General features: G+C 33.3%; 2 protein-coding genes and 1 long non-coding RNA gene across 5 annotated transcripts; 1 reads left to right on the top strand and 2 right to left on the bottom strand.

The window, feature by feature from the left end:
- Positions 1-27699: 27699 nt before the first annotated feature.
- LOC143232097 (glycine receptor subunit alpha-2-like) lies at positions 27700-50836 on the bottom strand. Of its 3 annotated transcripts, none has more exons than XM_076467171.1 (8): positions 50698-50836; positions 38679-38821; positions 37533-37600; positions 36501-36730; positions 34312-34394; positions 32000-32137; positions 29277-29644; positions 27700-27965 (listed from the first exon to the last, which is right to left on the bottom strand). In XM_076467171.1, the coding sequence occupies exons 1-8, from the start codon at positions 50706-50708 to the stop codon at positions 27789-27791; spliced, it is 1218 nt and encodes a 405-aa protein (XP_076323286.1). In that variant the 5' UTR covers positions 50709-50836; the 3' UTR covers positions 27700-27788. The 3 variants fall into 3 exon arrangements, with proteins under 3 accessions (XP_076323286.1, XP_076323285.1, XP_076323284.1); XM_076467170.1 differs by having other exon boundaries at positions 38679-38894; positions 50698-50800; XM_076467169.1 differs by lacking the exon at positions 50698-50836 and adding an exon at positions 50480-50618.
- On the top strand, positions 50555-54967 carry LOC143232098 (uncharacterized). The gene is made up of 2 exons (XR_013017376.1): positions 50555-50851; positions 51603-54967. It is a non-coding gene; the product is annotated as an uncharacterized LOC143232098 (long non-coding RNA).
- A 13907-nt stretch (positions 54968-68874) lies between these two features.
- LOC143232096 (glycine receptor subunit alpha-2-like) lies at positions 68875-110988 on the bottom strand. The gene is made up of 8 exons (XM_076467168.1): positions 110740-110988; positions 84108-84253; positions 82029-82096; positions 79442-79671; positions 78772-78854; positions 75148-75282; positions 71483-71844; positions 68875-69668 (listed from the first exon to the last, which is right to left on the bottom strand). The coding sequence occupies exons 1-8, from the start codon at positions 110823-110825 to the stop codon at positions 69483-69485; spliced, it is 1296 nt and encodes a 431-aa protein (XP_076323283.1). The 5' UTR covers positions 110826-110988; the 3' UTR covers positions 68875-69482.
- Positions 110989-144179: the final 33191 nt, after the last annotated feature.

Raw genomic sequence — 144179 nt, 5'->3', positions numbered from 1 at the left:
CTAAAGATACTGATTTGACGGGATATGATTTAGAGTGCAGACTGCTTTCTATACTTATAGGATATATCTCTTTTAGATAGACAACAGAATTCCATTTTCGCAAGTGGGAAATGCTCGAAGGATATTGATTTATTTGCGTGACTAGAACTGCCTCCAACAAAGGATATGACTGAAAGTGCTCCAAGTGGAAAGTGCTTTGGTATTTTCTATTTCGACCCTCTTCCCATATTGAAAGACAATTGTCAGCGAGAGTGTACAGATCCTGCCATGTCCTTCTTGAATCTTTCGTGTTTGTGTCTAATAAGAGGAGTTTATAAATACATGGATCATCAACCTCTTTTCCAAACCTAGACACGACATTATTTAAAAGAGAGGAGTCTTCCGCCATTTTTGTGCGTTTTTTCATAACTTTTTTTCTAATTTCTGTCGGCTCATCTTTTGGATAACTGTTTTTTTTCTCAACTATAAACTTTCCTGTTTTGAAAGCAGCAAAGAAGTCATCCTCTTTTTCACAAAGATACATTAATCGTCTAGCAGTTGGTGAAGATCCTCGTAAAAAAGAAAATTCCACAGCATTTTCCAGATTTATTTCGTCCCATCTTCCATCTAAATAACTTCCATGAATAACATGGGAAATCTCGCCTTTCTTATGAACCTTATGGTTTAAGCTACTGTTGAGAAGATTGAAGAAAGAATCTAATTTTTGATGAGGTGATCCTTTTATCTGGCGAAATCTTGGTTTGAAATAAAGAACAGAATGTGGACACTCAGAAGTCTGAATAACTATTATTTCTTTAGTTTTTCCAACTGAACAATAAATGTTATCACGAGGAATGAACCGGAGCAGCAGGCACTGTGTGGAGGACATTAAAGATGTGCTCAATAAAGAGATACACGACTTGCACGATATTATTCCTGTCGCTAACACCACGTAGTTGGATGTTACACCTGTTCAAGAGAAACAAAACGTCAATGCGCATAATTACTTGATTTGTTTTGTATTCTTCAACAAATATTCATTACAACGTGTATTTGTTATAATAACAACAACAGAGAGATACTGCATAATCTACATAGTATATTTTTGATATAGTTAATAAAATACACTCTATCTACCAATTACGTTTTGGAATAACAATGCATAATGATTCATATTTTCTATTGATTTCTGATAATTACGAGCAAGTAAATACCTCATTAGTTTTCAAAGTAAACATGATATATATAACTTAATAATGTCCTCATTTACATTTGTGTGATTTTTCTAATATCTGATAATCAAATTAACTTCCAATAAAATAGCTTTTGGTCTTATCTCTTATTTTCTCATTCACAAAATATAAAATACTACTTTTCTATTACACACATATGTATATTTATTCCACGTATGTCGAGCTGCTAGAACACAGCTGAAACATTATATAAAATACCTACATTTAACAGTAGTTTTTCATCATATAATAATTTCTTTTGTGAAACCATAAGTTTGTCTATCACTTGATGGCGAGTTATGGAAAGAACATGAAAACAATTTTAGGTTTGTCTGTTAGAGAGCAACTGATGCATTATATGCACAAAGGTCAGAGAACAACTGATATATTATACGTACAGTGGTCAGAGAACTACTGAAGCATCATCTGAATAGTAACAATAGAACAAATTTATTATTGTATGTTTAACGTTACCTGTTTAGCTTATAATATATCAATTTATTGAGATTTTTTTAGTATACAATAATGTTTCATGCCTACACTGAACGGATTTATCATATGATAAATATGATATATTTATTTCATATCCGTGTTTATTCAGTTAGATATATATTTAGAAATGCATGTAACTTATACTGTTAAATATATATCGCGAAATTCCCGCCTATTCATTAAATTTGTAAAAGATTCCCGAGTGTACGAATAAATAATATATGTTTTACGAAAGCACTAGCGTATCGTCAAGTATTGTTGCCAACTGAAATTTAGAGAACCTCACCAAAGTTTATAAACCAACGTTGGTTTGCTACAGTTGGTATATACTATAAGCCTCGATAGCTATAAATGTGATAAATGATCGTTACTTGGGAAACTACAGATATTTGACCAGGATTGTTTATACATTTAGAACATTACAAACTGTTTGACTTCAACGGATTACCAACGGATGTTAGTATTTTTACAGTGACGTTATATAACTTCGCCTGTGAAAAACTCACGTGTGATCAGCGATAGATATCTAGCTACCCATTAAGAGAACTGTACCAATATCAACTCTAAATTGACTCGCTCATCTTGAACCGTCGATAAAATATTAAGTTCCCAACCAGATAGAAATATCATTATTGTTTATAAGTTTGTAAAACTTGTGTATGTAAATTATTGTATATGTTGTACAAACAGATATTATAAATTGTATTATTATATGTGTATTAAAATATGTTCGTATTTAAGAAAGAACGAAAACAATGTATATCAATTTTGTAGGCAAATATCGTAAACTTGATACATCTCTACACTGAATTAACTTCTACATTTGAATTACAATTTAACTTGGCTTCAGATTATTTGAAATCATAATACGTAACAACAGGACTTATTTTTATAGAATAAAAATACAATTTACTTGCCCAACGTGATATCCCAAAGCACAGTTCCCTGGCGAGTAACCTACAAATAGAATTTCACAATTAGTGGAATGTATATATAATGTCCTTTTTTATGAACAATGAAATCAATATAAGAATACCTCTTAAATGAACTGACAAAACACTTTTAAGGAATCCAAGTTTGAGCAACTTTCTCTTTAATTAGAAATCATCATTACACTGTTGTAGCGTCGAGTGCGTTAAATTCAAACACAAAATGAAAGTCATTGGTTAGTAAATATTATAAAGACCTTCAAATAGAAAAATATGTCTCCATAGCTCTATTATATTGGTATGAAATACTAATTTCAGTATTTTTTCAATACTTTTAGGAGCGGTGTAACTAAGGACACAGTCACTTATCACTCGCCCATAATTTCCATAAAATTTACCACGTATTTCGTTGTACATAAATATACAGTCCTAGAAAAGTTTCATTATCAATGTCCTATACCTAATCAATTAACGAAAAAATCTAGAATCCCATAATACTTTGTAGACATTATTGTATAGTCATTTGCTCACCACTAATAACCATAATATAAGATCTGATGTATATTTTGCTTCGCTCTCCCAAAATGTACTGAGGAGACGTGAATTCGGCGAAACTAGTCTACTGCAGAGGGAGTAGCGAATTAAAAAATAGATTAGGTCTGTATGTCATTCACGGATTCTCTTCGCCTCACTGAAATTATACGTTTTATGCAGATAAAAGAAAAATTTACAAATAAATCACACAGTGCTATCAATTCACATTGCACGAATTAAACACGATACACGATATTTCTCGTCATGTAGGAGTGCAAATCTATACTCTTCCGGCATAATCTATAATTTTGTATAGTGTTTGAACACTGAATATCTATCTATAACAGTACCTTTTACTTTATATAGAATATTGGCACTTAACTCATAACCGTTACAGTTCGTTTTAGAAGTAATTTTGAAGTGATATTTTAGCATTTTCTGACATTAATTATAGAATATATTGTATCCTGATTGTTAGTAATATATATAACTAAAATTCAATTACTTTGTTTCGATTCAAGAACAGTTTTTTCAAAATAACGAAAGATAAAACTTGCGTGCAGTTTGTTAAAAATAAAAAAGTAGACACTATTCTATTTTCAAAACGGTTATCACTTTTTAAAGTTATACCTATAAACTAAATTAGCTTATTTGTGTATACAGACCTAACGTGGTTTGATTCTGCGCAGTAAATAAAATATACATAGCCCAACGTGATAATGAATTACGATATTTCTGTGTTTATTTTAAATCAAGAAATAGGCTTTGTATAACGGACTAGAACATCCTATTGCTTTCTGATGCTTAAATAAAATTCACTACAGTTAATAAAAAATGTAAATCTACGGAGTTTAAATCAAAAGGTGTTAACTAAATTAAAAACTGTGATTCTGTTTCCAAACCGCTTGGTCCGGCATGGCCAGACGGTAAAGTCACTCGACTGGTAATCCGAGGATCAACAGTTTGAATCCCCGTTGCACCAAACATGCTCACTCTTTCAGCCGTGGGAGCGTTATATAGTGACGGTCAATCCACTATTCGTTAGCAAAAGAGTAGCCCAATAGTTAGCGGTGGGTGGTGATGACTAGCTGCCTCCCTCTAGTCTTACACTGCTATATTAGGGACGGCTAGCACAGATAGCTCTCGAGTAGCTTTGCGTGAAATTCAAATCAAATCAATCAAAACCTCTTAACAACTGAATAAGCGTTTTAGTAACCAAGGAAACCAATTAATTGTAATACAACTTCGTAACAACAGAACCCGAAAATTTCTTTTGATTCAGTAGTTCTAAACACGACTTTAAAATACCAAAACTAATTACAATATATTTAAATTATAAATCGATAGATACGTTTTAAAAACTGTTTAGCTTTCTCACGTTGTTTAATAGATGACATTATACACTGTAAACGTTTTTATGAATGCCTCATTACAGGTTAACTTAAATGATTCGCAAGCACAAATCCACGAACATAAATTAAATGTAACAGGTAGAATAAATTTTCTTGACTCGGCTGTCAAAATGAGCTACGTAAAAGCCAGCAAAGAATTGATATATATGAACTTTATATATTATTATTATCATATCTTATTATTATGATTATTAGATATTATTATTATTATTATTATTATTATTATATCTTATGATTATGATTATTAGATATTATTATTATTATTATATCTTATGATTATGATTATTAGATATTATTATTATTATTATATCTTATGATTATGATTATTAGATCTTATTATTATTATTATATCTTATGATTATGATTATTAGATATTATTATTATTATTATATCTTATGATTATGATTATTAGATATTATTATTATTATTATTATATCTTATGATTATGATTATTAGATATTATTATTATTATTATTATATCTTATGATTATGATTATTATTATTATTATTAGATCTTATTATTATTATTAGATCTTATTATTATTATTAGATCTTATTATTATGATTAGATCGTATTATTATGATTATTAGATATTATTATTATTATTATCAGATCTTATCTCTTTTTTTCTCACATATTCATTCGAAAAACGTTTGCCTACTAATAAGAGGACAGACAGATCAGGGGTTAGTACAATTGTAACGCTGTTGAAGCGGAAATAAAAGTTCACCATAGCATTAAGTAATTTGTCAATAGCTTGAAGAGACTAAAGATCTGAAACATATTTGAACACTGTGATAAAATCCATATAACATTCGAAAGTGGTGAGACCAGTATATTAATTTCCTTGAAACCTGATAAAAGCAGTTTTTCATCACTGATATAATATTTTGACTTTCTCACACACCCTTCGTCAAACCCCGCAGAACATTTTACTTACATAGAAGGGTATTGAACATTAGAACAAAATATGACAAACATAAGACAAGTGTTATCGTCCGTGAAAATATATCATTTACCTGAATAAAAGTATCATCCATAAAAACTTTTTCCTGAGACACAGTTCCTAGTAAATCTTCATTTTTTTGTAAAATATTTTTGAGAAAAGACGACATATTTTATAGGTTTACGTGACGTGCTCATATGTCACGACACCGACGATTTTGTGGTCGTTAAGCGTTTTAAAGTTATTGTTTGCATGCCTGGCTTCCTAACAATATCGATATACATCATATTTGAAGGACTGTTTGTTTTCGTTGAGAAAAAAGTTACATAATAAACTATTTGTGCTCCGCCCAGCACGGGTATCGAAACATAGGTTTTGGTGTTATAAGTATTCAGATTTAGCGCTGAGTTGAAAGAAAGAAAACGAGTAACAGCCTAAACTTGTCTTTCTCACCTGACGAAAAGATCAAATAAATGAACTTAAAAGCTTGAAAGAAGTGTTAATCCAAAATTTAATTTTGAAAGATATATCAGTATCTGACACATGTTATTGTTTACGTAAGATGTTCAATAAAACTGAAAGTGTTTCAATAAAAGAAACGTTTCTGACAAACTGGATAACATCATGCACCATCTTTTTTGTTTATTTGTTGTTTTTTGTTTTGAATTTCGTGCAAAGCTACACGAGGGCTATCTACGCTAGCTGTCCCTACTTTAGCAGTGTAAGATTAGAAGGAAGGCAGCTAGTCTTCACCACCCACCGCCAACTTTTGGGCTACTCTTTACCAACGAATAGTGAGATTGACTGTTACATTATAAAGCCCCAACGGCTGAAAGGGCGAGCATATGTGATGTGACAGGGATTCGAACCCGCGACCCTCGGATTACTAGTCGAGTGCCTTAACGACCTGGCATATGCCTGTTGTTTTTTTTTAGCTAGCTTTCAGCCATTTACAGGAGTGGTGATGAGAATTAATGAAGAATGAGTGTTTAAAATAGGTAAAATACACATCTGTGACAAAAATATATTTATTTGCAACGTTTCGAGCAAAAACTCTTCGTCAGGCAGTTTAAACCATGTTGCATTGAAAAAAAGGCTTAGACAGAATCGTTAAAGAGTTAAATCACCCAGATTCCAAATTACATATGTATCGCGTGAAGCGCGTTAACACAAAATATTGTTATAAAAAGCAATGTAGATTCGATTCTATAATGAACAACGATCGAACAAAGACATTTAGGAAGCAGAAAACAACAATACTAAACGTGTTTCGAAGAGTGTTCACTATATTGTTGAAACAATGCTCTACATGAAAATTGTAAATTGTCAAAAACAGAATTGAGCCTAATAAGGAACAAGCAGTCTAATCATAAGGCTTTGTTAAAACAAATAAGTTGTACCTGATTAAAAGTACGATACGAAGTACTGCCACTAGAGTAAATAAAAGTAAATTAAATATAAGATTGCTATATAAAATTGTAAGGCGTGCGACTCGTAATCCGAGGGTCGCGGGTTCGCGCCCGCGTCGCGCTAAACATGCTCGCCCTCCCAGCCGTGGGGGTGTATAATGTGATGGTCAATCCCACTATTCGTTGGTAAAAGAGTAGCCCAAGAGTTGGCGGTGGGTGGTGATGACTAGCTGCCTTCCCTCTAGTCTTACACTGCTAAATTAGGGACGGCTAGCACAGATAGCCCTCGAGTAGCTTTGTGCGAAATTCCAAAAACAAACAAACAGCTATATAAAAATTTAATAGGAGAAACGTTTAAGATTTCAATTAAACAAACCTTGTTGCTCTAAACAGCAGTATTAAAAAAAAATAAATTTTGGTATGACGGATTGAATTAATTGTATTCAAAATAAACAGTATGTAAAGCGTCTTTCTAAATATCACAATTTTTATTGAACAATGGTCTTATGTAGGTAATCGTACTATCATACAAAAATAATTTATAAGTTACATTTCTGTATTTCACTTTATTCCTCTAACATTGTAAGAATACAGTTTCATAATCGTAACAGTTAAAAATATATAGTTTAAAAATCATATATATTAAAAACGATATTAAGTGATATTTCACGACGATTCGACAACTTGACAAAGAACGATTATTTAATAAATATATTTTCTTGAGATTAGTATTCAAATGTTTTTGTTGTTTTTTTTTCATTTTAATCCTACAGCTTGATATTGCCAAGTGGTTAAAGCACTCAACACGTAATCTGAAGGTCGCGGGTTCAAATCCCCGTTACACCAAACATGCTTGCCCTTTCAGCCGTGGGGGCGTTATAATGTAACGGTCAATCCCACTATTCGTTGGTAAAAGTGTTTGTGGTGATGGTGATGACCAGCTGTCTTCCCTCTAGTCTTACACTGCTAAATTAGGGACGGCTAGCGCAGATAGCCCTCGTGTACATTTGCGCGAAAATCAAAACAAACCAAACCTATTTGACCTTGCTCAGAAAGATACAAATAAACATAGTATAAAATAAGTTTTAAAAAGTTACATGTTTGTTTAATTATATATATATTTTTCATGATTTGGACACTTTAGTCATGCATTTATATAATACTTACATCAAACTTAAGAATGAATTAAACAAAATTTCAAACAAAGTATCTTAAGAAGAGTTGTTAATCTGCGTTCTAAGGCCAGTTATTATTCAAAAGCCAAATATAGAGCTTATCGTAAACACTTGTACTTGAATTAGATTTGATGGTCTGAAGAAAACTACGTTGTCTAAAGGAGGGAAATTGCTTCAACTGACGGCTAGTAAATCATTTTTAGCCTATTTTCGTAAACCTTGATGCGATCACTGTTTGATCTTCTAACAATCATGATTGAAGATCTTACGCATGCACAGTTACTTTAATAAGAGGCACAATTATTCAATAGGATTGATTTGAATTTAGCGCAAAGCTATACGAGAGCTATCCGCACTAGCCGTCCATACCTTTGCAGTTTAAGACTAGAGGGAAGGCAGCTAGTAACCACCACCCACCGCCAACTCTTGAGCTACTCTTTTACCAACGAATAGTAAGACTGACCGTCACATTATAACGTCCCCACGGCTGAAAGGGCGAGTATGTTTGGTGTGATAGGGATTCGAACCCGCGACCCTCAGATTGCAAGTCGGGTGCCTTATCCACCTGGTCATGCCGGGCCTATTTAATAGGAATCAGAAAATAATGGAATATTTTACGGAACATTATGGGCAACAGGTGCAGTACTGAAATGTTAGACGTACATACAGATATTTTTTTTCTTGTTAAGTTAAAGATGATTTGATATTAAAATGTCTGTAACGTTTGTTTCCGAGCAGCGTAATCTCAAATGCACACATAAAAGAAACTGGCTAATTCCAAAAAGAATATGAAGTTAAAATATGGTTTGGACCACAATACAACTATAATGTTTACATTCATTGACAGGAGATTAGTTGACTACACGCGAGTAAACTTTGCCTTATTTGTATTGTTTTAAGTGGCAGAACAAATCAAGATTAATAAAGTTTCTATCGTCAGTAAAACAGTGATCACACTAGTACAGGGTGTTCGGAAAGTCACTGTGCAGTTTTGTAATAATATTTTATTCAGTCTATTTCAAGCCAGCAACTTATAGCGGTGTTTAGAAACACAGGATCCAGGCCTGTATTGATGCCAACCGGGTTCATTTTCAACATTGTTTATAATTGTCATTCATATTTACCTCCTGTATTCTATATTGAAACATGTCTGTTAATAAATATATAAGTGCACATTGACTTTCTGAACACCCTGTAGTACACTGTAATAAAAGTTGTTTTGTAAATTAGCATGAGCACTGTGTTATCACAACGCAAGTTGTGTTTCCCAATCCCATACTTGTATGAATTATAACACAACTGTTCGTTGTAGAAATATAAACATATAAATAACGTACGGTTTTTAATTCTAAGTTGTTTTTCTTTAATTATATTATTGTATTGAAGTTACGTTTTATGTTGAGTTTCGTCACGAATCGTGTGGGAGACGTTATATAGTCTTCGATTGGTCGCAACCAGTCAAAGGACGCATTAGACCTATACAGCACAGATTATATTTTCGATTTTATCTCTGTTGGAAACAAAACAAATCTGTAACGTAATCTTTTCTGTGGTCATTCAAGTCCGAGAGGAATACAAGTTGTATTGTTTTTAAAACAATTTTTTTTCAATAAAAGACATTTATCTTAACTCTTCGAAAACACAGACACACATACATATATGTGTATATGGGAGTAGTTGTTTAGCATAACTCGTATCACAAGATAGGCGCAATATCAATTTCTGGAAACTTTTAATTGTTAAACAAATCCATATAATAAAAACAAGGCAGTGTGCTCGTACAGAGCGCCCCGCCGACCTGTAGGGAGCTCAAATATACATCTTTGAGTGTGTGGGGGTGTTTTTCTTATAGTAAAGCCACGACGGGCTATTCGCTGTGTCCACCGAGGGGAATCGAACCCTTTGTTTTAGCGTCATAAATCCGAAGACTTACTTCTATCTTTAAAGGCAAGGATATATTAATTTCTTTAATAACTGGGTGTAGAATTTATATATAACACTTTAACGATCGGTACAGCCCTGAATACAAACACAAATTAATTACACAACCTACATTTTTAAGATTATCTCTTTTACTGATAACTTGAGAAAGAAACAAAAAAGTTGACATAAGATAAAGAGTTTCACTGTCCTTTCTTCTTAGTTAACTCTCTTCCTAATCGTCACTGATCTAATGAAGAATTTCCTTCGAGTTCAAGCTTTCTGTACTTTACACTTCAGTTCACAAAATATAAAACATCAGGTAACACGAATAGGGAATATTTTAACCGAAGCAACTGTATATATCATGTTTACGACTTCCTTTCCTATGTATGCTCGAACAAAATATTTTGTTTTGTTTTTCAAAACAAAATGCTTCTTTTATTTGTACCTTTAACTCCGAAAAATAAAAACAACAACTTTGGAACATATTCCAGCCTTGGGCCTACGTCAAGTAGTTTCAGATAAATTGTAAAGATAAAGAGAAATAATCTGAATTCGTTAAAAAAGAGAGAGAGAAAGATCAGGTTTGTGGCGATAAATATTACATAAAAACATCGTCAAGGGAACATTTTCATACGACGGTAAAGTTTCAGGAAACCAGTTTTCTCTAACATTCTGTACTTGGATTTCGTGAAAAGCTGTTACTTGAAACATTATATAGCTAACAAAAAAAAAACCGTCCAGGTGGATATATCTAGTTCAAACGTGACATGCCTTATATATATAACATGATAGCAATACTACAACTATATACGACTATAAGCAGTGTTGCGGAACAACAGTGATAAAAATGACCAATAGCTTTTCAATCGACATATCACACTAGCAAGACACAACATTTTTACTTAACATTTAATTATGCTAGAATAAACAAGTGAAAATAATATTGCAAACAATAGTAGCCTAGTAAATGGCATTGTTTTCCAGATTATGTTTTGTACTGTATAGAAATTTCATCAATGACTATTTTAGAACTATAGAACACATAACATATCTGTGCTTAACAGGTAACGTTAAAAGATATCAAATGAATAAGGCACGATCATTACAAAATTGGAAAGGTTTCTTGACATAACAAGTAGAAATTGGTTAACGATTGAGTGTCAAGTGAATTTGGGACGAACACTTAGAGAAAATAAACTAACTGGATACAACTGTCTCTGTGTACAGTTTTATAAACTTATTAGACGTCTTTTATGCGCGTTTTATTCATGCAATTTACATATTTTGTTTTTTTGTGAAAAAAAAGAGACCTGTTTATTTCTAATAGAATGTTATATATAAAACTTCAACATCGTATTTTTACTGGAAAAAACGAAACATTATAGTATTTATGTTCATTTAATATTTACTATAGTATCATATGTAACAAGCTGAAGTATTCGCCCTTTGTCTAGGTTATGAACTTTAAAAACAAATATGTGGGTGGATGCTATGATAAATCACACAAAAATTCTAAATTTCGCGTAATTTATTTATGAGGAAATATGAGTACTTATTATTACCTCACCAGAAGTCTCGTATAAGCTTTAAGAACTCAGTATGTATATGATTAAAACTGTTCCATGGTTCAGGGTGACTTTGTAGGAGGAGGTAGTGGCCAGAGTAACAGCTACAGAGGTGCCTTCTGTAACACGCTTTCTGCTTACAACTATTAATGTCCTTCACAACGTTTCACGTGATTAATTAATTGACGATCATTGGCCGTAGAAGTGACTTACAAAACGAATTTGGAAGTTCATCGGTTAAAGTAGGAAGTGGATATAGCTCAAGAAACGGCCCCCATATCAATTTAAGATGGATGTTAAAGTAAACTCTTCACCTAAGTTTTATGTATTATTGGAGTAGTGGTGGCCATTTTTATCCGAGGCATAGCGTCTAACACAACGACTCTGAGTTTTTAAGCACATACTTATTTTCGTCTCTTGAGCGATTTGAAATCCAATTATAGTTTCGGACTCGGGAAGCCAAACCCTTTCATTTGATGTATTTGACCACACCCAAGGTCACATATATTAATTTGTATATTTAGTTTACATATTTGGTCAAAGACTGTAAAAACAATATCTTTTGGGTTCGTTATATAGTTGTATAGTAATTTTAATAGAATCACTTTTTTGCTGCCATGTTTTGGATTTCTAACACTAAGAATATAGATAGTGTTTTATCAACCATGCACCCGGCTACCATCGATGTCTTAGATGCTGTGACAATAATCATTTCTTAATTAATCATGTTAGACAACAATAAATAATTTCGTACGTTCACATTAATATACCTTTTACACTTAATATTAGCCTATTGCTTTGAAAATGTTGCAATTTCCAAAATTATGTGTTTTTAGCGGAGACATAAAGTCTCGTACAACGGTTTTCAGTTTTTGTTGTATTTTAAAGTACAAACTTTTAACTCTTGACTGATTTGAGATCTAGTTACAGTTTTCAACTCAGGAAGTCAAACTCTTTTGATTGATATATTTGACCACGCCCAAGGGTCTCATAAATTAATCTTCTCTATTCCTGCTTAAAATAATTTCAATTTGAGGGTACGATGGTAGAGATTCTGATGAGTAATAAATACGAATCAGATATACGCGCGCCCCACGCTTGGTATTGATGGCACACAAAAATATATTTAATAAAACGATAAAAAGGTATCATAGATTAATTTACTCTAATCCTGCCTGAAATAATTTCAAGTGTCGCAGCTATCGATGATTTCCTCTTATATTAATTGTATTCTTCAATAGAGAGTGCTAACGCGCTCAATGAGATATATAAGACGCTTGTGTGCTTCTCCCATGGCCCGGCATGGCCAGGTGGTTAAACCACTCGACTCGTAATCTGAGGGTCCCGCGCCCGGTTCGAATCCCCGTCACATTAAACATGCTCGCCCTTTCAGCCGTAAGGTGTCATAAAGTCAAACCCACTATTCGTTGGTAGCCCAAGAGTGGGCGGTGGGTGGTGTTGACTAGCTGCCTTCCTTCTAGTCTTACACTGCTAAATTAGGGACGGCTAGCGCAGATAGCCCTCGTGTAGCTGTGCGCAAAATCCAAAAACAAACAAACAAAACAAGTTTCTTCCACATTGTGTTATATAACATTTAATAAAGTTATTTTTTGATGTAAGAACGTGACGCCACCTATCAAAGCAGCTAACGTTAACTTATATCTAAGATAATAAATGTTCGATAACAGCAATATTGAAGTAGAGAGGGCTATGGACCTCAGGTAATATGCCCCTAGTTCGAAAGTAGGATCCCACAAAGTTTGGATGAAATTTGCCCAGCAACCTAGGAATGTGACAAGTGTGTGTGTTTTGTTACAGCAAAGCCACATCGGGCTATTTGCCAGGTCTACCGAGGAGAATATGACGAGCCTCCAGTTTAATACGTATCGTATTACAATTTTGAATATCTTAAAACTGAGTTAAATGATAATTTAGATTGAGTAATTAAATAAATGTCGATATATATACAATTTATGTCACTTGCCAACAAGATTGAGACAATTTTCATAATGCAAATATATTTTAGTATGCAAACAATAACATAATTTACAATAACAGTTTTGCAAATTATGAGCTATGTGAAAAAGGTTAACAAATTTACAAATAATATTGAGTTTTTTTTTTTTTTTTAATCTAGTCTGGAACTTCCTTGATATCTTATCGAGGTCTCACGATGAGCGAACTAATTTTGGAATGATGTAGATACAATACACTTAACAATGAGATAGCTAATTATGTGTTATTATCCAAAGCTGAAGTTATATAATATTTTCATAAAACTACTAATGTTCGATATGAATCTGATAAAGTTAAATAGTTTGTACTATTCGAAACATATGAACGTTCCTGTTCAAATATCTGAAGTTTCCGATTAATAAGCGTTATAATATACCAACATACATACATACTATTTCTTGGAGCATCGTGTTGGTTATATTTATATACGTGAGGAAAGTTTCTAGAACTTTCAGCATATGCAACAAGACAGATAATACACACATATATTGTGGATTTTTTACACTCGCGAATGTTCTGTAATTTTGCAATAACATTTAACAGTATCAGTTAAACAAACATCGATATTAAAATAGATATATGATAGTAAATCCGTCACAATATAGATAGATATTGTAAGTTTGGTTACGTATTAAAATTTATCTCGGATAATTATCCAATTTATTATGCTATGTATTACAATTTTAAACTGTCTAAAACTAAATTTAATTTTAATTCAAAAGTTAATTAAATGTCGATGTGTAATACATTTATGAGATTTGTCAATAAAATTTGATATACACAGTTTTTCATAATACAAATATAATTTAAGATAAAAGAATAATACGATGTATAATGTTACAAATAATAATTTATGTACAAAAGTTTTGTAAACTTACAAACAATATTACACGTGTTTGTGTGTTATTCTTACAACAAAACCACATCAGTCTCTTTGCTAAGTCCACCCAGGGGAATTGAGACCCTGATTTTAGTGTTGTAAATTCGTAGACTCACCACTGAATCAGCGGGGGACAAACAATAATGAGTCTTCTACATGGTCTGGAACTGAAAGTTTTATCGACGGTTTACGATGAATGAATTAATTCTGAGTAGATATAGGTAGAATTCATTTAACGGGGAACTAGCTAGTTCTTTACTGATCACAGGTGCCTTGTTTACAACTGAAGTCATACAAAGTCTTCGTAGAAATACTAACGCCTGAAGTTAATCCGCTAAAGTCAAACGATTGGTAATGTCCCAAATCTATAAATTTTCCTGATCAAATATCTGTAGTTTTCCAATTAATAAGAGCTAATCACAGTTATAACTTCCAAGGTTTATAGTGTACTAAATGTAGCAAACCAACAATATAAAACTGTGTCTCTGCGCTTCGGTTAAACGTTAAAGCGAGGGTCTAGAAATTTCAGTTGGTTCAACAATACACTTTCGTAAACCACATATTGTTGATTCTTACATTCGAGAATCTCTTACACAATTAGGAATTAGGTGGAAATTTTGCAATGCACATTTAACAGTGTAGATTATATGTATTTCTAAATAAATATGTAACTGAAGCAAACATCGATATTTATATGAATACATAATAGTAAATCCGTCACAGTTTATGACACTGGATGAAATGCATACTTTTTGATCCCTTTCTTAAACTTCGCGTTCAACGTAGAATATAATTGTATCTAGCCTGGTGCTACATATGTATTACAGACTAATCTCTGTCTGTACTGCTCTTTTCCTTACACTTTTTTATGCTCTTAGTTTTTGAAGTATTTATTTTTTTCAAAATGCGTGTACTTTGGGTAGAAAATAATTTTACACAAATAAGTTTGAATTCCCTTATGATTGCACAGTAACGATATGAAAGGAAAATCGTTTACAATTTCTGCATGAATTGAAAATTTATCTTGTTGAAAATAAAACTAACACTTAACTTCAGAGAAAAAAGATTTATGAAAGAGTTGTTGGGCCGCTCGTGACTTATTCCAGACCGAGCCTTAGAACGGTTTATATCTATCATTTCAAAGCACGAATTATTTACGACTGATGAACTTAACGAATCTTTAGAAAGGTAAAGAATTTAATAAATTTAAAACAAAAATCAAAACAGATTTTTTTTAGTACTGACATTTGTTCGATACTCTTCTCATGTAAACAGTTGTAAATATATATATATATATGCACCCACACACACATATAGAAACAAAATAAAGATAAGAAGTTTTATAAGAATTTCATATTCCATCATACTGGCTTGTACATATTGATATATATCATATCAGTATATATTGTTTGTTTGTTTTCAATTTTGCACAAAGCTACTCGAGGTCTATCTGTGCTAGCCGTCCCTAATTTAGCAGTGTAAGACTAGAGGGAAAGCAGCTAGTCATTACCACACACCGCTAACTCTGGGGCTACTTTTTACCAACGAATAGTGGGATTGGCCGTCACGTTATAACGCCCCCACGGCTGAAAGGGCGAGTATGTTTGGCGCGACGTGGACACGAACCCGCGTCCCTTAGATTACGAGTCGCACGCCTTAACACGCTTGGCCATACCGGGCCATCAGTATATAAATACTAGTATCATATCGGTATAGAGACACTGATATCCTATAGTATCGGTATATTGATACTGGTATATTTTATCATTATACTGATATTATAATCTGCTACATTGGTATGGCTAGAATTATTTTAAACTTACATTTAAAGTATTTTCGTACTCAAAAAGATGTTTTCACAACATATTTAAAAAAATTGTTCACGTATAAAAACACATTTGTCGTTATGATGAATACAGTGAAAACGTTGAAATATAGGAAAAAATTAATGATGGATACAGAGAACGGTTAGGGTGTAGGACACCATATCGTGGTGATGGATACAGGGATCTGGAGTAGAACAAAGCTTTCTTTCCTCATTTCATTAACCAGTGAACTCGTTTCTATTCTTTGACTGTAAACGCAACAAAATGCAGTTTTTAGTAGTTATCATTACTGTCTGCCGTATGTCTAAAAGCGACATGACGCATTGTTTGTACTTAACATTAGTCATAACCTATGGTTCGTAGTTAATACTTCAAGTAACCTAGCGGCACAGCGGCATGTCTGCAGATTTATACTGCTAGAAACCGGATTTCGATACCGGTGGTGGGCAGAGCACAGATATCCCATCGTGGAGTTTTGTGCTTAATTCCAAATAATCAGTCACTAATACTTCAATATTTTAAAATTAAATAGTTATTCAAAATTTTTTGTGAATGCTCGTTTGTTCATTTATAATAATAAGAATACTGTTCGGCCCGCCATATCTACGTGGTTAAGGCATTCGAGTCGTAATTCGAGTGCCACGGGTTCGTATCCCCGTCACACCAAACATTCTCGCCCTTTCACTCTAGTCTCACACTACAAAATTAGGGACGGGTAGCGCAGGTAGCGCGAAATTTAAAAAACAAACAAACAATAATACTGTTCCGGATTAAAGACTTCTAATATTTATGGGATTTCAAACGCAGTGCCGAGCATGTTATATTAATATTTAAACAAATTATCTTTCATTCGATCTCGTTTCATGGAATTTCTTAATTTTTATTATATTTTTAAAGAATAACTAAAAACAAAGTTGTTGTTGTTTGTTTTCTGGAAGGTCTACATTTTTACAGTAAGGTTATTATTGTGTGATTCTATTTCTTCTAAGTATACTATTCTAGCAATCTAATTTTCAATATAAATTCAGATTAAAATAAACATAAAATCCTTTTCTTCCAACAAACTTATTAGTTGGATTTTCAAGTAAGTTTATATTTTTTGTAAAAAAAATTCTGGATGACTCCTTCTTGAAGTTCCTAAATCTGCAGTATAGACAAATTTTATTTTTCTAAAAACATATAAGACAACAAGATGAAAAGAGAATAACTATAAAAATCATCTTGAATGTGAGATAAAAATAAGATAAAGATAAGAATGGAATAAAAGGCTTACTATTCTGAGCAGAACATAATCTACTTCCTATGGACAATACAAACTAAATTAGATGTCCTTGGAGAATAAGTTGGTACAATGTATTATTTTAAATATCAAAGCACATAAACACACGAAACTCACTGATGTAAAAAATACAACATAACTTTCAAGTAACAATATAACATTATAATGATATCTAGAAATACCTACAAGTTTTGTCATTTGAATGATTTAAAATGATATTTGATAGAGCTGAAGAATTACAGTTATGTACAAAAACAAAGTGTAGTTTTTATTTGTCGAACTCCGGAAGTGTGTGTGTTTTCTTATAGCGAAGCCACATCGGGCTATCTGCTCAGCCCATCGAGGGGAATCGAAGTCCTGATTTTAGCGTTGTAAATCCGTAGACATACCGCTGTACTAGTGGTGGCGAACTCCGGAAGGAAAACAGAAATGACAAAAAACAATTAGTTAGAATGCAAAGAAAAAACTAAGCCAAATTTCACTTGATCCGTTACTTTATTTAAAAACATGAAAACAAACCCAATTTAAGGTCCTTGAATTCAATAAGCTTATCAAAATGTGAAACAAATTATCTTGTGATTGGGCGTGAACAACGAACCATTGGATTCACAGTGTGACAAGCAACCATTGGATCACGTTTTAACTAGGATTTATGAAGCATCTGATAATCTATTCGAATAAAAAGAAATCCTATGTAAAACTAAGTTAGTAATACGAAAACTAAGGTGGCTGATACTAAAATTAAGGTGGATAATGCCAGGGGCATAGCTAAGGAGGGCGTTAAACCCCCATGGACCGAAACTTTTTAGACAAGTTCAGTTGCAACCTGTGAAGTTTCATAAAGATCCGTAATTGCATGGCAGATAATTTCACACACAACAAATGGTCAAACGCAAATTTCTGATTGAACACTCTTTCAATACAGCAAGTTTTGTCAGAACTAAAGAAATAGAATCAAATATCTATGAAAGGCTGAAACGCCTGTTCGTTCTTGCCAGGACATCGACAACACAGTTTGGTTCAACTTTAATATCACGGTGAATGTATAATGAGGCTACACCATTCAATCGATCTTCAGTGGTGGTATTTCTCAAATACCTTTTGAGTCTTCTGAGAGTTGAAAACGAGCGCTCCACTGAGCTCGTTGACACTGGCAGCGTAGCAAATATTTTCAACAGTCTAGAAATGACTGGGAACATTTCTGCATTGCACATTGCATATGCATCTATGACATTTTTTGGTCTGTTGTTCGCAAGTGATTTGTACCAAACCCTAAGTTCACCTACTGCAGCTAGTGAAGTGCTGTCAATGTCACCCTTGTATATATTGACCAACTCTTTAATTTAGTCACATTGTTGTTCTGTAGGTTCTGACCTCTCTGTGGTAGATCCTGATGGTAGTAGACACATGAAGTTTGTAAGGAGAGTTTTTTGACTGGACAGACGGTCACGTATTTATGAAAGTGATCAACAAATGGTACAAATACAACAATACGAAAGTACTCCTCAGGACTAGTGGTTTGTGGGTTAGCACGGTACATCTGTCTTTTAGCCTGCCTTGGCATTATGATGTCAATTTGAAGCTCACTACACAGAGTTTGAGCCTCACAGAAAATGTTGTTAAATTCATTCCAGGATTATTTCTGAGTGAATGGATTAAATCTTCCACTATTTCTGCGTGATGCATCGCAGCACCTAAATCAATGTTCTGTTGCTGCAGTAAGTTGCACAGAGGTAAACTAAAGGAAAACAATTTAGCAATGGTAAGTAGAGTGATCATGAATTCTGGCTGTGTTATAGAACACAACAATTGATTGGATTGCGTGGCAGAATCTCTGTCTTGCCAACCTGATATGGTCTCAAGGGCATCTGCAACTGCATGGATTAATTCTAGAAATACAATGACTGAGTCATGCCTCTCAACCCACCGGGTGGGGCAGAGACCTTTCAAACTTTTTTTTCGATTCAGGTGCTTTATTCTCCACCGAAAGAGCTAAAACGTGCTTTCGTTTAGGTGTATTGAGAAAGTTTTCAATGCTAGAAATTACTCCCATAATTTAGCACAGGAACTTCTTTACAATTTTCAGAAATTGCCAAGTTTAGGGAATGGGCACTGCAGTGTACATAGGGTGCAAGTGTGAATTTATCAGTTCTGTGTTTCTGGACACCATTGAATTTCCCACTCATAGAGGCAGCACCGTTATACCCTTGTCCTCGCAGGTAAGCCATGTCAATACCATATTTTGTTAGATTGGTTATGATAACATCAGCCAAGTTTCTGTCTGTCACGTCATAAACAGGTATACATTGCAAAAAATCTTCTCTCATTGCAACAGAGTTGTCACTGGCATCCAAATATCTAAAACACAGCGAAAACTGTTCAATGCCTGAAATATCTGTTGTTTCATCAGCTAATATTGAGAAACACTTTGCAGCATTAACCCTGTTGACCAAAGAATAAAGAACATGAGTATTACAAGCATTAATGATTTCATTTTGAATTTGAGGACTCAGATACGTAGCATTCATCTTTGTACTCTTAAGACTTGCTGAAAGCTTGACATCACACTTTGCCCTATAGCGCAAAATTGCCCGAAAATTCCCATCATTATTGATGGGCTCCTCATCAGTTTCACCAACAAACATTGTTGGTGAGCTAAACTCTGTCTCCTACACAGCAATACAGTATCAATAATAGGCATTAAATATTGCCGGCTATGTTCACTTTCTTGCTTGTAAGTTGCATCAAGCTGCAAGTGCACAGATGAACTTGTGTTTACGACCTGTAGAAAATTGTTAGCTTTTTCTTTGCTGTCTTGGTGGTACTGTTTCAATTCATGTGCCTTGAAGTCTTCAACAGCCTTCTTCTATGGAAATTTCACTAGTTGTCCCAATTTCTGGCTTCCAACACCAGAACCATCAGGAGCAAAAAGACAGCAGTACTTGCAGAAAGCACCCTTTGCATGTTGACTGTAGAGTAGACATCTCCACTGTGAAAGCCAACGATGCTGAAAACGCAGCTTTCTTGGACCACACTGGGGGAAAACATAATCACTCCCTGGCTTCCAGGCACTCTCAAGGAGGCATTTTTTTGGTTTCAGGGTTTATCTAAAAGAGACATAAAGACATAGTTCTAATTAAGTTATTTTGCGCATAGGAGAGTTTGTTATGAGAGTACAATAACCTCCAAGAGAAAGGCTTAGAGCTGTACTTCACAGAGCGGGCCTAACATCCTGTGGCTGTAGGCCTACAATCACTAGCAGCAATGAATATTCAGTCTAAAACTCATCAGTGTTTGCATGATTTTTATTACAAAATTAATATAATGAGGAGTCGATTTAGCTGTTTACCAATGCTGACATCATCAGAAATGTAATTTCCAATGTCCCAGACTGGACCTCAGGTGGAAGTGGCAGTACTGGTAGAAGGCCACGGTGATGACTCTGACAATTCTAATTCAACCTGATTGGCTCCAGCAGATTAATCAGGTTCAGCCTCATGAGTGGGTTTAAAGAACCCATGCAGTGTCTTTTGCTTTTTCAGGCTTGACATAGTGAATGATTGTTTATCGCAACTTCTGTTTGTCAACGTCACATTCTTTCTGTCAACGTCACATTCACAGTACCATTGGCGCCATCTACAGTGAATGATTCACTATAGATGGCGTCAGTGGTACTAGGTTAGTGTCATGGTGCTGTCAGCCTGCCATGGTGCCAACCACTGTTTATTTGTGAAGTTAATTCTTGAAATCCAGGGAATCTGAACATAAAATGTCCATGATATTTGAATACAGATTATAGACACTATACATATGTAAGCCTACTTTGCTGGGCCTGATAACTTTAAGTTATATATTATATATATAGGCCTGTACATTTATTTATGATTAAAAAAATTAAGAGAAACACCTCAGTGTACAAGTTTGAAATTTGCCCAAAAGGTGGTCTCAGAATGCATAATTGAGGTTTTTCTTTTATGTGTTTTTATTAAAAAACCGGACCCCTGGACCCCCCTAGTATGCATTTGCGCTTGCATCAAGCACTCAAACTACTCCCCCCCCCAAATGGTCATTTCTGGCTACGCCCCTGGATAATGCTGAAACGTAGGTGGTTAATGCTAAAGTCGAAGTAAGTTACAGTTTACACACGGCAGTTGGTACACGTAAAAGTTGTTCAATATCATAATTATTGCTGCCTTCCCTCTAGTCTTATACCGCTAAATTAGGGACAGCTCGCACAGATAACCCTAGTGCAGCTCTGCGCAAAACTCAAAAACAAACATAATTATATACCAGCAAAAGAACACAACTAATAAACTCTTTTTTTTTTTTTTACAGAGACAATCATGTGACTTTCGACCTCTTAGTATCTTCTCTTAGATCAGTAAATTAGTTTTGGTTATACAATAAAACAAAATTAAAAACTACAAATACAAACGCGTAGTTCACAGCGTCCTTCCTACAGCCTTTCTGTCAACAGGAATCACATACATCGTTTCTCCACTAACTTTTATAAAGTATTTGGATATTATATGCGAAGGGATTTAATATCTGTAAGACTTGAAAGCTCGCAAAATTCTTCTTCTAATACTAGTGAAAAACTTGCTTTCTCGCCCCTCCCTAAAAAGTCGGAAACGGTGGATCTACTTTTCTTTCTTCAGCATAGAGAGATCTTTCAAAAGGAAACTAGTAAACACAACATTGACTGAGTCCACGATCCGTAATAAGAAGTTTACTAAACTTTTCATCATCGGCTCAAAATCTGTACAAAAAGAAAAATAAATAAACGAGAAAAAAAAAAACTTTACGTGCTACCGTTAATTGTATTAATAAACCGTGAATGTACACTGAGAAAATTCTAACTAGAATAATTAATTCAAATATGAAATACGAAATTTTAGATTATTATTAGTTTTGTTTCTTAAAAAAACAACAGAATATTACGATTTTATACAAAAACATTCCACTGAGATAAGTAATAAATGTGTTTAATTGTCCGTAGGATAGGTTTGAGTCAGAATAGCATATTATGAACCACAATGTTTTGTGTAATATCACTGAATGTAATTCATCATATCATCTGATTCACAACTTAAAAGGTTTTTAATTTGGTCATTCCTAAGATATTAATAAGTGTTATTCAGAATAAAATCAATGGGTCAATAAATATAATAATATTGCACGGAGTTGCTACGAAGACGTACGTAAAATATGTAATAGAAATGAGGTTTGACACCATAAGAAGTAAGAAGAAATTCTCAACAGCCACGGTACATGAAATTATTTTATGTAGGATTAGATACAGTAAATTAATCTGTGAGACCTTTCTCTCCTTTATATTAAATACATTTTGTGCGCCAGCACTACCAATCGTGGAGTGCGCATATACCCAATTTTATTTCATTACTCACCGGGATCTCTACCAGCCTACCCTAAAACTGAAAGTCTCTCAGGCAGGATTAGAATAAATTAATCTATGAGACCTTGGGCGTGGTTAAATCCATCATTCAAATGATTTTGACTTTCTGAGTTGAAAACTGTAACTAGATCTCAAATCAGTCAACAGTGCCCCCCGCTAGTACAGTGATATGTCTACGGATTTACATCACTAAAATCAGGGGCTCGATTTCCCTGAGTGGGCTCAGCAGATAGCCCTATGTGGCTTTGCTATAAGAAAACGCATACACAGTCAAGAGTAAAAAGTTTGTTCTTGAAAAGACAACGAAAACTGAAAACCGTTGTATAAGACTTTATGCCTCCGCTAAAAACACTTAATTTTGGAAATTGCAAAATTTTCAAAGCAACAGGCTAGCATTAAATATGAAAGGTACATGTATATTAATATGAATTACGAAATTATTTATTATTCTCTAACATGACTAATTAATAAATTATTATTGTCATAGCGACGGTAGCTGAATACATAGTTGATGAAACACTATGCTCTTTGTATTGGAAATCCAAAATAGACGACAAACAATTGTTTCTATTAAAATTACTATTTGCAGTATCACACATATAACTACCTAACGAACCAAAAAGACATTGTTTTAACAGTGTTTCAACAAATATATAAAACAATCAGATAACAATCCACATTGCAGCTTGTTTTAGAGCTAAAAGAAAAATTTCCATCAAAATGATTTACTGTTAAATCTTAAATTTCCTTAGAAAACGTATTGGGTAACCCTAATAATTCCCAACTTAATTTAAGTTTTCAATGATATTTTCTTCTTGAAATCATGTTATTATCAACATTTATCTCGTACAGTACTATGAAATCCACTAATCAGCAAATCGGTATCCAACAACAAAAACACACATACTGCAAGACTTAAATATTTTCAACTACTAACATGAAAAGATGACCAAACCAATATTTAAGGCTCCAAAAGCCCATTTAATTAAATAGCTTCATTTTAAATTATTTAATTTGATAAACGAATGCATGTCTTGTTTTGTTTTTGAATTTCGCGCAAGACTACATGAGGACTATCTGCGCTAGCCGTCCTTAATTTAGCAGTGTAAGACTAGAGGGAAGACACCTAGTCATCACCACTCACCGCCAACTCTTGGGCTACTCTTTTACCAACGAATAGTGGAATTGACCGAAACATTATAACACCCCACGGCTGAATAGGCGAGCATGTTTGGTGCGACGGGGATGCGAACCCGCGACCCTCGGATTACGAATCGAGAGCCTTATCCACCTGGCTATACCGGGCCCTCCTAGACATTTACGTGAAATCACTGGTAACAATTTCATCTTGATAAATAATAACAGTTGTGTACACTTGAAGATGGAGAAATTCCTTCATAGGAAGGTTACTATCTATATAAAGCAGTCCACTCAATATACATAAATGAACACAATTAATCATGCCTGAAAATCTCTTTAGTGTATGTTATTTTAGCCTTTTTTCTTACCCAAGCTGGAAGATTCCCTTACAGAGGAATATGACTAGCTATCACATACCATTATCCATAGGATCAGTTAAAGCGTACAGAGACGATGCAAGGCAAACCAGTGGTCAGTGCTTTTAATTGGTGTACTTGCTACTGATTAGACTTGTTTTGTTATTTATTTTTCTGATCAAGTAAAAACTATGTGCATAGTTAAAACGTTTCGTTTGACGGCAGTATTTTCTTTCATATGGAGTTGCCTAAAAACAGTTTGTTTTAGTGTTCCCGAACATGTAAAAAGAGCATTCAATTATCAGTTGATTTCATGTTATTTATTACATGCTATGTTCATTTGTAAACTTGAGTTCTAGAAAACTTAGAGAAGTATAGACGTCACAAAATGACATGATTAACCAGCAGTTTGTTTCTTATAACTGAAGTGTCAAAGAATGTTAGTAAAGGATGCGAGGTAAGAGTAAAAAATTAACACTTTATAATATGGAAATTTCACAACATTTATACTGATTTTAACATTTGAAGACAACAAGGTGAAACAACAACACTGTATCTTGATGATATTTTCCTTCAGACGTTTAAGTTTACAAATCAGTTGTGTAATATTTATAATCATAGACTAGTTATATTTCAGCAGATACTTCTCTTTATTAACATGTATGTTACCAATTCTAAGTTCTGGTTCATAAATTAGTTTTATTTGTCAGTCTTTTACTTTCAATGTTCATTTTTTGCCCTTATTTTCTGAATTTTTTATGTCAGGTTTTTTTTTATTCTCTACGTACTTTACGTGGGAAAATTAGTATAATTTTAAAAAAATAAAAGTAACAATGTATTTAACCGTGTATTATTAATTATAAAAATATTTAATATTTTATTTACTTTTCCACTTCAGTGTGTACTATTTCACATTTGAGTTTCTTTTCGCTATAAATATACGTAATGTTTCTAAGCTGCGTGTTATACTGCTTTCGAATATTTAATATTTTACCTCCTAGTGGCACTGCGGTAAGTCTGCGAGCTTATATTGCTATAACCCAGATTTCGATACCAGGAATAGGCAGAGCACAGATATCCCTTTGTGTAGCTTTGTACGTAATAACGAACAACAAATTTAGTATTTTAACATTAAAAGTGTATCAGAGTTGGGTAAAAATAGATAATTATTTTAGTCATTTATAATAAAAATATTAAACTTATAACTATGATAAAATATAGTAATACTAATATTAATGTCATTAACATGTTATACTCTCAGTAATACGAATATCTATATAAATATAATACTACTGTCTGTTGTATGTCCATGTAACTACTTCGTCATGTGTGGACTGGTCGTCATCAAAACTGACATGAAGGTTCATTAGGTCCATGCGAGAGTACATACAAACTTTCATTTTTTAGGTTTTTTGGGTTTTTTTAACGATTTCGACACTAATTCGCCCCCGTTGATGGACCTTCACCAAATTTGGTAAGATGTTTTTGGTCTGGGAGCTACATACAAATTTGCGATTTCACTTTTTGTGTTTAGCAGTTTTTATAGGCATTTGTGTGTGTTTTTACGATGACATATAAAGAGACGCAACTTCTCATGCCCTAAGATAACCTTTCATTAATCATGGATTTACATAAATTTCGTCTAAAGGACAGATACTACAGCTAGTAGTATCTATTATATTTGTATCATCAGTATTAAACAACAATTCCATTTTATTAGTACCCAACAGTGCATCTTCAACGATGACGATTAAAAGATCTGGAAGTCAGTAAAGAGGTAACTTTATTCGGCGTTATAACTTGTAACATATAATTAGTTATTTAGATTAAACAAGACAAAGTAAACTTGTTAAAGTGAGAACAGAAGAGATTCGTTATATACAGTATTTCAGTATTTAAAACTTGATGAGTTGTAAATAAATTAAGTGAATAGGCATATAAGTTTGTAGTACATACTATGTGGACAAAACAGCTTTTTTTTTGGTACTCTGGAATTACGGGAAACTAAATATTCGGATGAAACAACACTGAGTAGCAGACACTCACTTCTCATTTTCTACGATTTATCAAAAGAAATATGACGTTGGAGTTAGAAAAGATCAGTAGAGTCACTTCATATTGACCTTTTTTTTGTAAGCATCAAAGCAAACATTACAAAGCTTTATTCAAATATATTTGTTCACGTCGCAAGCTAAAAGTTATTAAAATTTAACATAAAACATTCTTCAAAACTTGCTTGAAGCAGATTGATTTCAGTCTTAATGTAGGCGCGAATGTTTATTTACTGGAAGTAAAACTGATGTAAAAATGTCCAGTAAGTAGTGAAGTGTGTAACATTGCACTTGTCACAAAAGTCCCGCTTTCAACATCTTACACTCTACATTATTTACATTGGGTTTTCGTAACTTTCCGTGAATATATTCAGGGTCTATGTTTTAGAAGTACCGAATGATTTAAATATACACAAAAAAAACAGAAAATGTTTTAAGGTTATATATCTTACATTGGGATACAATCACTCGACAATGTATTTTTATTGATTTGCTTATATATTTGCTAATAAAAATGTAATTGAAGTAATACATTAAAACGAGGTTTCATGGATTCTGGTAAACTCACATGAAATTATTTACACAAAGGTGCTTGTTTTTTCATTTATTAGATAGCTGACTTTTAATTCGTCCGTCTATCCTATTTTATTAAAGGTTTTAGTACATTTATAGATTGAATTAGGCTAAAACATAAAACTCAGTTACATCAGTAGTGATTTGAAATTGTATTAAATATTTTGATATTTAACAATACTGTTTTAGTCGAGTCTGACATCATACATTTTTTCATATCTCTTGGTTGTGCGGAAGATACAACCAGCAAGCTGAAGTAATTTAACATTATGAACCAAAGAGAACAACTTTATTTGGCGTTTATCCTTGATAATGCAGTTAATTTAATATATTTAGTATCGAGATATATTTTAACTGATTGAAGGCTGAAATAGGGTATACTATGAATGAAAAAGAAATGTAAAGGAAAACACATTTTAGTGACTACTACAAATTACATACTCTCAGTTTTTAATCATTATTTTAAATATTTAAGCTCTTTAGAATATGTCTATTTATGTGTTCAGCGTTTTATAATTATGAAAGATGAAAGCAAACAGACAGACGGAAAACACAACTGATAATGCACCGAGGACATTAATTTCTTTAATGCCACATTGTAATTAAAGGACAAAAGGTTTCAACTCCTCTTGAAAGAGATTAAATATATTATCATTTTATTTCAAGAAGGACATAATAGAACCAATAAATTATATTAAAAACAAAAAACACAAAAGGGAATAATACGCGACAAACGCGATCTACATGTCGTGCTTTCTTCACATTTCTGGCCATTTCTTTGGTAGGTCTCATTTGGACATTTAGATTGTCTTGAATGGTTTTTGGTCCCTGAAACAAGTAAGATGAAAAAGGTAAATAAAACTATTAGAAGAATTACAGTCTACACAAAAAATTTCTAATCAGTTGGGCCTAGCATGGCCTAGCACGTTAAGGCGTGCGCTTCGTAATCTGAGGGTCGCGGGTTCGCGCCCGAGTCGCGCCAAACATGCTCGCCCTTCCAGCCGTGGGGGCGTTATAATGTGACGGTAAAAGAATAGCCCAAGAGTTGGCGGTGGGTGGTGATGACTAGCTGCCTTCCCTCTAGTCTTACACTGCTAAATTAGGGACGGCTAGCACAGATAGCCCTCGAGTAGCTTTGTGCGAAATTCCAAAACAAACAAATTCTAATCAGTTAAATAAACTCTAAAATACGTTATAAAGGTTGTATTTTTTAATTAAGCACTAGACCCGACATGGCCAGGTGGTTAAGGCACTCGACTCGTAATCTGAGGATCGCGAGTTTGAATCCCTGTCACACAAAACATGCTCACCCCTTTCAGCTGTGGGAGCGTTATAACATTCAAATCCTTTAAAACAACGTACTTCCTAATGTACGAACATTCAAATACTTTAAAACAACGTACTTCCTAATGTATGAACGTTCGAATCCTTTTTAACTCTTTATTATTCCATTATTGCTCATTTTTTGTCTCTTTGTCTAAGTATTCTAAGTATTTTGCCATTATTCGTTGGCAAAAGAGTAGCCCAAGAGTTGGCGGTTGGGTGGTGATGACTAGCTGCCTTCCCTTTAGTCTTACACTGCTAAATTAGGGACGGCTAGCACAGATAGCCCTCGAGTAGCTTTGCGCGAAATTCAAAACAAACCAACCCAAACTCAATTAAGCACAAAACTATAAGATGGCCTTTCTGTGCACTGTCCATCACAGATATTTAAACCTGGTTTCTAGCGGATATACCGCTGGAGAACTGTTATAAAGGCAAGAACACAGAGGTATATTAAGTACAGAATAAACAAATTTGTGCAAAATCGGTATTAATTAGAAGTATTTATTACAAATATGTGTTAATAACGTGTCTGTGCATTGGAAATATATTATGCTGAAAATTAAATCCATGTAAAAACAGATATAAATATGTTATAAGCATTTATTGTATACAAGTAGTAGTATCTTAAAAGTGATAGGTATTTTTGACTTTGACTCAGCAATAAGTTAGTGAACTTTTAACGCTAAAATCAGGTTTCGATACCTTTGGTGAGCATAGCTCGGATTATCCATTCCATTGTTTTGTGCATAACAACAAACAAATAACAGTTCTGAATGAATTCATGTATTTTAGTGGATTTCAAAAGTTACTTACTGTGCTTCGAAAGACCTTGATAGTCTTCAAAATATCATCAGATCGAAACTTACTACGGGAAAGGAAGTTCACGAGAGTAAATTCCAATAGGGCTCCAAAAACCATAACCGAGCATGCGCCGATCCATACGTCAATAGCTTTGACATACGAAACTGGGGGTAGATTAGTTCGGACTCCTGCTGCCACAGTGGTCAGTGTAAGTAGAGTGGTCACTCCTAGGGTCACTCTAGCAGGGACAGCGTCTACGTTCAGCCAGAAGGACACCCAGGAGATCATTACAATCATGAACGTAGGAAGATACGTCTCAATCAAATGGTACCCGTTCTGTCTTTTCAACGTGAAGGTGATTTTTAAAACACTGAAGTTTCCTTCAAAGAAATATCAAATTTTTTCATTCGTTTTGCTTTTGTAAAATTAAATGATTTTTTTATTCCGTACTTTTGGCTAAAGCCACTTGGATTATATAAGAATTGATGCTAATATTGTTCTTTCATAATTCCACAATCAATTTGGAATAAAACTTTGAAAGAAATGTTCGATTACCGTTCTTCTCATTACGAAATTTGTTAATATTTTCCAGTTTTAATTACTGAACTAATAAACTATTTTTAATAAAATTCACAAACATTTGTAAACAAAGATAACAAGACAGCATTTAGGTTGGAATGATTCACAGTAAAAACAATGCACTAACACAAGTGAAAAAGAGAAAGAACACTTCTTAGCTTTAGTTTGATATGATATTTGAAGGTTATATACTTTAAGTTAGTGTTAAGGAAAGATGACTATTAATTCGTTCAGGATTAATTTAGGAACCGATAATTTGTTATTCTGAAGATATTTTTATTGGGGCTTTTTAAACACGCGACTTTCATCTGTTTTTCTTGCACATGCGCATGTGTTTAGAACAATAGTACACACGACATTTACAAAACGGTATCTGTGAACATCAAATTCAGGTAACGGATCTTCATCATTATTGAATCTTTGCCTTGCCAAAACATTTGAAATTGTTTTTTGCATCTAAATATTCCGTGAAAAATAAACAAAGCATGATGATATATATACTCTTCAAAACAAGAAACGCAAAAGGGATATTTTTGTTATTTTAAAGAGAAATATATGCAATAACGTTACAAGCTCAGAGTATGTGATGTTACACGTGTTAAGGCACTGATTGTCAGACCAAAATGACAATAAAAGTTGTGCACTTTGAAAACGGAGGAAAACATCGGATTTTTCGCCAAAACGCATGCGTGTCCAATAAATTTGTTTGAGAGATCTGCATGTTCTGCAAGCGCAACATGTGCAAAATCCCTATAAAAGTGACGGGTTCTCGGTTTCCATAGCTCAGTGTTAAGCCACCGACACGCAATACAGTTACGCCAAGACTGACTGAAGCACAACGCAAAAACGCCATTGGTAGTTTGGAAGCAGGCGAATCTCGATCAGATGTTGCCAGAGCTGTGAATGTCCACCCAAGCACCATCACAAGGCTATGGAATCGTCATCAACAATATGGATCAACTCGTGAACGTCCACGATCTGGCAGACCTCGTGTGACCACGCCCGCATAAGATCGCAACATACGGTTACGTCACCTTCGGAATAGGACCACCACCGCGACGTATATTGCCTCAACCATACCAGGGCTGCGTAGGATTTCCGATCAGACCGTACGCAACCGTCTACGAGATGCAGGAATCCGACCTCGACGTCCAGTCCGAGGCGTCATCCTCACCCAGCAACATCGTCAAGTGGACTCGGGCTCATCGGGTATGGCCTCATCGACGATGGAGGCATGTTTGATTCAGTGATGAATCACGTTTTTTGCTTCGTAGGCAGGATGGAAGGACCCGTGTTTACCGTTGCGAGGTGAACGCTTTGCAGCAAACTGTGTGCAGGATGTTGACAAATTTGGTGGTGGCAGCGTCATGATGTGGGCTGCCATCGCCTACAATGCCAGAACAGACCTTTTGCACATTCGAGGGAATCTTACGGCTCAACGATACCTCGACGAGATTCTTAGGCCCCATGTGCAACCCATCATGATGAACGTCAACGACGTTTTTCAACATGACAACGCTCATCCTCACACAGCCCGACTCACCACTGTCTTCTTGAGACACCACAACGTCAACGTTCTTCGCTGGCCCTCCAGATCACCAGATTTAAACCCTATCGAACATCTTTGAGACGAGTTGGACGGCGACAATCTCAACCGCAGACTCTACCTCAGCTTGCAGCAGCTTTGCAGGCTGAGTGGACAGCCATTCTACAGGATGTGATTCGTCATCTCATCGCTTCCATGGGCAGGAAATGCCAAGCAGTTATTGATGCTCACGGGGGGCATACTCGTTATTGACGTTGAGTGACGTTAAACTTCACCTAGTGAGCCTGGACTTCGCCTTTGCAGACTTTGGATGTTCAGCAGTGAATGTGCAAAGTTTCACACATGTCATACAGAACTACCCGGAATAAACTTGTTAACAATTTGTCTCATATTTTGCCTTTTGCGTTTCTTTTTTTGAAGAGTATATAATGGTCTGTCGTATTACGATTACCCAAACAATGTATTGAACTCCGGACTGAAAGGAGAAATCTGTTGAACCAAGAAGTCTTCCAAATTTGTGGACTGTAAATATTTAGGGCTAGGAAGTGTCCAGAACGCTATAGGGTTTAATATGTCTAAATGTTTGATATGTTTATCCTACGTTACTTACCTATACCTCCATAGTGTGTATGGGAAGAACCGATTTGAAAAGTATTAACGATGTCATACTCCGGGACCTTAAGTTTTGGATTTAGTTGAATTGGTTTATTCGTCCACTTCAGGATAATTCTTTGGTCATTCAAGGCATCTAATATGATTTTTTTTTTTTATTTTTGCTAGTTAAAAATAAATATTTACAAAAAAATTTTTAATTCGTAGGTTTATGTTTGTTTGTTTATTGCTTATTTGTCACAAAATTCTTGTAATAAAAAGTATTTATTAACGATATTGGTATACAGTAATAAGCATTGAATCAACTAGTGAGTTAATCAGTCAATATACCTTTTTAATTAATATTAAGTAGAAAGCTAAGGCTTATTGTAATTCGTCCTTAAGTTTCTATAGGAACAAGGAATGTTTCAAAAATAACAGCATCCCTATGGGCTGAGATAAAATACCAGAAATTTCAGTTCGTGAGCCATTTTGCTTATCATATTTATCTGTGTACACCTAATTTCACACGAAGCCTAATACCTTGTAACTCCAAAATGGCAAACGGTAATTCTACGGACTTACAATTCTAGAAACCGGCTTTCGATACCCGTGGTGGGCAGAGCACAGATAGCCCTCTGTGTAGCTTTGTGCTTCACTTCAAAAGAAAGAAACCGTCGTAAGCACTGAGAGAAGCGTACTTTTTCTCAAATAAAATATTTATATTTAATTGTCATTTATTAATTTCTTAACTAATTAATTAGTATGTGTTCATGTGTATGTGGCATCGCTAACCCTTCAAGTACTGTATACATCTACTAGCTTGATGGTATGCTATATAAAGTCGTTATATGTGTGTGGCTCGAGAGACATTTGTGTGTGTTTAGAGTCTTGTTTTCACACCATTCACTAGCGGTTGGGTTTACATCATACTGACTACTTTTATTTTTTGATTACTACAACACTCACTGTAAAAAAAAAAAAAAAAACGTTCAAAAAGGTTTGATTACTGTAAGAAATGTCCAGAAGGAATTGGTTAGTAGAATACTCATTGTAACGAAACGTTCGAAAAGGTTTGGTTTTTCAACACCCACAGTAAAGAAACGTAAGTATTAATGGGATTAATTGCATATTACCGATATTTCTGTTATTTGAAAACCTTCAACCAACAAAGACGTGGATCCCCGAAAAAACAATTAATTGTATAAATATGTCAGGAAAACGTATTTAAAAAACCGATAGAGTCCATGTGATCCCAGTAGTAAATCTAAAAACAGTACTACGTAAAAGGTGATAAAAAAGTGAATCTTCTTTGTAAACTTCATTCTATCGTAAGTAGACCAAGCATTGTATGTCAGTACATAATCAGATTTTGAGCTGGTCTCTCACCAGTTTTCGTTAGAAGTTACATGCTAACTAGCAGAGTAATTAATAAAACAAATTATCACTGTAAAAAGTAAATGGATACGTTATACCACGTATAAGTGATATATCTCTAAGCCAAACCATTCTAATTGTTTGAAATTGCTCAACTAAAACGTACCAAACTCTTCTAAAGCTTTTCAGTCGAATCAATTGCATAAAGACGTCACACTACGAATCATTAATAAAATTAAAACAGAGAACTATATTATAGTTTCTTTTCTATGAGACGCAAAATGAGCTGTCTCAGCTGCAACAACCACAGGTATCGAGCCGGTATTTTTAGCATTTTCCATAGCAAATTCCATAGATTATCGATGATACATCGGTTGTACTATAAATGAGAGCTATCTGCATAATACAAACATTTCGCCACCAAACTTCGTTTATCAAATTCTATTTTGTTGCAGTTTTAAAACTAAGTTCTTTCAGTCGCCACTAGAAGCGACAACCCTAAGTAATAAAATAACGAGACAAGAAACAAACTAAAACAATACCACTAACATTATTAATATACACGGCATCCTAGAAACAATTAGTAGATTAAAAACGAAAGGACAGTAGAACCTATTACAAGTATCACATTACTTTAAGCAGGTATAAAGATCTTAATAAACATGAGCAGTGCCATTACTTTGTCGAGTAGCCACTAGTTACTATAAAAGAAAATTTTCTAATCAAAGTATTTTATAAAAGAGCAAATACTAAGTTTTACACCTGCACCTAATCAGATGTTTATTATTTCCATGATTTAACTATTTTTACCAATATGTCATTGAGAAGACGTGACCCCTATTCTGTGTAATGTCTTGTAAATAAAACTTAGCAAAGACATTTTCTCTTAATACACTATTAAAACTTGTGTAATATATACAGAATACTAAAGTCTATCATGATTGTAATACTTACATGGACTCATGAGGACGTGGCAATGTTGAGTGTCCAGGGGATAATCATGGAAAACCATTTCACATGTCAGCCGTAATGTTAATCTGCGAATTGGTTAAACAAGGTAAATCGGGTAACACAACTTGAAAATGCTAATGTAACTGTGTGTTCGTATGTTGTTCTACAGTGCATGTACCTACTTATAATATCAACACTTGCAGAAGCCAATTTCCATCTTTAGGATATTAAAGTTTGTGTTTGTTAAAATATTTATAGAACAACAGCTATAAATAGTCATTTAAGAAAAAAACAGCTACTAACAAAAAATGTAATCGTATTGCAAAGGTGCTATGTGCTAAGATACGTTAATGTGATGATGTCATAGAGAAATTACTAACATGGTAATAACACATCAGAAATATGTTGCATATATACATTTTTAAATGCTAATAAATCATCCAGTTGCCCTTCTGCTTTGTTTTATCCATAAATCTGGGCAATTGTTTGAGTTATATGTTAATAAATCTATAAGTATAAACAATGGAATATTCTTACTTATCACTACAAATGTTGAAGTATAAAATAAATTCAGACAGTTTTTGAGTAATAAAGTTTAATATGATGCCAAGTTGTGAACTGTAAAAATTGACCTATTTCTATTCTACTGGTGAGAAAATAGCAGATTTACTTGAGTTGGGATTTTTTTTATGTGACCTAAATATAGAAATGGATTTTGTGGATGTATTATGACCTGTATAATGATTATATAAACTCACTAGTATTTCAAAATACACAGTCACAACACCATCTTGTTTACAATGTGGTTTTAATGTGCGTCCTGAAAGTTGTCAAGACAGCTCAAATACAGCATGAGAATATGATGACACAAGTATTTATTGGACAGGAAAAAAAAGCTGTTTTAGAGTTGAGCTATTAACTGCAAAAACATATCATGAGTAGAAGAAAACGAATAAATGTATTGAACAATACTGGACTTACTAAACAAAAAAACATTTCTAGCAGGATATACAACAAAACAAATAATTGTTAGCATCCTAAGTATTCTCCTATAATAACAAGTTAACTCAATGGAGAGCTTTTATGTTATAGTCTGGCTAGCTAAACTTAAGAACTGATGCCCGTAAGAAAATTATATTTATTTTTTTTAACTGGTTAAATATTTTCATATTAAGTGACAAGATGTTAAAAGTTGATAGCAGAATATTGGCAATAAAGGTTATAAAACACATTAACAACTGTGGAGGAGATGAGTGTGCCCAAGGTGGTTTTATGAAATAAATAATAAAGAGAGTCTGTTATTAAAAGTACAAAAACAATTGTTGCAGTAAAGTACAAAAACAATTATTACAATAAAATACAAAAACAATTTTTAAATAACGGTTTTGTACTAAAGTGAAGACTTTCAACACTGTTGCAAAAATATTCTAAAAATATGTTTGTGTTTTTCTTATAGCAAAGCCACACCGGGTTATCTGTTGTATCCACCGAGGTGAATCGAAACCCTGATTTTAGCATTGTAACTCCGTAGACTTGCCACTGTCCCAGCAGGGGAACATTCTTAGAAGAGGTTTATAGACTCTCTGAAGAAATTTTTATATTTCATGTAAAAGTGAAATATTAGCAGTTGTGATCAAAACGTAACTAATCGCTAGTTCCATAATAGTATCATGAATAATAACAATTGTTATATCTAACAAAGTTTCAATTTACTCGATAAAATGTTAACTAGCCAAGACCTTCCATTTCATAACATTAAATAAATCAGGAACAACATCCGTACTAACAAGATGCTATGAATATTAACTGTTGTATATTGTAGCAACTAGATGACAATTGTATAGACCAGATTTTAATAAAGATAATTTAAAAACTTCTTACATCGTGAAAGACTGATAAGAATTTGAAAAGCAAGAAAAAAAGAAAGACAGAAACGGATAATATTTCTTCTTCATTATTTCTGCAGGTTTTGTATTTTAATAAATCAACTTTTGCACCTAATTAAATTTATTTTTAATAAATTTAAAGCTTTTATTACAGAAACAAAAGGAAAAACAAATTGCTTAAAAACTCCCTAAATTATTTCTAACAGTGACCCTACATCAAGCCGTATTATGTCTTTTAACATTAAACAAAAAGTGAAATCATTGACAATTAAAATGTGACAAAATAACACTTATTTCTTAACATACCTCACACTATACAGGATATCACCCTCTGGCGAAATTTTTATCAACATGTTAGGAACAGTAACTAAGTGAAAATGAGCTTCTTTCACGTTTATGAAGAACAAATCAGGCTTCCAGATACGATTAATAAGTTCTTGGGCATTTAAAGTTACTGTCTTATTCAATCCGTAATCAGCTAGATGGAGCCTGTGGTCCTGCCAGGACTGACGAAAGTAAATATCTAAGCCGTAGTCCTGTAAATTGGATATTGTTGGAGAATAATAATTTCAGTTACAAAGTGAATTTTTATTTGTTTTCAGCATTGATAAACACAGTAGGAGTAAAAATGTAATATTGTTTATAACAATGTATAGTAATCTAGAAGTTAAAATTGGTATATTTTAGATAAGATATGCCTAATGATTATACCTTTTCTATTTCTCAGACTTTTGAATAACTCGTAAGTTTTCATTCAATTTGTTTGAATCAGAATTACAAATATCACATTAATCCATTTTTTAAAAGAAAGTTTATTGTGATAAACAGTTAAAGAGACTTTACACACACTGTGAAGGTAGTAAATTTTCCGAAAGTGCTTTAACCAGTTACTTTAATACCAACTAAACTAATGTTCTCAAACTTACACAATGGTTATTGATACTTACATAACACTTTGTTAAAGGAATAAAACACTTTATTGGTTTTAAGTTATTACATTTTGGACAGGAATAAATAGAATGATACGTTCTACAACTACTTATAAAAGACTAAATACTTTCAGTATTGATATTTGCTTCAGTGTATAAAGTAGTAACACGTAAAACACTAATTTACCATTGATAATTGTCAAACTTTAGAAGCTTATCTGAAATTATCGTTTTCTTAATAATTTTCCAGTTTTTATTTATATTCATAAATACTTGTTATTCCTAACTTGTAGTTATAATTTTATGAGATTTTTGAGGCGTCATGGAACTATAACAATTAATAGTATTGTATAAACAATAAACTTATTTCATGGTTAAATTCAAGATACATTTTGAAATTGTTACTTACCATATTCGCTGCACTGACAGAACTCAAACTGTTTATGTAAATATTTACTTTGATAGTTGTCGGTTTATCTGCGAGAAAAAACACACATCATAATTCTAATATGTTTACTAGCATTAGAATACATCATATATTATATCACTAAATTTATCTTAAAAATAACTTCAGCTATTACACCAAACATTCAAATTCAAATTATTTTATTCTCATAAAGAAAAGCTATACACAACTTATTTGACACAGTTATTCTTTTTTCTTTGAATAACACAACATTTTAAAATAAAATTAAACTATTTAAGCCTGATAATGGCTTATAAGTTTATATCAGTTTGATTTATTTACTTCAGCATAAGACTATTTTAGAGAGAATTTTTGTTTTCATCACAAACTTTGGCTTTATGTATTATTTTCCTGTTTCATTAACATTGTTAAGTAATAGAATAATAATATTTCATTACCAAATGTTGTAAGCAATGAGAATTAAATAAAATCAAATGGTGATTTTTTGTTTACTTAATTAAATCATTCATGTACTAATCACGTATAACCAGAACTTCAAATGTTTACTTTCAGTTAAATTTTGTTTGAAAAAAATGATAATTTGGATTTTCTCTGCCCTAGTTGAGCTATTAGTATAGAAAACCTGAATGATCAGGTCACAGACCTCCAGGGTTCAAATATAGCTACCATAATCTTTAGTTATTGAACAAAGGATCAACAGCTAGCCAACAGTACCTGCTACGCATGGTATGCCCAGTTTTTTAAATGCTGACATTGACAGCTACTTTTATAACGCGCCAACAACTGAAAGTGCGTAGCCTGTTCAACTGCATTGTCGCTCAAATCTTTGATATCCTGTACTGAAGCCATAAGTACTAACACTAGAGCACCAAATTTTGCAGATATAAAATACGTATACAAAGCCACAATTAAGTGTGTCCACAAATTACGAGAAAAACATTAAATTGAAGAGAGACAAAACAACATAATCAGATTTATCTTTCACATGAATACAAAATGAACAATTGGCTGTTTAAATGCGCACTATGACAGTCACAATAGATATAGCACAACAGTAATATTAAACCGAATCCAGAATATATCTCAACAAACATAAATACTATTATCATTTGCTAATGCACATCTCACCTATGCCGTAAGTAGGCCAAGCTCGCTTATCATATCCAAACAGAACCTTATCTATAAAAGACAAATGATGCATTTCCTCAGGATGTCGATCGATATGTATTGATCTTGAGTTCTTATTATGGGTGTTTTCATCGCTTCCACACCTATGAATGTGAACAGAAACTCGTATAAATTCCTTACATATCTCATAAAGGTCATCACTGCAAGATCTCATAACTGAAAGAAATAGACAAACAGTTTTTAAGACATTAACGTCTTAATAAAAACGTGTGATAAATTTCTAGTATATGACGAAAAAAACCTACGAAAAAAAAAGAATGAGAAGAAAAAGTTCTAAGTTGATACAACTTATTTTAACCAGAAGTATTGGTCATTATTAACCAATAGCTTGTTTTTGTACTAAAGACGAATTTAGTTCCGTGTTTGTAATAGTTTTATTGTTTTTGTCTCCAAAATACCTAATTATGTCGAAGCCTAGAGCTCAAATGCACTAAAAATAAGTTTACAGGCTTCTCTGTGTACAAACGTTTGCAAACAATATTCAGCCATAGACTACACTGACAGAGTTTAATTCGCTTCTGAATTTCTATAGTATATTATATTTATTTACACTTAGAGAATACCAGTAAAATGATTTATTGTACTCTTAATAAGTTACACATTCGAAAATGTAAAGTTTCACGTAAAAAATGAAGTAAGAAAAAGTATTTGTTTTTCATTAATATATATTATGAAGGTTTATTTAAAAATGAAAAGGAACAATTTCAAGCAAAATTGTTTTCAGTTTATTACCAGTGTAACAAACAGTATAGAGAGGACGAATAGAAAAGAGCTACGGTTCTGTTGGTTGATATCTCGAATGCTCTGAAAATGTCATGAATGTAGTATTCGGTCTCTATCGTTTGAAAATTTTACTGTAAAGAAAACCATAATTAATTTTAAAATATTGAATTGAATGTGATCACTATTTGGAAATAATATTGTTTAGAATGCACAGTATTGTAAGTTAATTGACATAAAAATAAAATTAGATTTATAGCTTCATCACGTAACTTTGTTACCATAATACATTCATTATAGTCGTGGTACTACCTGGTGGTTAGGGCCTCCACTTTTAACCTGCTGTAATGGTTTCGAAATCCGCCACCTACCATGCGGTGGGGCGTTATAATATACAATCGATCTCACTATTTGTTGGTAACAGAGTAGACCAAGAGTTGGTGGTGGATGGTGATGACTAACTGTTTTCCGTCTAGTCGTATACTGCTGAATTATGGACAGCTAGCACAGAGAGCCCTCGTGTAGCTTTCCGCGAAATTCAAAGCAAACGATATATTGTGCAACACTTAAGCCAAGTCGGAGACTTAAATTTAAAGGTATTTCTTATAGTAGTTGAGGAAAAACGAATACAACAATTTAATTGAAATTAATGTGTATATACAATACTACATTTTAATTTCGTAACCAAAAATTACTTATACAAATAATTTATTTTAACACCCAGTAACGAACACCTATTTAAAACTACCTTGGTATGAAGTTTAATTCATAAATTTCGAACTGTAACATTAATCTGCAACTCACCTATTAAACTTTTTTTTTTCAGAATAAACTATCAGGTGTAAAGTCTCATTTCAATAGCTGAAAATTACAAAACCAACAAGAAATTTTGAGTCGAGACAAATAAAACAGAGTTGTTTATAGTCTTTTCATCCATCAAATATCAGGTTGAAAATAACTTAAACAGTTTAACATGGACCTCAACAATCAAACAATGCTTTATGATCAAACTGGTTATTGAACTGAATTTAACAAGGACGTTCCACAATCTTATAATGACCTATGGTTGAACTGGTTATAAAACTGAATTTAACATAGACCTTCAACGATCAAACAATGATTTATGATCGAACTAGTTATTAAAGTGAATTTAATATAGACCTTCAACAATCAGACAATGATATATGTTCAACTGATTATTTCACAGAATTTAACAAGGACCTTCAACAATCAGACAATGATATATGGTCAAACTGGTTGTTAATCTGAACTTAACATAGATCTCAACAATCAAACAATGATCTGTGATTAAACTGGTTACTAATCTGAGTTTAACATAGACCTTCAACAATCAGACAATAATCTATAGTCGAACTCTCTCTCTCTGTATGGGTATTTGAGTACTGATGTTTATCTACCCAGGAGAGTCGGGTTTCGTTAACCTCTTCCTCCTTCCTTCAAATTTTGGTTTTATAACTGTTAAGCGTATTTGTATATGGTACACAAGGGCCAGAGTAACACTCACTTACTCAGGCCCCTTTCAGGGCAATGTCCATGTACAATCTACACATATACTTGGTGCAAATAAAACATTTCTCTTATAGTTCCATAAATTATTTGCACTTTCATCAGTTAGGTGTTAACTATAAAACGTTTACATAAAAAAAAATCCTTTCAATGTCTTGCAATTAATCCCTAATCTAATGTGGAGTACAGTTAATAGGTGGCCTTTTATTTGTTTTTTTTTATTTATTTAGAAAATATATATTCACTGGGGAAAGGTACTTAAGTCTATCATCATCATGTAAACAACACCTGTTAAGTTCGCTTACTAGTACATTTTTTCTCCAATATTTGTCAATATAGTTTATTGTACTATGTAGGAGTCTATCTGCTATTGTTTTCATGTGTGCGTATTTATGCATGTGATATTGTTCTGGGTACTTTATAAGCTGTTGTGAGTAATATATTTTGTATTGTTTGTAGTTTTGTTTGAAGTAGTTTTTTTCCTTACATTTATCCATGCAGAGGCTGCATAGTTAATGACGGGTCTAATGTATGTCATGTATTTTGATGATGTTGTCTGCCGTAGCTCCACTGTTTTTGCCAGTTAGACTCCTATCGTAGTTTGTTCTTTGCCACAGTTTTGTTCTAATATTATTTATATGGTTTACCCACGTAAGTTTTGAGTCAAACGCGAGTCCCAGGAATTTTGTTGATGTAGCAGTCTGGAGTAGTTCTCCATTCATATAGATCTGTGGTTGTGTTTTTTATCTTTAGTTAACTTAGTGAATACTACTAGTTGTGTTTACTTTGATTCTGTATTTTTGGCAATATTCACTTATTATATTTAATTGTGGTTGTATGTTTGTGGCTGCTATTGCTGGTGTTGGTGCACTTTTCCAGATTGCTACATCGTCTGCGAACTGTGACGAGTATCCATTATTTGGAACTTTCAGAGGCATATTATTCACGTATACGATGAATAGAATAGGGCTAACTACCCCTCCTTGAGAGACACCAGATTAAGGAATGAAACTCTCAGAGAAGGTCCTTTCAACATTTATTCTACATAATCTGTTTTCCAGAAAGTTTGATAGCCAGCGAATAGTTCCCCGCGGTAGTCCCATTTCTTGCATTCAGAACCGAAGAACGTTATGCCATACTGTGTCTAAAGCCTTCTTAATATCGAGAAAGTAAGCGACAGTGCATTCTCGTTTATTAAAACTATCAACAATTGTTTCTGTTAATCTGACTAAGTGGTCTGTTATTTGTCTGAATTTTCTGCAACCATTTTGCTCTTCTGGTAATTTTGATGTTGTCTCCAGGAATGTGGAGAGTCTGTTACTGATTATTCTTTCTATAATTTTGCTTACGCAGCTGGTCGATAGCTATCTGAGTTATTGGATGGCGTTTCTTCTTTGTGGAACATTAATACACTTGCATGCTTCCAAGAAATCGGGATATAACCAAAATATAATTATAGATTAAAAACTGCTGTGAGATGTTCAAATAATTTCGGAGTTTCTTTTTAAGAAGAATGGCTTGTATACCATCTTCTCCTGGTGTTTATTTTTGGTGTTTGTTATTGATTCTATGAGTTCTTGTGCTGAAATTGTGTTTGTAAACATTGTGTTTGTGTTGTTGATTTGATAGTTATTTAATTCTACAGGGAAGAATGGTTTGAATAGTTCACTATTATTCATTATAAAGTTATTCGCTTTATTATAGAAGTATGTGTTCATGTCTGGGCAGTTGTGTGTTTTAAACGTGTTTTCAAGTTGTTTGAATATTTCGGCTTTTCTTTATTTGTATTTACTGTGGTATTATTGTGTTCTAGTGGCGGGTATTTTCTTGTTGTTGTATCTCCACTGGTTAGTCTTTTTAGGTGTGTCCAAAATTGTTTCGGATCTGTTTTTTCATTAAGTTTGGTGCAGAAATCGTTCCATTTTTTGTTTTAATAATTTAACGTTTTCTCTGATTTGGTTTTTTTATTCTATTTATTTGTGTTTTTAATTCTCTGTCTCTTGTCTCCATGTATTGTCTTCTTAATTGTCGTCTGTGCTTGATTAGTGTTAACAGTTGTTTATATGATTTCCAAGTGTTATGTATGGTTTTACATTGTTATTTTGGTATTGTCTGATTTGCTGCGGTTTGTTGGCATTCCGTAATTTAATTATTTGACAATAGTTATCAATATCTATTTTATTTTTAGCTGTTGTTATAGTTTTGTTTGGCCGTCGATGGTCTAATTGCTTTTGGTATTCTTTCCAATTTGCTTTTTTGTAATCAATTTTTTCTTTTCTATGTATAGTATTTTTATGGAGGATGAGATCGAAGACACACCATATAGGTAAATGGTCGTTGTCTACATCATTTCCCACTTGAAATTGTATTAGCTTTTAGCTCATGTTATACGAGCTTAGGCATACGTCTGGTATGTCACTAGTATTAGTGGCATACGTAGTATGCGTAGGCGTATCGTTATTCAGGAAGGCCATGTTATGTTCATCTATAAATTGTAGAAGTCTTCCAGTAACATTTGTTGAATTACATCCAAAATTAATGTATTTGCTGTTTAGATCTCTTATTAAAATAGTATTTTGATTGTGGGAAAAGATGCTGTTTATTAAGTTTAAATCGATTTGTTTTATGGGTGAACAATAAATTCCTGCTATTGTGACTATTGAGCGATTACTTAACAGGATATCTATAATTATATTTTCGTTATAGCTGCTGATTTGTATTTCATAAACTGAAAGATTTGTTTCGTATAGCAGCAACATTTATCTGTTTCTATCCTGTTTATTTAATCTGTCTGTCCTGATAGTTATATAATACGGTATTTTAAATCTGCTGGTTTTGTATAATAGGGTTTCACTTAATAGTACAATTTTTGGGTTAGTTTATCGAATTATATCTTCGATCTCATGTTTCTTGGAAGCCAGGGCTCCTTGGATGTTGATATAGGTAACAGTGAATTTAAGTTGAGAGCAGGTATTCCGTTAGTATTGTTAATAATTGTGGGATGTAAGGATATTATGTGTTGTTTTTTTTTGCTATGTTTGTCAATAGTTCAAAGCAATTTATTGTTTGTGTTGGTTTTGTGTATTCGGCTAAAAACTCTGTTTTGAAATTTGTAATTACATTTATAAATAAGTTTATTTTGCGTTTGGTGTTTATTTCTTTGGCAGAGTTATAGTTGTCTTGTGGTTTTGGAGTATTGGAATTGTTCTGTTTTATCTCAGTACTGTTGTTTATTGCTTCTGTTGATTTTTGCTGTTTGTTTAGTTTTGGTACTTGTGTGATAGCTTTTCTTTAAGTGTTTGTGCATATGTTATTTTGTCTTGCTTCAGACTTGGTTTTGTTTGTTGTGTATTGTTATCTGTTGTTTCGTTATCTTTTAATGGTGTGTTTTTTATTTCGTAAATTCTTTGTTTTATTTGTTTATATTTTTCGCAGCCTTTACAGTTTGCAGTATGTTCTTTTCCACAATTACAACATTTCGGTTTTTCTTCTTTTTTGCACTGTGATATATTACATTCCCCACCACATCTTCAACATTTCGGTGTTGCTTGACATCCTGCTGAAACATGTCCATATCTCTGACAATTGTAGCATTGTGGTACTACAATTTCTAGAGTTTTCGTTTGCTCTACTTGGTATTTTTGATACCAAAGTATAATTCTATTATTGATTAAGTTTAAAGTGTTGTAAGTGTGTTCAGTGTCAGCTCTTATGGGGTTTGTTGGTTTTTGCGTTATTTTAGATATAATGTGTTCTACGTGTGTGTGTGTGTGGAATATTTTGTTCGTCAAATTCTTGGTTATGTCGTCAGTGGTGATTGAGTAATGAACCCCACGAATGACTACAGATTTTGGCTGTGGTTATAGTCGAACTGGCACTTGCACATATCTAATTTTAAATCATATCAAATGACTTCCAGTTACCGCCTATCGTATACGCATCTCTGTTATACATACTTATCATAATAATAGCGATAACTACAGCTATCACTATTCTCAAAAGGTTTCACAATACGCCTACTTCCGACGTTTTCACATCGCTTAAAAATTCAATACTCACAAAGGAAACAGGAAGTAAACTACTCACAAAAGAGATAGTTCATTACAGGCATTCTGGAATGTCCAATATGGGTCATAGTACTCTTTACACATACTTATTTATGCCCACATACAGTCTATGGCTGTTTTTATAAAAAATCATTTGAAGATATAATCTACAGACATATATTCAAAAAAGGTTGAGAAAAGAAAGAATTTTCCTGTCAGGAATGTAAAACAAAATTCGCCTTTCATCTTTGGCACGAACAGTTGTGAATACATATTTTTATGAACAGCCTTATACAAACCCATTGTTACCAATAACCACGATATCACTGTTTTAATTTGTGTATTTGTTCTTTCTCTTATCTGTTTTTCGTTATCTAATCAAATATAATTTTGCTCTTGAGACAAATTTTACTAAAAAAATCTTTATAAACTAATATTAAACTCATAGTCTATAAACTCATTTTTAAGTTCAAAGAACTAAATACATTAACAAATCAGAATAATTATCGTAAGAATATAGAACATAACTAAACATTTATACCAACACAATTCGCATTTTGTTGAATAAGGTAAACACAAAATGACTCTTATAAAATTCTCAATTAAACTTAGAATTGTCGTAAACAAAGAAATAAAAATAAGTATTTTTATTCGACTGTTACAATTTGTAATAAGAACGAGTGATAAAAATTCATTATTGAAAAGATTTCAGAAAGTGAACGGCTATAACATGGCACAAGAAATAAATCGTTAGGATGTTATAAATATTGTTTACTTTTTCAGTTTTCCTTACTCTTGTTCACGTTATGGTTTTTATGAATATGTTTCACATTATCGGTTTTTACTGTTATTATTTACTTTTTAAGTATTTGTCAGTATTGTTTACTTTCTACATTTTATTAATATTGCGTACTTCCTAGGTTTTATTAATTTAGTTTACCTTCTAGGTTTGTTAATTTTGTTTACTTTCTTGGTTTTTGGTAATATTGTTTACTTTCTAGGTTTTATCGATGTTTGTTTTCTACATTTTCGTTAATATTGTTTACGTTCTATGTTTTTGTCGATATTGTTTACTTTATACATTTTTGTTAATATTGGGTACTCTCTAGGTATGTTAATTTTGTTTACTTCTAGGTTCTGGCTGATATTATTTATTAAGCCACTTAATATTGTTAACGTTTCAAGACCACTGATTTCAAACACACAGTTGTTGTTTTTCACAAAATTACAAGTTTATTATCCAGCTGTGTCTAATGTTGTTCGGCAGAACTGAGTACAAACATTCATCACGTATCCGCTATACATATATAGACATACCAGCGTGGTAATTAACGAGTATTATATTTTTGTCTGTCGCATCTCCTCCTAAACGAATTAACTAATCCAAACTATGCTAACATAGGAGTAAAAAAACCCAAAAAACCAGCAAATTCATATTAAACATATTAACAACTTTCCCATGTACTGAAAAATTAAAATATATTATAGAATAAACCTTATATCATTACTGCAGTAGTTATTGCAAATATGTGAGTTTGAACAAAACTTACCCCACAATAAAATTTTACAAGTCTAAAATTGTAAATAAAATTTTCGGTATTTTGACTTCTTTGTAACCAGCATATACAGTAATAAAATATCGAGCTAGAATGCAGAAAAAAAAGTTTCCCGCTTTTTTTTTAATTTGTACTAGGGCTAGAATGAAAGCTTAAGCCTAACTTATTGAAGTATTACGTAATTAACATATTTTTAGAATTTTTCTTACTTCCTTTGTTTTCCGCATAAGCAAAATTCAATATAATTATTAAACTTAATGCATTAAATGTACCAATTCAGACAGTAGAAATCTTAACCACATCTCTACTGTGAAATTAAGTGTTTTGAACAAGAAGTGACAAAACTACTTTGTTATTTCTGCCAAGTTTCCCGATTTAACTGTTACATTTCCTCATTTCCAACCCACTAACCGTCAATCTTTCAAGAATTTATTTTCGAAAATGTACGCTATTGAAATCCTTAAAATAACCTGCAAAACGTTTAAGGTTAAGACATTTAAAGTGCATTTCAAGAGTTTCAAAAATAAAGCACATTATGCATTTAGAATTTACTTTTACTAGTAGACTTTTACCGGATCTGTCGAGATTTTGGCTCTCAAAATATTTAGTCAAATTACACATATACGTAATTTATAGACCAACACCACACAGTGTAATAAGAAAGAATCCTTCGTATCACGAGACCAGAGTTATTGTTATATAACTAACAATTTTATATTTTTCGCTGAACAATAAATATTAACCGCAAATCAATGGTGCGCTTTTGAGACTGTGTACAGTAGTAGATTACAAAATGAAAAGCCCTAAAATTTGTAGAGACGATTTCATTACTTTACGTAGGCCTAGTTTTATAAACTAGTTATGACAATAAAACGTTTCTCGTTTACAAATTTTAAATATTTTATAATTTCTCGAAATCGTACTCGATTGCTTCATTCTAACAGGATCTAAGAATATTATAAAGTCTAATAAGTTATTTTACTATACAAGTATTTGATTTTTTTGTGATGAATTAACAAACAAAAACATCACAAATTTATCAAGAGTTTGTTTGTTTGAATTAAGCACAAAGCTATAGAGTGGGTTATCTGCGCTCTGTCTATCACAGATATCGAAACTCGGTTTATAGAATTTTAAGTCCGCAAACATACTGCTGTCCCACTGGAGACGTTTTGAGAGAGGGGTTTACAAACATGCACAATCTAAAAGTATATCGATCACGTAGTTTTAGAAAGGGCCTGGCATGGCCTAGCGCGTTAAGGCGTGCGCTTCGTAATCTCAGGGTCGCGGGTTCGCGCTCGAGTCGCGCCAAACATGCTCGCTCTCCCAGCCGTGGGGGCGTTATAATGTGACGGTCAATCCCACTTTTCGTTGGTAAAGAGTAGCCCAAGAGTTGGCGGTGGGTGGTGATGACTAGCTGCCTTCCCTCTAGTCTTACACTGCTAAATCAGGGACGGCTAGCACAGATAGCCCTCGAGTAGCTTTGTGCGAAATTCCAAAACAAACAAACAAAAAGCTTTAGAAATGCTTTATTTTAACAACTAGAAGTACTTCGTGCTATAGAAATTTACCTAAGTTTATGATCTGTGCTAATAGCTATTTTCTGAAGTTAACAAAACAGATTTTTGGATTAACGATTATTTTAAAACAGTATAAAACTTTCGTTTCTTTAATTATTTTTGCCGAAGAATATAAATTCTGGTTAATATTAGTAGAAACTTCATATCGAGTTGGTTACAGTGTTTAGAAGTTGTTTAACCCAATTAATATGTCGACCTATATCCTTCTCCTCACTCATAACTAATTTTCTTATAACATTAAGATCAATTACTAAACTCAAAATACAATAATTATTTTCAAGCTAACAAACTTCAACATTTTCAAGAGAAGCATAGTTAAAGTGAGATGTTCTCGAAATATTTTCAATGATAAGACTAGTGTTATTCTATAAAAGACATATGCATAACTTACCTAAAAATCAAAATGGCGTAAGTTATGGATATTAATTATGCAATAGTGAGTATTACGAAGAAAAATAAGAGTAGTACTGAAAATGGTATTAAAGTTATCTTCAATTAAAACAAATTACAACTAATGATTATAATTTATTAAATTTTTCAGCGTCTTAAACTCTCTTGCTAATCGGCGTAAATTGAAACTTCTAAATAAGTAAATTAAGTTATATCGGAAAAACATTCAACTGGAACAGAAATTATACCTTAATCTAATTAATTATTAGTACAGACTGCAGACTTAGCTTACTGATTACATCTTTAAAGTAAAATATTATACGAGTTACAAAAAAGAAATTTCTTAAAACCAAAAGTTTGTGAAACATTTTCGACTTGAAAAAAGTAAATTAAAGAAATACTTTCTGTGAACGTATGTTAAACTTTACTTTTGAAAACTTTATTCTTAGAATTATTTTTATCACTGTTGTAATTACTCTATTTTATACGAATAAATTATGGTTTTACATAAATGCCTGTTCAAACATAATTATCTGACTGACTTTTTAAACCAACGTACCTTGTACGTTTCTTAACAACAAATTTTCTTAAACATTGTCCCAAAATTCCCTTGTCCTGATTTGTCATATTATGAGTTTTGAGACTTTAATATTCAAAATAACTTGATAAGAAATTTAAACTAGCAAATTGAACTTAGATTAATATCTGTACCTACATGCCTCTGTACAGAGAACATATTTAATTGTGTAGATCAAATATGAATACTCCTAATTTCATGTTTCATGTATTAATATATATTTACATTAACAAAACACCATTTGAAAACTAGGGTCTGTGAACGTTGGGAAATATTAGTAGAACGGATCATCTGTTACTCAAACCCAGTCCAGTCACTCAGCTATAACAAGCAGAAACCACAGGTTCTATCATTTCATATAACTATTTTATCAAGTAACCATAAGACATTCAAACCTTAAACTTTACATTAAAGAAAACTTGCTCACAGCAACAATCTGGCCGAGTATTAATGACTTACAAACATCCTTATACCTAAGATGATTTCAAACAACTTTATACACGCCATTTTGTTCAAATATAATATATATTTACGACCTGATACTTTATTTAACACGGAGATCTGCTACTCCCATTACATAATCCATAATATGAAAGTTATTCTTTTTCCATTTTTGACAAAATGTTTCTATATCCTTGGTCGGAAATGTTATCATACTATAAATTCATGATGTTAACTAAAATGCTAACATTATTTTCAAATTTCGTTGAATAATATTAGATTTAGTTAGGGTATAATACTTTAGTTTTATTTAGATGTTAAATACACAGTCTCATTGGGATTTTTTTCTATATTTAAAGGTTTTCCTTTTTGTTGTTTTTTTTCATTTATTAAATAGTAGGAATACTGTTAGTTTTTCTGACATCATAGAAACGATGGTAAAGAAAATATTAATGAATGAAGGTTTTGTGTTCTTTCGTAATTTCGCCCCTGGTTTACATTAAACTGTTGTAAGTTATCGTAGACACAAAATTATGAGTTATGAAACGGGCTTAATGAAAAATAACTATTAAATACACCTATTTTTAAAACAAACACAATTGTGAAAAATGTCCGTATACATCTACAACAATTTGTCAAGTAACTAAACAGAATCAATTAACTATCGTCTCTATTACCATCTTATTACTTTTGATTTTTCGTCTTCAAATCAAATATATTATATGTACTTCATATTAAAACATTAATCAATTTTCTATACTGGACTAGTAAATAGTTTTACTTGAGTTTATGTAAAAACATCAAGGAATCAGTAATTTTGATGTCAGTGATATTTACTTCATTGTTGCAAGATACTTACTGCGCATTAGGTGTTTAGAAACGTGCGAATATTCAAAATACTTACTTTTTCTTATTTGCATTGTGTGGTTTCACGATCTGAAACAAACTGACTAAAAATAGAAACCAGACGAAATAACACAACTCAAGCCTACTTTTAACCTTACGAAAAGACATCACTTCATCGTTTTCTTCTCACAGGACTCAACCTATCGTTTCTGCGATTGTATCTAATTCCTACTTTCACCATACCACTGACAAGAAATATTTCACGAATGTATTTACCTGTCTTTCATTCACAGTATCCCGGATGTTTCTTTTACCACTTTGTTTCCTGCGACGATCACCGGAAATGAGAAGATGATGGATTTATTTTGCCGTGTTTTACATACCGTTAACGCAGTGCATTCGAAATCGAGGTAGAAGAGCCAATGTAGAGGTATACGTCGTGTAGCAAGAGATGCTTTAAACACATCCAGCTCTCTCTGTGAAATTAGTCCAAGTTAGGGGTTTTATCAATTTGTTAAATCTTGCAAGACACGGGTCGAGATATTCTTGAAACTGTACAGAGGTTAATATTTATTTGTTTAAAACAAAAAAATTAGGGATTTTCAAACTTAAAAACACAGACGTATAGGTATTGTTTGCTTTTTTTAATACTTACAAATTACTTATTAACTCCAATACTGAATTACAGACATTTAAATTGTATTTTTTATAAGTTTAGTACAGTCTATAAATACTTTAAAGATTGCAAACAGATTAGTACAATGTTAAAACCAAATATACACGAACTACCAACGGCTTCGATATGGAATATACGATTCATCGAAGGTTGCTGAAAGTGATACAATAGAAGTATTATTAATCACCATACAAAAAATACGTATATTCTTCATTTTCCAAGTTTTCTAATCGTTTGTTTAGGGTTAAAGCCACACTGACTTAATTGCTGTATCTACCTCGGGAATTGAATTCCGGATTTTAGCTTGAAGTCCATAGATTTATCATTTTTTTAAATTAAATCTACTATTAAGAAACATTAATGTTCCCATACAATTTTTATAAGAAAACGAAATACATAACTTTAGTTTACAATTAAATACATTTAAAGCCGCAAGTATGTAATACTTTAACAAAATGTAGCAAGTGTAACAGACACACTAAATAAATTTGTTTATTTGTTCCAGAGCTTTCGAGTAAAACTATTGCGAAGAGCCAACAGTACATTGTTCTCCTTAGTTCTGGTCCTATGATCTACAGGGACGAAAACTCGTCGATAATACACCACAGTCAACTCTTTGTATACTCTTGTGTGGCCAAACAACAGGATTTGGTCAACACTCATTTGGTCTACTCTTGTGGGGCCAAATAATTGGATTCAACCATCACTTCCTTGGTGTACTCTTGACCGGCTGAACAGTAGAATTTGACCTTCACTTCCTCGGTCTACTCTTGATTGGCTGAACAGTAGAATTTGACCTTCACTTCCTTGGTCTACTCTTGATTGGCTGAACAGTAGAATTGACCATCACTTCTTTGGTCTACTCTTGTCTGGCCGAACAGCACGATTTGACCCTCACTTTCTTGGTCTAATCTTGTTTTGCTTAACAGTAGGATATGACCATCACTTCCTTAGCCTTCTCTTGTTTGGCCGAACATAATTTGATCATTACTCATAGCCTACCGTGTGGAGCACGTTTTTCTTTGCACCATGAACTCGCGCTTTTGCAGACTGAGCATACTTAAGAACCGCTGTATCACCTCTGACTCTCATTGTACCAGCATGTCCAGGTGGTTAGAACGCTCGACTCCCGATATGAAGTTTGTGGGATGGAATCACCGTCACACCAAACATGGTAAAAGAGTAGCCTAAGGGTTAGCGGTGTGTGTGTGTGGGGGGATGACTATCTACCTTGCCTCTAGTTTTACACCGCTAAATTAGGAATGGCTCGTTAATTATGTCGATGATCTCAGACCATACTGTTGATTAGGGCTGTTTGTTTGTTTGTTTTTGAATTTCGCGCAAAGCTTCACGAGGGCTAACTGCGCTGGTTAGAGTTATTTAGCCTTACTAGCCTCTACATAAAGAAAGACTATGATAATGGTAAATTAATGTTTTTTTTTTCCTTTCCTTTCAATCATATTTTATTTTAATTAATTATTTCGGATTATTTAATATGATAGTTGTTTCATCTTTGCTTTTGTAAAAACAAAACGTCTTCGCTAAACTGTTTATGTGTGATCGAGTGTTAAATGGGTATTTGGTGTGTGTTTCTAATTTTCATATATTTGGAAACTGCATGCTTGGTGTTGCTTTCACACCTTCTACTTACGATACAAAATATAGTTTGTTTCGCGTTTTTGAATGAAAAAATGTAGCCTTCGTTAATTATAAGTAAAGTTACGTATATAGTTATTTCCATTAATACCTAACTAGGTGTTGAAGTGCGTGAATGTGTTGAACAAATCGCCTGTTATAACAAGTCTGTGTTGGTATTGAGAGGAACTATTTACTGTTATAACAAGTCTGTGTTGGTATTGAGAGGAACTATTTACTGTTATAATAAGTCTGTGTTGGTATTGAGAGGAACTATTTCTAATTAGACACTTGCTGATCTTATAAGATGCATGATCGATTAGATATGAGGACATAAAATCGTAAGATGTGCTTGAATAATTTTAGGTTCAGACATAACCAATTCTAATTTATAACTGATAGGAGAAGGGAAAGCAAATAAACAGTAGCCCTCGTAGCCTAAGTGGCCACTCTTAACCAAATAGCGGAATCGATTGTTACAGTTATATTACTATAAATAAGTAACGTTCTAACTTCCGAGCGCAGATAGCCCTTGAGTAGCTTTGCGCGAAATTCAAAACAAACAAACAAACAATCTACCTTCCGTTATGACTTGTAACGAACGTACAGATTAGGTTGTAATGAGTGTACGGTTGCTGAAAGTAAGTAAAATCCACGTTTTCAGATTTTTTGCCTTCTCTACACACACAGTGTATATATATAGAAGTATATACAGTCATGGTCAAAATGTTTGATGTTACTGTCTACATACATGTAGTAATTATTCGGTAATTGCCCGAATGATAATAGAAATGATATAGCATGATCAGAAAATATTTGCAAGTTATTATTCTGATCTATGTAAGTTGTTTTGAGTATTTATTCATCAAAACACGCATACATGAAAAGGTGTGTTTTAAGTATAATCTTTTCGGAAACATACTAAGCTTTGTTCGGACGATTTCTCTGTACTTGGTGCAGAGACGTGTCTCGTCACCTACCATAAGTTATAGGACTTCAATTTGTTCGACTGTCCAGAAATGGCATGAAGCATAAGAATATTGGACAACCATGAAACGTTATCGGATTACAGAAAACTTTGTTCCAGGAAAGACTACTGAAGAAGCCCAAAAACTACTGTCCAAGATGCTTGTGTTTCAATCAGGTTAACATATCAAGGTAAAAAGGCGTCTTGGAACACCTTAGGACAAAAGTGACATGAATTACTTTTTCCTGGGTATCTAAAAGAACAGTGAATAGGAGGCTGATCAAACAAGGTTATTTTGTAAGAAGGAATATCTGGAAACCGATATCAGCCATTATTCACAGCCATCATCGCGTTACCTGGGCAAACAAGACACTGTTATACACTTCCTTTTCCGATAAATCCTGTTTCCGACTTGTTAAAGCTGATTGTATGATTTATGTTCATTATTTGCCTGGATAACAAATGAGGGAAAACTGTTTTTCCCACAGGGAACACACATACAGGAGGCGGTGCAGTACATGCTTGGGCAGCTATTCATTGTGGTTAAAACTGTTCTTTCTTTACATCCTCTAGGAAAACGTCAGTGGAATTTCCTACAAGCATCACGTGTAGACGATATTTTTTGCCCTATGATAAGCAAGATTTGGCAGTAACGTTCGTTCCAGGATGATAATGGCACTGTCTATGGTGTGTGCATTGTAGAAGATTATCTCGACCAGAAAGACATTACAAGGTTACCATGACCAGCAAAGTCTCTAAGTTGTAATCTCATTAAGAACTGTTGGGAAGACCTGAGTCAGAAAGGTGCTAATCATGATCTTAAAGCAACTACTGTAGCTGTATTTCAGCGCCTTCTTGTAACAATTTGGGATGAAATCTCAGCAGATTAAAACAATAACAGCACATCGACATGTACTATGTCTCCTTGCAGATGGTATTAGAGTACGATTTATCAACCAAGTACTGAACGTTTAATATGAACTGATAAAACACTACAGACGCTATTTATAATAATTTGATGTTATGTTTTATCATTATATATGTTTTGTTAAGTTTGTTGTGATAGGTGAAATGCTGATTTACACCTTTGTACAGGTGTCAGATAAAGTTGTTTGTTGGTCTAATAAATCGTTCGTAATATCTACAAAACCTGTGTTATCATACAAATTACATAAATATATCTTTAATATAACATGCGTTTCACAGTTAGATAGTGGTAAATGATTTTGTATTTTATCTTAATAATAAAGATATTATTTTTTACAAAATATGTAAATATTTTGAACAAGACTATAAATATATGTTCACATAAACAAATATACGTTTATATTCACTGGATAAGGTTAAATAAAAACAGCAACTTTTTCTTATCTTGGCACTATTCCAAAACTTTATCAGTGTCCAATAACATTAAAAAGTGCATCGTACAAAGAAGTCTCAAGAGTTGAAAATTGTGAAAAAAACAACAAATTTAGGTCCCCAAAGACACCAACTTATATAAAAAATGTCCTTTCCAAAAATACAGTTACTTGCCTTCGAATGAAATTGAATTAACATTTCACTTAGCCAGCTGCCCCTAATTTACGAGCATAGATAACAAATTCATAACTGTTTAGAGCCATCTGTGAATGAAAAAAAAACGGATAAAGAATACTGTATAGCTAAAGTATCGAGGTCAGGGTTTGGACCAGTTCCAACATGGCGGATCCTTAACGGATGTCAAACCATTTACTGTGACATAAGATCTGCGTTCCCTGAAAATGAAATAAAGCATTACTAATGTCTTATTTCATATAGATCCATAATGATACTGGTATAAAATCAGAAATGGTACAATATGTTATCAGATATGACTTAGGGAGTATATTCTTTATTTTATATTATTGCTCGATACACGTGTCAAACCCACAGGAATAAATCATTCATATCATATAGCAAAGTGCATTTGATTAAATGAAGTTCATAATAGCCAAATGTACCAAAGGTTTTCAGAGAGTTGAAAATAAATATTGTTGCATACCTCCGAGATGGTTTAAGTACAAGGTTCTAAGGTTGCTAATGATGAAGATTCAGCGCAAAATGAATATAACAGACGGATATATTTAACTAGTAGTGTAATTTAGATTCAGCTAAATTACTGAAAGTACTAAATTAAATTTCAAGAGAACTGCGTTAGCTACAGAACAAAGTGTTTTTGTAACAACTTTATTTTGAGCTAATCGAAAAGAGTTTTGAAAAACCAAAAAACTTCATTTTGAGAAATTGACAATTAAAGAAAAAGTTTGTTAACTCTGAGAATAAACTGAAAGTTTTATGAAATAACACATTTCTGCTAAATGTTTGAAATACTTTATAGAATTAATATGGGTAGAGGTAAATTAAACGTGGTTTGACGGTTCTATGGTTTCTTGAACCGAAGCTGTAACATACTTTCAAGTTATAAGTATCTGAAATACTTGTTGCATCTGTACTTATATGACATGTCGATATTTTTCGAGGTTCCAATACTTGCATACATATAAAACCGCATATTAAAATATAATCAAATACTCTAGATTCGCATTAACTTTTAACCCATTATAACGCATCGATTGTTTGTTTTGACAAGTCCTTGAGCAACTATAATAATGATATTTAATAAACTTAACAACTTGATTTTGATTGAATGAAACTGCACAATATTTGCAACGTTACTGTTTGCATATTTATATATCTGTATGTGTGTTCAGCACACTTTTTTATTACATGTAATAGCAGTAACTGCTCTAACAAAAGATTTTATAGGAAATGTATTACAGTGTAAAAGTACGTTTTGACGTCACTAAATTAAGGCAAAAAAAAAAACACAGCGTAACTATGAAAATTTGAGACTGACAAGAAACGTTTACCTTTTTCAACTAAAAACAAAAAAAAACCTTTAACAAGTTTCACATAACACAAACATACCTTGGTAAACAAGAACAAATGCACTATTTAATTTTAATGTTTACATCCACAGCAAGCATTCAATAACCAGTCTTTGAATAAAAGGATAGCTTTATGGTGGAGTTTCGTAAAAGTCCTTCGTGGTTAGGTTAGCCCAAATGTCAGACATAATAGTAAACATTCAACTCCTCGTTTTAGTTCTTCTTCTATTTCTCAATGGTTTTAAGAAGAAAGGTTTAGGTTATCTTTGTTGTTTGAGTTATTGACCATAAGAATATATAAAACCAGTTTCTACGTAAAGGTTTTCTAAATTTTCAATGATATCTTTCTAAATTTAGGAGTTTTCTGTCAATCATTTTTTATGTTCCATTGGATTCAATTTGCTCATTTTTTGTATTTATTACATTGTTGTTACTTGGGTCGTCGAAAAGACAAATTTTAATTAATGTTATTTTTTATTATGCAATGTGAGTTTATGGCGTCGCATATACATATATTTAGTATAATTCTTTACGGTATAATATATCAGATTTAATCCTTTACAAAAATTATATGAACACGTGGCATTGTCCACAAAGCACGCTCTGGAAAATCTCAAAGAGTATAAACACAGAGAAAAAACAAATAGTTAGATTACTAGTGTTACTTTGATACTTGGAAGTTTGATAGTATGCAAAAAAAAATGCACAAGGTGTCAGGAAACTGATAAAAAACACTTTAGATTATCCAGAAGAGCCACCAGACAATTCCAATGTTTGTATAAAAAAACGCTCCAAACCATGTTTTTATCATATGTACGTAGAATCCAGTACATACTCGGGTGAAGAAACACATTCTGCTGGATGTACGAAGTAAGCTTTCCTTCATTGAAGAAACTTCTGGAAAGACACAAATTGTACCTCAGAAATGTATGTTAATGCTTTACTTACACCGGAAACTTGAATTTTGGTTTTGAAAACTGCTTATAAATTTATGAAGTAATGAAAACATCTTCATCAAGTTTCGAATCAATAGCTGCATGTGAATCAGGAGGTAAGATGATTAACGGAAGTCACGATTTTGGTAAGATATGGAAGTTTGTGATGCAAGTTCACGGTTGAGAATGCAAGCTACACAAAGGATATGAGAAGTCTACCTATTTTGACAATATAAAGATATCCATATTATTACGTTTAATGGCCCACGGTGGAGTATTTGAACCAACAGATCAATCTGTTACATCAGCTAGATAACGTTCCCTACCACAAAACAAGTACGACTCATACCCGATTTCTAAACAATAGTACCAACGTCTTTAAGTGTTTAAATAAGAACCAAATTTTTAGCTCAATATTAACTTTATAGAACACATATGAAGATGGAGCAAACATTAGAAAAAAATTGCACCAGACACCAGTTTAAGTTCTTAATAAGTAGAAACGAAGCCTTTATTTAGCCAAGACTAATGTGCACTTTATTATTGTTTGTTGGTTTACCTAAACGACACTTTGTACTCCAATTATGCTAAACTGCCAGGTTCACAAATCTCTATGCTTTAGACAAAACTGTCATAGTTTGAGATGTAAAGCAAGGAGAAGACGACCAGTTGGCACTCGTCAACTGAAATGGCTACCCCTAATCGAATAAAGAGATTGACTGTTACACATACGATGCACTCACAGCTGAAAATGTGAGATATATTTATTACGACCTTGAGCCCCTGCAATGGCTACTCTGATACGCTAGAACAATGTTAAAACAATCATCAATATAATAACTCCACAACTTATAAATGTATAGTGTTTCAAATTTATGTCTGCGGGCAAATTTTTTGTTTTTTGGAATTTCGCACAAAGCTACTCGAGGGCTATCTGTGCTAGCCGTCCCTAATTTAGTAGTGTAAGACTAGAGGGAAGGCAGCTAGTCATCACCACCCACCGCCAACTCTTGGGCTACTCTTTTACTAACAATAGTGGGATTGACCGTAACATTATACACCCCCACGGCTGGGAGGGCGAGCATGTTTAGCGCGACGCGGGCACGAACCCGCGACCCTCGGATTACGAGTCGCACGCCTTACGCGCTTGGCCATGCCAAGCCCCCTGCAGGCAAATAACATTAAAAGTTTCGTTGCTCGAAGTGGGCACAGCAAATATAACCTATTGTACTTAACAATAAGACACTTCTATTTGAATAATGTGTATTATATATACACGTGTGAATATTTCATTATTATTATTAGTTTGTAATTCGGTAAATATTTTAATTTATATTTTCTGCAAGTTTCACTCCTGCATCGTGTGTATTATAAGAAATCAAAAGCATTTTCATTCCTTCTTCAAAACAAATTTCATTTTGTCACAAAGTATGGAATAGCTCTTAACCTGAGAAAGAACTAATAAATACCATTCATCAACTATCTTTACCAAACTTTTACATTTATTATACGGCGAAAATTAAAATTAATTTTCATACTTCCTTAGAGTAGAAAGTATTTTTGCCTTATTACTCAGAGAACAAAAACATAGATTTTATTATTTATACATTTTTGCCAAATGTTTCTAACGTATTCCACATAGAGCTTTAATAATTTATATAGCTTCACAAATAATTAAAAAATGAAACTCTCTCACCAATAAGCAATGTAGATAGTTTCAAACTAGTGAACTACAAATTTACGTCTTATGAATGATTATTTTTATCTTATCCTCATCAATATATGTTTAAGTGACAGCTGATAAACACCAAATTGTACTTTTAGTTGTTTACTTTAATTGCTTATAAATAGCAAAACCGGTAACAGCTTTTATGATCAAATTTTTTGGTATGGATGCAAACGTTTGCAGCATTATGCTTATTTCTTAAACTTTTCAATAAATGTGCAAAGTTTTGATGCTTTCGACTTTTCCTTTGTTTAATTTGAAAGAAATGAATATTTTCTTCTCAGGTGTATCATGAGATCAGAACATCACACTAAAATCATATAAATTATATAGTTCATTGAAGATAATCTAAACACAACAAAATTATCAAGTCACTAGAATATTTCACAGTTTGATTAAACGCAGCCACTCTCCTAAGCCTGCGTGTTTATGAGTAAGCTTTATTATCAGTATTTAGAATCCCGCATTTAAGTTGAAATTTAATATGAAATAAAAAGTTTTATTAGTGGTCTGTAAACACAAAAATATAACAATAACTATGCGCTTAAACTGTGAACCTTTTCAACTTATACCCCATATAAACATTTTATACGCTAAACGACCATTGGTGTGTTGAGTGGAATTTTAAAATAAACTACTCAAGAAAACCGCAGTAGTTTTCATCAAATGTCAACACTAGAAACAGGAACCGTGACAGAAACGTTGCGTGAGACTTACAGCAGGCTCAGAAACGTTTCTTTCTCGCTTGAGTGACTTCTTCAAGAAGGTTGTAGTTTCATGTCAACTCATTTTAGGGCCACGAGAATAGAAATTTTCCCCGTCAGTAGCTTAACAGAATTGGCATAGTTTTAAGACAATATTTGAACGAATGAATATTACTTACACTTACTTTCAACTGAACAAAGTTTAAGCATTTATGTGCAAAAATTTACACACAAACACCTAGAATATTTCAAAAGGAGAGTAATGTAGCACTTGGAGATATGTATTGAAAACAGAAGCACGAAGTGCTTCTAACATACTTACGAAGCACTTTCTTTTAACATAACAATTTTACTAAGATTATTGTAGAATTAGCTGTTCCTGTTACTGGTGTAGCGAAAAACTACACAATAGGATAGATGCTCGCTGTTTACCGCAGTGAATCGAACTTCAGAATTTAGCGTTGCATATTTCTACACTTAGCGCTGACCCACCGAAGGACTACAGAATTAAAAACGTCTCTGTACACAAAGTGACGATTTTTAAAAGTTTATCATATAATTGGAACATCTCTTCTGTGCATGGAACATGATAAGTAACGCATGTTTATGTCAGAACAATTCACGTTGATAATGATAAGTAACGCATGTTTATGTCAGAACAATTCACGTTGATAATGATAAGTAACGCATGTTTATGTCAGAACAATTCACGTTGATAATGATAAGTAACGCATGTTTATGTCAGAACAATTCACGTTGATAATGATAAGTAATGTATGTTTATGTCAGAACAATTCACGTTGATAATGATTTTTGATTTCTCGTACCTAAACGTCTCTAGGTATTTTAGCCATACAGCAGTATCATTAAAACAAGATTATATTACGGAAGTGGAAAACCAAACCTCAGTTACACTATTCTTTAGATGACGTTTTCATCGTAACGAGAATTAAAGTGGTTTATTGTTTTCAAATAATTCATTCTACTTTATAATAATGGAAATAAAGTATGTATATGTAATACATAAAATTTCAAGTCACATTAAACAATAACTATCTTATTCCATAATTTAATTATGACTTACCATCTTTCCTACGTTCATACCATTAACTAATGTTATTTGTTGTCCTAAATGTTCACGACAAAGAAATCTGAAGTGGGATATATTTCACAAGTTAAATGATAATGCTCTATGTTTCTGAGTTCTAAACTGCGGCATTTGTGTTTTGTTTTTATGTGCAGTTAAAGCCATTCTGAGTTTTTCTTTATTGCATAACTTTTTCTGGGATTTTTATTTAAAATATTTCTAGAATAGCCAACTTTTCTAGTTCAGAAGAGATAAGCGTTTACCCTTACCGAAGCTAACATGAAAAATTATTGGACAAACGTGATCCTCAGTCTTCAAATCCATCGAGGAAAAAAGTACTCAGTGACTAGAGGGGTTACGGGAGAGAGAAAAGATGAAAAAAATATGTTATATAATTCTGCTGTTATGACATGTAGGCTAGTACCGTAACTCAAATAACGGGAGCAAAAAAGACGTGGTCTGATTTAGAGAAGACCTGTGGTTGTTTAATTTCAGAGTTCGTTTATCATCTATTCTGCCAAGAATCCTAGACGTAGCAAAATAGTCAACTGTTGTGAGCCTACTGTGTTCATTTCATGGGTCAATATCATTCATATAGTTGGTTCAAAGTCAACTTTGAAACTTTGAAAACTGTTATACGTCAACATTATTGGAGACGTATACGATCTGTATGAAAAACAAATTCCTTTGAAAACCCTATAAGTGACAACAAGACATCGTGTTATATAAACTGAATTAACTTATTTTAGAAAGTTTGAACTTTTGGAAGGTTTTGATTCGTCACGTTTTAAATATAATTGCGGAAAAATTCTTTATTTATGAGAGCTTACTGAATTACCCGCATCTGTTCAAAGTTAAAGTAAGTAAAATAACTAGAACGTTGACGTTCTAGTTGAAATAGAAGCAAACTAAAGCTTTCATGCATGATCTAAAAAAATAGCACAGAACAATCTTTTATAGTGATTTTAGTTTCTAGGAAAATCAACTGTGTATTTGAGTTGAATTGTTCGAGTTATACAATTATTGGTTCGTATTATTATCTCGTTTTGTTAATTATCTTATAATTCTTTTTTTTATGTAAGAAAATTTTTATTTTGCTATAAACTAAAACAAAATATCGTTTTATTTAAAACAATCACCCGGGATCGAGATGCATCTATATGATTAATTTTGGAAATAAAACATAAAAAAACAATTGTATATGAATTCAAATATGTATGCTTAATCTTAATTGATTTACAAAGAAAAATTACATAAACACCAAAATCACATGAGCATACTTTATCAAAAGGGCAGGAAATTTTGAAATTACATTAAATGTACCGAGCTTTCAGCTTATCTCGATACATCATAAAAAATATCTTGAAACAAGTTTCTATGTAATAGTTGTATCGGCTGAACTACGGTCTGTTTTTAAATATCTTTTCTCGTGTTGAAAGATGTACGAGTAATTTGCTTTTTAATTAGAATATTCAGTACCTGATAACTATGATTTCTATTGACGAGAGAGATGCATTTAAGTTTTATACATTAAACTACAACGTAAAATTATAAAATTGATTTATTTAATATATTTCTAGCCTTACAAAAGATAAGTAAACATTTATATAAGTGTGTGCGTATATGTGTTTTCTTATAGCGAAGCTACATCGGGCTATCTGCTGGGTCTACCGAGGGGAATCAAACCTCTAATTTTAGCGTTGTAAGGCCGACGTTGGATGGTATTAGAAATGCATTGTACATTAAATAAACTTAATGGGAACACCAATACCCACCGCCCTAGCTGTTCAACTCAGTAAAACTATTTGTGGAAGAATGTGATGGACGCTATCTAAATCATAATATTTACACAAATCTTTAGCGAAATCGCTAACTTACGAAGCACAAAATGTCGGTTTTATTATAATAAAACCGCTCTCAATTTACAATGATATCACGGCAGATTTTTTAAACATTTACCCCCCCACACGTAAATGAAGCTGGCTTTGTATTATAGATGTCTTAAAAATTGCAAACTAGTAACATCTATAGCATCTTTCTACAGTGTATGTTTGCTGGACAGGTCTTTAACCTGCATTTAAGCAGCGTTATGATGTTGATTTCCTAGTTCTTTCAGCACTGTTATACATTCATCATCTGATACATACCAATGCTAGCAGTTATTTTTGTTATAAAACCACACTGAGCTTTTTAAATGAAAACAACATAAAAGTAACCATGACTCTGCAGTAAATTTTTGTTTTGCTAGCCAACGTTAGGGCTTCTAGATTTCATTGAATATTATGACATACGAATGTTAAGAGAAGTAAGTTTCGATAATGGCTATAAACCAAAACGTTAGCTAGTAATGAAAATAGATAAGTTTTTCATTGGGATTTGTTATGAGTCAATTTCTTCACTCAGCGCTTCGTTCCTTAAGAAATGACGGGAAGACAAAGCATTCACAAGATAAAGCATTATTAGCTAGTACAGCGGTATGTCGACGGATTTATAACGCTAAAATCAGGGGTTCGATTCCCCTCGGTGGGCTCAACAGATAGCCCAATGTGGCTTTGCTATAAGAAGACACACACTCTTTGTTTGTTTTTTTAATATGCGCAAAACCGTCCCTAATTTAGTGATGTAAGACTAGAGGGAAGGCAGCTAGTTATTACCTCCCACCGCCAATTCTTGGGCTATTCTTTTACCAACGAATCGTGGTAGTCATTATTAAATTGTCATGCCCGCACGACTGAAATTCAGTTATTTTTTGGTGTGACCCTTAATTTACAAGCCGAGCGCCAATTTAATCTCTTTAATGTTCCTTTTACGTGTGTAATTGAACTACGAGATGTAATGTGATGTAACCTATTTAACATTATTTAATACCTATAAATGTAGACAGTGTTACAGAAATGCTACAACCAAACGTATTTCGACCATAAGTAAAGGGCCACAAATGTAATGCTTTCCTTATCCTTTGCCCAGCAGACTTATGGTAGGCGTTTCTGACATTTATTCCATGAATATCATGAGATCGGAAGGCTAGAAGCTGTTGAATAGACCTTTTATCACACACTCCAACTATAAGTTCCAGCTTAGTAAGCTAACGAATAACTGAAAACAACTTTTTTGCAGCAATGTTGACAGGTTAAAAGTTAAGTCTTGACAGCTGTATGTTTCGTAGCTGAAGATTTTGGTTTTCAAACCTCTCAACGGTGCTGTTCCATTTCACCAAATGTTATGTGATTAAGCTATGGACACATTCGTCTTCACGTCCTAGCAGATTAGATTTATTATTATTATATAGTTTAGCAAAAGCAAGCTCCCTCCCCTTCACAAATCACCTTTAAAGAGTTATCATAAGGCGGGAGTGCTTGATTTCAGCTCGTGCCTCGAAATGTTACTTGTTGGTGGCAGAATAAATTCGAAACAGATATTAGGTGTCTCCATAGCAGACATATTTCTCATACGCAAACTACTGTTGCTGATATTATAGCAGTATGAGCAACATGATTTATACTTTTATTATATTCTGTAGCATATATATGTACACCAGCAGTTTTAATGAGGATAATTAATCTTCATTATGATCACTAAGCTAGATAAAGGAATTTCCTAATATTTATGTTGCAAATATATAGAACTATCACTAACTAGAATACCTGAATAAATCGTGCACTTATGCTCCTTATCACATTAACTGTCCCGGCTTGATCAAGTGTGTTAAAGCGTTCGACTCGTAATCCGAAGGTCGCGGGTTCGAAACCCGGTCGCACCAAACATGCTCGCCCTTTCAGCCGTGGGGGTGTTATAATGTGACGGTCAATCCCACTATTCGTTGGTAAAAGAGTAGCCCAAGAGTTGGCGGTGGGTGGTGATTACTAGCTGCCTTCCTCTCTAGTCTTACAGTGCTAAATTAGGGACGGCTAGCACAGATAGCCCTCGAGTAGCTTTGCGCGAAAATTCAAAACAAACAAACAATCACATTAACTGGTGTATGTTTCTTTAGGTATATCTTACAGATTAAAATATATATTTATATATCATATGCCTAATACTTTTCCAAAAACAACAAACATCCTATACTGTGGGCATGGAGTTTGTTTGTTTGTTTTCGAATTTTTGACCGTTACATTATAACGCCTTCACTGCTGAAATGACAAACATGTTTGGTGGGACGGGGATTCGAACTCGCAACCTTCACAACACGAGTCAAACGCCCTAACCACCTGGTTATGGCAGGCAAGGGTGTGAAGAACTGATACTGCAAACAAAATCGTAATTAATACAGACAAGCATAAGGAAAGCAGTTCATCTGTGTTTCCTTTTTATAACTTATTAGTATCTCTTTTAAAAACTGCTTATGTAAACGTATGTAACTTCATAGTTCTTTGGTCTTACATCTACTTTGTCTTGTATCTTATAGATTAATACTATTATACCCATGTACCACAAACAATAAAATATCAAGCTAGACTTTTGGTTGTTTTTATCGCACATTTTGAAATATGTTATAAAACTAATAAAATATCGGTAAATTTTATTTAACGTGCGTGTTTTCTTATAGCAAAGCCACATTGAGCTATCTCCTGTGTCCACCGAGGGGAATCGATCCCCTAATTTTCGTGTTGTAAATCAGTAGACTTATCAAGGCCTCAGCGGGAACATTTTATTTAACTTTTATGTAAGAATAAAATACAAATTTCCAATATGAAACAGTGAAAACTAAATTAGGTCATTCACAGATATTAAAAAAATGATTTATGGAAGGTATGTTGTCCAACAACTGTGTATTAACATTAACACATACAATTTAACCAAAATAAGATAAAATATAACTTTAACTCCGAACGTAGCAGGTTCGAATCCCAAGCACATCAAACATTCTCGAACTTTTAGCCGTGATGGTGTTATAATGTGACGGACAATCCCTCTATTCGTTGGTAAAAGAGTAGCCCAAGAGATGGGGTGGGTGGTGATGGCTAGCTACCCTTCTTCTAGTCTTACATTGCTAAACTAGGGACGACTGGCACAGATAGCCCTGGAGTAGCTTTGCGCGAAATTCAAAACAGGTCAATATAACGTACCATACAAGTGAGGAAGTGATAAAAAAATTGTTCAGTTCATTAATTCGTCTGCATTACTAACTGTTTCTGTAGTCTACTCAGTAGTATTTCTAATGTTTACTGAAATATTTCTCTCTATTTTATTACTGTAAATAGTGTTTTAAAAATAAGTAGATGTGTGTTGTTTTTACAGAAATTTAAGCATTTTATACAAGCTAATTCTAATATTGTTATATTTCACCTACATACTTATTTCTTTTTGCAAGGGCCCTTACAAGGCCTGGTGGTTATGACGTTCTACTCGCAATCTGTGGGTTTGAATGACTATCGTACTAAATATGTTCGCCTTTCAGGGGCGTTATGATGTGAAGTTGATAAAAAAAGTATCCCAAGAGTCATTTGTGGATGGTATTGACTAGCTTCTTTCCCTTTAGTCTATCATTGCTAAATTTTGGACGGCTAGCACAGTTATCCCTCATTTGGCTCTGCGAGAAATTCTAAACGTGTGTAAGATTTATTAAACAACAATTGTATCTATGTTTGTGTTGAACAGTACTTTAGTTGTTAAGGGGATAAATACGTTAGATGACATACAATATCTATAAGTGAATTGTTTTAAATCAATTAATCACCCCTCCAAAAAAAAAAAAAGAACAATTCTCTTCAGAGTTATGACATTTTACTAAAATAGTACCTCCTTATTACCAACACTTGGAGTTTGGATTCCTCACAAATAAGTATGCTTCAAACAGTTTTTCACTGCCTTACTAATTTACTTTCGGTTGTAACCATCCAAGAAAACAACACGCAAAAGTGTTATTTATAGCAAACAAATATAAATCATTCTCTTTGTGTCAGAACTTAAAATAATTTGTGTAGAAATTGTTTTGTGTAATAAATGTTCAGGAAATTGTGCTGTTATCAGTAATTTATGAGACTATTATAGGTGAATTTACTTATACAAAAATGTAATATATATAGGACAATATGTGATGCTTCTTACATTTATATTATCATATTTAAATATATATCCGTCAATAAAGAGTACACAGACTCGTTATACACTTTTACAAACTTTACTTCGGTGGCTACACATTGTATGACATCTCAGTGACACAGCGGTATATCTGCGAAGTCACACGGCTAAAAACCGGGTTTCGATACCCGTGGTGGGCAGAGCACAGATAGCCCATTGTGTAGCTTTGTGCTTAATTCCATTCAAGCAAACACATTGTTGTCTGTAAATCATATGCATAGTCATTAAGACAGTAAGATGACTTTCTTAAGATTATATTTTAAATTTTTGTTTAAGAATGTGATCTTTTCTATGCCTTCTAGATCATATAATTCTCTCACATATGTTAATGTTTGTAATACTTTTTGTCCCATCTAATAAAGCATGTCGCATATCATACATGTGACGTCACACGTTAGTGAATGACATATGCATTACAAATTACACATTGCATACTCGTAGTATGCAGTACACAGAACTTAGCAGCATTAATAAACTGATGTATGCAAATTAATTTTGAAATATTTAACCAGTAAAATAAAAATAAAAGTTACAGTGATGTGTAAATACAAAATACAAAAACACGCGAGTCGACAACTCTTAGTGATAAAACATTGAAAGAGTGAAACAACCACATATCAAGGTATTTAATTTTCTTTCTTACGTGTAGTTTAATGGCATCTTTTCTTTTTTAATTTAAATATCATGATACTGAAAATTAGAATTAGTTGTTTCTTAAAATATCACAGTAAACTTAAAAAAAAACTATTCACAATTAGTTGAAAGTGTTAAATATTTTTTTACGTTAAAATAAAGATGTCAGAATGACATGAGAAATCTAGAGTATGTGTTGGAGTCTACCAGGAGTCTTAACAGACCGTGTAAAGTCGTTACTACTACAGCCAGTTTTTACTGGAATTTATTCACCAATCCCACTGGTTCTTGGGCGCGATCGCAGAGCTACATTTGGCATAGTTTCAACGTGTAACTCGTTTAGACAAGGGAAAATTCTAGTTGAGTAAATGCTTATAATCTAGAATAAAGCGAATAAGCATTCTCACTCTTTGTAACTAATTTACAGTTTAGTCTAAATCATATCAGGAATTATCAAATAGTTTATTCCTCAGTAAATAACCTTCAGGTTATGGCTGAGCTTGTTGAAGTATCGTGTAACAAAGATTTGTTCCAATAAATGAGGATAAAACAGGTTAAGTTTTATTATTTTTATATTTAGTACTTTACTTCACTGTTTAATAGTATACTTTAAAATATTTAACTATCGTTATCTTTAAATGTTAAAACACTGTTTAATAGTATACTTAAAAATGTTTAAACGGCCTAGCATAATCAGGTGGTTAAGGCACTGGACTCCTAATCCTAGGATCGCGGGTTCGAACCCGTCACCCTAAAATTGGTCGCCCTTTCAGCCGTGGGGACGTTATAATGTAACCGTCAATCCCACTATTCGTTGATAAAAGTGTAGCCCAAGAACTGGCGGTGGGTAGTGATGACTAGTTGCCTTTCCTCTAGTCTTACACTGCTAAATTAGGGACTACTAACGCAGATAACCCTCGAGTAGCTTTCTGTGAAATTCAAAACAAACAAACAAAAATGTTTAAATATCGTTATCTTTAAATGTTAAAACACTTCACAAGAAAAAACGTCAACTGAAGAGAAGATAATATTTTTATGCGTTACTTTTCTGATATAATTTGTGTAACATTCACCAACAATAATTCTGTATTGAAATATTATACAGCATAATACAGAGATTTTTATTCTGACGTAGTTCATTTACATAAGTTTTCTTTCATAAGGATTCATTTCAAAACACAAAAGTATGATTAAAATCGAGAATAGTTTAAAAGGTGAAATACAAAGACTGATTTTGTTTTCACTAGCTTGTGTTTATGTCCATAACAGATTAAAAGTTTTACTTTTACTGAGATCAGTATGTGGTGGTATGTGAACTGTTAAAAACACACTAACGGTATGTGAAATATAACTTGTGTAAGAAGACACTTTAAGGTTATAAAATAGAATTGATTAATAAACATAAACACTGTAGAGTAATAAATGGAAAAAATGAAGATATGAAATAGAAGTAATAATACCATAAACTAAGTTAGCTACTGTCTACAGCATTCATCTTCTGGGAGACAAAACTTTAATGTTCATATTTTGCAATGTTCTTTTTTACATATGTATTCTTCATCTGTTAATGTCATTAAGTACAGGCTTAAAATTAAGAGGGAGTTACTATGGATATTATAGAATGTGTGTATCGTTTCAGTTTTATTTATGCATAAACATATGTTATTCATAAACTTCTAATTATTTGAAATAAATATCTTGATCTGAATTACAACTCTGGTGTATAAAGATAATAAAACCAGTAAACTAAATTAAATACAAAAAACACCAAAGGAAACAAAACTCTACACACTCGGTCGACTATGATAGCCTCCTTCAAGTTTGATGTGTTTTTAATAGACTTAGTTTCGTCTTCTTGTGACGGTTTCGGATTAATTACGCTTGTTCTCGGATGCTGAAATATACGAAATAAGAACCTATCAGTCAAGTTTCAGTGTTAATATACGATGAAAGTGTTAAGATAGTACAATTCCTTAGCTCTTATTTTACATATGTCATACACTATGATTATCTGGTTCTATTTCATACAAACAATCTAACATACTTCACTGATTTCTAGTTTCAAACACACCATGTTATGTTTTTTTGGTTTTTTTGGCTGTTATTTCAGTCATGTAATACATTTCGATAGGTCTCTCTTTTGTGCGCTTCACTTAATACGTTTTATTGGGTCCGTATTTTAGGCATTTTATGTAATACGTTTTATTGATCATTATCTTAGACAATTCATGTATACGTTTCATTGGATTGTTATTTTACACACGTCAAGCTACTTTCAAATCCCTCATTCGTTTTAGACACTTGATGTTATACGTTCCATGGATTCTTTGTTTTAAGCACATTTAAAGTGTTATCACAAACATTTCGTGTAATGTTTCACAGGTTCTTGATTTCAAACACATTATATTAACTTTTCTTTCATTGTTATTTCAGACATTTAATATAATATATTTCTGGTGCTTACAGTAAGCACGTTGTATAATAACTATCATAAAGCACTGCGAATGGAAAGAAATAAGCATAAACAACTCATTTGTAAGATACATAAACAAGTTAGATAATATAAAGTACATATTGTTGCCATATGTTCTTCAAATAAATTATAGATGGCCAATTATTGTGAAAGTAAAATCTGTTGTGTTTCTGACACAAGTTGTATGTTCTTTAACGATCTTAAACATGTCACACCTCTTCCCGACATGCACATATTGTCAAAAAATTCACAAATGTTGAATCCCAGGGCTCGTGGTTCGCATCCTTTGTTTCAAAATTGCACCTCCAAATTTGGGATAGTTGGTGCGTATTACTAATGATGGTGAAATACCACTATTCACTCGGACAAGAGTAATCTAAGACTTGCCCGCGAATGCTGTTTACTAGCTGCCTTCCCTCTAGTCTGTCAGTTCAGAGTGGATCCTTTTGTAGCTTTGTTCGAAAATTCTGACGCACATTTCCCCTGCTAGAATGACTGGGCAGAAAAAGGGAGTGAGGAAATATATTAAACACCTTACAGGGACTCGTACAGGTTAAGAACTAACGTTGTAAAGACGTATGGATGGAGTTAGTTTGGTTTGGTTTGAATTTCGCGCAAAACTACACGAAGGCTATCTGCGCTAGCCGTCCCTAATTTAGCAGTGTAAGACTAGAGAGAAGGTATTTAGTCATCATCATCCACCGCCAACTCTTGGGCTACTCTTTCACCAACGAATAGTAGAACTGACTTTGTAACACCACCACGGCTGAAAGGGCGAGCATGTTTGGTGTGACGAGGATTCAAACTCGCGACCCACAGATAACGAGTCAAGTGCCTTAACCACCTGGCCATGGCGAGCCGATGTAGTTAGTATTAGGTAAATAACATCATCACGAGAACTATAATATCTGTTATATCTAAACCATAGTATTGCTGCAGACACTCTGAAATTAGAAGGCATGACAGGTCAGGGGCATAAACAGTGAATATTAAAGAATAATTCCAAGTGCAAATACTGATAAGTAATGATTTTTATTTAAGGAGCTAATCCATTTCATTTTCTTTTATTTATAGTTTGCGAGCAATAATTTAGTTACTTGCAAAATATATATCAAAATTATTTTTTCTATCTTTTCGATTTATTTTCGTGTTTAATCCATTAAACAACTTGAACTGGCTTGTACATTTGAGAAACAATGTACTCTGACACTTTCAGAAACATATATTCAACTTACTTTGAACGTGCTCATTGGTTTCTTTAAAATTTCACTTGTTTTCTCGCTGCGAGAAAGGTAGTTGACGAGAGTAAATTCCAATAAGGCCCCAAAAACCATCACTGAGCATGAGCCAATCCAAATATCAATAGCCTTGATATACGATACAGGGGGTAACTGGGTTCGTACTCCTGAAGCCACGGTGGTCAGTGTGAGTAGAGTTGTCACTCCTAGGGTCACTCTGGCAGGAACAGCGTCTACGTTCAGCCAGAAAGACACCCAGGAGATCATTACAATCAGGAAGGTAGGAAGATACGTCTGAATCAAGTGGTACCCGTATTGGCGTTCCAAAACAAAACTTACGTTGAGAAAACTGAAAGCTCCTTTAAGGTGTAAAATATAAAGATCTGAGTTGAGTCTATCACAAAATAGAACATGAATAATAAGACTTAAAGTTATTTAAGTTAAACTAAATCAGTTTCAAAAGAACACTGTGTTTTAGCATTTTATTTGTGTGTCAAAAACCAGCATGAATAACAAAATATGTGTCACTATAGGTATCTAAGTTTAATTTATTATAAAAAAAATCGATGAGTGAATACTTATTTTCTAATTTTATATCATTATTGTTGTAAATCTAAACTCGATTTCACGTACGGGTATTAGGTAGTAAGTGAAAAACAAAGGTTTGCTTTGCTTGTTTTCAGTTTCACGCAAAGTTACACGAGGGCTTTCTGCGCCATCCGTCCCTAATTTAGCAGTTTAAGACCAGAGGGAAGGCAACTAGTCATCACCACCCACCGCCAACTCTTGGGCTACTTTTTTACCAATGAATAGTGGGATTAACCGTTACATTATAAAGTACCATAGCTGAAAGAACGAGCATGTTTGGTGCAACGGGGATTCGAACTCGTGATCCTCGGATTACCAGTCGAGTGCCTTAACCACCTGGCCAGAGAACAAAGGTGTCATCTCTCTGTATAATTATATATGAAACCTAATATTTCACATAAAGCTGTTCTTGTTTTCTGACTGTAAAGCTATAATTAGCTCTCTGCACTCTGTCCACCTTGAGGAGAATCAAACCTCTGACTTCTAGCACTGTAAGTTCATAAACTTGCCGCTGGCCTATCAGGAGCGCATGGAGTTAAATTTATCATAAAGACAAGACGCTGAAGTGCGGTAAACATTGAAAAGACAAATGTCATTTAATGCAATTAAAGTCAAAGTAACCCAAATCAACATGAATATTGAGCATTCAACATAAAACCATAGTTGGCCTAAGAAATATCAGGTAATAGTTTTGTTGCTAAGCGACAATATATATTCTTGAGCATTTCCAAAAGAAAAGAAGCATGAAAACATTTTTGATAGAGTGACAAATAAAATAAACCTTTAATAATTAGTGATATGTAAATCCTGTAATGCAGACACGTGCATGGAAAAATCTGTCATATATATTTACATCTTATAATTTGAAACATTCGTAACTTCTTGTCAAAATTCCATCATTTACATGCAAAGTAATGAAATCCTCTACAAATTATAGTCGTTCATTTATATGACTTTCTCAGTTTAATTCTTTTCTCTTATTAAAATAAGAGTTACCAATTTAAGTAATCATCGAAATGACATTCACACTTCTCATCAATTACAATCTTTAATCACTGCTTCCAAGAGTGCTTAGGTAGAGACAAATAAATTCAACGTTAAGTTTGACTTGACAGGGTTATAAATTTTATATCATATATCTTTTAATAAAATCACGTTGATTTCGAGACATTTAAAAACATACGTTCTTTTACAATTCCTTTAACCATATAGAAAGAGTGTATACTTATTATAACAAACAAATATTAAAATAAAATATATCAAACCATGTTATTTACTATCTTTAGAAAATAAAATAAGCACACGTTCCAACATCCGACCAGAGCATGTTAACGCGTGTGCACAGCCAGTTAATATATTTGTACATAATTTATATCCAACGATAGAGTGTAGTTTACGTGTAAGAACAGGTATTCAGGAGTGTGTTTTTTCAGATACAAATTATTCAGTCTAATAAAGCAATATATTAGATGAAATGTGTTCAACAGTCTTCCTCAACCTTTTTGGAAAAAATATTGCCTAACCAATGGAATTGTGTTAGATTTTTTGTGTTAAAATATCATACTTAACCATTTTTAACAACGTTTGCTAGATTTTAGGTAGAACATTTTGTTATGCTGTTTTTGCTTTAAGTAATCAATGATATATTTATATAATAAATTAAACCAAAAGACTCGGTTGTTATTAGTTTTAATTTTTTCTTTTAAAACTGCATCCGATGGTTCAGCGGTCATTCAGCTTGAGAGCTTATAGCTCTAAAAATAACCCATTGCATTAGCTTTATGCTTAAAAGAGGGAAACAAAAATGATTTCAAACTGAAAATAAACTAAAATTATATCGATTTTATTACTTAATATAAAATGCGTGAATTTATCATAATTAAATTTTGACACTTTATAATTTAACATCAGGGTCAAACCGGTGATTTAAAACACATTGATTGAATGTTAATAATATATCACAGATTTAAATGCAACCATTGATTAACAATAAAAGCGAAATATAAACAAGGAATTCCAGCTGTTATTTTAACATACATTTGCATAGCGTTAGAATATTATAGAAGCTTGCACACTGACACAAGAAACACAACTTTACATTTGTTTGCAGATTCTTTTAATTAACACTTTTTAGAGCAACTTAGAAATTCTTACAACAATTTATGTTAACAGCAGCACTTTATACAATATTGCACATTCACAGAAGTAATACAGTTTATAAAAGATTGCACATTTACATAAATACATTTTATAGCAGCTTGAACATTCACATAAGTAATGTCCTATTTGACTAGGCCTGGCATGGCCTAGCGCGTTAAGGCGTGCGCTTCGTAATCTGAGGGTCGTGGGTTCGCGTCCAAGTCGCGCCAAACATGCTCGCCCTCCCAGCCGTGGGGGCGTTATAATGTGACGGTCAATCTCACTTTTCGGTAGTAAAAGAGTAGCCCAAGAGTTGGCAGTGGGTGGTGATGACTAGCTGCCTTCCCTCTAGTCTTACACTGCTAACTTAGGGACGGCTAGCACAGATAGCCCTCGAGTAGCTTTGTGCGAAATTCCAAAAACCAAACCAAACCTATTTGGCACGGCGGTAAGTCTGCGGACTCAGAACGCTAGAAATGGGTTTCGATAATCTGTTTGTTTGTTTTGAATTTCGCGCAAAGCTACTCGAGGGCTATCTGCGATAGTCGACCCTAATTTAGCAGTGTAAGACTAGAGAGAAGGCAGCTAGTCATCACCATCCACCGCCAACTCTTGGGCAACTCTTTTACCAACGAATAGTGGGATTGACCGTCACATTATAATGCCCCCACGGCTGAAATGGCGAGCATGTTTGGTGCAACCGGGATTCGAACCCGCTTAACACGCTTGGCCATGCCAGGCCCGTTTTGATAGTCATGGTGGACAAAGTGCAAACAGTCCAAGTCCCTTTTGTAGCTTTGTGCTTGACTTCAAATAAACGATAAACATAAATACTACTCTTTCACAGTAGCTTGCAAAGTTACATAAGTGGTACATTTTCACAGGAATTTGTACGTTCACAAAGATAATGCATTTTGACAGCAGATAAAATATACCTGTATCGATGACACGCAGGAACTGACCACAACTGTAGTCAACTAAATCAAACTCATTCAGCTCCACCATCTCTTCAATGAGCAGGGCGTTCTTCTCCTGCCACCTAACTCTAACTTGGTCAGTTGTTTGTGCATCTATAAGAAAATGAAAATAGCTTATAATATGCAACGTTAAATATAAAATAAACTTTATAAAAAAGTTTCAGAATAACTAACTTTTCCGTATAAGCTTGCATTAAATCCCACAAGGGTCATAAGAAAATGAGTCCCAGGGATTAAAAGATGCCAGCAGAGGTCACTTTAGTACATTTCTACATAGCGGTTATAAGAAAACAAGCCGTAAGGTTTAAGATAGCAGCAGAAATCACCTGTATAGAATCATGTAATGTAATTCTGTTTTAGGCTGCACAGCAGTACAGGAAAACAAGCCCTAGGTTTATGGTTGCAACAGGAGTCACACGCTAGAGAATTCTGTTGCTGGTGCTTTTTGAACTATTAGTAATTAATATTAGGAAAAGCAAAACTATTCATGACATTAATCGATAAATCTAGCATGTTAGCTGTTGGTTGTTTAATGGGTTTACTATTGTATATTTATTTCAATATCGATGTTTATTTCAGTTAAATGTGTATATATAGAAACATATGTAACTTATACTGTTAAATGTGTGCTGTGAAATTCCTGCCTATTCACTAAATTTGGAAAAAATTCTCGAGTTTAAGAATCAACAATGTACTACGTGTGTATGTAAGTACAAGTGTCTGCCATTATTATTAGTATATATTATTGGTTCACTGCAGCTGGTATACTATAAACCTCGGAAGCTATAACTGTGATTAACGCTTATTAATCAGGAACTTCAACTATTTGCCAGAAACGTTTATAAATTTCAAAAATTATAAACCATTTAACATTAGTGGATCCGCATCAGACATTAGTATTTTTATGAAAACATTATATAACTTCAGTGATGGAAAACTTATGTGTGATCGACGGCGAACGAAGAGCTAGTTAGCTCCCAGGTAAGTGAACTGTACGTACATTAACTTAGAATTCATTTGCTCATCAAAATCCTTGATAAGAAAGGAAGTTCCAGATAAAATAGAATTTTCAGTATTCTTTTTAAGTTTATAAAACTTTTCTACATGAATTATTCTTTGTAACAGTCGTTATTATAAATCGTGTTATTGTTTATATATTAAAATATATTTGTATTAAGAAAGAAAAGTGTGTATATCAATACTGTTGGCAAATATCATAAATTTCATACGTTTGCATTTAATTAACATCTAAACTTAAATTAAGATTTAACTAAATTTTAGGGTATAAGAAATCCTAATACGTTACATAACAAACTGGAGGCTTGTGCGAGATATATTATAATACGTAACAGTTGATTTTACAGTTGAGGTCTATAACTGTGGATTAAACCAGGGAAACAGAAAAAAAAACATTATTTAGCACTGTTTAAAATTAACTAACTTTATGTTTCTTGAATCAAAGGCTTTTCTTCATAGTTTGCTTAAAGAGATTATCACGGTCAACATTCTCTGACACACCGGAATGTGTAATGTGCTACTTTTGTAAGCAATAAGGAATACCATGGGAGTCCCTCTGTAATAATTCATCTTTTTGCATTGAGATCCAAAGCAATGTACTGTGTGAAGAAACAAAAACTTTATACTGCGTAGTTTAGAATGTTGTTTAATGAAACTTAACTCCAGAAGCCAGGCTTTTTCAAGTGTGATGTTATTTCCGGCCTTGTGTGTTTTTTAAGTGCCATTAACTTAGAAAACTAAATATAGAAGAAGAAGGTTAGGTTGTTTTAATCTGTGTATAAATGTAGAAAACATACAAATTAATGAGGAACTCTGAAGTATGATGTAAAATTCACAACAGGAAACAAAAACATGTAAAACTGTCTTCCAAAGAAAAATATGGTTGAGAATATAAGATTCTGTAGACCCTCTAGTGATGAAAAAAACAATAAACTTTTCGGTAGAAAACATGGAATTAAATTAGGGAAGGGGCATTGTGGCATGCATTTTGTTAGATGTTTCCATTTCTATTGGTTTTTATGTGAGAAATTCACCAACCATAAACTATTGGTTTTCTAAAGTGATTTAATTTACTAAAGAGTTTACACAGCCATGTAGTTCTCCCATCTTTACTTTAATATGTCCTCAAAGTGAATTGAAAGTGAAAAAGTTATTAGTTCTTCAAAAGAACTTAGTGGCCACTCAACAGATGTAAGAACAAATAAAAAGCTTTTAGCCATTACCAAATATTCTCACACAAAACAAACAAGTTCAAACCGGCTTTTAGAAATTACCTTACAAAGAATATCGTTTCCTAATACTTTTATTGACATTTGAAAGTTACTGAAATTTGCTCTTAAACAGACGTAAATATACTTTTTAAATTTTAAGTAAATTACTTGGATTTGGCATATTTACCTGGTTAAAATGTTTCTGACAAGCTAACAGCGCTGAATCAGAATTATTCAGATTCCTTTATGATAAAAGGTTCAGTATTTTTTTCTATATTCTGTCTTTACAATTGAATTGTTGAATTTTCGAACCTTAATTTTTATGGTTTCACTCTCAGTTCTAACGTACAGTAGAAATATGTCTAATGAAACAAACATTTTTATTAAGAGGGTATCGACAAATCAAGGTTTATACGTACGTAAATAATAAGTGAATTCAAAAGATTTACTTAAGCTATGATTAACGCAATATGAGCACGGAGGATCAAGGCTTGAAACCAGTAGTGAAGAAGGATCAACATGATAATAGTGAAGCTAAAGACATTATCGTTGAATGGTGTGAACAGCCTCATAACTGAAAAATTAGTTACTATATTATTGGTGTATAAGTATCACATAATAACAGAGAGATATTGTCAATATCAGTGGTGAATATATGGTACATAGTAACTGAGGGGTACGTCAATATCAGTGGTGGATACGTAGCACATGGAAACTGAGGGGTACGTCAATATGGGTAACTGATAAGAAGAAAAGAGTAACTGAGAACGTAATGAAAAACACCTGTAGTGGGTAATTAGAATGTGTTAGCTGAGATGATGAAAACTGACAGGTTAAAAATTAGTTTCTATAGTGACAACATTTAAACGGTCAATAATAATAACTTCACCAATGGATAACTAACTGTATTATGACAACTTAAAATGAAACAGTGAATAAATGTAACAAAAGAAATGAGTGATGTATTTCGGTAATTATTATATATGACATACATCTGATTTTTTTTAAAGTTAATAAACAGAAAATAATTCCTAAGTTAAAAACGAAACAAACATCTTCTCAGGACATTTATAATTTATAAAATTAAACGCTTCTTGTGAACTAACTAATTATACGTGTCTAATTTTTATACATTCATTCATACTTTCTATTTAGTGATAAACTAACTCCAAGTATCGCTTTGTATTTCATCGAACTAGTATTGCATTGCTGGTTTATCGCTGTAATTATCTTTTAGCAACCAAATACCAGCTCTTAGTATTTTCACAATTTAAAACGTAAAAGGTAAGTTGCTCCAATATTCATAAATAACACGATTATTTTGACATTACTTACAGCATTTGAATATACTTACAAGGGCCTACGATAACGTGACATCGCTGAGTATCAAGAGGATAGTGTCGGAAAGACATGTGACAAAACAGCTTAAGAGTTAGTCTGTGGAAGAAACATCAAATATTAGCCCAAACATGCTCTAAAAACATTAAACTTTACAAAAATTATTCCACATACAGCAATCGTTCATGGATAAAAATCTTACGAAATTACAAGGTTTTATTTGCTTCTTTTGTTCTAGTTTAATGACAATAATGAACCATATTTCGCAATTATTTTTATTTTTTTGCAAACTCTAATGATATTCATAAACAATATTTATCATTAAGAACATTTTGTAGAAAAACGGTACACATGAAAAATTTCTCAGCTTTCCTAAAAAATGGTTTTAGTTTTTCCAACTCCTCGCAACATGTGTCCTGTTCTCGAAAGGAAAGTTCTTATTTTTTTGTATGAAACCTGTACACTTCTATTTGTTTGTTAGCTTACAGAAAACTATTTTCACACAAAGCTCTCTTTGACTGAGCAAGCATTCACTTTATGAAACACAAATAAAGTTATTTTCTCACGTTGGCGAACAATCGTTTGTACGCAAGGTTTGAAGCATTGTGATATTCAGCACATCATAAATGTTGGGTAGATAAAATGTTTATCAAAATCCACTCTAAATATACAGTTTCTAACCTAACCTCATACTGAATAAAATCGACCCGTCAGGAGATATTTTGATCAACATATTTGGTACTGTCACTCTATGAAAACGTGCTTCTTTCACATTTCTGAAAAAAAGATCAGGCTTCCATATCTTGTCGATCAAGTCATCACCATTCAAGGTCACTATCTGGTTTATTCCAAATGCTGATAACATCAGACGTTGATCTTTCCATAACTGCCGCAAGTAAATATCCAAACTGTAATCCTAAAATGTAAAGTAGTAAAAGTCCAAGAAGTGTTTAAAATATTTTAATATCAACTTATATTAAGATAAGCTATCATTACTGCCATCTGTTGTCCATTATTGATTTAAATAAACTGCTGAGTTAAAATGTAATATCATGCCATTAAAAAATATGCAAAAAATATATATAACTATAATATACATATAAATATTACGATAGTTATCATTTTCGCTAAAATACACATCGTGAGACAAATTCTAGTATAATTTCCAAAATATGCTGTTCTTTTCTTTAAAACATTTATCTTCTGTTTTCTAAATTATCAGGGGCAAATTGATTTTTCAGATTCGATATTTTAAGTTTGTTTTGTAGCTATATCATTTATATAAGATAATTTTCTCACTATAGTCATTTCCTACAATAAAGTTGTCCGAACAAGATATTTGAACAAATAAAGTAATAAATGTTATCAATAACGTTAGTTATTTGGCCTAGTTCGTATACCCGTCACACCAAACATGCTCGCCTTTTCAGGCATGGGGATATTACAATGTGACGTTCAATCCCACTGTTCGTTGGTAAAAGAGTAGCTCAAGAATTGGCTGTGAGTGGTGATAGCTAGCTGTCTTCCCTCTAGTCTTACACTGCTAAATTAGGGACGGCTAGCGCAGATAGCTCTCGTGTAGCTTTGCTCGAAATTCAAAAAACAAGCAAACACACCTAGTTTTATATTTTAAGAAAAGAAAAAAGGAAAATTATTAGCTATCTAGCTCTCTTTACTTATCAATGTGTGATGCATATCCAATTCATATGCATTAATTAGGGCCATGCATATAACTGAACCAAATTCATGTCGAAGCTGTTAAAACTTAATAAAGAAAAATAAGTTTCCCAGAAAAAAATGTATTATCAACATTTAGGAGTTTCCTTTGCCGTTGTGAAATATATTTACCGTTATACGTTTATTAAAATACATACGCTTGTTTCTGTATTCTTTTCTTTTTTGTCTGTGACGTATATTCTTAACTGTGTATTGCGCAAGTCCCGCCTGTTCTCGAAACTTGTAGATAACTCTTGAAAGTGAGAAGCAACAATATTTATTTACGTAAACGCGTTAGATCATTGTTACCAAGTGAACTTTGGTGAAAGTTCTAGAGACTCGCGTGATTTGTATGAAAGTAACGCGCCAAGAAAAGAATATTGTTCGACAACTACAGTCAGTATGCTATAGGCCTAGGAAGCTATAATTATAATTAACGACTATTCATCGGCAAACTACGGAATTTGACCAGGAACGTTTATAAATTTCGAACATTATAAACCATTAAACTTCAATGAAGCACGTCGGACTTTATTATTTCTATCAGGACATTAAATATCTTTGCGGGGAGCCGGCATGGCCAGGTGGGTTAAGACATTCGATTCGTAATCTGAGGGTCGCAGGTTCGAATTCCCGTCGCACCAAACATGCTCGCCCTTTCAGCCGTGGGAGCGTTATAATGTTACGGTCAATCCCACTATTCGTTGGTAAAAGAGTAGTCCAAGAGTTGGCGGTGGGTGGTGATGGCTAGCTGCCTTCCCTCTAGTCTTACACTGCTAAATTAGGAACGGCTAGTGCAGATAGCCCTCCAGTAGCTTTGGCCGAAATTAAAAAAAAAGCAAACAAACGTATTTGCTGGAAGGAGTGAACTTCTAACCAGAGTGAGGCTGGCCAGGAAAAACGTTGTTAGGTTATTTTGAGCGAGGTACAACAGTATCAAGTCAGAATTAATTTTGTCGTCGTGGACCTAGATCGTCGATAAAATATTTAGTTTAAGATCAGATGTGAGACTCAGTATATTGTCTGTAAGTTTGTAAAACTGCTGTAGATAAACCATCATTTGTAATAACTATTAGTTATAACCGTTGTTATAAATTGTATTATTTTTATGTTTATATATTAATACATACTTATGTCAAAAAAAAAAAGAAATAGTGTGCATCAATCTTGTTGGCAAAAAATATAAATTTGGTACACATTAACTAAGCTAAAATTCAAATTTCCGGTTGCTTGAAATAGTAATATGTTAATATTCCTAATATAATAAATCAGAGACTCGTCCGAAATAAATAATACTACGTAATAGTTAATAACGACGTAAACGCTTTAAATGAAAATTAGAACTAAATATATCAATAATGACTATTTTCTTTTTGTGACCTTGAAATATAAAAGACATTTTTTATCATAACCATGAGACGATTAGGATAACTAGTATTCATATAAAATATGAATGGCGAATTGCGTTTGCTTTTTATTATTCGTTATATATCATGCAGTATTATTTTAGTTTATTGTTAGCTTCCGCATACAGTTGATCGAGAAAACGTTTCTCACCATATTAGCTGCATTCACTGAACCAAGATCGTTGATATGGATATTTACTTTTACTTCGGTTGGCATTCCTGGAATGAAGATGTCGCACATTTGTATCAGAAATAAAGTTATTTTTAAACAACTTAAAATGGAACAATTAATAATCCAAACAAAAGAGTTTTCTTTCGTACCTTCTAACAGTTAATACAATGGGTATTCTAGTGTTCATAATATTCTTTTTTTCTCTTCAGGTGAAATGTCAAGTCCTTTTTGTTCAATCTCGTTGAGGCGAGCAATAGAAGTATTGTGGACTTATTGTGCAGTTTTCCAAACTGAATATCACTCCTACTTTATAATTTAAAAGTTAGGCCTGATGTTGAGTTACCTCTCGATCTCATATTGAACTATAGTTGGACAATATGCCATTCATAAATATCTTTTTAATTTCAATATTCACTTTCTCTGTAATAATGAATCTATTATTTAATAATTTAACAAAATGCCGGGCGATAACAGCACCCAAATAATTTTATATATTTGGTTGTCTTCTACAAATTATTATTTTTTACAGTTTAGAGGAATAATCTAATATTCCCAAGGGTTTCAACCTATAAGAGTGCATTTTGTGTATTTTATAAAATCTGAAATTCGTGCATTCACGCTGAGGTAGTACTCTAACAGGACTTGTTTTAGTAAGTGTATGTTTAACTCTTGATGGGGTATTGTAAATAATATATGTTTAATATCAAGTATTGCCAACAACTTTTCAATCTGATTTGTTTTTAATAGCATTTATGTGAGCTTAGTATTAATAATGATATTGTCTCATTACAGATAATTACTTTCTTGTTTGTAACACCATGTTAAAAGTATGAATAGAAATAAACAACATCAACTTTATCAAATGGTTACAAATTTGAAAATTTTCACCTTTAACATACTTAAGTAACGGAAAATATTATGCTAATATAATATACACTGTTAAACAACGACTTATAAGCAAAATGAAGTGATCTATTTTTGTGGAACATGCTACTTGTTTCAACATAATATTGGTCTGTCTTATTCAGGTATCTTAATAGGACAGACCAATGTTCTGTGGAAATGTTTAGCACGTCTCCCCAAAAATAAATCACTTGATTATGCTTGTAAGTCGTTGTTTGTCAATTTATTAGTAATATCTTGAATATATTAATAATTAAAAACTGCTGAATGCTCCAAAGCAACGAAAACAACAAAAGTGTTTTAAGTTGCTGTGTACATGTAGTTACGTGACATACGTTCTGTCTATTGTGAAAATTAAGGTCTTTAAATGTTCTTAAACGAAATCTCATTCACTTTAGCTTTAATCTGAAAGAAACAAGAGTGAATCTGTGACAGTTTTTCTTGAAGAAGTGTTAACGTGTTTGTTCTGCCTCATAAATTTTGGTTAAATAAGTACAGGTATGAGCAATCTACAAGAAAAATTAACATTCTTATTCACGATAAAATATACAAACTCTAATTGATATTATAAATTTGTTTTGTTTGAATTAGATGTTAGTGGTCTTACCTGTCATTGTCATGTGCCTCTGATGCTAAATTAATGTTATTAATATCTATAAATTTATAATAATGTTACAATGATTTTAGTTTAATTAAAGAATTTTATCCTTACACATTTAAATGTTGAGGACATTTTAACCTGACATATAACTATTAAGTCATATCGAATATTCAGTGAAATAAGTAATCCATTAAGTTATACAATGGCTGATTGTTGGATGAATTTTATTACGAATGTAATTACAAATATTGCTTTCTCTCGTGGGTTTTGGTATTTCTGCTCAGTTATCACTCAGAAATAAAACAAAGATTTTAGTTGTATGCGTTGTCAAACAATCGATAGCCGTTATTTACTTTTTTTCTAAGCATTTAATTTAAGTAAGAGTTTTACGTAGAAATAAAAAAATACATTAAAAATATTGTCTATGTATTGGAAGATAAATTTCCTTAAGAAAAGTAAGGAAAATACATATATCTTAGTCAAGGTACAATTTCTTCAACACAAAGTGTAAGAGAAGCACAAAGTTCAAATATATAAATTTCTTTACAACTTACCCTTTCCATATGTTGGCCAAGCTCGCTTGTCGTACTCCTCTAAAATGTCATCTAGAAACGCCAACCGATGGGTATAATATTGGGACGCTGCGTCAGATAAGGTTGATGATAAATGGGTATTGTTTATAGCAGGAGATGACAATTCACTGAAACGTAAAGTTAGTAGTTAAATAGTTAGTAGTTAAATACTCGTGGTATTTAATAAGAGATAACATATCTATATTTATGTTTTAAATTGTTTGTTAATATTAAAATACAACCTGTAAAGTTTTTTATTTATGCTACAGTGTGCAAGTGTTCTAATGGATGAAAGATTATTCTTGAATGATATATATATATATATATATGACGCTACAGAATAATTGTCATTCAATGTTTATTGTTTTTCTTTTACATATTACAAATTTTATTCTAGAATCATAGAACAGATTTGTGGCTACCTTATTTTATCTGTATTTCATTCTTATCTCTAATGACAAAAATGTGCCTTTTTACACCTCTGATAACTTCAATCTGCAATTGCATTAATCCAAAGCTGCAATCAATTTCAGTAAATTACACTTACATGTTTATTAACAGTGTGTTTTTGAAGAATTTTATGGAATATATTCTGCACTCAGACTTCTGTATGAATTAACTTAATCCTATAATTTTCATTGATTTTTTGTTAAGTGTGACGCTACACAGTGGGTTATCTGTGTACAGGTATCTATCTATCGATCGATCGATACCATGGGTATTGAAACCCGGATTTTAGAACAATAAATCTTCAGACTTGCTACTAAACCACTGAAAGACTTTTTATTGTACTGTACTGCTTATGAAATGTAGTATATTTTAATGAAGTAAGTTGAATATTTGATAAGATTCACTGACGGTTAGGCCTCCTTATCATGCCTTACAACGTAATCCCTAGATAATTAGTGATATTCAGTTCTGTATATATTCCATTATCTTCTACGAACAAACATTCTCCATAATTTATTGTAATCTCTAAATAGCGTAGAGTTTTCCATTTACACACTCCACTCCAAAGGAAAAATTTTAGTACTTTAATAGAGGCATAATATATAAAAGTGTGAAAGAGGCTCTGTGATTCATTAAGGACCGCGTGACAAGTGAAGAAATTGATGGTATTAGATACGTTGTGTACTAATCTGTGATGTAAGAATTTCTAGCTGATTTCTTGTAAAGGATTGTCGTTATGAAATTAGCTTTTAAATTATTTTAATTCTGATTTAAATATTCCACTTCCCTTCGTTTGGAAGTTATGAATGGACAATAAATCTTTCTTATGCAAATACCATGTCAGAGTAACTTATAGTGAGATGCATAATTTCATCAGTTTATAATTTTGAGACATAAACAGCTAGAGACCAAAGGAGCTTCAAACAGTTAGAAGTCTATGTAAATGTAACAGTACTGTCTGTTGTATGTGTATGTATCTACTTCGCAGGATGTGAATGGATCTTAACCATGGAGGTTCATCGAATCCACGGGTAGATACATATAACACACATAAATTTTCAGTTTAGGATTTTGGGCTTTGCGGTTTCAATAAAAGTTTTGCAATTTTACCCCTACTTCCCCCCAACCCCCCGTTGATAGATTTGGTATGAATTTTTTTGGTTTATGAGGAGATACTTGTAAATTTGCAGGTTTACAATTTGTGTTTTACAGTTTTTTGGGATGTTTCAGCGGATTTCTTTTAAATTTCATATAAGGGAAGTAACTTTTCGTATCTGATGATAAGCTTTCGTTAATCATGAATTTGCCTAACTTTATGGAAATAAATCTTAAATCTGGTTCTGAACGTTAATATAAAAATTATATATGCATCCGATAATTTCTTGTTAAAACATAGATACTGACAATTGTAAGAAAAAGCTGTTAGTTTTCTAATAGGGCATATCATAGATACAGTATGTTGCTTGATGCAACACTTTTAAGTAAAATTTAATAACTTCATTTAACATTTTGAGAGGGATATACACATTATTATTAACATATGTTTTGTTGACAGCTAAAATGAACCAATAAGCAGATTTCGTAGACAAACTCGACCAACGTGCTTGTTGATAAACATTTGTTGAAAACTGTATAAAAAAATAACAAATAAACATAACAGTACATAGCCTTGACTAAAATGATTCTGGATAAACATTTTTGACAGCTATACAATTAACTAACAAATAGACACAACAGTACACAGATGACTAAAAGGTGTGTGGATAAACATTTGTTGACAGCTATAAAATGAGTCAACAAGCAGTTATAGTGATACACAGATTTGACCAAAGTGTTTGTAGATAAACACTTGTTGACAGCTATAGAATTAACCAACAAACAGATATGACACACAGACTTGACCAACGTGTTTGTTGACAGCTATGTAATTAAATAATGAAACAAGTATATTTAACTAACTTATTTGTTGATAAACATTTGTTGACAGCTATATAATGAACCAATAATGTTATATCTGTTCAGATATAGTAGGACATAAACTTCACCAAAATGTTTGTAGATAACCCTTTGTTGACAGCTACAATAAACCAACAAACAGATATAGCAATACACAAACTTGAACAAATACAAGTAAAAAATGTGATTAAACTTCTTTGCCTTTGTAAGGTTGTTGCGCGATTATATTTTTTTAAAAATAAAATACTTTCCTCAAAGGCATCAGTAAATACTTTGGACATAAACATCTTATGATAGTGTGAGACTACAGTCTAGTATATGATCAAGGGTTTTCAATTAAAAGTCGTAGAGTTGAATCACAAAACACACGCTACTTTGTAAGAACCAACATCATGTCGTTGATTAATGTAATAAATGTATTGCTGTTAGCCATAAAATGTCATAGCTTAGGAGAAAACTTTTACTGCTAAACACTTGTCATAATATATTGATGTGCGTCAAACAAATCAAGGCAAACTTACTCATGTTTTGTTCATTTGTTTTTGAAGTTCGCGTAAAGCTACACGAGGGTTATCTGCGCTAGCTTTCCCTAATTTAGCAGTGTAAGACTAGAAGGAAGGCAACTAGTCATCACCACTCACCGCCAATTCTTGAACTACTCTTTAACCAACGAATAGTGGGATTGATAGTCACATTATAACGCCCCCACGGCTGAAAGAGCGGCCATGTTTGGTGTGACAGGGATTCAAACCCTGAATCCTGAGACTACGAGTCGAACGCCCTAATCACCTGGCCATGCAGGGCGTTACTCATGTTTTAGTTCAAATCTCAATAGAGCCAGTGCAGTGTTTTCTTAAACAATCATTGTTTCTCATTGTAGTTAAAGTACATTGTATGTTGAAGGGTAGACAGTTTAAGTTGGTAAACCCATTAATATGGCTATATATGTATATATAACTACATGTAAAAGAAATTTAGTTCAATGTTTGAGAAACGTAACAATAAATAATTAAGGTACGTTGAAAGGTACAGAGTTTATCAGTTGTTAATACCACTAGGTTAGATTTTTAACCAAGTATCGAAATCAGTAGCTTAATAAATCATTTGCTAACACCACATCATGTTTTTGTAAGTTAGGTTGCTATATCGGACATCAAGCGTAACGAATTAAAAAGCAAGCGCACGAGAACATTTGTAGATATAAAATCAAATCATATTTCGCATAGGAATTTCTTCAATTTAATCGTAAAATTACAAAATAATTTTTGACCGTGTGTATGTTTGTACGAAAGAGAAATAATACTATTTTAACAACATAAAATAGTCCGTTTTACTGGTGCATTTAAAAAATGCGCTAGCAAGGCCTTTAATGGTCCATCATTTTTGAATCCCAGTAGCGCGACAGCAGTCATTACTACCTAATGATGAAATCATTTTCCTTGAAACTGAAATATACATTCCAAAACACTAATTTCTGATTTATTGTTGTTGTAGTTATGGCTTTTATGTCGTTTATTCAAACTGCTTAAGAAAGTATAATAATAGATTACGTCGTTAAAAGTACTTTCATTTTGGTGATGTATTTCTTGCCTTAAGATAATTTGAGCGTGGATGTATATATAATATTGATCCTCTTTTCCTTTAAGCTAAAGATCATCGTACAAGACTAACTGTTATCCTATTATTTAAAATTACTTTAATGTCTGGAGTTAAGTAAAATAATTTATTCATTTTCATATTAACGGCTCTTAAAGATATCTACAGAATCTGAATATTTTTAAAAAATTGACAAGACTTGTAATTTTAATATATTTAACTTAAGAGTCCTCATATATTTAGTTTGCAAACTACGGTAAGCAGTAATTATCTCCCTAATCTTTTACTCGTTTGTGTATAAACTGTTACACATATTTCATGAATTACATGCTACTTAAACCAAATATACTATGATATGTTTTGTTGATATATCACAGTGGCTAGGGTACTCGGCTCGTAATCTGAAGGTCGTGGATTCGAATCCCCGTCGCACCAAACGTGCTCGCTCTTTCAATCGTGGGGACGTTATAAAGTGACGGTCAATCTCACTATTCGTTGGTAAAAGTATAATACAAGAGTTGGCGGTAGTTGTAATGATTTGCTGCCTTCCCTCTAGCGTTACACTGCTAAATTAGGGATGGCTAGAGCAGGTAGTTCTCGTGTAGCTTTGGGCGAAATTCAAACACAAACAAACAAATATTAAGAGTGTCAAGTAAGAATCTCGTGATGTTATTTGAATTAAAGTGACACATACATTTATCTGAGAGGCTTTTAAAATGTTTTCAGAATATCTAAATAAACATCGTCAAATATGAACTTTTACCTGGCGTACCTTTCAAAACTGACATAAAGTAAATAAACGTTGAAGCCTTAGCGGTATATCTGCGAACTTACAACGCTAAAATCCGGGTTTTGATACCTGTGGTGGGCAGAGCACAGATAGCCCATTGTGTGGCTTTGTGCTTAATTTAAAACACAATAAATGTTGAAATTTCACGTGAAACAAATGCTTACTTTTGCGTAAAATAAGGAACAGAATTTGACCTTATAAATAAAAATATTATCTTAACTGGGTTATATCTACCTCAGGATGCTTATTAGTTTCGGATAATTTAATATCATAACTATAATACGGTATGTAAATGATTTAATATCTACTTTCAAAATCGTCAGAAAATGGACATATGCATGTTTTACTGCATCATTTTTTAATTTATGTTCAAACTTTATTTTTAACGATTATTATTTTCCCATATGTATTACCTTGAATACTTCGCCATCCAAACCAGTAAGCATTTTAAGGGCAACCTTAGCTTAAGTAGCATGATCTTGCGAGATGACTTGCTGCTTTCTAAACACAACGGATTTGAAATTTCATCACTCATTTAATATTGATATTCCATAATGGTTGACCAGAAGAAAGCCTGACCTTTCTTATTATCAAATTAACTATTGTTGTTGAGATAATTTAACAATGAATTGTGAGTATCTCCCAGGCACGTATACTATTCACAATAAAGATACATTCTTTGTAGCATGTGTAATATGATTATTTTGATTGTTGTAAAGTTATGTTGTACTTTTATCATTATTTCTTTACACTCTCCTATACTTTATAACCGGCCAAAAGAGAAGATCTCCTCCCTTCAATTGTGGAGTTCCATTCTAGCGCGTTTATCAGTGCAGTTAGCTGTTCCGAAATGTGAACAGAGTGGAACCAAGGGACGACAAACACCTTTCTGTTTCAGTATTTAAATGTGGTCAGTCTTTATAATTCACCATATTCTAATGTAAATAATATTATGGTGTTACGCCCGCTTCATTATCACATATTATACAGCGGACAATCTATTTAATTATTCTATATGTATATTCCAATTTTTTTTCTTTTCACTAAAGGTAAAATAGTTTTTTTGTTTTTTTGAATTTTGCACACGAGGGCTATTTGTGCTAGCAGTCCCTAATTTTGCAGTGTAAGACTAGAAGGAGGGCAGTTAGTCATCACCACCCACCGCCAACACTTGGGATACTCTTTTACCAACGAATAGTGGGATTGGCCGTAACTTAATAACGCCCCCACGACTGAAAGAGCGAAAATGTTTGGTGTGGCGGGGATTCGAGCCTGCGACTTTCAGATTACGAGTTGAGTGCTTTAACCACCTGGCCATGCCGCGGTAAAATATGAAAATATAACCTGTGGCATAGAGGTCAGATTCATTCCTTGATTCGCCTTAACCTCTGCTGGTTACGGCCAGTCGAGAAATACTTAAGCCTCTACTACACAGAAAATAACTCTGTAACACACACATAGAGTTTTCCCTTATTATTATTAATATCGTATGTTAATTTTCAATATCAAAATTATCTTATTTTTAACAGCAGATAGAAAATAAAAAATATTTTAATACTCTTTCTTCCACTACTGTTTTATAGTTGAGGAGTTTGACAAATATCTTGACACAGGTTTTCTCCCTTCAGTAATCTGCCATAGGTTCTGCTAGAAAATAATGTCCATTTCAATTTGATTTAACTTCTTTCTGGATTGCATTTTCATGTGACGTTGCTTAGTATAGGGTCATATTAAAGGTTTATTATGTAATATTCCTTGATTTAAAGGGAAGTTGCTCGTCTATTATGTGGTATTGCTTCGATGTTGAAGTTATATTATGTTACTTGATTTTAAGGGTCGTTACACCTGTATTATATGATGTTACTTCATGTAAACTGATAATGAAGATGTAATGCGCTATGCTAATGGAATTAAATCGGGATCCATGTGTACATTATGCGGTATTAATTCATGTAGATTATGTTGAAAGTGCACTACGTAACGCTACTTAGTGTTGCACGTGTATAATGTGCGTTACTTTGTGTAAAGCGATATTGAAAGTATAGTATATGGCGTTACATGTGTATTACTGGTGTTATTTAGTGAAGGTTAGGTTTAACATATACCATTGTGCATAAAAACTACCGTAGTTATTTCCGTCTTGCCGTTAAGTTATTCCCACTGGAGTAGTGTCATGCACAAGAAGTGGAGCAGGGGATGATGTTTTTGTTTTGTTTTTTAATCAAAATATCACAGATCCCTGTTGAGCTCTATACATTGTTTAAATTAGAGCCAGTAATTATAAAATCCAATACCCGTAAATAAATAAACCTACACAACTGTGATCATTTGAATTAAAAAATAAATTGTTTCCACGAGGTTAAAAAACCACACAAAACATGTAAACCCCCTGAATTCGCTTCACATAGGTCACGCGATATTTACGACTAGACGAACAATAAATGAATTTCTAAATGAGAAAAATGTTCGACTCAACTAAATGATATATCATTTCACGCAATACCGAATATTCAACTCAAATAATTGGCATATCATTTCACCTAATACCGAATGGTCGACTCAACTACATGATATGTCATTTCACCTAATACTGAATGTTCGACTTAACTACATGATATATCATTTCACCTAATACCGAATGTTCAACTCAACTACATGATATATCATTTCACCTAATACCGAATGTTCAACTCAACTACATGATATATCATTTCACCTAATACCGAATGTTCAACTCAACTACATGATATATCATTTCACCTGATACTGATGGATTTCTTGCTTTAATAAAAGCCACATTAATTTTAATCTTGCTTTCACAATTTACATGACATATTTTCCACTGCTGATTGTCTCGCATTCAATTTTATGAATCTATTTTTCTTATTATTTCGAACATAACAAACAGATTTTACTTTGTATTTAGAAGAAGCATAAATAGTTCCATAAAACTAATATTCTTGAAACTCATTAAGTCAATCTTAAGAAATAGCAGCCGGAGAAGTTTATGTTCTTAATTTATGTTGAAAAAGTTAAAAACGATAATTTTAAGGGTTTGGAAATTGCAGCAGTCCGTCTGACTGAGACTTACACTTTATAAAAAACATTTGAATTTTGAATAGTAATGGCCCGACTGACTGAATAACTTTAACTGGTAATTGGTAAGCTGAACTCAATTTTGGGAAACTGAAATAATGTAATTGTTTCTTCAACACGGACGCTGTTGTTGTTTCTCTGTTGCCTTCATTAATAAAATCTTAAAAAAAATATTTGTAAAACTATAGACAGTCCTTCAGTTATGTCAAATATTTTCATGTTACCTGTAATACTTGTGATATCAAAATTAAAGTTGGTTTGGTACTTTCGCTACCAACAATTAAAATTGGTATGGTACTTCTTGATGACGAGATACATTTGTATGGTACTTGCGCTATCAATCGTTGCGGTTGGTGTGATTGATACTTGTACTATCAACAATTGTTGTTGGTGTGATGATTGTGCTACCAACAATTACAGTGATTGATATTTATGCTATTAATAATTACAGTTGGTGTGATTGATACTTATGCTATCAATAATTGCAGTTGGTGTGATTGATACTTATGCTATCAATAATTGAAGTTGGTGTGATACTTGTGTTAAACTATACGTACAGGAAAATTTCTCATAATTTCGAAGACTTTGTGTGTATGTGTATGGATTTTTTTATAGCAAAGTCACATGGGGTATATCTGCTGAGCCCACCAAGAGGAATCGAGCTCCTGATTTTAGCGTTGTTAATCCGTAGACTTACAGCTGTATTAATGGGAGGGGAGCAAACATTTTTATTTGATGTAAAAACACAAGGAATTAAACCTTTCTTTATGATCCAGTAGAGGGAGACCACTTTTATAGAATCAATATAAAGTTATTAATTTTTATTTGTCCACGGAACATCACATATTACACATCTTTCAATATTATAAATATAAGAAACATAGTTACATACACAGGATGTTACAATACACAGTCATGTGAAAAAGTTAGGACACCCTATGAAAGCCTGTGTATTTGTGTAACATTTTTAGATATTTAGATATTTAATCTCAATTTTAACAATACTGAGAGGTTATAGGAATATAACTAAACAATTAAAACTGAAGAAAATACTTTCTTTTCACGATCTCCTGTAAAGAAAATTCTATTTACAAAAAATGCATATTCTAGCTGAGGAAAAAGTTAGGACACCCTACCCTCTAATAGCTAGTGTTACCCCCTTTGGCTGAAATAACTGTGGTGAGACGCTTCTTGTAGCCATCTACCAGTCTCTGACATCTGTTTGAACAAAGTTTGCCCCACTCCTGTGAGATGTTTGAGGCGTTTCTTGCATGTACAGCCCGTTTCATGTCACTCCACAGCATGTCAATGGGATTAAGATCTGGGCTTTGACTCGGCCGTTCCAGGACTCTCCATTTCTTAGTTTTCAGCCAGTCCTTGGTGGATTTACTGGTATGTTTTGGGTCATTGTCGTGTTGCAGGGTCCAGTTCCGCTTCAGCTTCAATTTTCTTACAGATGGCCTCACATGATCCTCAAGCACCCTCTGATACACAGTAGAATTCATGGTGGATTCTATGATTGTGAGTTGTCCAGGTCTTGCTGCAGCAAAACAGCCCCAAACCATGACACTTCCACCTCCATGCTTCACAGTTGGTATGAGGTTCTTTTCCTGGAATGCTGTATTTGGTTTACGCCAAACATGTCCTCTGTTTTGGTGTCCAAATAATTCAATTTTGGACTCATCTGTCCAAAGAACATTATTCCAAAAATCCTGGTCTTTGTCTACATTCTCTCTGGCAAACTTCAGTTTGGCCTTGATGTTTCTCTTAGAGAGCAAAAGTTTCCTCCTTGCACACCTCCCATGCAAGTTAAACTTGTGCAGTCTCTTTCTGATTGTAGAGGCATGCACTTTCACATCAACAGTAGCCAGAGCCTGCTGTAGGTCCCGTGATGACATGTTAGGGTGTTTGGAGACCTCTTGTAGCATCTTGCGGTCTGCTCTTGGGGTGAACATGCTTGGACGACCAGACCTGGGCATGTTGGCAGTTGTTTTGAAAGCCCTCCATTTGTTGATTATTTTCCGGACAGTGGAATGGCTGATTTCAAAATCTTTTGGGATCTTTTTAAATTCCTTACCAGACTCCTAAGCTGCTACAATTTTCTCTCTGAAGGCCTCAGACAGCTCTTTTGCTCTCACCATGGTGCTCACTCTCACTTCAACAGTCAGGAGTACACCAAACTAAATGTCTGAGGTTTAAATAGGGCAAGCCTCATTCAAAATGCTGAGTAACGATCTTCTAAACATGTGCACCTGGTGTGATACATCTGTTTGTGAGTTGAGCCATTTTAAGTGGGAATAAATGTAGGGGTGTCCTAAATTTTTCCTCAGTTAGAGTATGCATTTTTATAGAATTACATTTGCAGAAGATCTTGAAAAGTCTTTCTTCAGTTTTAATTGTTTAGTTATATTCCTATAATATCTCAGTATTGTTAAAATTGGTATTAAATATCTATATATCCAAAAATGTTACAAAAATACACAGGCTTTCATAGGGTGTCCTAGCTTTTTCACATGACTGTAGATGTATTACAATTAGTCATTACGATACCCAGCCTATATTTAATAATACAATAGTGCACTCAACTTGTCAGACGAAAACGTTTCAAAACATACACTAACTTTTTTACAATTGTACTTAGACTCACTATACTTTTAAATTTTTAAACAGGATTAAATGTGTATTATAAATACTCAATCTAAGGCTGAGTTACAGTAAAATAATTCCACTTTAAAAGCTGTATTAGCTCAATTTATTTCGACTTCAATAACTGCTCACTCAGAATACAGAAATTCTTTTGAAGGAAAGATAACATAGTAAGTCCTTTCCGTTTATACAGTTAAGCAGTTCTGACAGTTTTTCTTAATTATTTAGTACACAAGACTCATTACTTATGTACTAATTAACTATATAACACTATTCCACTACTTTATCAATACTTTACACTACTATCTACTGACTCACACTATTGCATTACTATTGCATTTCCTTCTTTATTGATACTTTACATTGTTATCCATTGATTTATTTTATGGCAGTACTCTTTCGTTTCTTAACTGATACTTTCCATTGCAATCTACTGAATAATAGGTTGTTATCATACGAGGGCTGTTCAAAAAAATACGCGGACTGTTTGAATTGAGCGGGTCCAGTTAGTTCCAGGGGAATCCGCTTGGTGTCGCTAGGTTCGCACAGATAAGCCGATTACGACGCCATTTCCCGATTGCAGATATCTTCATTTGTGTAATAGCTACGCGGTTTTAAGTGAAGTGCGATTTTTTCGTTTGGCGGATTTCAGAATGAATGACCTGAAGGAGCAACGACTTGCTGTGAAATTTTGTGTTAAACTTGGAAAATCTGCAACTGAAACTTTTGCTATGCTTAACACGGTTTACGGTGATGTTGCTAGGAAGCGTACGGCATGTTTCAAGTGACATGAACGTTTTAAGGATATTCGACAGTCCATTGAAGATGTTGAGCGTCCTGGACGTCCTTCCATGTCAACTGACGACCCACACGTCACCAAAATCAACACCCTGGTGCGGGCAAATCGACGTCTGCCTGTCAGGGAGCTTGCTGAAGAGTGTGGGATATCAGTTGGATCTTGTTACGAGATTTTGACCGAAAAATTGAAGATGCACCGCGTTGCTGCAAAATTCAGCCCTCAGAGCTCGTGAGTTTTTGGCCAAACACTCGATCACTGTTCTTCCCCACCCCCCTACTCACCTGACCTTGCTCCTTGCGATTTTTTTCTTGTTCCCCAAACTCAAAAGACCCTTGAAAGGAAGAAGATTTGAGACGATTCCCGAGATTAAGGCAAATGCGACGAAGGAGCTGGAGGACATTACAAAAGAAGGGTACCAGGACTATTTCAACAAGTGGAAACACCGTTGGGATAAGTGTGTGCATTGGGGAGGAGAGTACTTTGAAGGGGTCCCAGACCTGTAACTTCTAAATAAAGTACATTTTGTTTTATGACGTCAGTCCGCGTATTTTTTGAACAGACCTCGTAAGATTTAAAGAACTCGTTAAATAAGAACAGAAAACTTCCAACGACGAAAAAGTTCTAAGTTAGTACAATTCTCTAAAGTACCTTAACACTAAACGGAAAATAAAAGAAAGTAACTCTTCCTGTGTCTCTATGTTTTTAACATCGTAGATTTGCGTTTCTATGGAAAAAATTTGTTAAATGTTATAAATCATTATCTATGTTATGGCTGTTAATCAAATCTTTAGGCAGACTTTTTCAAGCACTGTAAAGTCAATATGATTAAAAACAGTACTTATTATTGTAAAAAATGGTATGTCTTTTCAAAATCGATATATATTATTAACGTGTGATGAACTGCAGGCAGTATTCTGCTAGTCTTAGCTCTGCAAACATTTCAGATATTTCTTTTATGCTGACTATTATTAAGCAAAAGAATTAGTAATTCAGTTGCTAGATTTTGTACTGAATACATGTATTATATATGTCCTTCATGTTTTACTGTCACAAGATAATCAGAATGTATGTTTTCCCGTGTTATGACCACTATAAAATCCATAATTCAGTAACCATTTTCAAATCTCTTGAATAGAAATTTTAGAGAATCAAGTACGAAACAATAGTTTGGGTTATTTTGGTCATAAAATATGCCTGCGGTCACATTCATGTTCCTTATCTTACATATTTGCCAATAAAAGTGTCTAATAGAGTAGAAATGTCGTATCGTATGGTAGAAATAAATGGTAACCATATTCAAAGGTGCTTTCTATGTAATTCTTCATTTTAAAGAAAACTTAGTGCTCAGTTTCTGTAACAAGAACATAACACACATTGTTACGCCATCTCTAGCAGATTGTACTGTGAAACAAACATGGTAAAGTGTCTCTTGTGTTTTTATAAACTTACTGTAAGTACAGAAAACGATAAAGCACAAATCATCAGATCACGCCACACCCATCCAGTCATCCAGAGTGAACAGGAGAGTTCTAAACACAAATAAAGCTGTTTACGTGTAAAATAAAACAGTTAACTTGTTGTCTACTACGTTATGGCAGTTTATATGTCCTTCATAAAAGAGAAAGTTTAATCAAATAATGTTGAAAAATTGGTTAATTAAAACAGATCATGACAGATATTGCACTAAACAAGCATGTTCAGTTGACATTTTTTCACCGATTTGTTAAAATAGTTTTCATTGTCCACGTTTATATTTTGTCGTGCAATTATCACTGTTGAAAAACTTTGATAGTTATATATGTAAACAGGAAATAAAGATACAGCTAAATAATACCAGTTCAGGCTATAATTGTTGTTTTTCTTCTGCGCGTAATTATCCATTCAAAGATGAAAGAGTTTTTTTACCGTTTCTAGTCTTAGATTTTTATACTAAAAGTATTTTACAAACTGAAAAAGCAACTCGAGGTTTTCGGGTGGTGAACCATTTACCAAAACATTAATTTTACGCTAAGACTGGTATTTTTTTCGAATCACTGATATGATTAATGTATTATTCTTTTTGTACTTTTGCATATATACTTTGCACCACTGAAAATCTGTAGATTGCACAAGTGGTCATGCGCCTTCTTCCTGGGAAGTCTTGTCATCCATAATATGTACAGTATGCTTATATAGAAATCGGATTATTATAAAGAAAATCACAAGTTCAAAATTATTGCGTCTTAGAACTGTTTATTGTGGTGGAACTAAACCTCACCAGAGACACACTAATACTCATGATTTTACTGTGGTGATACGGTATCTTTAAGTCGACATAACAACTCCAAATGTGGTTTGAAAGAGCTTCCACGCTCTATAAGAAGTGGCCTCAGTGAGTCTGTATGGTAATAAACCATACATGTCTGGAGTTTATTGCCTTTCTTCGGCCATCTCGTTACATCTATTAGATTATGAGGTCAAACCGATCTGTCTTGAGTTTATCGCCTTTCTTCGGCCATCTCGTTACATCTATTAGATTATGAGGTCAAACCGGTCTGTCTAGAGTTTATCGCCTTTCTTCGGCCATATTGTTACATCTCTTAGAATATGAGGACAATTACAACATTAGAAACAAGAATTTGGCTCAAACTCAAAACAAAAGCACTGAAACCAGTGATCCCTTGAAATTTTTGAGCAGTATAGGTAAACTTATTTAGAGGTTATTATAATAAATTATAATAAAAATTGACTTTTTATACACGTTTTAAAAACAGTACAATATTACTAAGTGTAATATGATGCTTGGCCTTATTTCATTGTTGAAAGTTCATGGAATCTTAAAATAGTAGTTATGTATTAAATGAACCAAACTTAATGTTTATGTGCAAATATCCTTAAAGTATTTAATTTTGGTTTGCCTGTGAGATGAATATATTTGACGTAAATAAATGTTATTAGAGGTGGATATAAAAAGAAACTTCCTGAATTAAGTAGAAGATGGGATCGTGTCCATAGAAATTACTGATCGTCTGTAAACATGTTCAGGCTTTTTAATGGTCTCTTCATGCTCAGTTTCATGTGGAAACAAACCTATATTGCATTAACTGAATTTGAAGATGAGCAGATGTTTTCCATCTGCTTTTCCTTTCATCCCAGTAGCAATTCTCACCGAATAAAAACAGCTCTGTGCTAGAAGTTTGCAACTGTGTTTTAGTCGCAATAACTCTCTACTTAACTAACCAATACGTAAAAAAAAAAACATTAAAAAGTACGCTACATATTAGACTAACAGTAACTTCTGGTACTATAAGCGAGTTCTTAAGTGATACCGTTCTTACAATTTTAGATTGGTACGTTTCAGATATTTCTGTCTACAATGCCTTTCTTCTCTAGCTATCATTTGTTTACAGCTCTAAGATGGATGGCACCAACAGTTGATGTTTTGTCACAATAATGAAATTCGCCAAGTCAGCCTAATTCGACCCCTAGTATATTTTTTTTAGAACAGGCAGAACTATTTCTTTAATTCTTATAATGATGTCTTTACCATATCGCACTTTAAAGAAATTCGAACCATATGATACGGTAATCGTTAAATTATCTATACTGCACTTTTCAGTCGCGGCACAAAGGCTCCTAGAACAGTTCTGAATTATTGTGGGGTTTTTTCCAAGAACAATTTTTTAGTTCATGACTGATTTGAAACGTAATTATAGTTTTGAACTCAGGACGTTAAAAACTATCAATTGATGTATTTGGCCACGCCCAATGTCTCATAGATTAATTTATTCTAATCCTGCCTAAAACAATTTCAATTTAAGGATAGGCTGATAGAGATTTTGATAAATTTGTTTGTTTTTGAATTTCGCACAAAGTTACACAAGAGATATCTGCACTACCCGTCCATAATTTTACAGTGTAAGACTAGACGGCAGGCAGCTAGTCATCATCACCCACCGCCAACTCTTGGGCTACTCTTTTACCAAAGAATAGCGGGATTGGCCGTCACATTACAGCGACCTAACGTCTGAAATGGCGAGTGTGTTTGGTGTGACGGGGATTCGAACCTGTGACCTTTAGATTACAAGTCGAGTACCTTAACCACCTGTCACACAAAAATGTATCTAATAAAAGGATAAACGGTCTCATAGATTAATTTACTCTAATTCTTCCTAAAATGATTTCAAGTGCAACGACTATTGAGCATTCCTTCTTGTTTGTTTCTTCAACGTAAATTATATCGTGTCCTCTAATAGGATTTTCTGTTGTGAATATTTTAATTTCCAAAATTGCATTTTTTTCTTTAACTTAATATTTGAGCTATTCTCAAGAACAAAAAAATAGACTAAGAGTTCTTTTAGTTAGATCATTGTCTCCAGGCGATCTCGTTACCTACTAAGTTTACCAGATAACAAATCACCAAATGTAACAAAAATAGAGTACTTGCACCACGAGGGCTCTTTAAAGGCTTGACGTTTTACATCTTGAGCCAAAGACGTTACTAACTGGTGAAGAAAACCTACAAGTCATCACGGAAATAGCGTCGATAGTTTTTGTTCCACACAATCAGAAATCAGCAGCAGTCTCTAGTATTTAGTTTTATTTAAAGTTTGTTTTTGTTATTGAATGTTAATATAGAGCACCTTACATTAATTAGTGACTGCTATTATTTGATAACATTGATTTCCCCTGATCATTGTTGTGAATTTGTAACAAAGTGGAACAGGTCCGGTATTTAAGGCACTCGACTCGTAATCCGAGGGCGCGGGTTCGAATCCCCGTCACATCAAACATGCTGGCCCTTCCAGCCATGGGGGCTTTGTAATGTTACGGTCAATCTCACTTTTCGTTGGAAAAAGAGTAGGTGGTGATGACTAGCTGCCTTCTCTCTACTCTCACACTTCTAAATTAGGGACGGCTAGCGTAGATAGTTCTCGTGTAGCTTTGCGCAATGGCCCGGCATGGCCAAGCGCGTAAGGCGTGCGACTCGTAATCTGAGGGTCGCGGGTTCGCGCCCGCGTCGCGCTAAACATGCTCCCCTCCCAGCCGTGGGGGCGTATAATGTGACGGACAATCCCACTATTCGTTGGTAAAAGAGTAGCCCAAGAGTTGGCGGTGGGTGGTGATGACTAGCTGCCTTCCCTCTAGTCTTACGCTGCTAAATTAGGGACGGCTAGCACATATAGCCCTCGAGTAGCTTTGTGCGAAATTCCACAAAACAAACAAGGTTTGCGCAAAATTCAAAACAAATTAAACCAAGATAGAACAAAGGATTTTTGGCACACAACTTTCCATATACAAATGATAATTGTAGTATTTTAGTAACATATTTATTGTGGTTGTAGTGTACTACCCGAGATAAACAAATATGACCAATGACTCGGTAACTCTAGAATTATTATGTAATATTTCCATTAGATAAATCCGCAATACTTCACTACATCCAATTTTATATCATTCTAAAGTAAGAAATTATATCTAAAATCCATGATATTAAGGAAAAATTAAATATCGACCTCGAAGTGGTTTGAATTTCTCGCAGAGCCACACGAGAACTATCTGCACTAGCCGTCCCTCATTTAGCAGTGTAAGACTAGAGAGAAGGCAGTTAGTCATCACCACCCACCGCCAACTCTTGGGCTACGCTTTTACCAACGAATAGTAGGATTGACCGTAACATTATAACGCCCCCACGGCTGAATGTGCGAGCATGTTTGGTGTAACAGGGATTCGAACCCACGACCCTCAGATTACGAGTCGAGTGCTTTAACCACCTGGTCATGCCGGACCCGATCTCGAAGTGAGAAAGCTGAGTAATTTTAGAAAAAAATTAGGAAATCCAGGTATACTTTAGTATCCAGATTCTAACATAATGATTTTTGTTTCTTACTTTATTGAATTCTAAGTTTAACCTCTTAAAAAAAAAGAAGCCGACTATGATGACGGGCAACAAAACTACTTTTTGGAACACTTGATGTTTCTTTAACTTTGATGAATTTTGCTAAAAGCTTGTTTGTTTGTAGTTAAGCACAAAGCTACAGATTGGGCTGTCTCTGCTTTACCCATCAAAAGTATCGAAACCTAATTTTTAGCATTGTAATTACGAAAACATGCGTCTGTGCCACTAGGAGACACCACGGAAAGCTACTCCAGAGTAATATAATAGCTAGCTATCCCAAATTTTTGTGGCAACAGACTAGAGGAAACGGCGCTACCATCTACCGTCACGAACACCATCTATCGACAGTCTTGGATTACTTTATATGCAAAAACGGCTCGTTTGGGCTGAGAAAACACTTTTACATAGAAGAGCGAACAACGTTTCGACCTTCTTCGGTCATCGTCAGCCGTTTTTGCATATAAATTTCTCAACAAGTGGGTTTCTCGTCATCACTGAGTCTTGGATTACTCTTCTCAAACTGAATAGTGGGAAATGACCGTTTCCCTTATAACGTACCTAGACCCCCAAAAGCGTAGTGCGACTATTTTTTCTTCTTTTTATTCTGATAACAGGACGCTAGCAAGTGAATTTCAACTCCAAAGTCTGGTACTTTAACCACTAGACATCACTCAACCCATAATATATTTAGAAACAATTTAAATAGTAGAGACCTGGAATAACTTTATACTTTTATATTGTTGTTGTTTTTCAAGTGCTCAGAATACACTAATTTTAATATTGAATACTTTTTTTTCAAACCATATAATGACGTATCTATACATTACACGGTTTTTGGCACCTGTTGAAAATATTGTTTCTCAAGTTTGGAAACTGGAAGATGCATTTTGGAACAGAGACATATTAGTAACAAACTACCTGACATTCTGTTAAGCTGCTATAAAAACTTCTAAACTTTTATTTCTTCGTACATGTTATTGGTTGTTGTTTTGTTACGTAGTCAACTATAAATATACAAAGTTTCCCCTCCTTGTTTATTTTTTCTTTACACTCTTTATCTTACTGTCATCAATTTATATTTTGAGGTAAAACAATGAAATACTGTATGATACTGTGTATAGATCAAATGATGTCCTTTTTACATTTCCGTTCCAGAGTGGAGTACAAAAATAGCAAAGCTGGAATGTTCTTTTGGGAGAGACTGAAGGATTTCACAGAGGTTTACCGAGTAGACGAGGGGATGTATGGAACAAGTCTGTTTTGTTTTGTAAAAGTTAATCCGTCTCCTCCACAAAAAAACAAAAACAATAAAATAAGATGAAAAATAACACGTGGGTTGATTTCTCTACAACTTTCACATCACGTATGTGAAAGAAACTTTACAATGAATCACATTTTCCTTTGTTTGTTTCCAGAGATTCTGTCGTAAAATTTAAGCTAATCTTACAGGCAATTTAATTAATAAAATATCATTGTGGTCAGCACTGTATTAATATGGTTGTTGTTTATAAAATTATCCTATAATGGTAGCTGTGTGAAACTATTCACACCTCAATAATCGAATAATGTGCCTTATCCTTATCTCTTTAAAGTTTAAAAAGAAAAATAATCGACCTCAAGCTTTTAACAATACCAATAAATATAAAAGAACTATAACAGTGATTTGTTGAACACTGTACGTATCATAGATCAAAGTAATGCTTGATTTATTACTTGTGAGCATTACATCAGTTTAAAAGTAACAATAAGTTGTGGTTCTTAAAATGTTAATTCTCACTGGCACATACTTGGAAAATATAAAACTAAGAATGGGTTATTTTTAAATGTAAACTTTCAACCAATCTGAAAGCACTTGGTATGATATAATAAAAACTTTCAAGAAAAAGGCATTTCAGATCATTCATAAAGTTGTGTTTAATTTCAGAAACCTACAATTATTTCATGTTTCAGACCGCACAAGGGTTATTTTGCGCATGGCCATCCCTGATTTCAAACTGTTAGAATAGAGTGTAGGCAGCTGGTCAACAAACAACATCAACTGCGACAGCTGAAGTACTCTTACCTGATTAAGTAGAGAGATTTGACAGCTATGTCATAAAAGTCGCCTATTGCGGAACGTGTTTTTGTAGCAAATGGTAGCTATCTAAACATCATTGGATTCACAATCAGGATAATACGATCACGCAGACTTTTATTTATTTTACTGTTTGTTTGTTTTGAATTTTCTGCAAAACCGTCCCTAATTTATTAGACTAGAAGGAGGGCTAACTCTTTGGGTACTCTTTTGCCAACGAATAGTGGAATTGACACTAAAACTGTAGCGTCCCCACGGCTGAAAGGGCAAGCATGTTTGATATAACGGAGATACGAACCCGCAGATTGCTTAATATTACAGTTATTCTGTAGCATTAATAAAAGTTACACATGTGGCATTGCTACTGAAGTAAAACAGTTGGTTTTGTTTTTGTCTTGTTTCGATCGGCAAGGTATAAGATTGTCCCGATAATGTTTTACATTGAATAGAAATGTAAATATTTTCCATGAAACTATATTTTTAATATGTTTGTGTTTAAATTACGTGAACTGAGTGAAAAATTGCACGAAGAAAGAACTGCAGCCGTGGGAACGTTATAATGTGACGGTCAATCCCACAATTAATTGGTAAAATAGTAGCCCACGAGCTGGCGGTAGGTGGTGATAACTACCTGTCTTTCATCTAGTCTTACACTACTAAATTAAGGACAACTAGCGCATATAGCCCTCGTGAAGCTTTGCGTGAAATTCAAACACAAGCAAACAAACGCAACTAATTTGTGATGTGTTAGTACATGAATATGAGGGAACATAATATATCTGTGTTATATCCGCTTCATGATAAACACTTTTTTATTCTGAACAATTTAACAAAACCAAAAGAAGAAAACTATTTTACAGAGAAATCAGACCTTCACCGAATTGCCAAGCGACTGCACCACCAGTTGCTTAGCAACGTAAAGACCTTAGAAATGGTAACAAACGGATATATTGTCAAGTACCAGTGGCATTGTTTACGTTAATTATAAAATACCAAGGCAGCTCTACCTAGAACAAAACACCCTATGGAAGTTAAAATGTATTATGTGCGTGTTAGTATATATATAAATATACATATACTCATATATAATATTAAAGCTTAACATTTCTCAAGTCCCTTATATGTTTTTAACCTTCATGTCTCTATAGTAATTTAATTTACGCTAATGTCGACTGTTCATACGATCAATAAGTGACCTGGAATAAAACAACAGAAAAAGAAGGCTTACATTTATCGGTTTATATTGTTAATTATAATCAAAATAAGCAGAAATTCCTGGACTACCTTGAAATATTTCCATACAATATTTCATTTGATTTCAGTCACTCTTTATTAGATTATTAACGTAAAGCTATAAAGTAATATATGTATATCTACTTATCTTATTACTGTAAAGCCTGTAACGCCAACTTTTAATTAATAAAACACAGGAATTTTCCAATGTATATTAGTCTTACACATGACAGTGCATTGCACAACAATTCATATTTAATAATATTTTGTATGATACGTTATACTCAGTATGTAGCTAATTTTAAACATAATAATACTTCATAGAACAATTTATACCGGGTAATTATTTGATAGTAGTTAAGCACAAACTAGTTATATAATGGACTTTCTAGCGTTGTGAGTCCATAGGGATGTCACTGTACCACAAGTGGGGGGCTACTAAATAAAAGTTTGTATCATAATTTATACTCAGTGATACTCTGTACTCCTTTTTAAACATGGTAATACCTTGTACAACAAATTCTTTGAATAATATTTTCTATTACAACTTATACTCAGTAGTATTTTGTATCCCATTCTGAATAAGATAGTACTTTGTAGAATGTATATTAATTATTACTTTGCATCATAACTTATACTCAGTAGTTTTTTGTATCCCATTTTGAACATGACAGTACTTTCTAGAATGTATATTAATTATTACTTTGCATTATAACTTATACTCAGTGGTTTTTTGTATCCCATTTTGAACATGACAGTACTTTCTACAATGTGTATTAAGTAATACTTTGTATGATAATTTATACTTATACGTATGTTATACCTTATTTTACTTATGTCAGTAGTTTGTCTTGTAAGGCTTACGATTTACAAATGCTAAAAGAATGTGTGTCGATACTCTCATTGCGCACAATGTAGGCAGCCCATTAGTGTATCTATATACTTAATAACATATAGTGCTTTGTACATATACATTTAATAGTACCACAACATAATGTATATATCACAACAACGTAATTTTAAGTAAACGTGTGTTATTTAGAGCTATTAATTGATATCATACTTGCTCTGTAACTCCTCTATCATCTATTAACTGATATCATACTTGCTCTGTAACTCCTCTATCATCTATTAACTGATATCATACTTGCCCTGTAACGCCTCTATCATCTATTAACTGATATCATACTTGCCCTGTAACGCCTCTATCATCTATTAACTGATATCATACTTGCCCTGTAACGCCTCTATCATCTATTAACTGATATCATACTTGCCCTGTAACGCTCTATCGTCTATTAACTGATATCATACTTGCCCTGTATCTCCTCTATCATCTATTAACTGATATCATACTTGCTCCTGTAACTCCTCTATAATCTATTAACTGATATCATACTTGCCCTGTAACTCCTCTATCATCTATTAACTGATATCATACTTGCCCTGTAACTCCTCTATCGTCTATTAACTGATATCATACTTGCCCTGTAACTCCTCTATCGTTTATTAACTGATATCATACTTGCCCTGTAACTCCTCTATCGTCTATTAACTGACATCATACTTGCCCTGTAACTCCTCTATCGTCTATTAACTGATATCATACTTGCCCTCTAACGCCTCTATCATCTATTAACTGATATCATACTTGCCCTGTAACTCTTCTATCGTCTATTAACTGATATCATACTTGCCCTCTAACTCCTCTATCGTCTATTAACTGATATCATACTTGCCCTCTAACGCCTCTATCATCTATTAACTGATATCATACTTGCCCTGTAACTCTTCTATCGTCTATTAACTGATATCATACTTGCCCTGTAACTCCTCTATCGTCTATTAACTGATATCATACTTGCCCTGTAACTCCTCTATCGTCTATTAACTGATATCATACTTGCCCTGTATCTCCTCTATCATCTATTAACTGATATCATACTTGCCCTGTAACTCCTCTATCGTCTATTAACTGATATCATACTTGCCCTGTAACTCCTCTATAATTTATTAACTGATATCATACTTGCCCTTAACTCCTCTATCATCTATTAACCGATATCATACTTGCCCTGTAACTCCTCTATCATCTATTAACTGATATCATACTTGCCCTGTAACTCCTCTATCATCTATTAACTGATATTATACTTGCCCTGTAACGCCTCTTGTCATTTTTAAACACATTTTTGGATAGCTATACACTTTCTTTGTAAAGAAAACTTGAGGTACATAATCGGGTGGTGGGAGCAATAGGTGGCAAACGTTAATATCTGTAAAAGAGTTAATTATAACTTAGAAGCCTTTTCTCATTTAAATCTTTACACAAAATAACAAATTAATTTCTAATATTTACGTGTACTTTTAATTTCATTACGTGTAGGAAGTTTCAAAACTCCATGGAACTTGACATCATTTATTTCGAACCAGTTAAATCTCATCTTTTTCTTACATTACATATAAATAAGCGTACTTATAGTCAGGTAGCGTGTTTGTGTGTTTTCTTAGAGCAAGACCACATTGGGCTATCTGCTGAGCCCATCGAGGGGACTCAAACCGCTGACCTTAGCGTTGTAAATCCGGAGACATACCGCTGAACTAGCGGGGAAGGAGTCAGGTGGCATTACAAGACTACGTATTCAGAGTTATCCAAATACAAACGCCTAAGTATCAGCTACTTACACTACTCGTGTTGAAAAATAAGTCGAAACTATCATTAACTAAATTTACTGTGTTCAAGTTATAAGCGCAGGTAAAAATAAGTTACAAATGGAATCCACCCATAATCGCTTTAGTAAATAAAAGCTATATTTCTGCTATAGCTCAAACAGTAGACGATATCTCAAAAACATAGCAGAAGATATCATTTTGACATTACACATATTTCAACATTTTGTTTATGGGCTGTACAATTTATTTACATTACGTTTGACTCCTAATTCATCTAAGAATAACTACTGTGTTAAACTCCATATTATGGGATGAATTAAGAAGTTAAGCTGAATGTAAAATCAGTTTTACATCACATAAATAAAATTATATTGTATAATATGTAACAAGTTGCGTTATTTTGCTGTGATTGAGCTAAAATCGAATCTTACTGTTGTTTTTTCTTAGATGTTGTTGTTGTTTTGAATTAAGCACAAAGCTACATAATGGGCTATCTGTGCTCTGCCCACCACGGGTATCTAAACCCGGTTTTTAGCGTTGTAAGTCCGTAGACATACCGCTGAGCCACTGGGGGAGCCTTTTTTTCTTAGATTTAACGCATTTTTGTGTTACACCAACTTAATGCACTCACAATGTAATGATTATTGTTTAACTGGAGATTTAAAGAGAAGCAACACATACAGTGAAGTAATAGAAAGGTCCTGATGTTCTCAATATTACATAAGTTTAAATGTACGAAAATAAAACTCCTTAAGAACGATTGTGATAATGAATCGGAAGTAGCAGTGACACTGGATAATACTCTTGCTCTCAGATGAGTCTTGCAAAATGAAGTTTGGAAACAAGAGGGACGAGGTAAAGAAGAAGAGAGTATTCTTTATTTTTATTAATCGATATTATTTCTTAATCATCATTCGTGTGCTTTACTTTCAAGAATCAATACTTATTTACAACTAAAAAGTACCTAAGTTAAATAGACGCAGATTTAATTCATTGCTTCACGCAGAGAGTAATCATTCTTCTTTGTAATAGTTTCCTCCATTTACTTTTTTTTCCCTCTCCCTTCTGATGACTTACTTCCCTACCTACCTGTTGTTTGATCCTAACTTTGTTCGTTCTGCTTTTTAACATATTTCGTTCTTCTCGCCTCAATTGCATCCATCTTCTGCTGGGACAGAGGTAAGTCTTCGAATTTGCAACGCTAAAATCATGGGCTCGATTCGCCTCGATGGACACAGCAGATAGCCTGATGTGGCTTTGCCAAAAGAAAGACACACGCGCGCGCGCAATTGCTTCCAGTAATATTTTTTATTGTTATTTCTTTCTTTTCACGCACTGACATCTACATACACTATGTCATTTACTGTTGATTTTTTCAGTCATTCATTTTTATTGATGATAACTTTCCTCAACAGGTTTATACAAGCACCCCAGCTTCTTCACCCTGAGATTTTTGAGAAACTATCCTATTCGTTTCGTCTAGTTATCCTTCTTCCTACAAACAATCATTTCTATTGTTGTTATCCTCCTTTGAACAATAAAACTTTCTACTGTTTGCTTCCTCCTGACAATAATTTCTCTTTTTATTAGAATCGCCTGGACAATTAATTTTACTACTGTTTGCTCTTTCAAACAATAATTCCCTTTATTGTTACCTGTATCAAAACATTTTACCTCAACTACAACAGTCAATGTTTTCAACAATTATGAGTGTAATTAAACGTTTGGATCTTGTATTTATAGATTAAACTGTATCTGAAACATATCTTTCATGTTTTAACTTTTAGGTAAAATAAACCATCCTTACAATTATATTGTGACTACATAAATTGTTAAAGGCTGATTTAAAGTACTTATAAATTTATATTTCAACGAAAAATTTAATATTTTCTTAATTGATGAGATTATTACAGCAATCGTAGTTAAAAGCTCTTATATAAAATCTTATTCTTAGCGTGTGACCACATTTAATAATATTTTGGTTGAAAATGTAAACGTTACTATGAAGGGCAAAAAAAAAAAACATAAATGACTCTGATAATTAAAGAACTTATAAGCCCTCTGCTCGCAAAAGTTTCTCAGTTTATTTTTAACATTTCAAATATACGATTCATATAAACAAACGTCAATATAAACAGCAAACAAAAAATAGCGACTAGAAAACGCCAAATAAATAGGTTCAAGGACGAGTTCATAATTAAGTTAAATAGGTCATATTAGTGTGCTCTAAGTAGTCACGCATTCATCGGAACAAATTATTTTATCTTTCTTTCAACAATATTGGTTATGTTCTTTTTAAACGATACTCAAGAAATGCAGTTACAACATCGACTAGCACTTTATAAACGTAACCAGGTTAATCGTCAACGCTTACGATGTCATCACTAATCTTGGTATTGAACCAACATTTTAATATGTTCGTTAGACTACCAGGTTTTATATTAAACAATATCCGTTATCGAAGAAATTGAGATAGATATATATATGGAGTACATGATTTCACCTCAGTATAAGTGTTATGCACCATGCAGCATAATAAACAGAGCATGATTATTTAGTTCGATGATAAACTGTCTGGTTAATTTTTTTTCAAATACTGATTGACAGACAGTTAGATAATTAGCCATAAACATTTATATTGATGTTTTATTGTTATAATCCATATTAGAAAGAGAAACAATAACCTCACGGAAGCAGGATTAATTGTTACAATCTACTCCTGAGGAGTTATAATAACCTCAAGAAAGCAAGGTTTTATTGTTATAATTTACACCTGAAGGAAGACAATAAGCTCATGAAAACAGGTTTTATTGTGATAATCTACGCCTGAAGAAGGATATTAACCTCATGAAAACGTGTTTTATTATTATAATCTACACCTCACAAAGCAACATGACGAAGAAACTGTGAAAGTTTTACTATAACGTTTAAAACAAACATTAGTTTCAAGTCACGTTTTTTTGCTTAAGAGAGTACTTTCATTCGAAGCCTCCAGATTTGCACAAATCCAAACCGGCTTTTTATGAGGACTCAAAGCATTAAACATTGATGGAGAAAGTATGATAAAACTAATTTAAGTACTGAAATAAAGAAAAATAATATTATGCAAATTGCATTATATCAATGGAAGCACTTGTGAAGCACATTTCATATCATCAGGTCACTTCACTTGACTTCTAATTATTCTAACATTGCGATTACTTTAACCACAATATAAAAATGTATTTGTTTCACGTTGTAGGTACTTATATTTAATATTATTAATTAATACTATTATACATCGAAGTGGTCAAACAAGCTGGTATGATGCTAGTTTATATCTTGGAATTAACACATCTGATACTGGAACAAATGGTAAAATTGGTTCACTTTTGATATGGGTTAAAAACGTAGAACATCTTATTGGATACTTTAGGCACTTACCTGAATGTTGATACCACATCCTGAGATATGAAAAGAAAAATTGTCACTGAATCAAACAAAAAGTTCATTTGAAAAATAATTCCCATTATAAATTTGTGAAAGTTGTTGTACAGTTTGTATTATTTTGCATGAAACTGGTTAATGTAAGTTACCGTGTAAAGCCTAACTTTACTTTTACACCGATGATAAGATGCCAAAAACTATTTCTCTTGTCGGCGACTGTCTACATTGGTATCAGACCAACAGATATAGCTAATTTAAGGGAACTGTTACTTGTGTCGTGCTGCTCCCATGGTTTACTCCTGACGTCAGAGGCTGGCGACGTTAAAATGACTCTTAATTTGAAAGCTTCGTATTTCACAAATCTATTTACTTGCAAGTTGATTTTTTTGTTTATTAAACTTTAATTTGTTCAAGTTTCTGCTCTAAAAATAAAAGCATAAGGTAAAGTATTAAAATTTGATAATAGCATTAAAATCGCAAAATGTGTAGTAATAAATTTTATTTAAATCCTGGTTTGATCAATTTAAGGATAAAAAATAACGAAACCGTTTGTAATAGCTAATGGTATTTCGACTTTCTATTTTGAACAAATATATAGAGCGTTACTTTTACTACACATTATTTAGTGTGTTATCTAAGTTGCTGGCAAATAAATATTACTTCTAATGATACTATTTTATACTTACTAACATGTAAAACTATTTCACTAGATGCATTATAAGTACTTTGTACCGATAAACCATAGTGGATTGTTTTGTTTGTTTGTTTTTGAATTTCGCGCAAAGCTACTCGAAGGCTATCTGTGCTAGCTGTCCATAATTTAGCAGTGTAAGACTAGAGGGAAGGCAGCTAGTCATCACCACCCATCGCCAACTCTTGGGCTACTCTTTTATCAACGAATAGTGGGATTGACCGTCACAAAATAACGCCCTCACAGCTGGGAGGGCGAGCATGTTTGGCGCGACAGGGATGCGAACCCGCGACCCTCAGATTACGAGTCGCACGCCTTAACATAGTGGACTTTTTTTTGTCCGAACTTTTAATTTAAGACAGAGCTTTTCTTCATATTTATATATATAAAGATATTTATATATATAAACTCCACAATTTAAGACACAATCTCAACTCATCTACGATTCAGATTCTGCACAAAACAAGAGTATAGAGTGACATTTGCCTTTGTAAACTTTTTAAACTAACCTTTACAATAGAACTTGTCCAAAAGCTTCTTCCATCATAGAAACTCAAGAGAGCTTTATACTATTATTCAGTTTGGTTGTAATTTCTTTTTAATACAGAACTTTTTGTGTCGTAATTTTAACAACACTTGTGCTTCGTGAATGGCAGACGTTGTAACTAACTCGCTTTGATTGTTTCTGGTCAATCCTAGGCTCAATTTAAAAACTTCTTAGATATATTTATTATAATTTTGTATAATTCTTAAAACGAGAACTAGAAATTCTGTCATAAATAGCACTTATACTTATTGTACTCATATAAATAATATATAAAAATATTACTTTGATATCGGACAGTTTCATTTTAAATGTGAAATACCAACCAAACGGGCCTGGCATGGCCAAGCGCGTAAGGCGTGCGACTCGTAATCCGAGGGTCGCGGGTTCGCGCCCGCGTTGCGCTAAACATGCTCGCCCTCCCAGCCGTGGGGGTGTATAATGTGACGGTCAATCCCACTATTCGTTGGTAAAAGAGTAGCCCAAGAGTTGGCGGTGGGTGGTGATGACTAGCTGCCTTCCCTCTAGTCTTACACTGCTAAATTAGGGACGGCTAGCACAGATAGCCCTCGAGTAGCTTTGTGCTAAATTCCAAAAACAAACAAACAAACCAACCAAACACTGACATATTTATGTGTGAAATGTTCAACTGTAATCATAGACGCAGCAACAGCCTACGTGCACTCAAAATAAGAACTAGTCAAGGCGACGACATTTGAATAGTAAATCAGGTAGTCAAGCGGTGCTAAAAAATGACTCTCCAGGTAGTCGCTAAAATCGATGACTACCTAATATGACTATTAAAGATTAGTCATTTTTACTATTGTGTAGTCGGAAAATAGTCAGGTGATGGTGGCAGAGATACCTGGCAGGTAATAAATTTGACTGCTCTATGATAGTCGTTATGACTTTCGTTACGTAGTCATTCTGACCAATGATAACTACCTAACAATAGTCTCATTGCCTACCTGCAAACCACTACAGAGTAGTCATGACATAGTCAGTGTGACCCTATTCGTCCAAGGAGCGGTTGTCATTATGACCATCCATTAACAACAGACTATTGTCATTATGACTCTCCAACGACCATGGAAGATAAGTCATGTTGACCCGGTCAGGACCACCTCTGCAATGTCACTGCTAGGCAAAGAGACCATCTTCAGTCTCTTCATCAGAACCGTCACTAAGCAGTCAACCCTGCAGCCATCTAATGATTCAACGTAAGTCCCAGTAACCTGCCACCATCCTGAAAAATATAAAATGCATTTTAGCAACACCATTTTTATTCTAAACTGAGCACAAGTGTACATCAATATACATGTACCAAAATAAAATTCAAAATGCACCAACAATTTGAAAATAAACAACTGTACTTTACACTTGGTTTTTGAAAATTCACGCTGGATCAAATACACATGACAAGTTACTAATAATAATCCAGAGCTAATATAACCTTATGGCTTTGAACACTTTCCTCTTCCTTTACCTTTGGACGTTTTGACAGATTTACCGCTGCTATGTTTTTTGACATTCAAGAGATCAAGCAACTGAAGAACACATCTATCTGGTAATTTTCCTGGACTCATCATAGAGCTTCAGAACAACTCTTTCAACAAAGTTGAAAGTTTTCTTGAGTTTTGTTTGAAATGCAAAGTTGAAGATATAAAAACTCCCTACATACATAGTGAATGCTTCCACAAAATCTTCAGTGGCACAAATATCAAATCCATCAACATATAGTTTGAATTCATGATCACAAAACTGAGAAACTGAACCACATTGAATGTATATACCACTTTCAGCATGTTCCCTAACTTCAGTACCCATCATGATACTTTGACTTTCTTTTAGAATAAAAGGGATACCAAGAATGGCAATACTAGATGTAATATCAGGCATGTGTGAGGACTGTTTCATAAGAAATGCTAGCAATGGATTATTTTCTGGTGATATGTTTCTGTCCCGCAGGTGAGAATTTACTGAGTCCTTATATTGAGAAAGATTGACACTCCTTTTTCTGCATCATTTCCTAGCCGCTTAAATTCATTCAGTAGCTGTGCTGGTGATGCCACAAGGAAAGGATAATGCTATATAAGTTCATTGACAGGAGTGTTGTCAATGACCAGCTTCCTACGATCATGCAGAGTTTTGTCCATAAGCAAGTCCACTTTACAAAGATCACCCTTTTTTCTGCAATGTAGACGAGTTTTCATCCATTCCTTGAGTTTTTCGGTGGAAGTTTCATTCTCCCTAACTGGCTTTTCACACAAGTATTGCTTTAATACATATAGCCTCTGTTCTGAGATGTGGTCTGGAGATGGGGTTTCATCTGTTGCAGTTTTCGTCTTTTTCTTTCTTTCTTGGACTATAGGCAATGATGAATCCTTCCGCTTTCTATTATTCTGGGATTTCTGACGAAGCCTTATCCTCCACAGCTCCTGCAATTAGAATTGACAGAAATAGTTCTATTGAGGATGAATAACAAAACTGCCCTGGTATAACTATAATTATTTTAAACAATGTTTCTTTTAAATCACTTTTGGCATTTTTCAGGTTTAAGCTGAGAAAATGAAAGTCATACACAAACTGGTTAATAAATCAGTTGTGCGAATTCATCTTGACAATGTATTTTCTTTAGTGTCAAATCAGTTGAGTTTCATTAGTTGAGTCATGTTACATCGTATACAAATAAAACAAATATCTCAAAGTATCAAAATTGTATTTTCCACAGCCCCTTCTTGGCAGATATGTGTACTTGTGTGTATTTTAAAAAATATAACTTCCCACAAAATTTCACTTGTTTCTTTACTAATATTATGCAACACAAAAAATGCCATTTAATTTATTTTGTAACTAATGAATACATTTCTTGCAGAATACATTTACACCCTTACAAGTGGTAATATGGTCATTCCTGTTATGCACTTCAGGACGAATTTTATTGGGCTCATAAAGTCAAATGTATAGATAAAATAATATATTTGTGATGAAAATATATTTCACAACAAACATAACATAATGTACATGTGGATAGTACTTACACAAACACCTTGGGGTGTTAGATTTGGGGCATCTGACAGCTGAGGGTAGCGCTTGAATATTTCATCCACTACTTGGTCATACTGCCTTGAAGTGGGATATTTGGAAAATAGAGGTTAGGCAGGCTATCAAGTACAGTGAAGACATCTGAAGAGATATAGTTACACGCTTGTAATCAGAAATGGTACACATGGTATTCACTGCACAACACTTACAAGGTATAGTTGGAAACCTCAGTGTAGACTTTATTCAGTAAATGGAAGCGACCTTTTTTCTCAACAGGCTTCCCTTGCGACAACAGCAAAACAGTAGATCTAGGCAGACTTGACAAATTTTCCAGCTTAAAGGGTACTGGCCAAGGCTTGAATGCTAAAATGCTGACCAAAGAAAATATCAAATAGTTTAAAACACACAAATTGGGGTTGACTGTTTGTAATGAAATACTAACTAAGGCCTAACTGTCTCAAGTAAAAGATGAAACTATTTCCCCAACAGATTAAAAGATCTGTTTGACATTCCTTAGGACATGTACTGGGACCGGGTGAAGATGCACTCTGCTTGCTTCAAGGCACTTCAGGGTTCGGTGGATTCTGGTCAAAAATACATTTTTAACGGGTCTAAATTTGTAATAAAAAATTAACAACCGTAATTGTGCTATGTTGAATAATGTATATTGAACAATTTTACTCCTTTTTTCGGAATAAAGTTTCCGCAAAGTGATTTCCAATGACTACATAAATGATTATAATCACTCAAATTTAAATGGGTTGCGCATTCTTATAAGCGACTCACCACAACAGCTATCTCTCCGTCAAAGGCACCAGCATTAGAAACCAAAGAAACGTGCAACTTTGCTCGTGGTTTTGGAATGTCGGATCATTGAACATCCACCCAATCCTGCCAGTCTTCCATGTACACTTGAGCTGACAAGTTGGTAGCATCTACATCCAGATTTAGGTTGTCAGAAATCTTACTGGGCAACAATCCCAGATCATCCACTGACATAACAATTTTTTTCATTGTAGGTAATGTGGTAGGATAAAACCATCTCTCTGAAATCTAAAAGCATGGAACTGATCAAAAATGATTTATACGTATACACATGCAGAAAAGTTGTCATTGAAGAACAACTACAAAACACCAAAAAGATATATTAAATTTTCGTATATCTAACATCAGCAGGACTGGTATAAATCAGCTAAATAAGTACTTTTGTTTTTTCCCCAATAAATAGTAGCCTATAAAAGGTGAAAGCAAATCTGACCTCAATAGATGGTGATGATAGTGGTGATTTTGGTGCAAATATGCATGATACATATTAATATGACACAAGTTCTCTCTGTTTGAAAATTTTGATGAAATTTGTCACAAAAAGGCAGAAACAAATTTACATAAAATATGTCAAATCTTTTGATGCAATTTGTCACTGAAAGGTACACACCAAGTTACATAAAATATGTTAAAATTTACCACTGATTACAGAGTTCTGTTTACAATTTGTCATCATTCAGTCGCCACGAATGTAGTGATGTAGGATGATCATATTTTCACCTTTGTTCACATAACAAGGCAATGGGTAATGATCATAAAGATCTAGAATTATCAAAAGTTCATAGCTTCTCATTGGCTCTACAATGTAAGCATGAAGATGCCTGTGATAATCAACAGTTTGGTATCGTTGACAATACAAAAAAGGTTTTCCCCAAAGAACAAAGCAACAGATCACTGAAGAAAATTGAAGACTGTCGAATTCGTAGCTACTGACACCATTGTCCCTGTGTTGTATGTGAGGCAGCTGACTGTACAACCTGATGTTTTGGTGACAAAATCGCCTTTCCCAACAAGTGCACTGACAAGGTTTTACTCTTCTCCGAGTAAATTCACAGGCAATCTGACAGGATTAATCAGGTCAAAGGCTTCTATTACAAGAAATCCATTGATTTCCAACTGTGAACATAGTTTATACTGGGGTCTCATTGCCATTGTTTTGGCTAGATTCCTCCTGTTTTTGGTACGTCTTGCAACATCAACAAAAAACTATGTTTGGCCTCAAATCTCATGGTCCACACATTCCTCAGTGGACCAAATCTGCGGGTCATCTCTGGGTAATGCAAAGTAAAATGTCCCTTTGGCTTGAGAGTTCTATTTGAAAATTCTTTTTCATGAAGAGAATGGAACTGTTGTATCACATCATTTAAGAATTCAATGCTTGCATATGACATTGTTGAACACATTATCAATTCATATTCAGCAGAGCCAACAGAACTTCCCATTTGTTGTTGCCTTCTGGCACTGCATCACCCACCAGTAATGGAAATAACCTTAAGAGACACCAAACTTGCACAGCTTTTTACTTAAGACCCTCTCAAAATAACAAGCTCAGGTCTATTGATTTTATCAGTTCCTTTGTAGTGGAACTCCTTCACTTTGCCTGCAAGGTACTGAAGGCTGAAGTATCCAAACAAGATATACTGATCTATGAGTAAAACTAAAATTTCTGACACCAAGCCAGATTCAAAAAGGTCATGTAGTATATCAGGTGGTAGAGCATTTGCCACATGAAATTGCTACAGAACGTTCAGGGGCGATCTTTTTTTAACCCCATATGTATTTGACAAAGTTGTTCAGTTTCGACCATTGGAACTTGGTAATTATGGGATGCAATAGATCTCTCTAGACATTTTGAAATATCAGTCAACTTTCTTAAATCATCCCGAGTTACCATGCAGAATCTACATGATCTTAGAGCAGAAAATAATTCAAGAAACCCTCCAATAGCATGGCTTCCCAAATTATCTGCAACAACAACAAGAGGCGCACCTCTGAATTTAAATGTTCCATCTGGTTTGACAATGTCAATACCAATGTTTTCAAGAACAGATAGTTCTTCAATCAAAGGTCTCATCACTGTATTTAGCCCATGTTTTTGGTTTTTTTTTACATTTTGGCTCTTCACCAAGATTGCTAAGAATATACAATGAAGCTGAGATCTCAAAGCAGGTTCAATATTGCCCAACTGACAGTAGAAAGCAGCATATTTGAAAGCAGGAGCTCTTATTTCAGCCTGATTTACAGCTGTAAACTATCAAAATAGAGAATGATTTGAAGGGCAAGGAAAGTTTCTTGCCAGAATGGATGGTTTTTGAAATGTTCACTATCAACGACATCTTTAAGACAATCGTCAGCTGACTGGTGAGGATAAACAACCTGGCTAAAAATATCATCAGGTTTAAGCAAACACTTCAGAGTATCTAATAAAGAAGCATACTGCATTGTGTCATGTTTCCCATCACCAGCAATTCCCAGGTCATACTCAACAGGTTTTACAAATGTCAAATTATCTTCAATATAAGACTGAAAATGATTGTGGTCAGTGAAATTTTCAATCATGGAATAAAAGTCAAGACTTTCTTTCTTGCAAGCTTCTATCACTGTAACTATACTATTTCTAGGAATTCCCTCACTAATCAATGTTCTTTTTATGGTTTGGAATAAATGTTCATCTTTGGCAGCCATAATAGAACATGTCAAATTAAAAAAATTACTTGTATTAGGTTGAGGAATAATTCGTGAGCGTTTTTAAATAATTTCATTCAAGCAATACATGCAAGACTATACAATACTTCAATGCATGAACACATTACACCCAAAAAATTTATTATGATACTTTATTTCATGTAATACCTAGGTATATAGTATGCATTGTTTTAATCGAAATTGCAAGAAATTAAATACGAAAAGGAGATGGTGTCGAAAATGCTCGATTTTATCCACTTGACATTCCATTTAATGAGCTGAAAATGAAAGCAAAAATTAAAGACATATGAACATCAAACACACCATCTATTAGAGCAAAAAATTATCTACCAAATGACATGAAATATTTTGCGAAAGCGTTTCATTTATGAATATATTTGTTTAACTTGAAAAAACGCTCAACCCAATAGTTTTGTAAGTATTTTTTTTCATTTTCACGCAGCTGCAGAATTGTTTTAGCTAAGGTTCTTCGATTGTCTGTGGCAACCATCTCCTTATTACCATGAAATGCCTCATCACTGTTAGAGTTTTCATACCTCTGTTCCATAAAGTACTCGGCACATTCACCACCAGCTTCATTGTCATGTATACTGCTAGTAGCAAACCATCCACGATTTTTATTTATATGTCTTTTCAAACATCTGATGCTTTTGAATGGTCTTTCACATCCATTAACCCCACAAGGGACAACAAATCCAGACTCATGCTTATGAATCAAAGAAAAATGTGAAAGAAGCTTGCTAAAATGCCTAACCTTATAATTACATTTAATGCAAGGGAAAATATTGAAAATGTCTGACTGTACTGCCATGTTTTACTCCAAAGTTTACCAAACCTCACAGTGTCACGAGTTTTCATTCTGGAACGTAAAATGTATCATTTATTTAACTAAATTTAATGATAAATATCAACAATAACAACTAGCAAATGTCAGTCACCCGCGAACCGACGGTGTATCCTCGGACTTGCTCTCAATCTAGCGAATAAAACGTATTTCAAAACGCAAATTCTTGCCACAACCCCCCCCCCCGGGGTTGGCCAAACACATTCATTTACCAGACCTCAACCTAACTAACATATTCACCAAATTGGACAAAAATCCGAAAGGAATTGGGGACACAAGAAAATCTCTGCAGACACACACGCATGCTGATGCGTGCTCCATACTATCCCCCGATTTTCGTAAGGGTATACAATTTTTATTATTTTAACTACACAACTCGGTTGCTCATGACTCGATGCAATATCCCCCGGATCCTACATTTCTCTCACCGGTATGGATGTGGTATGGATTATGGGATATGACCCAAAGTCTGAGAAAGTTTTCTGGGAGCAAAGAAGGGAGAGGGGTTGGGGGAATATTTTACAGGATCACAGGACTTCTATTCATAGTGTACGGCCTGGCGCTGGCTCCTATCTCTCACTATTCGATTTCAAAGTATAGAGCTTAAAAATTTAAATACCTTTTGTACCTAAAGAGATTTTTAGATAGTTTGTTATATTAAATTAAAGAAATAGACATTAAACACAACATATGTTTTACTTTTTCGCTGTTTTCAAATTATTTGTCTTGCCACCCCATTTGTAACTCCATTGTTGGCTGTGTCAGTGGATCCCGCCATAATATATACGTCGCATAAAGTGTGTACACTTTAGCATTTGTAACTCTGCTGATTTATTAAAAATAAGGATTTATTATTTACGTATTATCGTATGTCAACTTTCATTATCAAAGGTCTATAAAATAATAACAGGCGAGGTCCCTTTTAATGAGTATACAACTTTCATCTGTGTAGCGGTGGCCATAACAAATCTTTTCAGCAGCGGTGTAGTTGGCGCTAAATTTAACAGAGCAGCAACATGGATCATTGCGGGCTTTTGACTCTTCCACATGATATGCATTCAAGATACCAAATATGTGTATTTGTGATGTAAAGACTGGGGATTGTTTACGAGTTCATACTTGCTTCAAAGCATTACCTAAGTATAAATATTCCTACTGTACTACTACTAGACTACAATAGTACAGACCTACACAATGTAACGGGCAACCATCCTTGTTTACACATAACGAGTTGTACAAAAACATACAGATGGATTCACTTCAGCTAATCTATAAAGTTAAACATTCGTATTCTTATATTGTATTATTGAAACATAGTATAGGAAAAGAAAACATAAACGATTAATATTTACCTGGATTTCTTCTTTCCGTCATCTGCGCGGTTGCATGGCAATTGTGCAATGTCAGTACAAGTTTCGGTCAGTATAAATTCTATAAACGTCATATGTAATTCTCCAATGTGCAACAAAATATTACTGTATGTGATTTTCCCTTCCCCGTCCACTTTGTGTTTATAGTGTCATCCCTACCTTCGGCTGCTGCTAAGGAGTGGACCGTGCCGTCTTCACTCTCCCCCTGTGTATATATTGTTGTATATGAGCCCCTAAATCCCCACTCGACCACCTTGAGGAATGATCAACCTCTCTCCACAAATAACACCTACAGCCCTCCTTGCACAAGGAACTCCCGCCTTCAGATAAACTCGACCTGGTACACCCCTCTGGAAAAGAGATAGTCTCGCTCGCGCCTAATGTAGCTACTTTCCATTTGTACTCGATTTGCGCTGCGGATCACTAGACAAATCGGATGCATTTCCCGGACGTGCAGTGTTAACCACGTGGGGAAAGCTTATTTCAGTCATAACTTAGATCGTTGTGGATTGTAATAATAAATGTATTGATTATTGGATTTCACATTCGAATATTCCAACACACGCACACAACAATATAAAAACACAATTGTCAAATAAAACAGTGAAGAAATGGTAGTGGTCGATAAATAAGATTTATTTAGGTAGGATTTATTTTGTGTGAAAGAAATGTATTCCCCCCCCCCAAAAAATAAATAAATAAATAAATTCTTGCAAAGTTGAGTCACGTTTCAATTGTTGTATTTATTGAACAAAATGCAAGTATACAGTCATTTGTTTGAACTGCGCCTTAATGCTATAAGAAACATCAAAGTGTCAATTCATGAGTTAATGCTGACTATGGTGTTGGTCTTCCTGACCACAAAGTAGTCCTTAAGACTAGCATAGCAGTGCTGCTATGAAGTAGTCAGGGTGACTTGGAAGTGGTCAAACAGACTGGGACATGGTCATTCTGACTGGAAAGTAGTCAAACTGACTAATTGCTTAAATTGACTAAGAGTCAGTCAAACTGACTAGTAATAGATCATCGTTACTACTTAATAATCAATTTCATGTCCACGACTACAAAATGATAGTCATCTTGCTTATTGATACATTTTAGATAGTCAATTTGACAGCGACCACGATATCTCTAGAGCAGAAAATAGACGTGACTATGCCCTGGTAGTCAAAATGAACAACTTTTTTTTAGAGTGTGACGTTAAGTACGCCGATGATAATCTGAAATTAACTGATTAATATACTTGTATATGTTTTATAGCAAACCCACATTGGGCTATCTGCTATGTTCACCGAACGGAATCGAACCCCTAATTTTAGCGTTGTAAGTTTGTGAGCCTACCGCTAACCCAAAGGTGGATAGTATATTTACCAAAACAACGTACACATTATCACCTACACGTTGTTTCCTTTCCTTCTTGACATTTTGACCCAAATGCCACTAAAAATGACCGGGAATTACCTTGTCGATTTTTAGTTTAAACGGTTTTGTTTCATTTTTTGTATAAACATAAATTAACGATTATTGTATTTTTCATCAAGACTTTTAAAACTTTTCCAATTAAATATACACTAAAGGGCGATATATGTCTCTAACTTGGAATAATGTTCTCACTATTTTTATGACATAGTTGAGTCTATGAAACCTTCTAAAAACTAAAGTCATTTTAGCTAACAACTACATTAACTTGTTTATAGATATTAATTACAAAAGTTGAGTTAAATATGTATTTTAAAAATCAATGGGAAAGAATTTAAAATCAAGCCATCCTCCAAACAGTATATATTGTGATACAACTGTCAAATGTAGTTGTTTATAACATACATAATAACATGTCTTTATACAGGCGAAACTAAACAGAAATATTTTAAATTTTGAATTTAAATTTTAATAGCATACAGTATTCCACAATTGTCTTATATTGTACTTTGACCCTTTTGCATTTTGCTTTAAAATCGCTACTTGAAAATATAAAATAATTTCTAGATGAACGTCAACAGATTTAATTGTTGAGCGTGTGTTTTTCTTACAGCAAAGTCACATCGGGCTATCTGATGAGGGCACCAGGGGGATTTGGAAGCACTTATTTTAGAAACGTTGTAAACCCAAAGACTTACCGCTGTCCCAGTCAGGAAGACTTAAGGTGTTGAATAAGTATCCTGCTTGAGTAAAAGAGATAAAGAAGATTAATTTGAATATTAAAAGATTTAATAGATGAATAAAATATTCACTTGGGCAAATAAAAAAAAAGACTCTAACAACATATTTGATAGATGAATAAGATATTCACTTGAGCCTAGCAGCAAATAATGTCTGTTTGAGAAGTAATAAACGAAAAATACAACACACCCATAATGATGTCATATACTTGAAGAACGAATATGTTTACAAATTCAAGAAGAGCGTTGTAAAATTAGTCCTACTAGAAAATACTGAAAACAAGCTAGCGATATCGGGATGACGAGAAACCCACTTGTAAAAATTTATCTCAAGACGGCTGATCCATACCAGTAGAGAACAACGTTTCGACCTTCTTAGGTCATCTTCAGGTTAACAAAGTCAGAGTTTGCAACTCTTAGGGACGAGAGTATATACGTATACGGGATTGTAGCTGGTGTTGCAGTTAGATGTTAGATTATTAATTAGTATAGGTATAAATGTGCTCCTTTATATTGGTTTCATTTTGGTTTTAGTTGTTGTATAAGTAGGACTTCTTTGATTTTGCATTTGTTTATATTTGTTTCTCTACTTAATATCTGGGTGTTTTCTCTTATATTGTGTTTATTTGATTTACAGCATTCGAAAACGCGTGAAGGTTTTTTTGTGTTTTTTTTTTGTTCTTTAAATCTAGTTTCCTTTTTTCTGCTTGTTTCTCCAATATAGAAGTCGTAGCGGTTGTTGCATTGTATTTTATAAATTATGTTGGTGTTGTTTGACAGTGTAGTTTCTACATAGTATGGACTTTAGTTTTGTATCTGGTTTTTCAACAAATTTGGTGTTTACTGAAATGTTGTGTTTTGTTGTAAGTTTTTTTCCAAATGTTGGTTATTTTTTTTGCTGATGTCGGAAACATATGGTATGCAGCAATGTAAGGTTTTGTAGTTTATTGTATCTTGGGATTTATTATTGTTTGTTTGTTATTGATTGTGTTGTTGGTTAAGGTGTGTGCATATAATTTTTCAACGGTTTTTTGAGGAAATTTATTGATGTTGATGAAGTGTTGTTTTATTTTGTTTATTTCATCGTTATTTTTATCAGGTGAGTAAAGTTTTGTGGCTATGTTTAGTTGGTTTCTTGATATATTGAGTTTTTGTTTTGTTCCATGTGCTGAGTCCGAGGGAATGTATAATCCAATATGGGTGATTTTGTTTTAGGATTTCTGTTTGGAATTGTGTATCGGTTTTTGTGATCTTGAGGTTTGAAAAATGCTATTTGGTTAGTTTCCCTGTTCACAACTATACTTAATGTTGGAGTGTATAGAGTTAGCGTTGTTGAAAAAACTAAGTGTGTGTTTTGTAGATGTGAATCCAGCAATTGTATCATCAACATACCTGTACAACTATAGTGGTGGTTGTAAGGCTGAATTGATTGCTTGTGATTCAATCTGTGTCATAAAAATGTTGGATAGAACTGGTAACACCCCATACTTAGGCCATTTATTTGTAGGTAGCTTTGGTCGTTGAACATAAAGTTAGTTTTGGTGGTAGTGAATTTTTATAATGGGTTGGGATCTTGGATATAAAGTTCTAAAGCTATCTTGCAGGCTTCAGTGGTTGGTACTCAACACATTAAGAAACTAAATAAACACAGCCATAAAACTATGTTCACCTGATAAAATTAGCGATGAAATCAACAAAATAGAACAACACTGCATCAACATCAACACATTTCCTCCAAACGGTCAGTTGCAAACCCTCTCTTTGTTAACCTTTAGATGAGCTAAAAAGGTCGAAACATTGTTCTCTACTTTATTTTGATAAAAGTTTTAATACTCATACCAGTTGTCTTGAGACACGAGATGGCGATTTGGAAATCAAAGAAACTGTTGGTAATGATCAGTTAATTGTCTGACAAAGTTTGATTGGTTTATGAATTTATAATCAAAATTTAATTTTTATTGGAGTTCAATCTTAGTAATGGGACATAAGTGAAATAATTAATAAATGTTATTAGTATTATAAAGAAAGTATGATTGTAAGCACAAATCTACACAATGGGCTATCTATACTATGCCCACTACGGGTATTGAAACCTCGTTTGTAGCGTTATAAGCCCTCAAACTTACCTATGAGCCACTATGGGACGAATAGTATGAAAGACCTGCAAGCAACGGACACTGAAAAACTAAATACAAGTTCTGGTAGACAGAGGTAGTGATAGTTGGTACGATCAAAATAATGGTACTTCTGGTTCTAACAGGCCACTTAGTAATATTAGCTTCTTGTTTTACTGTCCTTCTCACATAAATATTATCACGCTGTTAGAACTGCCTTATGTAGGTAATAAAGAAAAAAGCAGAATCATTTTAAATAGTTTGTTGACCTTAAGTGGTAAAATATTTTTGTAAAACTTACGAGTATTTGTGAAAGATATAATTGAGATCAGTTGAACTTTTACTGTTTTGGGCAACATTTTACAAAGTGTGACAAAAGGTACAATGAAAGTTAATTATCTAAGCAAGAATTATTAGGAATAAGCTGTTTATATTCATTGTTCAGTTACAAAACTGAATTTGTCTCTGTTAAAGACCCGAATTACAAACTAAATAAAAATTAGCGTCTTCTGTAATACACTTAATGCATGGAAATAAAAATTGTCAGCAGTAACGTTGGTCAAATGAACTGCCACTGACCACGAACTAATCTGGGAAAAATTCGTAAGTTATGTGATTCATATGTCTCACAAATCATAAAAGCCTGGAAGACGCCTATGAAAAATAAGTCAAAAATTAGCGCAAATATATGCTTGGAAATTATTTAAAAAACCTTTGTTAAAACAGTTTAAAAATACCAATTATCTGTAAGAAACAGGATAAATTGTTTTTCAGAAGAAAAACAGATGTATATGTAATCGTATGGTCATGGTACGTTTTAATTTTTTACCCAAAGGCCTAATATTTAGCATGTTTGTTTAGTTATATGTAGTGTATTCAGTGGTGTGTTCCTTTATATGTGGCATTAACGTGAAAAAAAGATGTGGAAATTTGAATTTTTTTTTTTGTTAACCATGAGAACCAAGGAAAATCGTTAAATTTTATTCGGTTTTTAATGGAACTATTGCAATAATAATTTAATGTGATATGAGAACGAATATTTACACCAAGGATTTACTTAGCACCAAGTAAAATTAATTCTCCATTTGTTAAGAAAAAAGATATTTGAGCCAGTACTTACAAGAAACGTGGTTTTAAGATAATTATTGTAATAAAGCAGTTGATGTGATAAAAAATAAATGTGATCAATGAACGCCTGAACAATAATCGATACTGGGAAGAGACACTCTTTAGATGAAACAAATGTCGCTTATGATCGGCTTTGGTTTCCCGAAGATAGAAGGCCTGTATTTTTCTTACGTTTGTTTATGGGCGCCAAAGTTGCAAATGTATATTGGAAAGTTCGAATTATGTAGGTTTTATATTTGTAACATTAATAAAAGAGTGCAGCGAAAACATCCATCACTCTATTTAGTTACCTCAATCTGAACCAGATAATGATTGCTGAGCTCCTACTATTCCCTTATTGTAATAGACCAAAACACCAAAGAAAACACAAAGACAGTTTATAATAGCAACGAACAAGCAGTGACATTCCTAAAATACTGATTATTGGCAAACAACGTAAGTCTATAAACATAGTTAAAGTTTAAGCGTTACAGAAGTAAAGCTATAGAAGGTAGGATTAAAACATAAAGAATAGAATGTTTGTATTAAAACATTCGTAAATATTCTGACAGTCAGTCAACAGCTTCTTTGAAATTATTTCAAATGTTTGCATTTATTTAACAATAATAAATTCATATTTTTGCCAATAAATAATATTTTATTACGTAATATTTTTATGAGTAAAAGTAACCACAAAGATAATCAATCAATTTAATTGTCATTATTTGTAGGATAGTAGTCCAGTGTTCAAATAATATATATATGTATAGCATTTATTGAACAGACAGTTGTGCGTTTGTTTGGTTTTAAGAACTTTTGGGAAAGCTACTCAACATCTATTTAGACTAAAGGGAAGACAACTAATTAACTACACTAATCACAAATTCTTGTAATCTTCTTGTCTGATCGAAAAGTTAAATTTGGCCGTAACTCTTACCCATGATGCTAAAGTCGAAACCTCTTTTAGAAGCAACTGTATAAAATCACAAACCTTTGGGTTTATAATCCGAGCAAGCTAACTGCCAAACAACGCATATTACAGATAATCAAAATCCGACTGTAGAAAATGCGTTTCCGCTGTTTTTGGTTTGAGGTGCGAGATCTGAATTGTGTTTACGCAAGTTACTGAAGCATTGAATGATCCAAAACATTGAAAAGAACTAATATATAAACTACTGTGCTACTCAGCATTTAGTATATAAACGGATTCCAGATATATGTTACCCTTCATGGCAGGTGATAAGAAAAGTATGTCATCGGATGCGTAATATGAGCTCATTTACACACAGACACCATCTTGATAAAGTAAGAACAGCAATCAATAATGGCAAAAAATCAATCATCACATTTGGACAGAACTTTGAATACGACTATTAACTGTTTGCTACCACTTTGAAGTTTGACTTACGTCATCTGCAGTGATGCCTTTAACTATTGATGGTGTGAAGCAATTTTAGTAATTTTTGCCTTAAAAAATTGCATCTATTATTTTCTACGTTTTTTCAATTTAAATGTTTGCTGTAAAATGCATATTAATAGAAGTTTTGAAAGACATGATCTTGAAGACGTCCTTGAATGATTTCATTGACATTGTCAAAGAATGACACTAACACGTCATTTCATACCAATAACAACTATTTTATATATATCTCTACTTTAAATTTTTGTTTGCAAATAATCTTTTTAATAATTTGGTATTCGCTCCCCAGTGGCATAGCGGTATTTCTGCGGACTTATACATCTAGAAACTGGGTTTCGATACCCGTGGTGGGTGGACCACAGATAGCCCATTGTGTAGCAATGTGCTTAATTACAAACAAACAATTCAATATTTATAGCAAATCAATAGATGAGTTGCATGTTTCTAGTATTTATAAGTACCTTATAGTAAACAAGTGACTATAAAGTAATTTTTAATATTATTTAAATTATGAAGACTTACATTCGTTTTTTGTGAGATTTCTCAGTTACAATTTATTTTTGCCGTTCGAGTGTTTTTATAATTCAAAAACTAGCATAGTTGCCATTTTCCATACTAGATGTCACTATTGTGTTGTTGAATTATTTAATCAAGAACCAAATCTATAATTGTATTAACTACTTATTCGGTTACAAATTAAATTTTGTGATATAACTAAGCTAAGTATTTTGTACGCTTTAGACGAATACTATATTTTGAAAAGATTTTCATGGAAGAAATACAATGTTTTGTTGTGTTTTTTTTTTGCATGTCGTGAAAGACTCGATATGGGATTTCAACCCCATCTAACATCAGTATAGATTTCAGAGGTGATGTTGATGATTGCATAACAACTTAACATCGAAGATCTAAGTTGAGAATGTCGGGAGTAATGCTACTGACTACATAACAACTTAACACCAATACAGCCAAGTGGAGTTACAGGACTGATTTTGCTACTTATATTAGGTTGAGGAATAATTCGTGAGCGTTTTTAAATAATTTCATTCAAGCATTACATGCAAGACTATACAATACTTCAACGCATGAACACATTACACCCAAAACATTTATTATGATACTTTATTTCATGTAATACCTAGGTATATAGTATGCATTGTTTTAAACGAAATTGCAAGAAATTAAATGCGAAAAGCAGATGGTGTCGAAAATGCTCGATTTTGTCCACTTGACATTCCATTTAATGAGCTGAAAATGAAAGCAAAAATTAAAGACATATGAAAATCAAACACACCATCTATTAGAGCAAAAAATTATCTACCAAATGACATGAAATATTTTGCGAAAGCGTTTCATTTATGAATATATTTTTTAACTTGAAAAAACGCTCACGAATTATTCCTCAACCCAATAGAAGTAACCGATTCCTTTAAGTTGATCGAATATAACTGCTGTTTTTACAAAGAAAGTACAGACTTCTACCTTTTTCCAACATTATTGATTTTCAGGTACATCACAGTCGAAAAGCTATTTTGAACTTTCTTTCCTTCCGCAAAAGAATTTTGCAAAAAAATTGTAAATTTAAAATATAATATTTTTAGGTTAACATGCACATTGTATTTTTTTATATTAATGGCATAAGAAAAGTGTTTGAAGAAAAGTGGACACATTTTCTTATTGCATATTCTAACTACAAAATTGACCAATTGATAGCCAGTATAGTAAAATAAAATACATTTCTATTTGAAATAATTAATAAGGACGTAAATGTGTTTGACTCCTTTGTATTTTAGTATTTGTATGAGCCATAATTTTAAGTAATTTAAATTTGTATGTTTATTTCAGACCTAAGTCATATTGGTCTATATTCTTTGTCACCGCAGAGAATTTAACGTTATATGTTCGTAAACTTATAACTGTCCCATCGCATGACAATTAAATATAATGCATTGTTTTATGCGCATGAAATTGAATTTTCGAATTTTTTTAATATTGTTAAACATCACTGTTTCTTTATTGTGATACGATTTCAAATAATTCAAACCAAAGGATTGTAGACGTACGCAGTAATAAATTTTGTAAATATCAAATATAACATAAAACATTCCTTATTTCTTAATACATACATCACGACTGACTTCCAGTTAAAGCTTGTTTTTAAACAAATAATAAATGTTACTGATAAAATGTGCACCTTAGTAACTAAAGAATTCTAGAAAACGGTTTAGATTGCTATACCCAAGTTCAACGTATCAGGTTTAGTAAATAATAATTCTTCCGTGTAATAATTTTCCTGTCTTATAATTTCTCATAAAGGGTGTGTGTGGTTTTCGTATAACAAAGCCACATGGGGATATCTACTGTGCCCACCGAGAGGAATCGAACCGCTGATTGTAGAGTTGTAAGTCCGTCGACTTACGGCTGTACTAGCGGGGAGCTTCTTACAACCGACTCACACTTCATTTCTAGTAATTACGTTTATGACTAGGTAAATGACGTGGCAATAAGATCTTGAACTTCCCCTAGTTTAGTAAATTCATAAGATATCATGAAATGCCATGCTTAAGTAACTATCCAGTCGCTTCATTATACTATGTATCGTGATGTACCATTAATCTTGTTTGATAATGATGAACAAACCTTTCATTTGATAACCGACACCAGTATATTAAATTTATCGTGGAATTTCAAAATGAATTTAAACTTTCATCTAAATGTATTCCTGTTGATCAAAGTTCAGCTTGTTTTTACTTTAATTGCTTTCATAGAAAGACTTATACAGGTCTTTAACACAACTGTGAAAGTTTTATACCTGAATCTATTAGATTCAATCTCGTTCTCGTTCTGATAAGACGAGAAAAACGTATGTGTAATAAGCTTTTTTCATTCAAACAAAAAATATCTAACATTAAACGTGTTTTAAAAACGTGGAGTCAATTAATTCTGTAGAAAATAATGAACACATGACAATAGAAGCCATTTCTAATACTGTTAAGTATTTTCTTATTCCTGTGGTTTATAAGTTTTCTATCGTGCTTACACTTCTTTATCTAAGTGATGAGTGTTTGTAGTTAACATCATCAATTCTAATATTACTAAGCATACCTAGTCTCAATACATGTCATATGTGTTTTAGGAGTACTTAGCCTCAATACGCGTCATATGTGTTTTAGAAGTACCTGACCTCAATACACGTCATATGTGTCTTAGGAGTACTTAGCTTCAATACACGTCATATGTGCTTTAGGAATACTTAGTCTCAATACACGTCATATGTGTTTTTAGTTCTCTGCATCTTCAAAGCTTCTTATAATTTAAAGGCAATGTCCAGAAATTACAAAAATGTTCATCCGTGGGACAGTGGTAGGTTAATTACCCTGGCTTAATGTATAGTTTCGTTATTCCTCTCCTCAGAATTTAGTAAATAGTTAATATTCCCGTATTACTTTGTATACACATCCTTCATCTCATGATAATACGCTCATCAGGAAGGTTAATAAAGGTTTTCTCCGTTCTTGATGTTGTCACAGTTTGCATTGTTGAAGGAAAGATATGAGTACCAACTTGAGGTATTTTTTGTCACATGATATCTTAAGCCAGAATTTTAATGAAATATATTTTAAGATGATAAACAGCTTTCAAACAACCGTTTCAACGTCGTACACTGGCATACTAATATAGTCTTATCCCAGAAGTCGATGAGTTATACTTTTTCTGGTTGCTTATTTTTCTGTCGTTACGTAGAAAATTAATATGGAAAACTTTTCTAACCACACGTTAAATTTCTAAGATCAATAAAACACAATACATGTTAACTGAAGTTGCAAGTTAAAGAACTAACTATTTCACCAATCGAAAACTTTGTTTGTTTCTAGTTAACTTTATTGTTATGGACTTATCAATGCTGTGACCATCACAGATAAAGAAACTGATTTCGCTAAAAGGAATGGACAATCTTATAACGGTTCAGGTTAGACTATAGGCTGATGGTTCTGACAAAGACAAAATAAAATTATGTCATATACAACTCCACTTGAAAGATGAAAGCACTCTTTTCTAGACGTTACAAAAATCAAACACCGAACGTTTGCATAAACTTATCTCAGCTCCCATTAGTATAATTACAATTTGTCTGTCAGCTTAACAAGTTTAGTCTCTCTGGTGTTTGGGTATATTTATGTGTATACCCGGGAGGGTCAGGTACACTCGACCTCTTCCTCCTTCCATAACTTTAGGTACTCTGTATGCTGATGTAATTATAGCTTAACAAGATACTCATACGTTTAGCTATTCAAAACCCACAAGACATATATTGTGTGGTTATTAATTCAAAGTTACATTTATAGTATATTATAACAGTGTTTCAGAATTTCTTCTTTTCTCAATTTGCGTGTGTACAGATGATTTCATCTCAAACGACACGGGTCGGTTGTGACTTATTGATTAACACTGCGGATTCAATATCGGAAGATCCACGGTTCAATCCACGATATTACGTTGAACATGCTCCTCACTTGCAGAGTTGTGATAATTAATCCAGCTGATTGGTTAAGACTATTTTCATTGGTGACTGGTGCTGTCGACTGGCTGACTTTTCTAAATGAAAAGGCTGTGTATGAACCTCAGGAATCTCTGGTCCTGCTCTTCAGTTTAAACATACCTAATCCACATAAAAAAAGGCATAACTAAGTTTTCTGATTAAATGTTTTCTACATTATTCCTATTTGTTAACGTATAGTGTGAAAATTTGAGTTTGAAACTTCGAAGTTAAAATATTTCTAAATAATTTTTACTAAACATAAAATATTTCACGAACAAGTACTAAAGTTGTGTGGACGCGAGAGAATGTTTCGTGAACTTTGAATAAAAATTATAATTTCACCTACTCATACACTTCTCAAGAATACAGCACAATACACAAAAACAACATAGATAAATTGTACATTCTTACTAAAAACGGGTTTTCAAAGTTTCAGAATGGTTTTAACGAAGTAACTTATTTCTCAAAACAATTTAATTTCAAATTGCACTTATATACCTTTATCATATTTGTCAACTAAGTTTAACCAGTAACTTTCAGAATTTTTTTTATTATTTAAGTTCAAGTTTCAAACAATTTTAGTTTTCCTAAAACAAATTAGCTTTTATTCTAAAATATAGTTTTGAGAATAAATATCAAGATACCTTCCAAGAGATGGCGTTACTATAACATCTAGGGGCTACAGGTAATAAAATTATACAAATAAAGTAATAAAACAAATTCAACTACAATATAATATTGTAAATTGTTAGACTCTGATACAGTATATATGCTAATTAGATCTTTTAAGAGAAATATGACAAGACATAGACTTTCGGTGAGTTAATATTTTCGTTTGTTTTACTTATATTCTGTTGATGTTCAGAGAGAAAAACTGTGCTTATGATCGTTTCTTTGTGCAACTGGGAGGCGTAGTTTATTACATTGAAAAATAATTTTTTCTAAATTACCTCCAGAAACTAAAGTTTCAAATAATGCCAAACGAATAAAAAACAACAACATAGATTGTTCAAAATGTTTGTATCGCCAAATCAGTCTTTTAAACTAAATCCTATTTAAATGTTTCTTCCCAACGAAACCATGGTAAAAATCAATAAACCACTTCCGTCTTCCTGACGTTACTTGACAATTCAAAAGAAAATTTTATAATTTACTATCGTTCTATACATTAAAACGCAGATTTCCCTCATGGAATTTTTTTACGACATAGCATTAATAATATTTTCTGATAAAAATTTAAGTGTATTAAAACACAATATTTTATATAATTAAGAAGTTCATATATATATATAAATATAATGTAAACGTAAACATTACGTTAACAGTTAATTTTACATCAAAAAGGAAGGACTGGTGATTGTTTTCGTCGCGCAGCGTTTTGTTTAAGACTAGTTTTGTGTTACAAAGAGATATAAACGAATATAATAGTGTTCTTATTTGTTCCGTTGAGAATATCTCAGTAAAAATTTTATTTCAAACAGTTTTCTAACTTTTTTCTTTTGTAAACAGTATTTTACTCTATCGAATTACTTCACAAACATAATTAGAAAGTTTGTATAACTGTACTTTAATATATTATTTTAAAATTTTGTTTCATTAGTAGAAATATTTTAAAAAATCTAAGCTTTATTAAAACTATTTTAAATTCATTGTTGTCAACTTGTGTGTATCTAATACCACCATTTACACATTATATTTTATTATTTTATATACTTCCATAGCTTTTCCCCTTTCTCATAGTCATACCTTTTATTCTGTTTATACGTCTGGTACAAACAAGTTGTTATTAATTCTAAATAATTCCATTTTCACGTTCTTTTGTAGAAACCATAATCTGGACCATCGAGAGTCTAAGCTTATGTCATATATCCATGACAACCGCACGATTTTAGTAAAACAAATAACATAAGAATGCTTACCTTTTCCTTCTAACCTTTGATTCCTGCTGTCATGTGTATTTGTTTTTCTGAAAATATTAAACTGCAGGAGGAAACGTTTTCATGTTAAACTGCAAAACAAGTTCCTTTATATGTACAGAGTATCTTGTACAGAAGTAGCTCTGGTGCCTTCGTGACTTGAGATCTACGGCTGATGATCTGCATGTTTGACTGGTTGAATCGATATCTGTATGTCACAAAAATAACATCTTATATTATTACTTCTCTACATAATGCAATACACATTGGGAATGTTAAACTTGGCATGTATTTGTAAATAGTGAACATGTTTTTGTAACGCGAAGAAACACATAGAAGTGGGTAATGAATTAAGAACTGAGCCTTAGTATCTTGTACGTTACAAGAGTACGTTACCGTAAAGAACTAGACGGTCAACAAAATATGAATCAATTAACGATTCCAGCATTTCAGGCAGAACGAAGCACAAAAGTAAAATTCTACTAGTATTCACAGGGACTCGATCCCTGTTATTTTTCGAACCCCAAACAGAATACTTCTTCTTCTTTCTTTTCAAGATTCCACTTCCGATTCTCTTTATATACGTTTGTGCTTCTAGACCATTTTATTTAAATAATACATCAAGGCTTTCCGTTAACTTGATAACAATTGAACACTTCTTATATTTTAAGGCTGTGCAAAAATGGCTACTTTTTCACGAATCACCAGAATTTAAAACGAACTTTATCATTGATAAATTGTCACAATACAATTCTTACAGTTATTATCTTATCATTCCTAACTGTTCCAAGTAAGTTAATCTAATAAGAGAGCGAATTTGTAACATTTCAATATCATTCACTTCAAAAAATGTTTGAAATCAACCCTTTTATACTTAATGTAAAACAAGCAATGGATTATGATACACATCAAACATAACAGCTTCACTTCTATATTGACTAATCTAGTGTATACTCGGCATAACGCCATAAAATCCATTAATATTTTTTTTTTCCTGTTCTGTTTGGTTCAGAATATTTTGCAGTGTATTAGTTTTAAAAAAATTATCTTGGACTCAAGTTCGTTGCTATATAGCCGCCATCTCTTATACATAAAATGTACTATCCAATAATTGATTTTTAAATAGTTATTAACTTTCATTAATACAGCATGCTAAAATAAGTTAAGTAACTGTTTAAATATCATTAGTAATTACTAGTAAGTTATTTATTATGTGCTAAACAAAACGTTTTCCCGCTTTCTTATTCATATTTGCCCTAAGGATAACCGATTTCAAAATAAGCAAATCATTTCTTGAAAAAAAGGAAACTCTATTACGATGACCATACAAAACTTCCATTTTATTATTACTTCTGATGTAAGGGTTAATAACTATTAAACGCCTTGGAAATACTGTAATAATAGAAAAATAATTCCAAATAAATACTCAAAACAGTGAACCATGATTGTCAAGGGAAACTCTCACATTTATTACATGCTGTTCGTTTCAAACGAAAACTAAAACACGTGGTAAATTTAATAAAACGTTAAAATTTATCTGAGTGTGCAACAGTGAACTAGTTCTGGTAAGTAGATTTATTTACTTGTAGTTATAGAGTCTGGTGTTGGTATTTCATTGATACACAATAACCATCGTGTAATCAAATGTAACTTTCACCTCCAGATATTATTTGTAGTTATAGAGTCTGGTGTTGGTATTTCATTGATACACAATAACCATCGTGTAATCAAATGTAACTTTCACCTCCAGATATTATTTGTAGTTATAGAGTCTGGTGTTGGTATTTCATTGATACACAATAACCATCGTGTAATCAAATGTAACTTTCACCTCCAGATATTATTTGTAGTTATAGAGTCTGGTGTTGGTATTTCATTGATACACAATAACCATCGTGTAATCAAATGTAACTTTCACCTCCAGATATTATTTGTAGTTATAGAGTCTGGTGTTGGTATTTCATTGATACACAATAAACCATCGTGTAATCAAATGTAACTTTCACCTCCAGATATTATTTGTAGAAACATCAGACTTAAAGTCAAGTGATTTTACGTGTTTTTTTAAATACACGACCAGATACTTAACATGTTTATGTTGTCGACGCGCATTTGTGGTAATAAATTTTCACAGTTTGGTCAATTCAGTGATTTTAGTTTTATTGAAAGTAATTAATGTTTTCATATTAACTGAATTTAAAACTTTACTTTAGTTATTGTGATCAGTCCGGATATTTCACGGTAAGGTAGTAACTTTAAAGGTTTGGTTTACTGTGAAAAGCTCCCTAATTTAACAATGGAAGACTAGAAAGAAGACAACTAATTATCATCACCCACTGCTAACTCTAAGGTTACAATCTTATCAACTAATAGTGAGGTTAACCTTTACCTTATAACTCCACTACAACACTGTCTCTCAGCATCATTGAACAACATGAATTAATTTCATACAGGTACAGAGATATATAACTACGAGATTTTGTATATATTTATTTTGAAAAACATATTATAATTTATATTTTCGCTACGACGTATTACAAATGTATTTAATTTCTATTCCATTCGCCTGTAAGGATCGTGTTCAGCTGCCGAACAGTGTGTCAATAAGGATCGTGTTCAGCTGCCGAACAGTGTGTCAATAAGGATCGTGTTCAGCTGCCGAACAGTGTGTCAATAAGGATCGTGTTTAGCTGCCGAACAGTGTGTCAACGCATTTTCATCTCTTTCAGTGCACCAAGTAATAAAATATACTAATACCAGTTACCATGTTTACTACAGTATTTTGCACTCCGAGGGATTAATGTTTCCTAACTGTAACAAGTCAAGGTTTTAAGAATAAACGGTGTTTGAGTCTAAATCAGGTAGGTGAAACTCCTGCTTAAAAAAATATATATATATATTCATTACCTTTTCATTTCAGAAATACTAAATTAATGATGGAACTAAATTTTCATTTATAGCATTTAATCAAATTCAGATATAAACACTTTTAATTGCATATTGAAATTAACATGAAAATAACCATATTTTAATAATACTATTTTGAGTGTCGCAGCATGTGAAGTTTGCTTATATGAAAATTCTGAAGATATAATAACCACTGAAAGAAAACAATTATATTCAAAAGTTATTTTGAACAATTATATTATGTCTAATAATAACAAGATAAGACAAAAGACACATGCGATACACGTGCAGAATGGCATCATTGTGATTTTCTGCTATAAGGAAATCAAAACTATATCTCTTAATTTTTTGTAAAAAGGAGACTATTAGAAAATTATTTAATTTTTCAATCAAACCAATCTTTTCTTGTTCATGAATTAAGGTGTAATATTTTTTGTATTTAATTATCAAGTATAATCAAACGTCGAAGGTGAAATTTAAAACTTCTATTATGTTTGACGCTTCGCCGAGCGAAATGTAACGTTATTATGAAGTTTACTTGTTGTGTTTGAATTTTACCAGAAGGTTCTCGAAACATATGTGATATCCAACTCTAATATTGAAACAACAGACTAGAAAAAAAGTTATTTAACACCATCCACCACCAACTCTTTGTCTACCTTTTTTCCAACTAATAGTGGGAAACACTGGTACATTATAATGCTCTTACGGCTGAAAGGTTTGAACATGTTTCATGACAAGGTTCCACCTCGCGACCCGCAGATTGCGAATCGAGCGACGCCCTAAACATCAGACCGTAGTAGATACACGTTGCAGTTTCTGTTAAAGTCAAGCATATATTAACTTTTCAACCATCTGTGATGGGTGTACGTTTATACGTTTCTAAGTTATATATATTTGTTTGTTTTGAAATTTCGTGCTAAGCTACGCAAGGACTGTATATGCATAACCGTTTCCAATCCTGAATGATAGATTGAAGAAAATGAACTAAATGAACAGCACCCACTGACAAGTTCTGGGCTGCTCCTGGCCCATCGCATGGTCCATTCAATCGTCATTCACAGTGCAATTATGGCAAAATAGCGAAAAACGTGTTGTTTGTTTTATTATTTTTGTAGTAGCGGTTTGAGATATGTAAATCTAAACATTCATAGTCCTGCCATAATAACCATTGAATCACACTCAACTCTTACATTGAAATTCATACAAGAAATGCAAAACTACAAAGTGTGTATATTTCTATATGAATATGGGAAAATGTAAAATATAGAGCGTATATTTAAAAAAGTTAGTGCTTTTTATAACATTTTGATACTTTAGTCAAATAAAACAAATACTATGATCACGCATATTGCACTTGACAATATAATATAAAAATAATTACTCTATTATCAAACCTGGAATCTACAAGTACTATCAGTACAAATTTCCTAAGAGATAAGAAATACAGAAAGGTTGTGACGTGAAAGAAAACATAAGTAAAGTGTAAGGTAATACACAAACACAAATAGAAATCTGGGTACATAACTGAAATTCGGCAATGACGCGAACAATAATCAATTTGTTTAATTATATTATTTACTCTTTGTAAATATGGTAGAAATTATAATTAATCCTCACTTACCTCTCCTATCTCCCATAATATAGTAGTAATTATAATTAATCCTCACTTACCTCTCCTATCACCCACAATATAGTAGTAATTATAATTAATCCTCACTTACCTCTCCTATCATCCACAATATAGTAGTAATTATAATTAATCCTCACTCACCTCTCCTATCTCCTACAATGTAGTAGTAATAATAATTAATCCTGAATCACCTCTCATAACCTCCACAATAGAGTAATGGTAATAATTAATTCTGAACAACCTCTTCTAGCTCCTAGAATAGAATAATAATGATAATTAATCCTGACCCACCTCTCCTAACTCCAACCATATAGTAGTAATGATAATCAATCCTCAATCAGCTCTCATAACTACAACAATATAGTAATAATGATAATTAAACCTGACTCACCTCTCCTGACTCCAACAATATAATAATAATGGTAATTAATCCTATGTGATCTATCCTAACTCCCAGAAGGATTCAAATGGTCAATCATAACTAGATTTTGCCAAAGAACATACTCAAACTGTAACATAACAGACTCCTAAAATGCCGGATTAAGGCTCCATACTATTGAACACGTCATATTAAGATTTTGGTTATGTATTAATAATTCTATTTGCGTATGTGTCCTTTCTCTTACACATTTATTGTTCATTTTTTTTCTTCACAGCCATTTTTGTTTTTTCTCCGTTAGGGTTGTGGTATTGATTTCTAATGGATTTTTGACATGATGCATTCAATAACAGGATTTCTTCTTAACAGAGAAAAATATGTTAGAAATGCGCCTAATAATTATAATTTATCAGTGCTTACTTTTTTAACCGATGGTCATTTGACTGCGACTTCTTTATTTGTTTAGGTATTACAACTGGTCACGTTTGACCCTTGATATGAACATAGATAAAGCTGTAATCTAAAAAATGTTGAATCACAACCAAAAACAAAGAACTGTACTAAAGTTATCTTATTAGCTAAAATTTAACTATCAGTAGTATTTTATGGGGCCCGGCATCGCCAGGTGAGTTAAGGCGTTCGACTCGTAACCTGAGGGTCGCGGGTTCGAATCCCCTTCGCACCAAATATGCTCGCCCTTTCAGCCGTGGGGACGTTATAATGTTTCGATCAATCCCACTATGCGTTGGTAAAAAAGTAGCCCAAGAGTTGGCGGTGGGTGGTGATGACTAACTGCCTTCCCTCTAATTAGAAACTGCTAAATTAGGAACGGTTAGCGTAGATAGCCCTCGTGTAGCTTTGTGCGAAATTAAAAAAAAACAACAACTAGTATTCTATGACCACATTAAAGTTATATTATTAATTAGAGTTCACTGTTCAGTGGTATTTTAAGGACTGTACTAAAGTTGTCTTTTTATCGAAGATTAACGTTCAGTGGTATATTGTAATAAGCATGTCTATGTAGGCTTTCAAGCCATAACAGGAAATTTTGAAACTCTTGCTTTTGAAGATTTAATTTTAACCACATATGTTATATGATAAGTCATTCATCTGAAGAATACTGTGTGTCCTTACTAAATATTATCGTGTGTTTCTACCGAAAACTATTGTGTGTTCTTGAAGGTTTAATGTTATCCACGATAACAGTGGTAGTACATATATTTCTATTGCAATGCTAGTTTTGATTTCTCAATTCAAGAATGCATAATGCTCGTACAAAGACGAAGGTATAATAATATTACAATGATAGAAAGAAAGAATGTCAGAAACAAACGGTCGCCTTCCTTTTCACGCAGTTTGTATACCTTTCTTTTATAGTGGGACAAGTCTCGCGTATGTTTTGTTAGGCCTGCTTTTGATCACTGTTTTCTTTCAATTTTCTCAAAATTTGTGTTGTACAGTTTGCTCTTGTGTACACTACATAAGTTATCTGTAAGTTTTACCTATAATTTTCTGAGAACACAAGTACGTTTCCATGTATTCTGCACGTGCCACTCGCCCTCGCAAAACATACTCTCATTTTGTCTTCAAATTCAATCACTTGCTGGTTTGGTGACCCTTCAGTTTTGGTTGTTTCTTTCACCTAATTTTATGACAGTGTTATACGTTGGTGGAATAGAGGTATTTTGGCAAATTACAAATTTCAAAGTTATTCATATTCAATTACTGAAAAGAATAAAAAATACGTAATATAAACAATTATAAAATGATCAGTTTTACATCATTAAAAAAACAATATTCTGACATAAAAATCCATCAGACGAGCAAACACGAGCTGATCAAACTTTCAACATGCCTTTCGCGTTTCAGTTTTCATCAGTTCAGTATGGTCTACAGTTTGTAATACGTACAAGTGTGTAAGTTCCCATAATTTTTCATAATTTGTTTAGCTGTAGGTTTAAGACAACGCGTTTACTCATTTTTTTTGTAGCATGGCGTTTCCACTTCTTTTTTTTTAAATATTGATTTAATATAGTTTTAAGCTTAAACAAAGTTACTCGTTTTGTGATTAGTTTAATTTTCAGTCTCAACACAAAACGACTTTTTCAATCTTTTACTTCTTAAGCTTAAGGTATAATGTTTAAACGTTTCTCAAGTATTTATAAAATATACATTCGAAACTATCGTATTATACAAAAAAAGCTAAGATACCCGTTCTTTCATCGAGTTGGGGCCCGGCATGGCCAAGCGCGTTAAGGCGTACGACTCGTAATCTGAGGGTCGCGGGTTCGCATCCTCGTCGCGCCAAACATGCTTGCCCTCCCTACCGTGGGGGCGTTATAATGTGACGGTAATCCCACTATTCGGTGGTAAAAGAGTAGCTTAAGAGTTGGCGGTGGGTGGTGATGACTAGCTGCCTTCCCTCTAGTCTTACACTGCTAAATTAGGGACAGCTAGCACAGATAGCCCTCGAGTAGCTTTGTGCGAAATTCCAAAACAAACAAATCATCGAGTTGTGTAAAATGCATGGGTTGATGCTGTGCTAAATATCCAAAAATCCCAACTTACGTTCAATTTATTTATAACGTAACATATTATTACAGTAGTCATAGTTGCTTCTCAAAAAGTTTTGTGTATGGTTTAACAACTCACTATGTATATACTTAAAACATATGTAATGGTAAGGGTGATTGTAGGAAGAGGTATCGGCATAAATAGTGTCGTTAGGGTTGCTTCCTCTTATATGCTTTCAACATCCACTTCTTAAAGTTCTTCCACGCTATTTGACGTTATTAATTAATGAATATTGGCCAATGAAAGGTCTTATGGGATGAAGTAGGAAATGAGTATAAGTAAGAAACAGTTCCTCATATCTGTGTTATGGTGACTGTTGTTGTATCAACTTCAAACGAGTTTGTGTATTATTGCAATAATGGCGGCCATTTGGTTTCATTGCATTTCTCCATAAAGATAACTAACACACTCTCCGAAATGTATAAGACGTTTATGTGCCCTCCTCCACACTTTATGTATATTGCGTTATAGAAAATTTAATGTGTTTTCTTATAGCAAAACCACATAGGGCTATAAATTGTGTCCACTGAAGGGAATCGAACCCCTGATCTTAGCATTGTAAATTCTAAGGCTTACCGCTGTCCTACCGGGAGACAAAAAATTTAATATAGTTTTTTGTTTGGTGTAAAAACGTGGTCCTATCAACAAAGCTACACAAGGGCTATCTGCGTTAACCGTCCCTAAGTTAGCAATGTAAAACTAGAGGGAAGGCAGCTAGTCATTACCACCCACCGCCAACTCTTGGGCTACTCTTTTACCAACGAATAGTGAGATTGACCGTCACATTATAATGGCACCACAGTTGAAAGGGTGAGCATGTTTGGTGCAATGTTGATTCGAACCCGCGACCCTCGAATTACGAGTCGAGTGCCTTAACCACCTGGCCATGCCAGGCCCATGCGCTATCTATGTTTGTTTGTTTGTTTTGAATTTCGCACAAAGCTACTCGAGGGCTATCTGTGCTAGCCGTCCCTAATTTAGCAGTGTAAGACTAGAGGGAAGGCAGCTAATCATCTCCACCCACCGCCAACTCTTGGGCTACTCTTTTTACCATCGAATAGTAGGATTGACCGTCACATTATAACGTCCCCACGACTGAAAGGGCGAGCATGTTTGTGCGACGGGGATGCGAACCCGCGACCCTCGGATTACGAGTCGCACGCCTTAACACGCTTGGCCATGCTGGGCCTATAAACAAAAGGAAGGAAGGCATCAAACAAACAGCGCCCCTACAACTTTGGGGTTACTACTGTTTGATGAAATAGCGAGATTTTAACGTATCTTTTATCTCACCCACACTTCCTAAAGTGCAAAGTGCAGATTTGTGAAAACATTCCCTTAACCATTAGCCGTCTGATTCACAATCTAAGCAAGCTAACTGCTAAAGTAAGATTGTGCTAATTGAAAGAACACTACAACCTAAATTGTATTGTTTTGAAAGACATTACCGCCTAAAACAACATAATATTGAAAAATATGCGATATTAATTACCCAATTGACCAACTTTGAATAATAATGCACAAAGATATTACCAATATATGTATTTGTTCTGTAACGCCAGATTATGCTGTAATCTTAACGTTTAAAATATATTTCTGTCTTTTCTTTTCTTTTCTTCAAATCTTCAAAGTAGATCTTATCCGAGGCATAGCAGTTTTTTTATTTTTCTGTATGTTTACTTGAATTTAATTTTTTCTTCAGATTTCTATTCCTCCTCTAAACGTTCACAGTCAGAAGACAGAACTTTGAGTTGCTAATCATCTTGTGACAGTGAAAGGCTTTTTTAAATGGATAATGGTATTTTTGAACAAAATTATGTTTACTACCTCAGGCAGTTGAAATGTGGTGGTTTATTTTAGACTAACGAAGAAAGTAAAGTATAGATGTCTCTATAGTGTAAAACAGTTTCTTACCTTAGGCATCTTTTGTTTCTGCGGTAACTTTCACAAAAATCGAACTAGCTAAGGTTTATAGATTGTGGATCTTGTTGAATCCGTATGTATGTATGTGTGTGTACTCTTATAGCAAAGACACATTGGGCTATCTGCTGAGTCCACTGAGAGGAATATCGAATCATCCAAGACGAGATAAACCCATCATTAACTGTTTTAACGATCTGTTTTATACGAGACAAATTTAAGTAGGTCACAGTTCAATTTGAAATTTCAATCGAATAAATAAATGTATATTTATATATATCTTAAAAAGATTCTGTCCTGAAGTTTCAAATAGCAAAGACATGGCCTACCATGCAAAAATACATAATTCAAATTATGGTTTTGCCAACATTAAAATTATGAAAAATGTATACATGTTAATGCTTTATTTTGAATCTTTCGTACCGCTCGCTAGTACAGCGGTATGTTTCCAGATTTACAACGCTAAAATCAGGCGTTCAATTCCCCTCGGTGGGCTGAGCAGATGTCTTTGCTATAAGAAAAGCACAAACACACACAATCCTTCGTAAAAACATATTTTTTGCAATACATGCCATCTCAGAATAATCTAAAATTTAGTTAATTTTATATAAATTTTCAGGTCGGTGAGATTTGGAAGGAATTAAATAACAAGAAGTTAGGTTATCGTTACATGAACATGTTTCAAAATATTCATTCGTAATATTAATCAAAGTTGGTTAATGATTTGTTTCAGATAAAAACCA

The sequence above is a fragment of the Tachypleus tridentatus genome, chromosome 11 (assembly GCF_004210375.1).
Source record: "Tachypleus tridentatus isolate NWPU-2018 chromosome 11, ASM421037v1, whole genome shotgun sequence".
Taxonomy (NCBI): Eukaryota; Metazoa; Arthropoda; class Merostomata; order Xiphosura; family Limulidae; genus Tachypleus; species Tachypleus tridentatus.
This window is presented reverse-complemented; position numbering and strand designations above follow the sequence as displayed.

What these genes read in the sequence shown, in the direction of transcription:
- LOC143232097 (XM_076467169.1), bottom strand. Translation starts at nt 50,589, where the DNA reads ATGTCTTTTCGTAAGGTTAAAAGTAGGCTTGAGTTGTGTTATTTCGTC. An exon ending in GATATCCTGTATAGTGTGAG is followed by an intron (nt 34,395 to 36,500) that starts GTATGTTAAGAA and finishes ACCAATTCGCAG; the next exon opens with ATTAACATTACGGCTGACAT. An exon ending in CCACGTCCTCATGAGTCCAT is followed by an intron (nt 32,138 to 34,311) that starts GTAAGTATTACA and finishes AAATCATATTAG; the next exon opens with ATGCCTTGAATGACCAAAGA.
- LOC143232096 (XM_076467168.1), bottom strand. Translation starts at nt 110,825, where the DNA reads ATGGGAATTATTTTTCAAATGAACTTTTTGTTTGATTCAGTGACAATT. An exon ending in CAGTGAATGCAGCTAATATG is followed by an intron (nt 79,672 to 82,028) that starts GTGAGAAACGTT and finishes TTTACATTTTAG; the next exon opens with GATTACAGTTTGGATATTTA. An exon ending in CCTGCGTGTCATCGATACAG is followed by an intron (nt 71,845 to 75,147) that starts GTATATTTTATC and finishes TACACCTTAAAG; the next exon opens with GAGCTTTCAGTTTTCTCAAC.